The sequence below is a fragment of the Ochotona curzoniae genome, unplaced genomic scaffold (genome assembly GCF_017591425.1).
Source record: "Ochotona curzoniae isolate NIBS_2020 unplaced genomic scaffold, NIBS_Ocur_1.0 contig_3819, whole genome shotgun sequence".
Classification (NCBI taxonomy): domain Eukaryota; kingdom Metazoa; phylum Chordata; class Mammalia; order Lagomorpha; family Ochotonidae; genus Ochotona; species Ochotona curzoniae.
Genome location: NW_024466004.1, coordinates 58,875,276 through 59,019,454, shown reverse-complemented (window position 1 = coordinate 59,019,454; position 144,179 = coordinate 58,875,276). Strand labels below are relative to the sequence as shown.

At 45.6% G+C, this 144,179-nt stretch overlaps 1 protein-coding gene and 1 pseudogene across 6 annotated transcripts; one reads left to right on the top strand and one right to left on the bottom strand.

Moving 5' to 3' along the window:
* The first annotated feature begins 23,035 nt into the window (after positions 1-23,035).
* Positions 23,036-140,833, top strand: FYN (FYN proto-oncogene, Src family tyrosine kinase). 6 transcript variants are annotated; one of them, XM_040983908.1, is made up of 13 exons: positions 23,036-23,108; positions 79,035-79,292; positions 85,318-85,414; positions 92,231-92,329; positions 96,894-96,997; positions 97,967-98,116; positions 101,010-101,165; positions 103,449-103,628; positions 105,005-105,081; positions 105,179-105,332; positions 126,539-126,670; positions 138,339-138,575; positions 138,612-140,833. In XM_040983908.1, exons 2-12 carry the CDS (start codon positions 79,046-79,048, stop codon positions 138,545-138,547), a joined length of 1,605 nt encoding a protein of 534 aa, XP_040839842.1. In that variant the 5' UTR covers positions 23,036-23,108; positions 79,035-79,045; the 3' UTR covers positions 138,548-138,575; positions 138,612-140,833. The 6 variants fall into 6 exon arrangements, with proteins under 6 accessions (XP_040839842.1, XP_040839841.1, XP_040839838.1 ...); XM_040983907.1 differs by having other exon boundaries at positions 138,339-140,833; XM_040983904.1 differs by lacking the exon at positions 101,010-101,165 and adding an exon at positions 100,457-100,621 and having other exon boundaries at positions 138,339-140,833.
* Positions 86,405-86,806, bottom strand: LOC121158321 (annotated as a pseudogene).
* Positions 140,834-144,179: the final 3,346 nt, after the last annotated feature.

Genomic DNA, 144,179 nt, shown 5'->3' with positions numbered 1-144,179 from the left:
GACCCTGCACCCGTGTGGGAAACCTGGAGGAAGTCCCAGGCTTCTGGTTTCTGATCGCGCAGTACCGGCCGTTGCAGTCACTTGGGGCGTGAGTCATCGGATGGAAGATCTTTCTCTCTGTCTCTCCTCCTCTCTGTATATCTGACTTAAAAAAATTACAATATAATGCAAAATAGCGCAACAAAATACCACCAAGCTATTATTAGAAAGAGAGGAGGATAATGCCTTTTTCTACTCCTTGTTAACAACAGTGGACTGATGGTTATCAGCATGGCCACATTACCCTGGTTCACTGAGCAAAACCATGATGAGAAGCAACAAACTTCTTATTATCTAGGAGAAGAGCCCAGTGCCTGCCGTTCCAGAGAGTTCTCACCACTGGCTGCCACGCAAAGCCAAAATAGCCCTCAGAATGTGAACTGTGACTACCTAAACACTGCACATTGTAGTGCTGCATAACACGAGTTATATTTAAGTCCTCTGAAAAGGCAGCCCTTCAGTAGACCCCTTGTTGCTGGTCTGTAGAATGTGTTGTCTGTCCCTAGCTGGAAGCATATCCAGGGAAACATCAGCATTCCAATCTCCAGGGGTGAAGTGAAATCGGCAGGCAACATGCTGTATAAATCAGATGAGCCTTAGTGCCCTAAAGACTTGAGTTCAGATCCCGCTTGAACCACCACAGGGCTCATCACTCCTTCTTGAACTTTTGGGAGAATTAAATGAGAATGTAAAGCTCTTGAGTTACATGCCATTACCACATTGTCATTCCCTTGCTCTCCACCCCTCTCCCTCAGCACCATCAGAACTCTTACCATTTCAAAAATATCACAGCCACCCCAACCTTGGGGCAAAGTTGTAAGAGTACAAAGATAGTAGAAAGTTGTATTCTGTTGAATTGGTTGGGGCAGATCCAAGGTGCGTCCATCTACTGTGCAATGGATGTGCAAGAGTCTAAGACCAAATCACCTTGAAAAGTGTCCCAGGACACATAGCAGTTTAGCCTGTCTAGCAGGGTCACTCTGTCTGGCTGATTGCTCGAGAAAGAACCGTTTTGTCATGTCTTGCCATTTAGTTCATTTTAAGCCTTTTTCTTTTTTCCTTCTGGTACATGGCAAAGCTAGTTTAGCTGATGGTTTGTGGACTTTAGGATGGATTGAATAACTCAAGAACAGATCCTGGGGCAAGAGTGATAGCTCAACTGGCTCTTTCTCTGGCTTGCTGCACTGGAATCCCAAATGGGCACTGGTCCATGTCCTGGCTGCTCTGCTTCTGTTCTAGCTCCCTGCTTGTGGCCTGGGACAGCAGCAGAGGATGGCCCAAAGCCTTGAGGCCCTGTACCTGCATGGGAGACCCAGAATAAGCTTCTGGCTCCTGGGTTTGGATCGGCTTATCTCTGGCTGTTGTAGCCATTTGGAGAGTGAACCAGCAGATGGAAGATCTTTCTGTCTCTCCTTCTCTCTATATAAATCTGGCTCACTAATAAAAGTAAATAAATCTTTTTTAAAAAGAAAGAAAAAGGACAGAGGTTCTTCCAGAAGGGCAGAGCTGGCCCAGAGGAAGAATTCTTCCCCCCACATCTCACCCCAATATACACCCCCTATCCCAAATGTAAATGCTAGCGCAATTCTGAACCAAGTGTGTCTCAAATCCCTGGTTGATCTTCACAGCCACCAGGTTGATTGTCTTGGAGAGTTGGCCCCAAAGTTAGTTTTGACCAGGATAACAGGTATTGGGAGCTGAGAGTTTAAGCATTTCTGAGCACTAGATGGTTAAGAAAGAGCAGGTCAGAGACTATGTCCTCCTCAATCTAAAATAGATGCTAGCGCTAAGGGACACACAGGACTTCACTCCTAAGGTGACTACAGGCTGGGGGCAGAGCATGTGACCACTTTTACAAACTGACCCCAACTTCCTACTCTGCCCCACTGCATTTTCTCCTCCTGTCTTGTCTTCACCCACGCTGAGTGGTGTTGTGGGTGTAGAATACAAGGAAATATCTAGGCAAAGTGGAAACACAAGAGAGGAACTGTGCTCAGAGCCAGCTCCCAAGTGATACCAGCTCACCCACACCCTTGAGGCCTTTCTTTCACACAGCCCACTTTATTTTCACTTCAATTTTTAGACAGCCTGTAATTCTATCATTTTAATTTGAGGTTGTAAATGTCCTTTAAAAAAAAAAAGAAAGAAAGAAGGTGGTTGCTTCAGAGGGGAGCCAGTGACTCATTAAGTGATCAGTGGTATACGTGTTAGGATTAGTTCCATTAGGTTGCCCAGGCAGGGGGAAAGAAAGAGGTGGTCAGTAGATAAATTGGGTATCTCAGAAAGAAGAGACCCAGGAGGGGGATGTATGGTGACGTGAAACCACCAGGAGGACCAGAGAGGAGACAATCATAGAAGGTGGGAGGGATTATGGAGAAAGGAACTGGAACCTCATGAACCCTTGTTCATGGCTCAGTGATCAAACCAGCAGTGGCTTTATTCTGCATATTTAGTAAGGCAACCCAATACCTACCACCAACTGCAACAGCTGTCAGAAACAGACTTGCCAAATTTAATAAATAGAGTTTCCAAATTAAGTCAGAAGTTATTTAGACAAAATGAAGACTTTTTAATGCCAGCTGTCTCAATTTGTATATCTGAAATTGAGATTTAACTGGACCTCGTGATTTTTGCCTGTCATCAAGCATTTAGTACTTAGCTGTTGTAAAAACACTGTTAGTGCCACTGCCGAGAAGGGAAAGCTGAGGCTCACAGGCTTCAGGGCCGACCTCTTGGGAGGAAAGTCTTCAAAGCTAGAACTTGTACCCCTTGACCATCCATAGAGAATGCATTGTGGAACTGCACGTGGAGCCTACAAGCAACTTTAAACCATCTGGAGTTGGTCTCTGGTGACAGAAAGGGTAGCTAGAGTGAGGGAAGACAGAAGAAGGCCATCCCATTCTGTGAATGACCTTTCAGGAAGGCATAAGCAGGCTGAGAAACTCCTATCCTATAAGAGAACCATATAGATTAGCATGAAGGCATAGAGGCATATGGTTTACCTTTGTTTTTTATAAGGCAACTAGACACATGAGGAGACCTGATGACTGAAGTCACAGGAAAAATGACCAGAAAAAGCCCATTTTTCTTAGGTTTCTATACTGATTTCTTTTTCCAACAAGGTGCTGACCTAGCAGGTACTTGTTAGAGCCTCGGCTCTGCATGTGGCACTCATTTCAGCTATTCCTTATAGACTACAATGAGTCATGACTCTTCTTTTCATTTCTGTTTTTGTCCTACCTATGCAGCCACTTGTTACCAAGTCTATATCCCAGCTAACATGGACCAGGGACCACAGCGTCAGGTTATGCCATTCAGTGGGCTGGATGTGACTCAGAATATGTTGTTTATGTTCTCAAACTCTGGCTTCTCAGTAGAATAAAGAGGAAATCTGAAGTTTTGCTTCCTTCTGGCATGAAAATACTCAATAATTTTACAATTCCATCTCCTATTTCCATGTGGGACAGCTATGTCATAGAGCCATAGCCCCCATGATCTGCTTCTGAGCTACTGGGGACCTTGTGGGTGGCCAGTTGGCAAGAAAAAAACTCGAGTGAAGAAAGGTGCCTCCAGCTAGGGGTTCCTATCTCTCCCAGTTCCTCTGTGGGCTGAGGATCTTAGGGTAGCAAAAGAAGTGACAGTTCTCCAAAGTCTGATTCTGCCCTTACTTTTTCCATATCCTTCAATACAGCCTCCATGTTGAAGGACCATGAGCATCTCTTCCTGACTTTTAAATACATGGGAACGAAATGTTCTTGTCAATTTTGTCTGGTTTACTTCAGCAGTTTTTGATGTAAACTGTGGACATGAGGATGAGAAAACATCAGTGGAGCCAGTAACTGTATCTGCACTACATCTCCCTTCCCCACCCTTGTACCCTCCCAATAAAGGAACACAGGGGAAACTATTTGGAGAGCAGGAAGTCAATTATGGGGAAGATGGCGCTTTTGCTCTCTGTTCTGTGGTTTTCTCCACTCCTGACATGATGGGCATCTTCTAGTGCATTGTGAAATACAAAATTACCTAGAGGAATATAACATGGCTTCTTGGGGCCTTACACTGGCACTGCTGGTTACAGAAATGGAATTGCCTTGGCAAGTTGTCCGTTTTTAATGTGATAGTGTCAGAGATGAGCCAGTCAAAGACATTGAAGTTTTTCTGTCACTTTTGTCTCTGTGATCTTCTCCTCACTCCCCAACCTTCTTGCCCCCTACCAGGAGTCGCTGGCTCAGAACACTACGAAATGGGTGACTTTCTTCTACGATCTTAGCAGTATCTGTACTTGCCTCTGCAGAAATTGGAGAATGTTAAACAGAGTATGAAATTAAAAGACTGAATCTGTGGTGAGGGAACACCGGGCAGGGTCTGATCAGATCTGTCACTTATTGACCACAGTCCAGAGTGGTCGATTGAGAATCAGAGAACCTCTAAGACATTTACTGTCATCTGTTGACTTGAAAAAAAAATCTGCAGAGTGAGACCTCACTTTCAGTTCAGAGTCAAGCCATAAAGGTGGCTTCCTCTGAGAAAAATTTAAAAATTTAACAAGGCCCAAAGCCAAACAGTTGGAATTGATTGAGTTAACATATTGGGAGCAGCTGAATAAATGTGTTTCTCTGTCACCTGATTTTTAAAAATTTGAAATACCCATCAGCCAAGACGAGCGTTCAGAGGAGGAACAGCAAGCCCTCCAAGTCGAAGGAGTCTCATAAGGTGGAAGCCAGTGGAGGATGCTGTGAACAGCTCTCCAAGCTAGTGAAGCCTTTCTACTACTAGAGAGAGAAAAATGTGGATAAACAGCAAGGCTGCTTCATTTTCGTGCTGGGTTTTGTTTTGTTTTGTTTCCCACTGAGAGCAGCTTCTGCTGCATTCCACTCATATTCTGATCCTAAATTTTGCGATTTTGCAGCCAAGAAAAGCATGCATGGTGGAGACATTCAGGAGCTTTACCAATTTTCTTCAAACGCTCCCCTATGTCTAGCTTAGTAGACAGTTATTGCTTAATTATTGTATTGTCAGCTGGCTTGCGTGTGTCCATGCAATTAAAAAAGCAGAAGTAAAAGGTGGAGGAATCCAGAAACAGCACAACCTATGTACTGATTGCATTGGTCACTAATGCAGTCACTGTTTTTGTCATTGGCTCCTGTGTTTCTAGCATGATGAAGAGCACTAGAGAGATTCTCCACTCCACAGGTAATTCACAGAGTAAGTGATGTGTTTGCAGATACGTCGGAGTGGATGGTCATCTCGTGCTGCCACACAAATCATTTTCTCAGGCAACAAATTTCTCTGTCTCTAATATCTACCCAGTTCAGCTACATGTCATAAAAGTTAATACTTTTTTTTTTCTGCTTCAGGGTAACAAGACAGATGACAGGATTTTTACAGGAAGGCCCTTGAAAAGCCACTCTAGTCCTGAACAAAATGTATCAGGTGGAGGCAGCCCTGCCTTGGTTGATGATGGAGAGGGTGTGCATTAGGCTGTCTAAATGCAGCAGCTTTTACACCCCAGGTGCTCTCAGTTTTACCATGTGGGAGTGGACCATTGAGTCAGATGATGGAGATACTGCTCCGTTGATGCCCAAGTCGGAGAGTCACTTGAACGCCTGCAGCATTGGCAGTGCTGTGGAGGGTGATTTGGAATCTTGTGGGTGAAAACCAGGCTCATGGTGACTAAGTACAGATAACTCCTCAGGTCTGCAACTGTGCATATTAGTTCCTAATATTCAGATCGTCGTGGTGGTGGTGGTTAGAGGGGGTTGTTGTTTTGTTTTGTTTTGTTTTTTCTGTCTATGCAGCATAACATGAAATGTAAGGAGCATAGGGTAATTCTAGGTAAAATAGCAATTATCGAGGAGAGGAGATGGGGGGGTGGTACTTTGATCTCTTTTTAATTGAGTTTAAGCTTTGCCAGGTATACTTACCTCTGTACCTTCTTATCCCCAGCAGCTGTCAATAGTCAAGGATTTGGTTTTCCTTGAGAACAGCTGAGGGGAAAATGGTGAGCCTGGGACAGATAGAGTTAACCCCAAAGCTGAGTTTCCAGAAATTGGAGGCCAAGCTTAGTGTCACCTGTTCATTAAGAATTCTGCGGCATCATCCTTGCAACTTAAATGCCCGTTTTCATCTCAGTATTTTTGGAAGTCACCAAATAGCATTAACTCAGGCTCTGCAAAAGTGGAACGCTGCTGTGACAGATTTAGGAGGCACGGCTGCGGGTGCTCCCGTTTTAGATGATGGTAAATCCCTTCTGCACCACACTCACTTGGTGTGCGCTCTCTTTTCCTCCCTTCATCACATTCATTCTTCCTTCGGCAAGCCGTGTGGGTTCCTTCTGCCATGCTCCCATGAATGGCAGCAAGCATTTCTGCGTTGCCTCCAGCAAGTTCTAGAGCTTCCTTTTTTCTCCCAGCCCTGTGGGTGAGGGCTGTGCCTAATGTTTAGCTCTACTAGGGTAGTGTATCATGACTTGAAAGAAAATTAGAAAGCGTTTTACATTGCTTATTACAGATCATTAATTGGAGCTCCACTAAACACAAGGAATTCCTTCTCTGATTGATGTGTGCAAAACTCCTATTAGCATTAATAAAGTTGTTCGGAATCAAAGAGCTGGCAGAAATTCATAATAGAGGACCCATTTTGATCCTGCTTCACAAAGTGACTCATACCCACAGGGCATCAACAAGCATTTTAAGATAATTTTTACAACACCCTTTTAAAAAGGAGAGCAATTACCAAATCTGTCAGACACACTCGAGTCCTTCAGAACTAACTCTGATGGTTGCCATTCGTATTGGACTGCTCTGCCCAGGCAGAAGTTACAGGCCTTGTCCTTTTGTAATCAGAGGTCAACATGAGAGATGTTGTCTGACACCTATACCTGCTGCCCCTTGCATTTCCAGCAGGGAGCTGTGGTGTTTGGTGCATAGAAGTAACAAGTATGTAGCAGCAGGTGGAGAAAGGCAGGAAACAGCAGGAAGGGAATTGTGACCACAAAAACAGAGTCCCAAACCATTTAAGCCCAATGGGGGCTTTGACAAGTGACATTATGAAATGAGCAGAGGGTTGGAAGATTTGAGTGCAGTTACATGGGAAGCTGTCTAAATAGTCCTTATGAGAGCAGAAGAAGCACAGAGGGTCTGAAGGTGCTGTAGAACAGATATTCCAAACTGGAGACCATCCCTCCCCTTCCCTATAAAATGAGACTAACAGAAGTTGCTGCTGGCTCTATCAGTGTCTGCATGTCTACGGTTCCTACCTGTCCATCCAAGAGCCAAATGAACACTTTGCTGCCTTTGGTCCCTGTGGTCCTTCCTCTTACTCAGCCTTGCTCCACCTGCTTCTTTGTCTTCTGAAAGAGCACCAATTCAGACAAATGCATCCAATGTTTGGAAAATGCGTTCAGTTTGGGGAGCCAAGAGATGTTGGTATTTTTATGTCTCAGTTTGAGCATAAGGGTTGGTATCCTTTCAGGGCACTTTTCACTTTAGAATTGTCAAATTTCTTTTAAAACTAGATTTGTGATTATTTACTTGAAAGACAATGAGAGAGAGAAAGAGAGAGACAGAGTAAGGTGTCTTCCACCCTTTGATTCACTCCACAAATGTCCACAATAGCTTAGGCTGGGCAAAGCCTGTCTCAGCAATTAGGAGCTTCATTCAGGTCTCTCATGGAGGGTGCAGGGGCCAAGCATTTGAGTCATCTTCTGCTGCCTTCCCAGATGTATTAGCAGGGCACAGGATCAGAAGCAGAGCAGCCAGGACTTGAACAAGCACCTACCTGGAATTCTAACAGCCACTTCACGCAGGGCACCACAGTGCTAACCTCTTGCCCTAAAATGTTATATTTCTTAACACAGGCTGACCCTTATTTGCTTGTCAGAGTTGTATTACTATTGTTTTTAATCCCCCTTCTTAAAATGGAGAAAGGGGAAACTCTTAAGTTTATTCAATTGTTGAAATTCTGTTCTCCATTATTTCCCTAAAGACTGCCAGCACCTCACTTAGATTTGTGCTTTGTGCTCGCCGTGTCACTTAACTTTCTGGTGACTTTGAGTCCCCTTTACTTTTGTCTGGGGTGGAGAAAATGAAGATTCATTTCTGAAATTGTTCATCGGGATATTCCGAAGAAGAAAAATGTAGAGTATCCCTTTAATCATCAAACCTCATTTCCGACCCTTTATTTTTGTCTAAAGAATAAATATACAATTTCCAGAGGAAGGAAGCAACTCCGACTAGGAGCTTGCAGAGTCCAGCTGGCATAGTGTAGATAAAAACAAGCCCAGAGTGCAGTCCGCTTGTTCTTCACCACAGCACAGCGAACTGGGTCAGGATTATCCTGGTTTTACAAATGAGGCAGCTGGAGCCAGAGAAGTGAAGCAGCCACACACCAAGGGAGGGTCAGAACCCAGGCGAAGTAGGAGGTTAAAGGAAGGGACTGCACAACTACAGCCCAGCCATGCCTTCTGCTGCATCTGGCTGGGCTCGGGGGCACACAGGACCAAAGTCAGCCCAAGGGCTGTTCCCAGCCTCTTGTACCTAATTGCGTGCTGGAACATAACAGACAGACATTCTGTAGACACCTGTTAAGTGACAATAGTATTACACCCAAAGAATTCATTATTATTTGTCATTTCATCTCTGTGACTGCCCTTGACCAATGCTAAATCTATTTTGAAACCTCTTTGCAGGTGAGCTTATAAGTCTATATTTAGACTAAAAATAACATTGCCAGAATTTGCCACATGCGCCAGTGTGGTGAGAGGACTTTGATGGTCTTTGGCAACTCAAAAATACATAGTATAAGAACTGTAGCTACATTTTGTGTTTGGTTTTTATTTTATTTTTATTGGAAAAGCAGATTTACAGAGAGAAGTAAAGACAGAGAGAAAGATCTGTCTGCTGGTTTACTCCTCAAAAGGCCACAATGGCCAAAGCTGAGCTGATCTGAAGGCAAGAGCCAGAAACTTCTTTCAGGTCTCCAAGCAGATGCAGGGTCCCAAGGTTTTAAGGCCTTCCTCAACTTCTTTTCCTTCCCAGGTCACAAGCAGGGAGCTGGATGGGAAACAGAGTAGTCAACTGGGATTTAAACCAGACCCCATACAGGATCCTACCACTTGCAAGGCAGGGATTTAACCACTGAGCCATCACACCAGGCTCTTGTCTCTGATTTAAGCTTATTTCAAATAATTTTTTTAAATTCTAACCTTAAAATATTGTGTCTGACTTCAAAATTTTTACTGTAGAAAATTTGGTTAACTTTGAAGAAGAAAGTAAAAACATCTCCTGACCATGCCATGTTGAGATAAGAAAATTAAGATGTATTTTCCCTCTTTATGTGTGGGTGTATGTCATCTGTATCACTTTGGTCTTTAATTTAATATTAAGTTGTGATCATTTTCCAATGTGATTAAATAATACTTGTGGAATTTTCCATTGTATGAACAGACAAGTGTGTCTAACCATTGACCATCCTATTACCATATAATTAAATAATCTCAATTCGATATTATAAATACTGCAGTAATAAACATCCTAGAATTGCCATTTTTCCTTGTGTCTCTGGTAGTTTCTTGATGAAAGGATTGAAAGATTTGACTAAGCAAAATATGAAATTTCTATACTTAAAAATGTAAATAAAATTTAGAACAACTAAACTTTTAAAATATAAATTTTAACACTTCATACTGCAGTTCCTTTGACTCGGGTTAATTTCCCCCTCCCCATTTCATAACAAGGCATTCATTTTGATTTCTTAACTATTGTACTAGTATCCTATTTGATGCCATTGAAATTCTTGCAGTTCTGTGGACATGCATTTGCTCATGTCCTTGACACCATGCAATCTGAGCTGTCGTCTTCTATTGGAACTTCTCAAGGATTGTCTGACTCTTGTCATTGCATCTGAAAGTCCCTAAGTCACTCTAAATTTCTCTTGGAGTAAGAAAGTGCAAATCACCATGCACCATGCCAGACGCTGAGGGGAAATGTTTAAAGTAGGACATAACCCTATCACTGGAAAAGCTCCTACTACTGTACCTGGAGACAAGACATGCTAATTTACCTGGATGCAAGAGAGATTGAAAATTATCCAAAAAAATCTATTTAGTAAATCTTGCTCAACTTCCTCTTTTCCACAATTTCTGGAATTTTATTGACCTGTACCTTACGCACATCTGAATCTTACATGTCACTAGCCTTACCAATGAGATGAAATGATTTCAAGGTACCTACTATGGTTATACCATTAAAATGTTTGCCCAAATGGTCACTGTGATGGTAGGATTCCTGCCTTATTCACTGTGAAAGTGTATGCCATTTTTTAAAAAACGAAACTACCAGCAAATAACTACCTACTTTGGTTGCCAATACATCCAATCAAATGCCAACGACAGTCTATGGTGCACAGGAACCCCACTTCCAAAGTCAGATCACTGGGAGATCAAATCCTGGGTCTACAAGTTAGTTAGTTTCTTCCAGAGTAAGATTCTTCTCCTGAAAACCAGGAATAGACCCGCCTTCATTTGGTTGCTGTTAAGGATATGAGGTTGTTTATGTAAAGCCTGATGTAGAACCTGGCGCTTGGTAAGAACTCAGTCGATCTTAGCCATCGGTGTTTCTGAATCTGCTCGGTGATTGTCAAGCTCCAGCTTGTTCTTGGGGACACGGGAATAAGAACAGATTCATGATGAGAGACGGAAGCTTTGGAACTCGACTGGCTCTGCCACCTAAGTTACTTAACTTCTCTGTGTTTGAATATCTTCACCAGTTGAAGACAGGAGACAGTGACCCCTTGCACAGGCTTACTGTGAGGCTAAAGGAGATTATGGAAACATGACAGAGTGCCTGATATACTTCCAACAGGCGTCTTTTCCCTCTCCCTTGTCCTGCTTCAATTAGAACGTCCTGTCTGTGATTTTGCCACCAAGTATATTTGTCTGCCATCCAGGGCAGTGTTCTTCAATTTACTTGAGTGTGACACACAGAATGTAATACATGTTTATATCACAAGTCAGTCATATAGGTGTGTGACTGAAGGCATTCTTTTCCCGCACAAAGTACTGCTGTATATGATGTCTGAACTCTCTTGTTAAGTTCATGGACAAAAATCAACGGACTGTGTGACTTCATCAGCAGACCTCCCTGTCTCGCCGCTTGGGAGGCTTGAAGTTGGAGAGTAAGCTCTTGGTAGGGTTGATATTCTCTGAGGTGTTTCTGATCAGCTTATAGATGAAATGGCCGTCTTTTCCCTAACATGTCTTTCCTCTGTGTGGGCCTGTGCCCTGATTTCCTTTTCTTAAAAGGATACCAGTTCTATTAGACTAGAACCCATCCTCGTGACCTCGTTTTAACTTAGTGAGCTCTTTAAAGACCCTATCGCCAACTACAGTCATGTTCTGAGTTATCCTGGTGCTTAGGGCTTCCACATTTGAACTGGGAAAGAGATATGCTCCACTGCCCTTCATACTTTTCTCTTTATTCATAAGAGACAATGCTTGCACAAGCAATGGAGCTGAGTTTCACAGCCCCCTAAGTTGATTTCTGACCCAGTTAGTGGGTAGTTGGCACCAGCATTAGGACTGACTTATTGCAGAGACAGCCCAGAGGCACAAGAATGTGTATGGGAGAGTAAGTACATCAGAGTGGACAGCCGCTGCAAACACAGCAATTACCTTAACCTAGGGTTGGCAAATGTTTTCCACAAAGGGCCAAATAGTAAATATTTTCATCTTTGTAGGCCATATGGTCTCTATTGAGATAATTGTGCTACTGCAGGGTAAAAGCAGCCACAGACAATATGTAAACAACTGGAAACGGCTGTGTTCCAATGAAATTTCATTTATGGACACTGAAACGTGAATTTCTTTTTAACTTTCATGTGCCAGAAAATATTCTTTTGACTTTTTTTTAGCCACTTAGAGCATTCATAGTCCCTGGGGCTGTGGAGAAGGTAGCAGTGGGCCAGTTTTGAATGGGAAATTGAAATCAGAATATAAGTTTTATTTGGTGCAAAGAAAACTTTGAAATCTGTGCATAGCTGTTTTCATAATATGCATTTCCATGAACTTTGTGACTATCCTTTGTACACATGCATTTCAGAAATCATTTGCAGCAAAATAAACAGCTTGTAATTCTTTTTTCCACAAACATTTTCACAGTTCCCTGGTAGTTTGCTGAGTCGTGTCCTTGTTAATGGACTTGGCTTATATTCCTGTGAGATCTAAAGGGTTGGATGGGCTAAGTCTTCTCCATCCAAGTCAAGTGTTGCGTGGTTATCATATTTAACTCCTGTGATTTACCTGTAACTCCAGTGAGAAAATTTCCACGATTCTCCTAACTTTGAAAAGTTAATGTTGTCTTCTTGCAAGAGAGAATGTACCCTTAAAGAACCCACAAAATCATGACATGTCATCAGATGATGAAGTTAGGAGTAAAATCAACCTTAAGAAACACACACACACACACACATACCAGAGCTGAAAGAATTTAAGGGTGGATCTTCTTTGAACCAATAATGTTGAAGTAGACCCAGTAGGAAAACCCAGATTTTCTAACCATGGATGGAGGGGTCCAGCTGAGCTCCAGGAGTCCAGTCCCTGTCACCTCTTCACAGGGTGAGGGAGAGCATGAGGATGAATGAGGTTTCCTGCACTGGAACCCCACATCCTCCATGATCCCCTCATGGTTGCTCCCACAACCCAGGAGGTAGGCCACATTGGGTGTGGCTGACTCACTTCTCATGGGAACTGCCTGCAGTGTCAGGATGCTGGGTCAGCGCCCAAGAAAATCTCCCCACCCTGAGAGTCCAAGAGATCAGTGCCTTCTGTTTTAGCCGGAACTGGAGCAGTAGCGCAGAGTACTTAGCTGTTGATAGTGTACACATTAACGACAGGCAAGACAGGGCCTCACAGAAGGTCAAGGTTAAGCTGTCCTCAAGGTGAAGGGCAGGGTGGACAGTCTGTCCTGCTCTGAGTGATGTTGACTCAGCTGTTGCAGGTCCAGCCTGACCTCGTGACCATATGTCTTTCAGTGTGGGGATGGGAAGAGCCCAGAAATTCACAAAAGCAGGAATGGTGTGTCGGGGGTTATTTTCAGCATTTCAAACTGTGGTGGAAAGTTCTGCAGGGCAGAGCTGCAAAGACAGGCTGAGCTGCTGCTATTGCTTCCCTCAGCAGCAATGAGCTGATCTCACGTGGTGACACGGGATGACAAATGTTGCCTGCCTACTGTGTGCCACCGAGAGGAAACACCCTACTCCCCACACCTCCGCATCTATAGACACTGCAGATGACACATACAGGGCCCAGGAAACTTTTCTTTAACTGACCTGAAAACCAGGGCTTAAATACCCGAATATTCACTTATCAAAATCAGAAAGACAGTGATTTTTGTGGTTTTATTTTGAATCAGTGTTTGCCTCATGCCATCCTACCATATAATAATAAAATAGCATTGGCATGACGGTCATCCTAAGTGAAAAAGAAAAAAAAGATAAAACCTTGCAATTTAACGAAATGCCACTTGGAAGCTTCTAGTGCAGCAAGTTTTTGAGTTATGTTGGTTAAATTCTTGCATTCTTGGGCTTACAGCACTTTAGGTCTTTTTGGTTTCTGGTTTCACTGTGTTATCCCTGAGATTTCTGTTTTACTTTTTAATTGTAGTATAGCATCCATGTAGACAAGTACACAGATTAGCAGCACTGATAGCACCACTCTGTAACCAGCAGCCAGATGGAACTGGCACATTACTGGACACACAGGGAGTCACTCATGTCTCTTTCCCAACTCTCGCCACCCACTTTCCACCCAGGGGGATTGAATGGCATTATTTCTAACACTCAAATAAAATCATGCATAATGCACTTTTTTGTGTCGCTCTTAACATTATTTTGGGAGATTCATCCCATATTGTTATGAATTGTAGGCTAGTCATTCCCATCCTATATATATTATGTAGCTGTATTCACATTTACTCCAGCCTTCCATTGTCATAGATGGGCTTTTCGTTTGTTTTCAGTTTGGGGCTGTTGCAAATATGGCACTGTTAGGAACGTTCCCGTAAGTATGGGTGACTGTGTGTCACCTTTCTATAGGAGATTCCTGACTCCTATGTATCTGTGTTCAACTTTGTCAGATGCAGCCAGTTTTCAGTAATGCTTCCATTAGCCCAGTAGCTTTATATCCTCACTCACACGTCATCATTTTTTTATGTCTTCAAAATACCAAGATATCCAGGCCTTGTATATCGCATAGCCCTCGACCATGCAGGGTTTCTTTAATTTCTGTTTTGTAATTTTCTGAGTAACATTCCTGCAAATCTTTTACTAGACTTAACCCTGGGTCATTGGTATAGTTTTCATAGATACTTGATGAAATATGAAGTAAAGGGAGTTATGGAAAGCTTTTACTGAGTTTATTATTTAAGGTATTTTTTTTTTCCAAGTTGACTGAGCATAGCAAGACTGAGATCTCAGTTCATAGCCTCAGTCAAAACCGGAGCTGGACAAGTAAATAAAAATGCAGTTTGTATGAGATGGCTCATGACATGGGATATCCACGCAGTTCCTGGGTCAGGAAGAAGAGAGGGAAAGTGTGGCAGCATGAAGAATCCATACGGAAGCAGGAAGAGATACCAAGGTAGAATTCAGATCTTAGAGTAAGGGACTGGAGCTGGTGTTTTCAGTGCCCATAGAAGCTCAGAAGTACCAGGTGAGCCAGTAGGATGGCCAGGGTGGTGGGAGTTTAGTTCTTTCCCCAGAACAAAAGATCTTCTGTTCCAAGATACTCAAAGTATTAGAGGTTAGAGTTGATAGAAGGCATTGGAAATGAGTGTGTACATGTGAGCGAGACACATGCAAAGTTCTGGCACTAATATATACATATACATTAGTTATATCTATATATATATAGATATATTAGTTATATATATGGATTTTTCAAATCCACCAGACTAGATACTGTTCAACACTCCATTCAGCACAGGGATTCTGCTATTGTAGACACCTATGCCCTGGAGGTTCTGCGCATGTTGTTAACCTTGATCTTGGCAGCATTGTGACACTGTGAGCATCCCCAGGAGCCATTTGGCTGTCCATTTGGAGGTCGTGGGAGTGCAGTCTTGGTGGAAAGAAAGCTGGGGGACTTGTTCAGAAGCTGCCCTTGCATTACTAATGAGGCAGTTATTTCTCTTTAAAATGTGGATTGCAATTCTTGAGAAATAAATTGATTTAAGAGCCAGTCAGGCATACTTCACCTGACAGAAACCCGTTATTAAAAAGAAAAAGGAATCATGATTATTATAAATTAATCTTACGGAAGCACAATCATCTTTTTTCTTTGTTGATAACCAGTATGTCATTCCAGCGACATTTACAGTCAAAATGTCTTTTATATCTTCCCCCAAATAAGCAAGGCATCCTCTACCTATAGATTTCAATATAGTAATAATGATATGAAATGATACCAGTACTACTCTTGCTTGGAGATGGATGGTAATGACCAGGGGGTATGAATGAGAGGGAGCTGGCGGGCATTAAGCCTACTCCACCCCTCCAGCCAGCCATCTGCGTAACTCAGCCCACCCATTTGTAACCAAGAGACCCCTGATCTGGACTGACTGTCTCTAGTCCAGTGCCACCAGCCTGTTGTGGAGCAAAGGATGAGCTTTGGTACTGTGGAGCATTGCTCAGCAGCAGGCCTCTGCCTCCATCTTGTGCAGGCCCTTGCTGATGAGAAGGGAGTGGTCATCATTTTGTAAGTTGACCTTCTTGCCCTCTTATTCAGTGGCCAGCAATTTCATTCCGCTGACTGAGTGCCTTCCATGTTTGCCTCTCTCTCTCCCCTCCCCGCTTTTTTTCCTTTTCTTCCTCTTCTCTCTATTTATTCCCACTCAAGCAAATAATAAAGTAACCACAGCCTTGTTTAAGTCTGTCCAAATTCACATTAGGGGATCCCAGTGGGTCAGGGATGTCTTCTTAGGGTCTCCATCCTCATCCAGAAGAGGAGGGAAGGACACAATCAACCAAAAAGTAGCTTTGTATTGTATCCAGTGTTTTTTGGTTGCCTTCTCCTCCCTAGTGACTGAGCCTTGATGATGTGTTCTTTGTCTTAATATGTTACCCCACCATTTGGAACTCTTTAATTTTTCAGACAATTGACTTCAGGCTTCCAGAGTTCTATGTAGCATAGAAGGAGTCACCATTGTGTTTTGAATTTCTTATGTTTGTGCACATTGGCGCAACTTGTACCTCATGCTATACAGAACAATCCTAGCCACAGGAGAGCTGGAGAAAAATTGGAGATTTACTCCCCCTGCTCCCTTTCTCATTCTTTGCCTTTGAAAATAAGACTCAACCAAGACTTGAAAGAAAAAAGCTGTGTTCCTCATCAAGTGGCTCTTGTTGGGTCTAACCTATGCAGCCTAGAGGAAGGTTTAGAGTGCCACTTACAAAATGTATATGATTTGGTCATAGATATGACCTTTAAAATGATAAGGTCCTTTGAATGCAAAACACTGAGTACAGCATCTTCTCTATGCAAGGCATTGGGCCAGGAAAGGACTCAGTGGTTCAAAGATAAATGCAGACACTGGGTTTTGTCCTCAGGAAGCTGGGAGTTTCCCTTGAAGCCAATAGTGTGATGCACTCTAGGGTAGAAATATTAGTAGGGTGAAATTCATTAAGGTGGAAGAAATTGGGTAAGAACTGCAAAAAGGTGTTTGTTTATCTTAGAACTGGCTGGAGGGACAGATGAAGGGAAGGGCACGTAACAGGAAAAAATTAGGCAGGTGCAGGCCCAGAGGAGGGACCAATGCTTGGAACAACAAGTGCTTTGGATAAGAGGGAGAGAGAAGAAACAAAAGCGGAAGTGATGGAGTGGGTTTGGAATCATGGTGGGCTGATGAGTACAAAGCTGAAGGCTTTGCATTTGTCTAAGTCCCTAGGTTTTCTAAGCAGTGTCACCATACCCTGAAGTGGCTGAAAGATCCTTCACCAGAAGAAAACCCATGTTCTCACTGTCCCTCCCAATCCTGAGAAGAATAGCTCCTTTCATCTCTATTTTACATCATTTTGAAGAGGTTTCTACTTTAAGAAATGCTGAGGTGCTGATGTGTGGCACAGTGGTGAAGGTACTGCTTGGGACACACATTCCATGGAGTATCTATGATTAAGTCCCAGCTCTGCTTCCTGAGTTCATCTTCATGCCACTGCGCACTCCAAGAGACAGCAGGTGGTGGCTCAGGTCATTGGGTTCCTGGCTCTTAACGTCTGTCTGGCCCAACCCTAGCTATTGCAGACATTTGGGGAATAAACCAGTGAATGGGAGACAAATCTTTCTCTGTCTCCATCAAACTCCATCCCCTTTCAGATAAGTAAATAATTTTTTAAAAGGGAACATATGAAATCCATTGCTGTATGCACAAGATCCATTAATTTAGTTAGTCAACAGATAGTTATTGAGAGTCTGCTACATGCCAGGCCTGTAGTAGGTTCTACTGAGACACAATTGAAGATGTTTTTGTCAGTCCCTGCAATAGGCTGGCAGCTTGAGTTGACATCCTGTCTCTGCCACCCACTGATCATTTGATCATGAGCAAGCCTGTTGGCCTGGATGGACCCAGTTTTCCACCTGGAATCCACAGGGTGAGGCTGCTGCATCCTTCCCAGATAAGCCATTCTAGGCTTAAGAACAGCACTGTCAACCAGGATGTTCAAAAGTGTCAGTAGAGTGAAAGAGGCCAGAGTCAGAGAAGCCAGCTGGGAGATTTCAGTAAAAGCTTCTGCAAGTTATCTTAATACTCCAAGACATTCATTCATTCATTCATTCATTTCAGAAATATTTCCTACTCAGTGCCAACCACCATTGGGAACACAAGTAACCAAAACAAAGTCCCCCACCTTCATGCTACTCTACTCTAGAAAGCAAAAGAGAAACTGTGGATGTGGAGGGTGGTTCCTAGAGACACACCTTGAACATCATCACATGAAAGTATCTGAGCCACCTGGAAAGTGAAGGCAAAATGGTGTTGAGGGCCCTGGGGGTTCTGAGGATATGGAGCTGGAGGGGCTTCTTGTGAGGAATTGGCAATCCAGAGTGCCCCTCTTGGGCAGAAAACACTCTCTTCATCAAATCAGCACAACACACCAAATCTCCAAAATAAGGACTCATCAAGAAGATAACGTCCACCTGGGCATTCTGTTCTTCTGGATTCCATCAGTCCTGAGTATGAAACAAAATTGTCCCACCATCCTAGGTGGTTCTGTATCGTGGATGTTTTGTTAACTATTTTTTTTTCAGAAGGACCTCTAGTAAGTCCACTGATGTGTACACAGTGACATAGGTGGCTGTGTGTGCTGCTGGGCCCTCAAGTCTTTTCCCAGACATGCTGGCCTTTTCTTTCTTCTCTTTCCTTCATTAATTATTTATGTTTCCTTTTCCTCAAGTAATTGGATCAGGTCCAGAAACAAATTCTGAGAGCCTTTCCTTGTTTACCCATCAGTAATTACATATCGCAAGGTGTCTTCCCTCTCAGAGTCTGGGACTGAGCGATTAATCTCCCATTGTCTTTGCAGGAAATGACATCCATGTGACTTTAGGAGAAGGCAATCACTGACCTGCCCTTTCCCCCAGTTAAAATAACTTGGAAGGTATTCAGCACTTCCTCTGGATGATCATTGAGATCTGCTGGCTGAGAAAGCTTTTGGAAATGCACAAATGAACCGTGGTTGTTGGGACCAAAAAGATCACTTGGTCAGCTCCCTGAACCAAACTAGCGCCTGAATCCTAGCTCTGTCTCTCTGTGCAATGCATTGTGTACATTCCAGCATGTGCCTGAGCCCAGTGCCTTGGCATCCTGTCCATTTAGCATAACTTGACTAAGGGCTGAGAAGCCAGGGTGTTTCCAATTGCAGGTGATGGAGACGCTGCCCAAAGAGGCCTTGCTACTCAGAGATCTATTGGCAATCCAGAGCTGCCACTGACTCCTGGGCTGACTCAGCACAGTAAGCCCTGCTCTGTTTCTCTGTGTCTTTCTTGACTCTGAGCCAGCTTTATCCTCAGGCAGCAGCAAGGTAGCAATGCAAGTCCTGGGCGTCACCTCCCACTCACCGTGCCAAAGGGAGTTTCTCACAGAAGAGTGAAGGAAGCTCCCAGCTAAACATTCTTTACATCTCACCAGCCTGAGCTGGGCCAGATGCCTAGGACCAAAGCAGCCCCTACAGGATGGGCAAGTTTCCCAAGGATCAGAGCTTTGGCATGCACGCTGACCACCTGGAGAATCTGGTAAACTAGAATGAGTCTGTTGTTTCAGGTGGGGCTTCAGAGAACTTGTCTATGAAAGTCACAGGTGATGCAAATATTACTGCTTGGCACAGTACAAAACCTTCAGCCATGCAAGTCCCCACCTCCTGCCTGGGGGTGCTGTCACCTGCCCATGAGGCACAGTGGCTGAAAAAAATATGAGAGATCTGCCAGGAAGAAGGAAATGCAAACGAACTCAGTATTAAAGATACTCGATTGTGGAGTGTAATGGGAGTGTTACCTTAAATCAGAGCAAAGTGAACGCTGTCTAACCAGTTGTGTGGGAGCATCTGTAACAATCTTAGGGGTGATCTATACAGTGTAATTCCCAAAACAGAAAACAAACATGCTGTTTTTATTAGAAATTATACCATAAACCTATGTGCCTCAAAAAGAGCCATGTCAGAATCATTGAGTCTGAATGTCCTTAAGGAGAAAACAGGTGCGCCAAGTGCAGCCCTTGTTCTCTGAGCTCAGGTCTCTTGGTCCCAGTTGTCCTTCCTGAGAGTCACTTGACATGATGTTGGATGTAGAAAATGCTGCCAGTGGTGAATATCTGCTAAAGCAAATGGTCTTAATGCCTGGATAAGTGGTCTTCAGTGAGAAAACTTGTGCCGCTTTTGAAAAGGAAAACACGTTGGGGCATTTTATTTGTTTCTCTTTCTTTCTTCTTTTTTTTTTTTTCTTTTATAAAAGACACATAGAAGTCCTGAGTTGTGGCTATCTGAAGAAAAGAATGGTAAAATCCACAGGACCAGTGTCCATCTTGAGGCTGATCTGTCACCATCCATGGGGCTTGGGTGAAGTGTGTGGCCTGGAGTGAGCCAACCTTCCTGTGATGACCACTTTGATGCTTGCCCTCTCCAACCTCCTATGCAGACAGCATCAGTCAGGAGTGTACTCAGAAAGGAGATAAGATTTCACTCTATTTGACCCCTCTACCCCGAATCATAAGCTCACACCTCTGAGAGTGACGGGAAGCCAGAGCTTGTTCTGGGCTTAGTGGGTGCAGAGTAACTCTGACTGGCCTTGCCAGCACGGGTGCATACTTCAGAAATCATGGCTGATCGTTGTCTATGCAGAGGTCCTGAAAAGGCCAGGAGAGCTTCAGCTACTCTAGACTAGCTGGGGAAAGTTGCCAAACCTGAAGCTCTGGGAGGGTGAGAATCATGCTGCTACCACACTGATGCCCTGTGTGTCGATGAATGATTAAATGGCAAGTCTGTTCCCTGGGCACCTGTCAGTCAGCAGCATGGGCCAAGCTTTCACTCTTCAAGAGGAAAAACAAAAGAGGTTCTGCCTAATGTTATGTAATTTATTATCTAAATATAGAATGTTTAGGTTTCCCATCTACATAGTTAGGACCTCATAGGCTGCCAGAGAGAGGAGATAACATTAATATTAGCTGAGCTACTGCAGGGCAAGTAAGACTATTGATCACTGATTGGCTCAAGCCATCTTGATGAAGGTCTCCTGACTTGTCTGCAAGAGGATGAGACACTATAGGCTGTGAGAGAAACAGAAAGATAGGGGGAAAATAGGACCTTCCCTTACAACTTACAGGGTGTACAAACTTTAAAAATAGGATATAGTAAATATGTTGATTTAAAAATATCAGTATTAAATAAAACATACTTTTGAAATGAATAAAACAGGGACCAATGTAGTGACTCAATAGGCTAACCCTCCACTTACAAGTGCCAGCATCCCATATGGGTTCCCGTTTGTTTCCCGGCTGCTCCACTTATGATCCAGCTCCCTTCTTACAGGCTGGGAAAGCAATGGAGGACAGCACAAAGCCTTGGGATCTGCATCCACATGGGAGACCCAAAAGAAGCTCCTGGCTCCTGGCTTTGCAATTGGAGCAGCTCAGCTCCAGCCATTGTGTCTATTTCAGGAATGAATCCATGAATAGAAGATCTTTCTCTGTCTCTATAAATCTGCCTTTCCAATGAGAATAAATAAATCTTTTTTTTAAAGGAAGCAAATAAAAGAGAAGAGAATACTAAAATTGGGAAAGGCTAGGTTGAAAAGTCAGTGATAGTTAATCTAGGCCTTAAAACAGGGCCTTTATAAGACCCAAGGCCCCAAAGGAGAAATTCAGGGTGAGATCTGTGAACTTGGATTGGGGGAAAAAGTTGTATCTTCATTCACTAACCCTTTACTGAAACCTAACATTTCCTTCTATTCTGACACAAACCTTAGCTACTTGTCCTCAACAGAAATTATGGATATTTTCTATGCTTAAATTGCATTTATAGATATCTTGAAATATCCTGTATACCTAACAATACTTCCAAATTGGCAGCAGTTGCTGAATTTCATTGGAAATTATTTGATCATTGATGGAAGCTCATCCTAATTTTACTAAATATTTTGACAAATTCCATATCAATAGACTACTTCTTTTGTACTCCTGTACATTTCAGGTATTGATAAACATTACTCTGGAGCATTTAGCCTGCCTGGTAAAAAGCCTGCATCTCACTTCCGAGCGCCTGGGTTTGATCCCCAGATCCGTCTCCTGACTTCAGCTTCCTGCTACTGCAGACCCTGGGGAACCACATGATGGGGCTCCTGCCACCTGCATGGGAGGCATGTCTTGCCTACTCGGCTTGACTCCAACCGGCTCTAACTATTGCAGGCATTTGGGGAATAAACAAACCAATGGGCATTCTCTGTCTCTTTCACACTCTCTCTCTGCCTTTCAAACAAAATTTGTGTTGTTTCCTAATTTAAAACATTACTCTGAGAAACATATTTCCAGACAGTCATAAGCACAAGGAGATAAAGTGCCCTGGCCTCCTACCAGCTGTTACAGAGCAGGGGCCTGTATCTCTGGAGGCTCAGGTGAACACACAGGTAAATTGGCAGGCACCAGAATGTGGCAGTAGGCGTGTCTGCTGAGGAGGAACGGACTGAGAGCTGTGTTTAGGAAAGAGGCCTTACAGAGCCGGGAGAGTAGGATGAGAAGGGAAGAAGTCGTTGGCTGGGAGAGCAGTTTCTGCAATGCCTGATGCAGACCAGATGGAGAGTGAGGGTGAGAACAGAGAGCAGTGGGGAGTTCCTGCACAACTGAGCTGTGGTTTACAGCCTCAAGCCAAGGGGGCTGGGAGAGCAGTAACATCAGCTTCATACACTGAGTGGTTGCTGTCTGTCAGGTGCTATGGTAAGCCTTTCTATGTTGTTTATGTCTCACTAAGCTGGTTTCACGTACTCCTCGTGGCAGCCTTGGAGATCTATGTTATAGTCCCTATTTTACAGATAATAAAATCAAAATCTAGGGAATAAAGAGTTGGGAAGTTTATGACCCAAGATCTCACAGTTAGCAGGCGAAAAGGAGAGGAGTAATTAAAAGAAAGCAAAAAGAGGAATTGATTTGAGGGACAGGAAGTGTTTAAAGTTTTATTTTAGGTATTTTTCCATTCTTCTTTTGTCTTTCATAATTTCGAAGGACTAAACACTCAAATATTTATAAGCACAATTTCTGGTTTGTTTCACTGTCAAGTTTTTTTTTTTAATTAATTGAGTACTGAGGGTTCATTTTCCTGTGAAAAGTAGAGAGGAAGATGGTAGGTAGAGTTTGATGACCCTGATGGTACCCAAAACGGAGGTTAGAGATTGCTGTTGACAGAAGGGAAGCCAAATGTGTATTAACTCATTGCAGTTCAATGATGAGTTTTTCCTTTTGTTGTTTTCCAGGCCCAGTCTTGCCGCTGTTATAGAAGACATGTGCTGTATATAAAGTTTGTGATACTTGGCGGAAATTTTGGTAAGTGTTGCTGCATCTCTTTCTTCGTTTTTGAGATTTATTTGTTTGAGTGACAGAAAGAAATCATCCATCTACTTGTTTATTCTTCCAGTTGCCCCCAGTAGCAAGGGCTGGGCAAGGCCAAAGGCAGGAACCAGGAACTCAATCCAGATCTCCCATATGGTGGCAGGAATCCAATTAGCTGAGCCATATCTGCTGCCTCCACGGGTCTACATTAGCGAGAAAATGGATTAAGGAGCAGAGTAGGGGACTGAGCCCAGATGCTCCCATATAGCATGTGAACATTTGAACCATTACACAAAATGCCCACCCTGGCATTTATATTTTTGTTGTAAAATGGAGGAGCTCCTGGAGGGAAGCCATGACCTCCCCTTCTTTTAAATCTGTATTAAACTTAGAAGAATAGAGTTTTATAATTCAATATGTTGTTGAATTGGTGTTTTCTGATATTTATGACATTGTTTCTCATGGTCACTCATGCTATCAAGCAATAAAAGATACGCTAAGAAGTCTAGCACTAGGAAATCTTCCAGAAACATTACAGTTTATTTCTGAGCTACTTGTGTAATAGAAGTGTAAAACACTTACAGACAGATGAATGAAAGAAAATCTTCAAAGCAGAGAGATCCTTATAGCCTATAGGTTGAAATGAGAGAAGCTGGCAGTTGCTTGGGAAATGGGAAATTAAAGGCAGTTCATAAACCAGCTTTCCGGGTAGCCAGTCTTCAGACCAGCGTAACAGTGGCCTGAGAGGCCAAGAATGTTCCACCCAACAACCACCTAGACCTCACCTGCAGTAGTAAAGAGGACAGATTATGGAAACAGCGGTTCACACTCAAAGGTCTGTTACCTGCTGGTTGCCATGTCTGTGCCTCTGTTTCTCCTTCTGTTAAAAAAAAAAAGGCTTGCAATGTTACCTACTTATAATTGTGAGAATAAAATAAACTGAGCAATACCAGAGCTCAGCACAGTACATGGTAAGTAAAGTGGTCATTCTTGGTAGCAAAGCAGCCTAGTTTCGAGATTGGACATTTGCCGTTGGGATCAAATACTGAAAGAAGTGTGTATCTTCCAGTAGGGGGCTGCTGGGGATGCAAGCCAATGGGAGGTATCCTAACACCCCTTCCAGGACTCATCCCACAAGTGGAACTCCTGGACATTTGCCTCTTTTCTTACTCTGATGACCTACTCTCGGCTAACTCCTTTTCTTATCACCTTTGCAGTCAATTGAGGTCACATTGTCTGAGCTTTGGTTTTGGAATTAATTAAGAAAAAGAAAGAAAAAAGTGGAGGTGGTACCCTGGGCCTGACTCCTCAGGTACCATGTATAGGCTTTTACTTCTAAACATTTCTTTTGATTTTTTTTCCCTATGCCTATTATGCAGCCTTCACAAGGTCTCAATTATTGGACTGAAAATTTTGACCCTTGATTGAAAGAATTTAGTAACTTATGATTGGAAAATCATCCATTCCACTGCAGATGGGTAAAGGTTCATGCTGTGGTGTCTGTGGGTGATTGTACTCCAGTTTCATGGAGTCAACGAGATTGACATGGCCTCGAGGCTTGTCTGTCCCACTCTGCTGCTGGCCAAGAAAGTCTCTCCTATAGAATCCCTACTAGGGGAATTCAAATTCTTTTGAGTCAATGGCACAAGGCAGCTTGCTCCAATTAGCAAAAACAATCTCCCTGCACAGCGAAATGGTTTAAGGGGGATAATAAAATGGTTCTGTATCTTGACTTTGGCAGTATTTATGAAGTGGATTTTGCCCTTTGAAAATTCCCAGAACTGTGTGCTATGAAGGATGAATTTTGCTGTGTATTAATTAAGCCCTGATTTTTTTTTAATAGAAGAAAAATGAGATGTTAGGCAAACAATGAGACAGTTTGTTAGAAAGAAAAGAGATGGCTAGAAGGGAGGGAGGAAAGGGGAAAGGAAAGGACTGTAGCCCCTCTGTTGAGCTCCAGCGCACTCCCTGCAGCACAGGGACTTGGCTGTTTGCTGTCACACATGAGGCCTGCGATGACTGTGTTCTCAGTCACCTACTCACTCGGCATGCCCCAGCCCCAAACACTCCTCCTCCTCACCTTTCTCTTCCTGTGGAGTTGGGGGGCAGGGTGTGAATTCAGCATCTCCTGTGCTTAGACTTACTGCCCTACCCGTGTACCAGATCTCCCCTTGCACATGGCTGTCATGAAGCCATCAGGTCCTGGAGTGCAGTGGGCAGTTTGCTTCTGTAGACCATGTTCATAGACACTCAGCTCTACCCTCTGCCTTCACCATGGGTGCTGAGCGCCTCAGAGTTGATCAAGAGGAAGTTCTTCAGGACAGAATCCTGGGAATGGAGCTCCTGAACATAAAGAGGGTAGATGTCTGAGGAAAAGCCAGGGGCACAATTCACGCAACCTGAGCCCAACATTCACAGAAAAGAAATTGTCTTATATTTTACATCCCAGCCCCGGCATCTTCAGATAATGTCTGTGTTTATATGACCTCTGAGACAAGGCAAGCTTCCCTTCTGAACTCAAAGGTAGCCCTCTTAGCGTACTAGAATTGTGCTCAGAATGAAGAAGGATCTCATTACAGATGATGAAGTCTGAGTAATGAAGTACCCAGAGTTATCTATTTGCATTCATTTGCCCCTGACACTGCAATCTGTCTTCCATATGAGTAGTCAGGAGCTTCTGTGGCCCAACATGGTCACATTTGCTGAGACAGGGAGATTAAAGGAGCATATGTCAAGTTGTGATCTAGAACAATCCACATGAAAAGACTACTTAATTATAGGACCTATTTTGGGAGGGTGACTGTGCCTTTTGTGAGGTGTATTTTGGGATACGTTTACCCAGCTTCTAGACCAATAACATCTTCCCTGAAAGGGTGTGGTACATGCCTGTGGACATAAATACCAGCCTTACCAAGAGGCTTCAGTATAATATTCTTTTGACGATGGAGAGCCAGAGGAGAAAAGGATAAAAGATCTCATTTTAGATGCGCAGGCCCAGAAATTAAGGACTCACATTATCAGTCAGCTGCTTCCAAGATGAATGGGATTTGGAGGGAGGCACCAAAGCCGAACCACAAGGAGGGTTGAGTGAGGCCTTACAAAGTGCCGTGTTGGCACTGCATGTTTTCATGTGAGTGTCTGTGGGAAAACTGGGCATGCATAACCACATGTGTCCCAGAAATCCCCATCCCCCAGCCCAGTGAGTAATTCTCATGGCTGTATCTGTCTGCCTTCTCTACAGCTTCTCAACATCTGAAGCAGGTGCCTGCTTTCACTTTTGTTCCTCAGGGCCTATACCTTTTGTATCTGCTCTCTCTCCCAGCCCCAGCCTTTTGCTGCTGCTTTCACTGCTCAGTTGACACCCGATCCAAAGTGGCTGCCCTGCAGGTTCTGATGTAGGTGTTCCACACTTTAGAACTCAGGCACACATGCTATCCGTTCCAGGACTTTGGGGATTCCTCTTAGGCTTCTTAGCTACTTACTGGACTCTTCTTACAACTTGCTGTTGGAGTTTTGCTTAAGGCTTATTTGATGTCAGCCAGCAAAGAAGCTGAGACAGGTGGCTGTGTTGGTTGAACAATCACACATCACACATGAAACCCGTCTAAGTGGTATAAATGAATCCACATCGAATAAAAAGGCACACAAGGAAACCCACCTGAATATAGATGTTGAGGGGATCTGGAAGGAGGTAGTGACATCATATGACTTTTTTTGTGAATTTTCTGTCATTTGTCTCTTTGCCCCTTCTTAATGTAATGGCTGGGGGAATAACAAAACAAATACTTGCATGTGCTTCGCCTAAGTTTGTATGTCCTTCACCTGAGTGTTCTAAATTTTCCACATTTCCTTTAATCTCCATCTCCAGTCATATGTGTAGTATATAATACCATGTAAATGTTTGTTGAACCATTTGGAAGTAGCAAACACCTCTAATGTTTTACCATGTATCCTTTGAGAATAAGAACATTCTTCAGCATGACCACCATACTGTAATTACCTCTAAGAAATTTAACAATGACCCCATAACACTATGTAAGTAGCCAGTCCACAGTGTAGTATCCCCACCTGTTCCAAATTATCTGATAACTCAGTTCCCTGCCTGCTAATCCAGTTTTACCTGCTGCATTTGGTTGGTAACTTTTCTTTAAAATAGAACATGATGTAGCTTTTTGTAAGTGACTTTTTGGAGAGTCCGGGCCTGGGTACGGCTTAGATGTGTTGCAGACTTTTACACAGTGTTCTTGAAGTGTAAGTATTAGGACAAGAATATCTTTATTAGATTTACAGAATTGGCTTATCATCAGATGGAAATTAAGTATATTTGAACAAGAATACTACCAAAGGGATGTCCTGTGCATTATTTTATATCACATCAAGATGTAAATGATGTTAACTTCTTCCTTTATCCCCAGTGCTGTGATCTTTTGAGTAAGGTGATAACCGAGACCCAGCCAGCACCAAGGTACATGTGAGTGTAGTAAGCAGTATGTGGGGTGACTCCTTGGGACTTTGTAAACATCCTGTTCCAAAATCCCCACTTCTGACAGTGGTTTAAATATTCTTGTTTAAGCCTTTCCTGGATCAGCCAGTATATAGGAATATTACCTGATTTTTTTTCCCTTTGATTTCTCCTCCTAACTTCCTTGTGGTATATGTTGTAGGCTGTCATATGTGTGCAGTGATGGTTTGGTTTGTTAGTCACTTCCTTGGCCTTCATGTGTTTGCAGGGATAGCACAAGACAGATCACCTTGGTGGTCAGCTGGATTGTGTTACGATCACAGCTTGTGCTAAGCATTATTCTTGCTCACCTTGGGGATAAGAAGGACCAACTTTAATGGAGTGCACACTACGTAGCAGGTGCCACATGGGCTCCTTACACAGAGAGCTTCTTTCACTTTTTTCCACATGAAGGAAATGACTTGCCCAAGGCCATCCAACCCCTAGGTTGGAGTTAAGATCAAGTCAGATCTATCTGACATCCGGCCAGGGTTTTTCACCTCTTACTTTTCTGATAGATCCCATTGGCTATGCCTACCTTCCCATAGTTCTTGCTTCAAGCCATGAATGTCTGTCTGAGTGTCAAGATCCCTAACCAAGAAAAATCATTAGCAAACTGACTAGAGAAGCTGAAGCACCCACATCTACATGAGGCAGGTGCCACTGGGCCTCAGGTGCCACTGGGTCTCAGCCATGAGTCAGGTGCCCCTGGGGCCAGCACTAGCAGATGTATGGATCTATGCATTAACCACCTGGCTTCTTCTTGCCAGAGAAGGTACATCCTCAAACTCATCAACTGAGCTGAGGCCCCAGTTTCCAACACCAGCCCTGATACTAGCAGTGGCAGCCTTGAACCATAGCTTTGTTTAGAAGTAGAATTCTCTGTTGTTTGTATGTTTGTCACATCCTCTTTTAAATCTAAAAAATAAATATGCTTCAGAAGTGTTACTAATTTGACTGGCAGGTGCGTGATATTTTAAGAAGGAGGATGTTGAACTTCATTGAGGTGTTACTGGATATGATTATTTTAAAAATAATTCTCTATTGCACATATATACATGTATGTATATGCTTATATGTAAGCTTGAAGTGTGGCAAGGTTCCTTTTTTCTCATTTTACTTAAAAAGCAGACATAAATAGACAAGCTCTCCTATCTTCTGGTATACTCTTTAGATGACCACAATGGCGAGTCCAAGCCAAAGCCAGGAGCCCACCAGGGCGGCAGGCATCCAAGTGCTTGAGTCACCCTCTGCTGTCTCCCAGGGTGTGCATTATCAGGATGCTGGAATTACAAGTGTGGGACAAGTGCTATAGCACAGCAAGTTAAGCAGCCACTTGGATGTCCAAATCCCTTACTGGAGTGCCAGTTCAAGTCCTGGCTACTCTTGTTTTCTATCCAGCTACATGCTAATGCATTGGAAAGTGACAGATGATGGTCCAAGTACATAGATTCCTGCGCCCCAGCTGTTGCAGTCTGAATAAGCATGTGGAATGCTTCTCCCTCTTCTCTCTCCTTCTCTCTCCTTCCCTCTCTTCTTCCTCTTGCCCCTCTTTCCCCTCACCTGCTTCCTTGTTACCAAAAAAAGAAGAAGAAGCAGGTTTGAACCCAGGCACTGGGATGTGGGATGGCAATGTTTCAGTTACTGTGCCAAATACCCAAATCTTTGGATTTCTTAATTTGTAGGTAAACAGCACAGCAGTAGTAGATATTTCATATGTGGATCTAAAAGAAAGCAAAAACAGTTCTGTCTGAATATCATCTGTAGAATGCTTTCTCTAAGCTTTTTATTTCAGAGGAGTTTTAAATTAACAGAACAAAAATAATAAAGTACTACAAAGAGTTCCCATGTACCCCACACCTACCTTCCCCCATCACTAATACCTTCTATTAGTACAAAATATTTATCACTATTAATGATCCACACCCATCTTCCCCTATCTTTTCCTTTCTTTCTCTCTCTCTCTTTCTTTCTTTCTTTTCTTCCTTCCTTCCTCCTTTCTTTCCTTCCTTCCTTTGTTTATTTTTCTTCCTTCCTTCCTTCCTTTCTCTCTTTTTTCCTCCCTCCCTTTCTTCCCTTATCCCTTTCTTCCTTCTTTCCATTTTTTTTTTTTGACTTGTCACATACTCCCCTTGTGCATGAGCTGATTCTGAGTACTATTTACAACAAAACCTCTGGAAAGGTCAGGCTCCTTCTCTACTAAATGTCACTTCTTGGTTAGCTGTTAACCCCACTACCTGACTGCGGTCACATCCCAGCTGGGGAAGTGACTCAAGAGCATTGACAGACTCCTTGGGTTTGTTGCCTTGTGCTTCACTCAAATACAGACTTTGATTTATGGGACTTGGAATGTGAATAAAGATGACCTGCACGCTCTAGGCGGACAGACTCTCATGTCTTTGACATTCTCAGGTAAGTGGGTGACAGGGAAGGTTCACGTCTAGTCTTCCATGTTTAGGAAGACCTCCAGAAGATACATCGGTTTTTTCTAATTTCCCTTCAGTGCTGTGCTGACATTCTTAGTTTGCTATAGACCTCACTGGTCACAGATCTCCTGAAAACTGCCAGTGAGAAACTTGAGGTGCAAAGTTGGGTTTGCAGTGAGAGTCAGGGGTTGTGAGAGTTCGTTTTCTTCTCTTGCCCACCACTTTCCCATAGGGATGCTCAGGTAGGCCTCCCGAATCACTATTGATTTGTTCTGCTTAAAGCCCATTTTTATGTGTGTTTGAATGAATGTCTCATGTTGATTTCAAAATGTCACTTAGTTGCTGAATTTCTGCTTAGTAGTCAGAAATGAAATTTGGTTCCAGCCAAGTGGCTTGACAAGTAAAATTGTTTCGGTTTCATCTTTAATATGAATAGTTGGCTGACAGTAATAGATGGACCTAGAAGGGAAGATGAAAAGAGAATAAAGGAAAAAGGAAATTTAAAAAATACAGTGACTGGGCCCGGCGCGGTGGCGCAAGTGGTTAAGGTCCTCGCCTTGCACGCCCGGGATCCCATATGGGCACAGGTTCTAATCCTGGCAGCCCCGCTTCCCTTCCAGCTCCCTGCCTGTGGCCCGGGAAAGCAGTCGAGGACGGCCCAAAGCTTTGGGAACCTGCACCCGTGTGGGAGACCCGGAAGAGGCTCCTGGCTTCGGATCAGCATAGTATCGGCCCGTTGCGGCTCACTTGGGGAGTGAATCATCGGATGGAAGATCTTCCTCTCTGTCTCTCCTCTCTGTATATCCGCCTTTCCAATGAAAAAATAATAAAAATAAATCTTAAAAAAAAAAAAATACAGTGACAGAACATCACATACTCCAGAGGTTTGTGATCTGAGGTATATGTTTTTATTAGAATAATCTGAGGAGGTATAAAAAAAATCCTCTGTCCAGACCCCAGGTACCTCCACTCAGTTGGCGTCTTGGACGACCAGGGCCCAGCAGGTATGTAGAAACCAACTTCTGTTACTCAATTGTACTTATTTACCTGAACTTACTTTTAAACCTCAACATTTTTGATGCACATTACCCTACAGGTAGTTTAGCTATCAAACTATCAGGAGTCAAGGAGGTAGACAGCGCCTGGTAGGTATGCTAGATTGCTCTCAGCAGTTTTGTCTCTCCTTCTCACAAACCATCAGACACATGGGTGTCTTCAAGTCACTGTCATTGCATTCAATTTTCAAAACAACCCCCCAAGTATCTTCTAGAAATACTACTTCAAAATAAATTTTTGCTGTGGAAAGAGCACACTTTTACAAATATGTGAATTGTTCTCTTGAAATATACCATGATGTCTGTATCACAGGAGTGCTGACTCTTCTAGCCCCACTCTTTCTTCTTCATTTTTCAATGTTTCTGAAGTTTGGAAAGAGTGTCTGTGCTGAAAGATCAAGGGATTCTGGCTTCCCTTCTAGAGTCTCATCCACATAAACGCAGAATACAAGGTTGTGTTTCCCTGTGTGATGCGTGATAGTCCTGGTTTGAACACAGTTTGTCCTCACCACAGCTCAGCATTGAGGTTTGGCGCCTGGCTTCATCGTGTGGGGATGTGACAGGTCTTAAAGACGTGGTTGGGTTGTCAACGAGAGGGATTAATGCCTTTCTTGCATGCGTGGGTTTGTTCTCAGGAGGGCAGATTATGACAAGGCAAGCTCTGCTTCCTCTGGTTTCTCTTGCTTCCTCTCTCACTAAGTGCGCTGTCTCACCATGTGTGTTCTTGCCTTCCTGCCATAAGGGCCACAAGCCCAGCAGAGGCGGGTGCCATGGTCATCAACTAGCAGAGCTATTGAGCCAAGATAAGCTGTCTTTCTTCACAAATATGAATTTCGCAGTCTGCAGTTACAGCAGCAGAAAGTGAACTGAGACCAATGCTCTTGCAGGAGTCAGGGAACAGAGGATGTTTGAGAGTAACAGTTTATACTGCCTTGGAAATATAGCTGATACTAGGGTGCTCACTCCCAGGGATGCTACCATGCCCACATAATTTTTGCAATTTTGTATTCACATCACCTTCATCATCGGTTACTAAAATCCCACAGGACATGATGAGAAAATGTTCACCTTGACCCTTGACTGTGTTGTCATAGGAGCACACAGCAAGAACCAGCCCCCGTGTTGGCTTTGTTCAGAAGCTGAATAATGTTTATAAAAGGGCATGCCCTGCGCATTGACAGTTTTTTTTTTTATTTTTTTTAAAGATTTATTTTTATTATTTTTTTATTGGAAAGGCGGATATACAGAGAGGAGAGACAGAGAGAAAGATCTTCCGTCCGATGATTCACTCCCCAAGTGAGCACAACGGGCCGATACTATGCCAATCCGAAGCCAGGAGCCTCTTCCGGGTCTCCCACGCGGGTGCAGGTTCCCAAAGCTTTGGGCCGTCCTCGACTGCTTTCCCAGGCCACAGGCAGGGAGCTGGAAGGGAAGCGGGGCTGCCAGGATTAGAACCGGCACCCATATGGGATCCCGGGCGTGCAAGGCGAGGACCTTTAACCACTTGCACCACCGCACCGGGCCCGCATTGACAGTTTTTGCTGTGAACTCCAAATGCACTGTGAAATCCAGGCCCTGTTTAGTTAACAAAGCCCTCTGCTTGGGAAGAAAATACAGAAGATGGTATGGGAGCTGGGCTTCAAATTTTAAATAACAGTAGGAGGAGGGCATTTACCTTGGTGTTGGACATATACGTGAATCCCAGCTCCACCATGAGCCAGCTGTGGGATCTTGGGCAAGTCCCTCTCCCCTGTGAGCCTCAGCTTTCTCATGCCCCAATGGCAGTTGTCTTGAGGGTGACTGGAGGTGAAAAATGTGATGCTAACAAGATGAGAGAATAAAGGCTCACAGTGCCAGCTGTCTTCGCTTTTCCCTTTTTAGCACATACAAGTCTTGTCTTCCTCTTCACAGCCTCGCAAGTAAGTCCCTCATGACCCTCCGAGAAGGGAGGAAATACTGTCACTCAGCATTCAAGACTTCTTAATCCCTCAGTATCCCATCTGTCTCCTCACTGCTTCTCTTTTGCTTTGTACTTGATCTTGTAGCAGAACCAAACCATCTCTGGGTCCTTGGGGGACTTGAGACACTCACTTCCACCTCCTAAGACGTGCTGGTTCTGAGTGAGAGAGCCTCAGTTCAGTCTGCTACAAGGCCACTTTCTGCTACATGCCACTTTCTGCTGTTCATCTCTCTGTCCAACATTGAGTCTTTCTCCTTATAGGTGTTTGGGGATTAAAAAAAATTCTGTCCAGAAAAAGACCTTTACTCTGGTGTCTTGGCCACCTCTGGTAGCCATAACTAAATGCCAAACACTGCCATGGTTAAAGGACAGAAAGGTATTCTCTGGCAGTCTGCAGACTGGAAGCCCAGGAACAAAGAACCAGCAAGGCTGCAGACTGGAAAAGGCTCTCTGCTGGGAACAGGGCATTCTCTGAGCATGCAGTTTAGGCATCTCTTCTTCCTATAAGGATGCTGGGCCTAGTGTACAAAGACCCCACTCTTTATACTCATTTTACCTGAAGTATCCCCTTAGAAGCCCCATCTCCTAACACAGTCACATTTGAAGTTAGAGCTTCAGCGTATGACTTTGAGGGATGCCACAATGCAATCCATCACCCCTTGGTATCAGAGTGATGCGAGATCCTCCTAGGCTGGGTGTACTCGCGTGTGCACACTCTCCTTGTGCATGGCTCCCTGCTGTTAAGAGCCCTCCTCTTAACAGAAAGGAAACCCACAGACTGTGTCCTTGGAGAGGCCAAGTGTTGCCTGCCCAGCCAAGACCATGTGCTCCTGGTCCACAAAGGCATTGCTTCTGCCTCCATCAAGAAGGCTCCCAGACATGCTGTCTGACTCCGTGGCTGCATCCCAGCCCCCTCCTCACCTCCAGCTACCAGCCAAGGGAACAAAGAGAATGGATTCAGCAGGGAAGGGAAGGAATTGGGTGGTCAGAGCAGGAGGGGTGACAGCTGTTATGGTGAAGTTTCTCTCCTTTGACTTCTCAGTTTCACCTGGGGATGGATTTATTTTTTTTAAGCTTCCAGTTTTTCTACATTCTCTAGGTTTCTCTAGGTTCCTAATTCCAAAAGCCACGAAAGGAAGTCCTGAGCTCCACAAGTTTAGATAGCTGATAAGTAATGTGAGAGAACACAGTATAATTTGATCCTTTGTTAAACCGCCACCCTGGGTTTAACAGAGGAAGTCTGTTCCGTTAGAAGTAGGTTTTATTCCACTAAATCAGAGGCTCATCATGCTGTGTCATCTGCTTGCAAAATAGCTGGAGGCACAAGCTTTGCATTATGCAAAGTATTTATTCTCGCAATTAATATGCTGGAAAGTGTGGTTTCACACTCTCCTGCCAATACAGGGGCTCTCATCAGAGGAGCAAACCAGATCACCTGGGGAGGTTTCACAAAATACCCAAGCCTCGGCCCCTCGGCCTCCCTAGCTCACTCGATGCCTATGACAGTGAGAAGGCAGGGACCTCAGCCCTGCACTGTTAACCCCAGTATCGTCCCTCCTGATGACTTCTGCAGACCCAGAGGTTTCATACAAACTTTTTCTTACATGGGATTTTTTACTTTTGTTTGATAAAATCCAGTGACACAGTCCACACCCCCCTTGCTTTTTAAACATTCTTAGCATAGAGCGTTTCCAATTTATGGAAAGTTAACAGTACAGCTAAATGGGCCTCCAGTCATCCTTCCCCCAGCTCCACCAGTGATTGAGGTTCTGCCATTCTTGCTTCATCTTATATCTAATGGGTTACGTATCCCTGCCAGAAATGGTATCAATCATGTCCTGGTGATTCTCACACCAAACCGCACTGAATGCTCACAGTACCCTTAGCTATGGAGACTACAGCTGCGCCTTCCCCTAAGCCATAGATTAGAATAAAGACCATGAGGAGGAAAAGATGTATTTAAAAGCTCTATAGTTTGCATAGATTGGATACTGCAAAATATGCTAGAATATTAATGTTAGAAGCTAGGTGGTAAGTAAATGGCTGTTCAATGTAAAATCATAAAAACCTTATATGTGATGTTTCTTGCAACTGCAGCAAGGTTGTCTTTTAAAAAAAACATATATTTATCTTTTACTTGAAAGAGTTACAGAGAGAAAGAGATAGATGTTCCATCCACTAATTCACTCCCCCAATGGCTGCTATGGCCAGAGCTGAGCCAGTCCAAAGCTGGAAGCTAGGAGCTTCATCCAGGTGTCCCACGGTATTGGGCCATCCTCCACTACCTTCTCAGTCCATAAGCAGGAAATTGGATCATAGGTAGAGCAGCCAGAACTAGAACCACTGTAGTGACACCGCAGATAGATTAGCTTGCTTAGTCACCACTCCACCCCCAGCAAGATAGTCTTTAGCATTAAAGAGCAAAGGCCTGTGATTCCAGCATTCTCATATGGGTGCCAGTTTGTGTCTTGACTGTCCCACTTCTGATCCATCTCCCTGCTAATGTGTCTGGGAATGCAGTGGAGGATGGCGCAAGTGCTTGGGGCACTGTGACTCACATGGTAGACACTGATGAAGCTCCTGACTTCAGCCTAGCTTAGCCCTGGTTGTTTCAGCCATCTGGGAAGTGAGCTAGTGGATGGATGGAATCTCTCCCTGCCATCCCACCCCATCCACCATCTTTCTTCATCTCTGTAACAGATTTTAAATCAGTTTTTTTCTGGGGGCGTGGGGAACAAGAGCATCGAGTAGTGAGCAAGGCATACAAGCTCCTTTTAGATACCACTCATGTCACTGTCCCTCCAGTCAGACAGATGTGAGACTTGGTTGAATCCTAACCCTGAAAATCTCAGGGCAGGGGTATAGCTTCCTAGAGACATAAGCAATTGGCAGCTTAACACCAACTGGTCAGGTGCTAAGGGTCTCAGTACGCCAGCTGGAGAAGCACAGGCTCCACTCAGGGTAGGTGGAGGACCCTCAAACCGTCGGGCCACATGTTTCAGGAGCTTCTTCATAGGGCTGCTCAGGCAAATCCAGATCCAGATGGTGGATCTCAGCCCTCTTCAACCAGGCCCCTGGGTGAGATTCCATAGTGATTGCCTTTTGTCATTTGTCCTAAGGAACACTGTGCATACATACATCCTACGTATCAAAGCTGTTCCATCCTGAGAAAGGGCATAAGCAAATTCTTTATGCAACATTTTAAAGAGAAAAAAATTGAACCACCCACACCATTTCAGGGTGCCTTGCAGATCCCGCCCCAATGGGGAGCTGACCTATGCCCCAATGATCACTCCCAGTTGAGCTGATGCTGCCATTCAGGGGATTTCCTGGAGCATTTTCTTGCTGACATGATGAGAAGACCCTGTTGGGACAGCCAGTGGGCTCCTCTTGCAACCCTGCACCAAGCTTGCTGCATCCCAGCAACCATGGTTCTTCCTCCCAAACTTGGCAGCCACTAGCCATACTCAGCCACCCTTCAATGCATGAAACCAGATGCTCAGGAACTGGGTAGGGCTCTGTCCTTCCAGCTTTCGCCTGCTGTGGAGAAGAAAGCTTCTTGGAGATGCAAAAGCTACCTGTCCAGAGCCCCCCGCACCCACACACAGACTGCACAACCCTAGACACACCTTTCTGTGGGTTTCCAGCTTCACTTTCCAAAATTCCAGTTAACCTTGGGGCCCACGTGACTCATCATTATTCATACCATGAGGCTGTTCTCCTTCAGCCATCCCCTGTTAACTGCTCCATCAGCTTCCTTCATTCTGAGTCTCTAGGCAACATGGGCAAGCAGCAAGAGTAAGACATGGATCCCAGCTCCATTAATACCGGCTGTGAAATTTTGAGAAAATCACTAAAGTTTATGAGCCCAGCCGGAAGTTACTCTAAGGTCTGAGCTCAGGAGAACTCTACATAAAGGCACCCAAACTAGCATCTAGCCAATGGCAAGTGTCACCAAGAGCTGCTTTCTTCCTTCTGTTGTTTATCACTGCACATGTTGTAAAACACATAGGATCTGGGCAACTGCGCCTGCAGGCCCTGTGTCTGCTGCTAGCCAGTGCTGTGAATGAGCACAGCTTGTAGCCTTGCATCTATGCACCATGGTTTCACTTAAAACTGACCGCCTGCCTGCTAAGATGCCCCTGTAGCAGATGCCTTGTTTTCTTCCTAACAGTACCTTGTTGCTCTTTGGTGGATGGGGTAGGGGGTACTCGTGCAAGTACACAAAGATCCTGCAACATGAGCTGAGGACAGCCCATGTGGGACTAGTGAGATTCAGGTAGGGAGAACAGGGGAGAAACAGTTGAATGAGGCTGAAAAATCAAAAGGTTGTCATATCTGAGAACAAAGATAACCAGTGGGGGGTTTTGCCAAGGGAGGCTTGGTGAAAGCACATGGCATGGTATGACATGCCTGTATTTCTAGTTGCTTCTGCACAGAGAAGCCTTACTGCCCTTTGGGAGCTGCTCCTCAATGCCTCAAATGAGGAGACCGTGGCAGCACTCCAGCCCACACAGGCAACTACTGCCTTCCCCCAAGAATGGTTTCCATTACCATTTCACATGGGCTACAGTCCGGGTTGTTTTCTCAGTTTTGTATAACTCATATTAATTTTGTTGTTGGACTTGCACTTGAACCTTGCCTATGAACCTCCCCATCCCCAGTCAGGTACAGTCATCCTGGCACTTGGGATGCATCTTCTTTCTTCTGACCAGCTGCCAGAGCATAGGGTTTCCTCCAGTACAAGCATATGGACATGAACATTTCTTTCTCCAAGCAGTGCAGACTTACGCTTCTTTCTCTTCTCTCTTTCTGGCTTGTGGCTGCTCTTACTCATTTTCATTTTCCATTTGGATTTCATCAGGCTGTCAGCTTCCTCCTGCCCGCTTTTGGCTGCATTTTGGTGCAGGAACTTGCAAATGGGATAGTTTGGTTGCTTATTGCTTGAATCAAACTTTTCACAGGGAAGTGTAGATAACACATATCACGATGGCTTTTCATGTTCGTAAAAATATTCTACTACCTGAACTATATTTCCATATACACTTCTGTTTCTTGTGGTCTAGGCCCAAACTCAGAATAAAGGAAAGGCTCTGCTCACTCTTCTAAAGTTCCATTATTCCTGTGTATCATACTATCTCTAGTCAAACCACAAAGGGGAGAGTTACCCGTTGAAAACTGCAGCCTTTGGCATCCTTTCTTTGCTCTTTTTCCTTTCAGTCAGTAAAATGCTTTCCAGACAATTTCTGAGGGCCATGCCAGATTCTCTGGTGACAGTTAAGTCAATGTAGCAGACCATCTTTGCCATCAAGAAGCTTCCAATATTCTTATGGAAACAAGACATAGAACTGTGAGTTTAAGTTGATGATTACCTGCCACATAGAAGACACTGTAACCTGGTGGGTGAGTAAATGAATTTAAAACCAAGCCCACCAAACCTGCAAAGGAATAGAAAAAAAAAGTGCACAGCCCTCAGTGGGAATGGGCACAAAGGGCACAGCCCCCTTGAGAGCCTATGTATGTGGGAGAAGGCAGGTGAGCTCCCCAGGCTCCGTCACAGATGCTCTGTATTCCTGATTCTATCTCTGTTTAGCAGCTATATGATGGCTGGACATAGCAGAGGAAGCCATATCAATATATACTGGGAAGAAGAGACAAAATACCAGGAGGCAGAGAGACCAGAAGGGAGTGATTGCTCACATAGTTATTGGCAAGTAAAGAACCAGTAAAGCCACCCCACTATAAAAGATCTATCTCCTGGATCTGAGAAAATAGTATTTTACACCAGTGCTTGGGGCTGGGAGGAAGCCATGAGGAGAATCAGAGAGATTCTTGACCCTATTGCTTAAGAAGACTGCTACACACAGGAAGCAGTGAAGTGACCTGAATCATCACAGATGACCAGGTGTTGGGCTAAGCCCAACCAAGAAAGGTAGGGCCCAGGTCCCATGAAGTAAGAGGGGGGCTTCTTGGAAAGGAAGAATGTCATGTGGAACCAGCAGGTAGGTGGGACATGAGAACCACATGGACAGCTGGATGGAAGTGCCTATCACCCTGGCTGGAGGATATGTTAGGGTTAGTGGGAAAGTGACTGAGAGTTTACTGGCATGGGAGCATTGGAAACCACACTTTGGAGCTGCGAAAAGCTGCAGATCAAGGAAGCAACACAATGAATGATGGGATTTCTGGTCACTCATGGAGTCCTCATGCCTGTCCTGCTGCCCCAGGGGCTGGCCTGGGTTTTGTACTATCCCTCACTGATGATACAAGGACAGCCATGGTGGGAAAGTGCCAGACATTTTCAGTTCTCCTGGGTCCATTGAGAGACCCCCAGCGAAGTGTAGAACAGGAGTAACAAAAATCTAACCTGTCAGTAGGACACTTTGCTTTGATTGGTTCTTTGGTCCACCTAGAAACTCTTTACTAATCTGTAATGTTTTGCAGTCCTCCAAAATATGTTTCTATATGGGTACAAGAAGAATCTAAACAGTTGGACCATCTTCACTGATTTCCTCAGGCCATTAGCAGGCATCTGGATTGCAAGTGGATCAACCAAGGCACAAACTGGCACCCATATGGGATATTGGCATGGCAGGTACCAGCCTTACCTGCTATGCCATAATGCCAAATTTCTCGTTTGTTTTAACTTGGCAATTAGCCCTGAATTTTTTGTGTGTGTCAGTACATTAATTTTACAGTGTTCATTTTAGCACTGTATGCTATTCCATTATGAGAATGCACCAAATTTGTTTAACCGATTGAATAGAAAATCAGTCTTAATTTTGCTTTGGTGTTGTTTCCAGTAAAGTTATATTTTTAACATTTTTTCAGGGGTTATTTGAAAAGCAGAAGGATGGATGATGGGTGACAGCATTGTGGTGTAGTAAATAAAGCCTCCACCGATGACATGGGCATCCCATATGGGTGTCAGTTCCAAGTCCCAGCAGCTTCACTTCTCATCCAACTCCCGGCACTCACGTGGGAAACCCAGAAGAGGATCTTGGCTTTTGGCCTCTGCCTGGCCCATTTCCAGGCCATTGTGGCCATTTGGAAAGTGAACCAGCAGATAGAAGATCTCTTGATATTCTTTCTCGTTCCCTTTTCTTCCTCTATATAACTCTGCCTTTAAAATAAATAAATCTTTTAAGCACACACAGCAGAGAAAGTGAGAAATAAAAGGATGTTACATCTACAGGTTCACTCCCAAAACGGCTGTAAAGACAGGAGTCAGAGACTCCACATGGGTTTGCCAAGGGAATGGAGGAGATTCAGATACTGGAGCCGTGATCCATTTCTTCCCAAGCACATTCTGAATCAGAAGCAGAGGCACTGGGACTTAAACTGACTATCTGATAGGGACTACAGGTGCCCCAACTGGTAGCTTAACTTACTACACCAAAGCACCCACCCCTAACATATTTTTTTAAGATTTGTTTATTTTTATTGGAAAGGCAGATATACAGAAAGGAGGAAAGACAGAGAGGAAGATCTTCCATCCGATGGTTCACTCCCCAAGTGACCACAACGGCTGGAGCTGAGCCAATCGTCAGCCAGGAGCCCCTTACAAATGTCCCACGTGGGTACAGGGTCCCAAAGCTTTGGGCCATCCTCAACTGCATTCCCAGGCCATAGGCAGGGAGCTGGATGGGAAGCAGGGCCGCTGGATTAGAACCGGCACCAATATGGAATCCCAGTGTGTGCAAGGCGAGGACTTTAACAACTACGCTGTCACACCGGGGCCCCCCTCACATATTTTTTAAAACAACATCATCAATGACTGTGTTTGCACTGCATAGATTGCCAAGTTAGCTCTAAAATCCTCCATAAGTGCCCTAAGATTGTTAAAAACATGATCCGGCTTCCTGCTGATGGATACACCTGAGTGTGGAAATAAGACTACAGAAATCTGCGTTGGATCCAGTAGTTCTTATGGATCCTATCATCCTGTGCCTATTTAGAGCGACATTCAATAGATTTCTTCCTGATAGTCCTCAGTAATACGTCACCTACCAGAAAAAAAAAAACAATCATTCCAGATCTTTCTTCCTCCTCCCTCTTGACTGTTCTTTTCCTTCATGACCTGTCCCCTTCCTGATGTAGGACACCATGTTGGAGGGCCAGTTCCTGCTGACTTTATTGTTAGCTGTATAGAAGAGGAGCTATGGACTTTACCTTTCCATTGGGGCTGACTCTGATTTGCAGAGGCCTTGAACTTCCTGCCTTTGCTTCAGTATTAAGAATGATTCACCAGTTTAAGGTAGCCTCATCTTTTTAACATGGAATTTTTCCACAGGAATAAGGAGAATTCCTGTAAGTCTTCCCTGAAATCGTGCTCCCTTTCTCTCAGAATTTTGCAATATAGTTTGGTTTCTTGTTTGTCTTCACTAATTTCATTATCATCCTATGCTTAACTGGATGAGGTTTCTATTGAAGAACAGGAGGTCTTAGCATGTGCTTTTTTTTTTTTTTTTTGGCTTTGTCCAGCTATTGCTGGTACATAGGAACACAAATATCAAACTAATTCAGGGAAGCTTGCAGAAATGTCTTATCAATCCCTATAATTTGTATTTCTCTTATACTTTCAAATGATTATAAATTTTAGTTTTTCAAGGCCTGATACAGTAGCCCAGCAGCTAAGGTCCTCGCCTTGCATGCACCAGAATCCCATGTTGGTGCCGATTTGTATTCCAGCAGCTCTGCTTCCCATCCAGCAGCCTTGCTGCAGCCTGGAAAAATAGTTGGGGATGGCCCAAAGCCTCGGGACCCTGTACCCATGTGGGAGACCCAGAAGAGGCTCCTGGCTCCTCGCTTCGGATTGGCTCAGCTCCGGCCACTGCAATCACTTGGGGAGTGAATCAACAAATGGAAGATCTTCCTCTCCATCTCTTCTCTCTGTATATCTGACTTTCCAATAAAAGTAAAATAAATCTTTCAAAAATTTTAGTTTTTTCCTTATCAGTCTTTTACTTTTTATTTTCTTATCCTGCCGTCCTGGTAACGACACGCAGTACAATGTTTAAAACATGTAGGGATGGCACTCATCCTTAGCTTGTTAATGATTTTATGGGGAAAGTTGTTAGCAATTCACCATTGAGCATGAAATCTCACTATGGGGTTTTGGTGAATGCTTATTAGGTAAAGAATGTTGCTGTGTTCGTGTGTGTGTGTGTGTGTGTGTGTGTGTGTGTGTGTGTGTGTGTGTGTGAGAGAGAGAGAGAGAGAGAGATCCTCTCTGCTGGTTCACCTGCCACAGCTTCTGAGGCTGGACCAGGCTGAAACCAGGAGCTTCTCTGGGTCTCACTCACAGGCTCAGAGGCCCAAGGACTTGAGCCATCCTTAGGGGCTTTGATAGGTTAGTAGGAGGGAGCTGGACCATAAGTGGAACAGCCAAAATACAAACCAGCATTCGTGTTGGGGTGCCAATGCAGCAGGGTGGTTTTGCATGCTACATCACAGCAGCAGTCCCCCAAAATTTTCTATCATTGAGACTCACCAAGTGTCAAATCTTATTGATTGATTTTTCTGTGTCAGTTTATAAGACATAGAGCTTTACTCTTTTAGTCACTTAGCAAGGAAATTGTCTTCAACAGTTTTCTAAAAGTTGAAACATCTTTGCATTATTGGTTGAAAAAACAATCAATGTTAGTCATGATATAGTTTATGCAGTATTAGATTTTGTTTCCTAGTGTTTTACTTAGGAATTTATGTTGTGGTTAGATCATCTGAGATTAGTCTGTAATAATCCTTTTTCCTACTGTCTTTGCCTGGTTTTGATCCCAAGGCTATACCAGTGCTTTTTCCATTTTCTGCTTGTCTTTTTTGGTGGTGATAGGTCTAACATAATTGTGAATTGCTTCTGCTGCTTTTTCTCTAAAATCAGCTGTCCCTGAAGCTTATCAGTTGTTTCTAATGGTAGAGGAACAAGAATATTTTTACATAACTAATCTTTGTCTTTAACAATGTTAAGACTGCTGACACTTCTTCTTTCCAGTAGTAAAATGAATTTTTTTTATTTTATTCAAATTTTCCAATTAGTGGCAGGTTTTCATAGTGTGCTCCTAATTTTTAATTTCCACTGAGTCTGCAGTTATGTTCTGTCTTTTGATCCTTCACTGTTCAGTGTCTGTTTCTCTTGATCTGTTTTAGTGATGTTTATTTTGTTAACCTTTTTAAACTGCTTTTCCTTCCTTTGTTTTCTTCAGTGTGTCTTCGTCTTCTGACCCTGTTCATTTCTTTCCTTTATTATGTCCTCCTTCTGCTTTCTTTGGATTTGTTCTTGTTTACTTCCTAACTTCTCAGGTTATATACTCCATATTTTTCAGTCCTCTTCCCTTTCTAGGGTAAGGTTAAAGTGTTCTCTTCTAAGAACAACTGACATAGAATCTGACAAATGTGCACGTGGAATGTGCTCATCACACTCCTAGGAATCTTCTCAAAACTTCTAGGTGACATCATTGTTTCTCCCTTCATTTTTGAGTTACTGACAGTGTCATTTTAAATTTTGAAATGAGAGTTTTTCATAATCATTTTGTCATGGCTCTTTAACTTAAAAAAATATATATGTTGTGTTCCAGAAATGTTGTTTGTTCCACAAAATTTGTTGAAACCTAATTCATGGTCTAGTATGTGGTCAACTTTTTTCAAATATTCCATGAGTTCTTGTAAACTGTATATTCTCTGAAGGAGGAGGCAGATAGAAATCCCATGAGACTGAACCACTTCCTTGTGCTGTTCCAATTTGCTAGGCAGTACTGTTAAGCTTCCTCAGAGTGTTTGTCAGTTTGTCCTTAGTATCTCTAATGATTTGCTTCATATGAGCACGTGCTTATAACCAGTACCCAGAAGAGTAACAAAGAACATTCCGCTGGCATTGTCCTCTTCCCTTGAGAACACAGACACCTTCCTTTGGCTCCTAAACATATATGGATGCAGTTTCTGAGAAGCCCTGACCGCAAGGCATTTATTTTCACATTGCCTTGTTAGCTTGAACACTATGAACTATTATGCTTCAAGGGGCCTTAGAGCGAATCTAGTCCAACCAATGTCTACTAATCCAATCCCTGCTGGCACATTCCCAGTGTCAAGAAATTCTCTCCTGTCTTTGGAATTTTCTCTTCATTAGAAATGAGTCATAAGAAAATATCCCTACATATAACAACTTGTCCGTTTTGTAAGACAGCCTCTATAAGCAAAAGAGTATTCAGTTCATGTATTTGTTTTTTTCCAACATGATACTAAGTCCTTTCAGGATCATACTTACTGCTTTCTAAACAAGGTCTAGATTCTACATAGTCCTGGCCTGAGAGATTATCGGATCTCTCATACACACACACACACAGAAGAGGTATGTTTATATATGCAAGTTTTATATTTATATATGTATATATAAATATATAAAGAAGAATTAAAAGGTAAATTTATGTTGATGTAAAGAATTTGGAATGCATGCATGCATTTTTCATAGCATGCATTTTACAAGCCATTATATACACTCACCTGTTTTCAGAATATTTTGTTGGCTATTCATTAAGGATGCCTCTCAGGAAAATATTCTGTATTGAGGCTAAGTCCAACTGACACTATCATATGATTTTATCCCAAGAAAAGCAAATTAAAAGCAAACTGTGACTTTTGCCTCTTGTTCTCAAGTGTGTGCACTAGGATCCTCACTGATCCTTATCTTACACATCAACAAGATATTGCACAAAGAGGGAGAACACACTGCTGCAATGTTCTGTTTTACAAAAATATCCAACTTGATTTAGAAATTATGCTGGCTCGCTGCCTATGTTTTTCGTAGATAAAGAGGAAAACCTTGTCCTTCATTTGCCAACAGGAGGTAGGCACTGTGTTTGGAAGTTGCTGAGTCCACAAGTTAGACACTGAGGTAAAAAACAAGAGGAAACACAAGACTTCCTCCCAGTGAGAAAGAACAGTGCCCATCTCTGCTTGCCGGGTGTTGGCCATATGTGATGGGCACGCCACCCCGTACAATCCTTTCCAGCCACCAAGAAAGCCAATCCCAGGTTGGAAGCCAGTCTCGGCTAAATGTACAATTACTATCTTCATCTTGCTTAACACTGGATTTGGTAAGGGATAAAGAGACAATTATTCTCCCTTTCAGTGGCCTATCTCATACTGCCTAAATTTATTTCAACTGAGGAAATCAAATTTCAGTCTTACTAAGAACTGGTAAATGCAGTCTCCATTTTCCCAGGTCATGATTCCTTCTTCCTGCTGACTTCCCTAAACCTGCTTAAAAGCAAGAGCCCTAAAATGGTCAGCAGAATTCTCTCTTGGCTTTGGCCCAGGTTGGTATAACCAGCAACTTATCCCAATATATTTAAATCACAGGTACTCAGAATTCTCAGCATTTCTGGAGTTGCCACGGAAGTATGCTTGGAGCTAAAGCTGCAGTTCAGTTGATGGCACCTTAGATCACAGTTTTTTGCAGTTGTGTCGAACAATTGACTCAAATTGAAATTACTTTCAGTTAACAATCTTTTTCACACATGCTACTGCTAAACCACATGTCCCATCCTGTACTTATACAACATTTCTTTTGTTCAGCCCCACATATTTTCCTTTACTAATTTTGTCATCTCAATTGTGGCCTTTTTTGTTTAAGATTTATTTTATTTTTGTTTGAAAATCAAATTTACAGAAAACAGAGAGAGACAGAGAGATCGTTCATCTGCTGGTTCATTCCCCAAATGTCCACAACAGCCAGAGCTGAGCTGATCTGAAACTGGGAGCCAGGAGCTTTTTCTGGGTCTCCCATGTGGGTGTAGATGCCTGACAACTTGAGCCATTCTCCACTGCTTTTGAAGACCATAAGCAAGGAGCTGGATCAGAAGTGGAGTAGCAAGGACTTGAACCATCACCCCTTTGGCATGCCAGCATCATAAGTGAGAGCTTAGTTTACAGTGCCATGGCACCAGCTCATTGTGGCCTTTTAAAAAATAAAGTTCCAGAGAGAGAGAGAATTTTTTTCATCCATTGATGCACTCCCCAAATGGCTGCAACAGCTGGGGTTGGACTGTGCCATGATCAGGAACCTGGAACTCCATCCAAGGTTGAACTATCTTCTGCTGCTTTCCCAAGTACATTTCTGGGAGCTGGATTGGAAGCAGAGCAGCAGGAACTCGAACCAAAATTCCAGTATGGGAGGCCAGCATTGCAAATGGCAACCTAACTCATTGCACAATATTGACCCCATTTGTGGTTTATCTTATGTCTTAAGATTGTCAGTTACAGCATTCTTTTTTAATCACATTATAATTTTGTTCTATCCAAACATTTTACCAAGAAAATTTTCCGTATCTTCATCTAAAATGTTGGCCATTATTAAAGAGCTCAGAGCCTTATTTTGTACTCTGAGAGGTTGCCTTCTTGGGTAGATATGGATTCAACTCCCCCCCTCCAGCCATATTTACATAATACCACCCACTTCCTTGCCCTAATATCCAGCCCACAGGTTTTATAAGAGGCCTTTTTTGGATTATGCATTTCTGAAGTCCATAAAGAACAACATTTCTCTGAGCTCTGTTAAAATAGAAAACTGGGATTAGTGCCCCTTCTAAGAAGACATCAAATTTATATGAGGGATCAGACCACATGCCCCGAAGTAGGATTACCCAGCTAAGTCTTGTATTTTCCTATAGCATGCCTTGACAACTTTCTGCATAAGACCAACTTTTTTTCTCTATAAGATCAATTACTGTTGAGATTTTTAAATTCAGAAATGGAATTGAATTTCACCCAAAGCTATTTTTACCACCACTACCTGCTCCCAACCCCAACACACAAACACCGTTTTGGAGGCATGTGAGTTAATTTCCTTCACTTATTCTAAACGAGTACATGCACAAATGTATCAGCTAAAATAGTAGGGATAAACTAAGGCCCTTGACCCCACACTGCCAGTCAACAGCCATGTCTCGCCCTCTATCTCAGCTTTACCACCACCTCCCTAAATCCATCAAGATTCAGTGACACTGCCTTGGCTCACAACAATGCCATTCTGGCAGCATTTTCCTGTCCCAAGTGCCTGAACCATCCTGGCTAGAGCGGCCAAGCCAAGTCACTCTTGCTCAGATCTCTTTAGGACCTCACCCATGAGCACCAGATTAAGTCGAGTCCTCCTGTTTGAATTATCTCTGCTCCCAGCAGCCACCAATTCATTTCTCAGCCTGTATGCCACCTACCAGAGTCATCACTGTTTACTGAATATCTACCATACCTTCAGATACCCACCTTTGCTCTGACTAGTCCTACAGTCAGGAAGCCCCAGCTGGGAGTGAGTGATCGCACATCCCCTCTAACCATAGACTACATGCTGCTCAGTGAGACTTTGATCCATCTGTCCAGTGTCAAGGGGTACTTTTTTCATAATCTCCTCTCCATGCCCTTCAACTTCCGTGTTATTGTCATCTTTGGTACCTCTATGTATATATGTCCTTGTGTTAGCCTGAACTGCTGTGGTGCAAGATGTTAGCTTGTTCATCTCTCTAGTTCACCCAGTGGACTAAATAAACCTACTGAGACCATCATGGATAGTAAGGATGCATGTGGTGACTAGATCAAGTTGAGACTCAGGAGAGGAAAAATAACCTGCCAAAAATCACAAATTTGGATTAAAAGTACTAATAATAGTGTCAGTTTTTGAATTCAATAATAAACCATGTGTATAACAGCACTCCACTTTCTCAGCCATGGTTTTGCTCTGATCTTTTTGTGCTGATGTTGGTTATACACATCCATCTTTATATGCTAGATGTAGAGTTTCTTATTTGCTAGTTTGCTACAAAACCAATGTGTTACTCTTTAGTTTTGCATGCTTAGGAATATATATTTGGAGAAGAGGCGTGGTGAACTTTTCCATCCACATTCTTTCGGCTTCAGAAATAGCTTCAGTGAAGACACTTGCCACTTCTGAACATCTGCAGATACATTGGGATCTTTGGTCTTTTCAACACTAAAAAATCTGAATGCTCCTGATAGACTAGTGCAATCCAATTTTTCACTGGGACTGCAGCTTCTTGCTTGATTGTTTGTTTGCTGTTGAAAAGAGGTATGGGCTAGGGGGTCCTCTGTTTAAGGCAGAGGTTATGCCTGAAGGAAAACAGGTCACACCCTACCTGAAGGTGTTGGCTTTACTGTTCTCAGCCTACAGAGTAACATGCCTACCATGTCATCCACCTCCTGCATAGCTGACTGACTTCATTTGAGTCGGAGAGGGAACCACATCCTTCCTGTCGCCCCATAAGGGCACTGAAAAGAGCTCAATCGAGATAATACATGGACTCCTATGTGTTGTTTCCCAAATATTCTCTCACCAGTGTTCCCCAGATCATAGAATAAATAGTTGAGCATGAGGTTGAATCAGGAAAGAATGAGAAATAAGTGTAAAAGGAAAGGAGGCATCAATAGAAAGTGTTCATTTTAATCTACTTCTGAGTGTTTTTTTTTTCAACTGTGGCTCTGTAGATAATGACGAAGAGAAGGAAATGCAGAGTCATTTTTTCCATTCTCAAGAAAAACTCTGTCTTGCACAATAGACCCACTGTGGTTTATTGTGAACAATGCTCTTGTTCCCAGGTTGACTGCCCCCCACTTCACTGTCTCAGGAGTTAAAGGTGGTAGATCTATGTTGTCATTGTTCTCAGAAGACATTTCCTTGCTTTTTGAAATACATTTCCCCAAAGGTTTAAATGGCTGCAAAGTCTGCTACTGGTTCTGGCCATCCAGTCAAGATTCCCTGCTTGGTTCTGTGTTAGCAAAGAGTTCCACAAGTTGTGTTAGCCTGATAAAGACAGGCTGCCCTAAACAGAAAGTAAAACAGTAAAGAAAAGAATAAACTTGGATTCCTAAGATTTCTTTTCTTACCAGTGTTTCTTGGTTACATCCAATACTGGCAAGGCTGGTCAGGTTCAGTAGTAATACAATAGCTATGTTTCAGCAAGTCACAGGAGTGTGGAGTCAAGAAAGCTAGGCTTCAGAATGAATATATGTGTTAGGAGCACTTGTACACACTGTCACTTCATGGTCAAAAGTTACAAGTGTCAGGTTTAAACCCTATGTGACAATGGAATTCTTTTGCTGGGATGCAAATGATGGATTTTTCTCAAGGAAGCTAAGCAGTCTCCTGGAGGCTTTCCCACAAAGCGAGATTTCCATCTCCTAGCTCATTTGTTCCTACAGTTTCTTAGGCACATGTTTATCTCCATACATAGATATTGAGTATACATTTATTTAAAATATTTATGGGAGTGTGAATGCTATTTATACAGTATTGTGCTACAGCTTGACCCTATGAGTTATAATTGAATTAACATTTAAATTTTTTTGCCTTTTAAGGAAAGCACAAGAAAATAGAATCACGTAAAAAGTGTGTAAATTGTGTGGGAGATGCAGAATCACTTCCAGCAGATAATTAGATGCTCTCTAGCATGAAAAGAAACAGGAAGAACTTGACCTAAAAGAGTAACTGATTTTGTTCCACCTTCCCCAAGGGAGGATAGATTCTTTTATTTTCACCTCTTAATAAGTTGTTATTGGATTAAGGAGCTCTTCAGTTTTTCCACATGGGAAGCATCAGATTATCATTTGAGTACACAAGGCCAAAAGCATCATCCTTCCTTAGGGTGGTGCCTGGCCAGTGCATCTGAAATAGGACTATTGTTGCCATCAGACTTCAGCTGTCTAGTCCAGGAAGACTTAAAGACCCATCACAGGTAGGGAATCAGCTGACCACATTTGGGATTGCAAATACTGAATGAATATAAGGGTTTATTCGTTTGTTTGTAATTTATCTCCACCCACTTGTTACCAGTCTTCATGAATTCGCTGCAGACTCCAGTCACGGTGTGGAGGTCAAGGGCCCAGAATGGCTGCCTGGGGGTCAGAACACCAGCAGGTCAGATCATGGTAGCAGGGTACACACCTTCTATGAAGTCATTTTATTCACTTCCTAGGGAACATAGTTCATTGTGGCTGGCTCATCACTTTGACCCTGATGCACCAAATCTGCAGCTTGCATTAATATTCTCAGTTACTGAGTATCTATACCTGTGCTGTCCCAGAGACATAATGTAAGCCACAAACGCAGGTACTGTGAGTCATTTACTGTAGCCATGGTAAAAAGCAAAAGGAAACTGATGAAATGAAGGAATGTTAATAATTTATTTTAAGATAACATTACAGACATTATAATTTCAACATTGTTTTTATACATAAGATGCTTAATTTTTTCTTTGTCATACAAAGTCTTTAAAATCTGGTTGAATGTTATCTGCTGACATATCATCTCCATTGCAACCAGCCACTCACAGTTAGTGCTTTCTGACCCTGGAAGTCTGTGCAGGACCTTACAGCTCAACAGGTCCCAGTAACGCACCAAGCCACAGGCCCTTAGCTCTTGAAATCATAAATGTCTGAGTACTAACTAGTTCATGTGTCTTTGAACTTTTGCTCTTGCTACACAATGTTTGTCTCCCAGGAAAACCAGAGAGCGGAGCAAGCATGACCCGTACCATGAGTGTATCTACTGAAAACAGGTGCAGCTAAAACAGAGAGTGTTACGGTGTGATATATTCCTCCTGCCTTCTGATTCCACGAAGGGCTGCACTTCCTTAAAGTCACAAGTTCTCTCACCAGCTGCAGCTGTTTCCTGTGGATAGTATCCTAACTAGCTTTTATTTATGAAATGTCTAGTACCGTAACTGCCGTCAGAATGAATACATCCTCCAAAATTAACAATCTCCTAAGAAATAAATGTTCAGCTTCAGCTGTAGCTCTCGACAGCATTCTCTCTCACTCTGACCTAATTACAGAATGTGACGGTAAAATATGTAAGGAGAAAGATCAAAGAGGAAAGTCATTTTGCTTTCTGTTTGTTCCGGCATCATCTTTCACATCTCCCAACCTCCGTGCAGAATAGTAATGAGTGGTAGCGGAAACTGAGACGGGGTTTTATTCTCCTCATCTTTGAAGTAGGAATCAGAACAGTGCCCACCTCAGAGATGGGTGTAAAAGAAGCGTAGAGCACAAAATGATACACAACTGATGCTCAACAAACAGTAAGCCACTTCTGAAAAATAGAAAACAAGTGTATATAGTCTGAAAAATCATAAGGAAGCCTGGCGCATTTTTTTTAGCAGAGTAGATAGGAGTGGAATGAGGTTCCTGCCAGAGCTGAGAGCTTTCCGTTTCCACTGTCTGTAGCAGGCAAGTGTGAAGCCTCATCACTTCCAGTGATAATGAGAATATTGGAGTCAATGCGACTCATTCATTTCAAAGGACAGGCAGTGTCAGAGGGAGGCACTGACCCAAATAATGTTCTTCAAGTCATCAAAACACACTCGTGTCTAGCGTTCCTAGTGCACTGTGACAGCTGCGTGCTGGGAGACAGGATATGCTCTGCCCGTGTCACTGGGAATCCGTTGTGATGCTTCTGTAGACAGTGGCACAGTTAAGGGAATCATTTATACAGTATAGGACTTTAGGTGTTTACTTCCTTCATCCTGCGCTTCTGCCTCTTGCCTCTGCTCAAGAAATCCTTTCAGCTGGAGCTCATGGGTTTTGCTGGATGCCCTCCAGATATTATCTCTCAGCTGAACCAAGTTAAAATCACTCCAAGGAGTGACTTGGCACTCATGGATGCAGACCTGTCATTGAACACTGGCAAGTTCTTACGACACCATTGAATCACTTCCTCTCTCTGCTGCCCTCCTTTGGGGTACTTGCTGACGTTCTATTTGGCAGATGTCTGCATTCAATTTCAAGTTTGGCACTTGCCCCCTTATCCCTCCAGACTACCCTTCCTGCTAGCAAGCAATCTTCCTCCCCCATGTGACCTGCTCAGAACCTTCCACGAGCTGCTCCTTTTTCTATCATCCACCCTTCCTGACTCTTTATCTGTGTTTATTCCTTCGGTTCTGCACAGGGAAAACAGGGCTGGCTGTTCCCTGGCATGTTCGTCCTGAAACCTCTGCCTCATAAGTACTCTCTTCCAACCCAGAAAGCACCTCGCCACCCCCTCCTCCACCAGCGTTTCCTGTAGACCCAGCTCAGACACAGTCCATGAGAACCTGTTCCCACTTTGGTGTCCTAGCCCCTGGAACGCTGTGTTTCCCTAGAAGAGCCTACATGCCATTATGTTGGAACAAGTCATCTGCGTGACCTCTGTCTCGCATGTGCCAGAAGCTCTTCAGCCATGGGGGTGGCAACTGCCTGTTTGCATTCTACCCACACTGCTGGGATGCATGGTATTGATGGTATTGATCTATAAGTACTATAGTTGGCTGTCTGGCTGGATGGATGGATGGATTCATCCATTCATCCAGTGCTGCAACAGTCACTTCTTTTGGAGAACCCCTGAAAAGGTCCAAAATGTGCTGTGGCCCCAGAATGATTTTTGTGATCATAGTGCAGTTTTCTAGGTCAGCTGTCCTGGTGTTACCTTTGCAAGTGGTGGCAAGAGCAAGACAGGATTATATGCCCAGGTTGTGCTTTCTGCCTTTCCTTCTCTTTAGGAAGGAATTACTACCCATTTCTCAGAAACAAAACCAAGTCATGCCTTGCAGTATACCAGGGCAGGACCCCAAATTGGAAAAACAAAACAAATGTCACCTAAGCGTCCTACACACCTTCTTCGAGACTACATTGTGTAACCTTCCCCATAACCCAGGATAGGGAGACCTGTCCCACCAGAGACAACTGAGGTAAAGAGTTAGATGATTTCTCCGACATCAGTGAGTAACGGTGGGACCAGGATAAGAGACCATGGACTCCCACCAGACAGGGAGATTGTTCAAAAGAACAAATTCCCAGGAAGGATCAAATAATTGCTGGCAAAGCACTTCCGATCTCCAGCGAAAGCAGATCTTTCCAGCTGAGTGCCCTCCCTAAGGCCTGGAAAGTATTATCTGCCAAGTAGCCATTCTTTTGTCTTGTGTATAAACCACCCCAGGCTGGCAACCACTGGGAAATCTGTGAGAATCGAGAGCAGCCATCCACACTGTAAAAATAGATCGAAGCTTGCAGAACAAGCAGCTGGTCATTGAGATAGCATGAGCACTAATGCAGCCAGGGTACTCCATCCCCAGTACCACTGAGTGTGGGATGAAACAGCAGTTTTTGGCCCGGCTGATGCAGTGGCTAAAGCTAGTGGTAGAGGGCCCAGCGTGATGGCTCTGCGGCTAAATCTTCTTCACCATGCTTATACCAATATCCCACATAGGTGCTGGTTTGTGTCCTGGCTGCTCTACTTCCCATCCAACTCCATGTTTGTGGCCTGCAAAAACAGTAGAGGACAACCCAAAGCCTTGGAACCCAGTACCCTTGTGGGAGACCCAGAAGTAACTCCTGGCTCCTGGCTTTGTATCAGCTCATCTTTGTACAGGCTTTGTATCAGTCATTGTGGCCACTTGGGGAGTGAATCGGTGGATGGATGATCATTCTCTCTGTATCTCCTTCTCTCTGTAAGTCTGCCTTTCCAATGAAAATATTAAAAAAAAAAAAAAAAACTAATGGTAGAGCCAGTGTTGTGGCATAGCCTGTTAAGATGCTACCTCCAATGCCAGCATCCCATATGGGCACTAATTCATGTGCCATCTGCTCCACTTATGATCCAACACCCTGCTGCTGTGCCTGAAAAGGCGATAGAGGATGGCCTAAATCCTTGTCCCAAAGTGGGAGACCTAACAAAGCTCCTGGCTCTCAGCCTCAACCTAACCTAGCCCTGGCTTTTGTGGCATTTCTAGAGTGAACCAACAGATAGAAAACTTCTGTATCTCTAACTTTGACTTTCAAATTTAAAATATATATGTATGTGCTGTTAAAAAAAATAAAAACAGTGACAGCTAGGCAACAGCTGCTGACACCTTCTTTGCAGCTCCTGCTACATCCTCCCCTGGTGCAGGCAGAACATCATTTCAGCCCTTGACGAAGGGCAGGAGTGGGGAACAAAAAGAGAAGTTGCTTATCCTTCTGCCACACCACCCAAGCTCGCTCTGCACGTGACGTGCCTGAGTATGAACTGATTGCAGCGCAATGCAGTGGCTTGGAGAACTATGCTTTGCTCTACAAGATGGTGCAGACTTTCTTTTCTTTCTGTAATAAATAAAATCCACTGCTTTTCCTTGGCAGTGAGAGAGCCAACTCTTGTAGACATTAACAGGCAAGAGGCTGTGAGTGGCCCACCTCCCTTATCCACTGCACCAAGGAGAGGACAGCCGCTCCAAAGCTTCATTGCATGTGTGATCATACTGAGAGCAAGGTCACTGTTGGAACCCAATTTCAATACTCTCAAATACCCAGCTCTGGCATCTTCTTCCTGTCCTTGTTTACATCACTCTGCCTGTCCCCTCTTCCCACCTGACTGCCTATCACAGTTTGAACTGGTCCTTACCAAGCAACATGTCACAGCTGGGAAGTGAGCATGTCAAAAAAGAGGCAGCCAGGCCCCTTCCAGAGGGCACAGGACAAACACCGTCACACGAGCTGCCTTGGTGGAAATCCTCATCCCTCTGATGGGCTAGCCAGAATTGCTTAGAAAGCCTTTCCTTTCAATGTCATGTGAAATCCATTCATGCATCTACTTCAGGGATTGCAAATAAAGCAGGTGAAAGAAAACCACAATGTGGAATAAGAAACACAAGGAGACAGATGCAGAAAACCACATTCTGTCATTCCTGAAATAGCCCGCTAATGTTTGACCTTATTCATAAATTGGAATTCTAGTCAAAGCTGTAGTGTTAATGCATCACCACATCCCTTTGCAATCTCAATATTTACAGAACTATCTCGAATGCAGGTTCCCGCATAACTGAAATGCGAGATAGTGTAACTCACTGGTAGTGTGTATTGGAAGGGATGGGACCTTGTTCCATGAATTTCCTTGTTCCTTGTGCATTTCCTGTGCAGTGCATGGGAAAAGGAGCACTTGACTAGGGTTTTTGGATTGTTTTTGACCTATGAAGGATAAATTTATATCTGCCTTTGGGCTTGAGTTTCAAACTTAGTTCAGTGAAGAACCCATAAGGCCCTTTGCCCACAAACTGAGTGTGAATTCTGCTCTTTGTTGGGAGCCGAGGTCCCTGATAAATTCTCCCTTTCCCACTGACTTCACAGGAGATTTGCAGCAGTGAGCCCAGTACCAGCTCCACCGCTCCCTCCCAACCCTCCCATCCCAACCCTGTCATCAGGTCCCTTGGGGGTCAGGGCTCAGAAGGTGCTGAACATCATGGAAATGAGACAACATGACCTGTAATCTCAGAGGCAAGGTTAATGGACACCCCTCCATGTCCCTGGGAACCCAGTGTCCTATGGAAATCTCTTGGGGATGTTCCGTTCTGCATTGTCACTCTGAATGCCACTGGTGACAACTTTTCATTTTGAAGATTGTAAAGAAAGGAGGGAATTTAGAGTCAAAGAGCCATGGATTGGAGATCTGGCTCCATCACAGCTTAACTGTGTGCTCTTAGGGAGGTTCCAGCATCTCTCCAAGCTGAAATTTCTTTAGGCAAAGGACTCTGCAAACAAGTGAAATATAGATCGTCCATTCCAGTGTCTGAGCTGGAGTTGGCACTCTAAATCATTCATCCTATCTCTCTCCTCCTTCTTGGGAGGAGCATCCAGGCGGGAGCCCCGAAGGGAGTTACCAATGAACTTGAACTGTTTGTCTTGCACAGTGGTTTTCATCTTTACTGCCTTGCCTACCAAATGATCATGAGGAGCAATGTGAGGGAACCTTGTTAGTGAACCTCAGTGTGCCCCTTAATCCCCACACCATCAGCAATACAGGTTCTCAGACCCTGAATCAGACATTCTGGGGGTGGGGCCACGCATCCTTGCAGTTGGTCCAAGTGCACAGACAATATGGGAAGCACACTGGATTCCTCCGGTAAAGCCAGTGGTCATTCTTCACCCTCCTCATCTCTGAAATGAGAGATGGAATGGAACCAAACACCACCCGAGGTCTTTCCCAGTTCTGGCATCCTGAGTTTCTCTCTTCAAGCCAGCTGGGAGAATATTTTCCTGGTATGACTAACTACAACTCTAAAAAGTACACATGGGTTGGGGGAAGCAGGATTCATTAACTTAAAAAAATGAATGCTTTATTATTGTAGAAAATGAGTATGACTGAAGAGGAGACGTTATGGCTACCCAGAATGTCACTATCCAGAGATGATCTTTCATGCTGTGCTCATCCTTTTCCCATGTACATGTGTATGTGTGCGTTGCTCTGTGTGTATGTATATCAATAATTCACGTGGCCACTCAGCACCCACCTACCAAATTCTGCTGTCTGCTTGGCATAGTTGTACATTCTATGAGTACACTGGGGGTTAGAGCAAGGCTCTGACCGCCCTTCTCCCCACACCTCTTCTTCATCCTGGGGAGGGAAAAGTCGTTGCTGAGGATGTTAACTGTCCTGAACCAAATCAGAGCATTGGGGTGAAGTTTGACTGCGCAGTAGCCGTCTGAGATTTGATGTCACCTTTCTGAAAGGGTGATTTTTGAGCTGAGACCTGAGAAGTCGCCAGCTGTGTGAGACTGTCGGGAAAGGTCTGTGCAGACGCCCTGTGGTAGGGCTGAGTAGTGGGCATTCAAACAAGAGCAGAATGGCCCTCAGTGTGGCTGAAGAGTAGACCTGCGAGAGGGAGTTAGGGGAGATGAGACCAGAGACCAGGGACCAGGCACGGGGCTTCCATCTTAGTGGAAAAGCACAAAGACACAAAGAGATTGTACAGTATGCAATTTTTTTCTCACATGAGATAGGATACTACTGTGAGGCTGGGAGTGACTTTTACAAAGGGATCACTCTGACTGCCACATGGAGGATGGGTTGTAGGGGGCAAGAAGGGAAGCCAGACAAGTAACCAGGTTCCCATCTGGAGCTCTCTGTTTCGCTTACCCATATCCTGACCACCTCTCCAGGCTGCTGCCACTCTGACACATTATTATTTCCAAGGTTTGCATAGAAACATAACGTAGCTCTATATTTTTTGTCCATCCCCTGTGATTACCCTACTTATTTCCGTTTTTTTGTGATCATGCATTGCACTGAAATGAGCCTTGACAAATCTTCCTTAGGGGAATTCCTATCCTTTGACAAGAGTGATGTACACCTGCAGATGTTTCTGTGAGTCTGTTCATGGATTTCATCTGTAATTACTGAACTGGGCATTTCCTAGCTGCTAACACCTTTAGTGGATGAACTTCTACCTCACTGGAGCCAGAGGGAGGCAAGCGAGGGACTAGAGCAGCCCGTAGGTTAAGGACACTCCAACAGAACCCTCTCAGTATTCAAGATAAATAGTGTCTTTATGAAGTAGTCATTATGATTACAATCCCAGGACAAGCACCTCACTCCCATCCTGTGAATCTTGGTCTAGGCACTTTCAGGTAGAAGAAGCCTGAGAAACTTGTGGTTTTTGTCTGAGTTTGAGTCTAATTTTGCTCACACCCATCACAGAACTACGTGATTCACTTCATTGCTCCTTATCAGCACTTCTGTCATCTTCATTTCTGCGGTAATCAGAAAACACATTCGTTAAGAGGGTCTTAGAGGCATGTTTTCCGTGTCCAGGTAGGCTATCACTTTCACCCTGTCCGTTTGCCCAGCACTGGCATTTGAATGTGTTTCCTGGTCTCATTCAGTTCCCCATGGCTTATAAGTAGGTATCCCCATGGCTACCACACAGGGCTCGCCACAAGACCATTGGGTGTGTCACCAGCCAAATCCTGCCATCCCAACAGTGGCCAGCTAGCTCCTCCATTCTGCTCCAAGAGTCTTTCAGTTCTCAAGAAAAGAGGAGATGCAAACTTCACAGTTGGAGCTCTTTTATGTAAAAGGAGGGTAGGAGGGAGGGACAGAGAGGAATTGGCCAGAATCCAAAAGAGAAAACTCTTCAAGTGACCAAATAGATTTTTCAGTTCTTCGTTTTGATTTCTCCCTCTGTGTCACCACTCCCGGAACTTGGTCTCCACCCAGCAGTCGGAAGCATTTTAGACTTCTTTTTTTCAGTAGGCGATCGAAGACAAAGAGGGAATCTTTGTATTTTGCTCTCCCAGCTCTCAGCCACAGGGCCTGTTGGACGTTCTTGGCACGGCTGACTGTGGGCACACAGCTGGGTATCAGCCTCACACTGTTCCTGGACTGGGCAGCCTGGCACAGCACAGTGCAGGGGCCCCCTCCAGGGAGCTGCACTTTTCCTCTGTTCTCTACTCCTTTTCATCATTGAGCATAGAAATTCTTTGCAGCAAACACAGTAGTGGGCATAGAGAGAGAGGTCAGTAGGGAGATGGTCAGCAAGAAGGAGTACCATGGAAAAAGCCACACCCTTCCAGGATGTCCAGTTCGACCCACAGGGTCAGCATCTGACCTGGGTACAGAGTCCCCTGCCCTCATCCAAGACTGAGAAAAAGGCCAAGGTGCCAAGATGGGGGCCCGGTCCCACGGCATCCAGCATCAGCTTGAAAGGTCTCTGAAGCCCTTTGTCCTGAAGTGCAGAGGAGAGGGCCTGTAGGCAGCTCACTCCGCCCTTTGGAGGAGACAGGACAGAATCCAGGACACCCCAGAAGATAGCCATAGGGAAAATCATGGTACCCACCTGCTCCTTATCCGCTTTGAGGCCCAAAGGATTTTTCCTAAAATGTTAGGATTTTCAGGACTGTCTCTTATGGCCTTGAGGAGGCAGTGGCACGCCTGCTATCCTGAGATCCATTGGCTCTTCCTCATGCTATCACCCGTCGGCACAGGGCGCCTGAAACCTGTGCACTCAAACGTTAGTATTTAGATTAAAAAGGAGCTTGTCATGTGCAGACATGCCAGAGCACCGTCATTTGAGGGATCCCTGAAATTGACTTTTGATAGAGTAATTCACACAAAGGGGTTTTTATTTTTGGTTTTTGTGTTTTATTTTTTTACCTCAGGAGTTAAATTCAAAGTCCCCCCCCACACACACACACACACATACACCAAAAAAGATAATGCTCTGTCCCAACCTTCTAATTATCCTTTCCTGAGTTGAAATCAAACAGAAGTGAAGCAGAAATGTGGTTACTCCCTTCTTCATTTTATTTTCTTTATGTTCTTTTCATTTTAGAAAATGACTTATTTATTTGTAAGGCAGAGGTTCAGAGAGAGAGGGAAAGACAAACAGAGATGTTGTAAGGTAGAGGTTCAGAGAGAGAGGACAAAACAAAGAGAGATCTTCCATCCACTGGATCACTCCCTCCAAATGGCCAGGAGCCAGAAGCTTCTTGATCTCCCACGTGGGTGCAGGGGTCCAAGTATCTGAGGGATCCTCTTCTGTTTTCCCAGGTCATTAGCAGGGAGCTAAATTAGAAGTAGAGCACCTGGCACCTGTATGGGATAGTTGGCACCACAGGCAGTTTAAACTACTATGCCATAGGAGCAGCCCCTGTTCTTTTATTTTTATCAAAACAATCCATTTTGCCATCTCCTCAGTTATACTCATTAAGTGTTCTCTCTCACCCACACTGATTCACTTGGTGGAGTGATTAATACCTGTGATGGCTTTCTTCTTAGGGTGTCACTGGCTCTCAGTGCCCCGAGTGGAAAGGCTGCTCATAGCACTTAAGAATACCCCAGGATCTGGCATGCCCCCATCCTTGTATGCATATGCCTGTGGTTTACAGAGTAACTGCTGAGTCCAGATAATGGCTTAAATACTTTCTAGTCACATGAACCATGTAAAATGGTCCCTCTCTCTTTTAAAGTCAAAGAAGGTTAAGGATAAGTAACTCTCTACGGGTAATAGCATCACCACCTTTTATAGAAAAGGAAGCCAGAATAGCACTCATCACCTGCAGGCAATGTTGACAACTGTGGGGACCAAAAAAGAGGAGAGGAGAGAGAAATGGAAGGATACATGGCTTGAGACAGAAGGAGCAGAGTTCCAGCCGTGGGAATAAAAACCACTCCTGAGCCTCTCCCTCCTGCTCTTTCGATTAATGCACCTCTTGGTTAGCCAGGGGATGTCTGTCCCTGAACAGCCAGTTCTGGCAGGGCCAGTGTATACCTAAGACAGAGAGAGAACCCTGGCACAGTCTCAGAAACAAAGCCAAGCTACATAGAGATGGACTCTGTGCATCCTGCACTGGAGTATCTTCTGTAGACCTGTAAGAAAAGTAGATTATTCCCATTCTTGGGCCTTACTCTGGTCTGAGACAACATGATGCATTTACCCTCTGCTTCAACGGGGCCCATTTCTTTAGGGTGTACACCCATGAGGGGAATTGTTGTTCATAGGTTAAGTACATCTTTATCTTCACAAAAAAAAAAGTGAAATTGCTTGTCCAAATTAGTTGTACCAGTTTGCATCCTGCCAGCAGTGGGTGCAACTGCTCTCGTCCCTCACTCTCACCAGGACTTGCTTCTGCTTGCAGTTCTGCCAATAGCATCACTTCCTTATGTTGCAATGACAGTATAGACACAAAGGGTCTATGTGGCAGGTGTCATGTTGTTTCATTTGGACTGGAAATGTGACAGTTTTGTCACTTGGCCTGCGTAGGAAAGCAGACATGCTTTGGGGTGAGAAATAAGAACTCTGTTGTGGGGAATTACTCAAAATACAGAGGAGAAATCTGAGGCCACTGTTGCTATTAGAAGCAAAATCCAATGCCTGAAACACAAATAAAGAGTGGAAAGAACAGAAGGGAAAATGAGCCAGAAAGTGTAGTGAAACAAACATTGACAACAGTTGCAGCATAGTTCAGAAAAACAAAGTTAGGAAATCATTGCGTAAGTTTCAAGAAACAGGGATTGATTTAAATAATCTATTTTGTAAGACTTGTACAGAAACACCAATTTCTAGTAGCATTTTTATTGTGGCAGAGGAACTGAGATAAAAAAGGGTGTATCTTCAGAGGCAAGTGTAGTGACTGTGAAACGGCTTTCAGCAGGGACAGCATCAAGGAGCTCATACCCAGCCTAGGATGAAGCGAGATGGAGTGAGTGAGCACAAGAGTATGAAGGCCTATTGCACACAGGGCCCCTCTCTTCTCACCTGCACTGACATCAGCAGGTGGGAGAGCCTTTGTCAAGAATTAGGGCATTGCTATTGGCTGGGCTTATTCCAAGTGTTTGCCATTGTTAACCCACTGCTGCTGAGTCGAGGTGGGTTGTTTTGAACCTGAGATTAGGCAGAGCAAGAAGCCACACTCAAGTCAGCATCAACTGGAGTTTAGTAAAAGCACTCCCCAGAGCTCAGCAGGAATGCTCAGGAACAGGTCATTTCTGCTGCCCACAGCTGTTAATTGATGACTCTTGCTTGGTGCATGAGCAAGAGTTTCCATCCTCTGACGAAAGTGACATGCAAACTGCCGTTTGTGTACCATAAGAACGTTCTCACTTGTCTTGAGAAAGCAAACATTTCACAACTGGGGAGACTGGATGGCAGTCCCCTAGCAGCTTCATTCACCTGCCCCATTCCTGCAAGCTGTTCTTATGACGTCACACCCTTGTGGGATGTTAGCTGATACATGCATGTGTGTGTCTCTGTGTGTGAACACTACTGTCTTTCTTCCAACATCCTGTGTTGCAGATGTTCATGTTGTTGTCTATTCTCATCTTGTTTAAACAGCCACCTACACAATTGCACAAGTCTCTCTCTCCCCCACTCCTTCCAGACCCAAAAGAATGTGGGGTTCTTTCTCTGCCAGGGTTCTCAGATCATGTGACTTCTCTAGTCCTCTAGTAAATGACCGCCACAGCCATCTGTGGTTCCACATCTTTATTCACCCGTGCAACAAGTGTGATAGCTTTGCCACTATCAGGGATGATTTACAAGGCCTGTATTATGCATATCTAGGTACACTAAAATCAATGAAGTCGTTTATCAAGCTTAAGAAGTCACATCTTACTTAGCTGCCTCTCTGCCCAGGCACCTAGCTAAAACTCTCCTCCCACTCGTGGCCTCTCCTCTGTGGCTCCCTCACACTTCTCTGCTCTCAAGACCCAGTTTCACTCCCACGGTCTAATAGATAAGTATCATCTGGGTGACAACAAATGCTTTAGCTTATTTCATTAGCATGTGGTGAAGAGCACAGGTCTTACAGTCATCCAGATATAGGTTTAAATCTAACTCAACCTAGCTGTGAGGCCTTAGGTAACGGCCTCCCTACACCTATTCCCCTATCTGAAATCCAAGGACGTTTCAAAATGGGAAACAGAATTAAAAGATAAATTTGGAGAATTGTTTTTATATTTAAAAATATTTTATTTTATTTTATTTTATTTTATTTTAGGATATAGTTCCATAGGCTCTGGGGTTGCCCATGCCCTTCCCCAAGCCCCACCCCCTTTAATTGCCCCTCTAGTTTTACAATGGATGTCCTTCATGAACAGTCACAAGTTCATCATGCTGTTGTTGAAGTGTTTCCCCACAATGTAGGCATGGACATTGCCATAGAGTCCATCATCTTACTGTTAGGATGTATTCAATTCTTTCACTGGGGTCCATCTTTGGTCTATATCCATAGAGACTTAATATTTTATTTTTACTCAAAAGACAAAGTTAAAGAGAAAAGTCTTCCATTGATTGAGTCGCCACCCAAATGCCTCAAGAGCCAGGACTGGGCCAGGCTGAAGCCAGGATCCAAGAGCTTCTCCCAGATTTTCCACATGGATACAGTGGACCCAAGCAGTTGGGCCATCCTCTGCTGCTTTCCCAGGCACATTAGCTGGATTGGAAGTGGAGCAGCCGAGACTCTAAAAAGGATGCTTCCGGCAGAGGCTTAACCTACTACACCAAAGTGCCAGTCACGGGGGAAGTATTGTGGCACAGCAGTTAAGCTGCCACTTGGGATGCCCATATCCCATATCAGAGAACCTGGAAGTCCCACCTCTGCTTCCTTTCTGTCTGATGTGTGTCCTGAGAGGCAGCAGGTGTTGGCTCAGGAACCAAAGTACCTGCAACTTTGTGGAGGACTCGGGCAGAGATCCTGGTTCCTGGCTTCAGCCTAACCAAGCTCCAGCTGTGCAGGCATTTGGAGAGCAAACCAAAAGATAAATGAGTCTCTCTCTCTCTGCCTTCCAAATAAATGGATTTTTAATTAGTTCTTAGAAAAATGCAATCAAATCAAAACTATGCTTTTAAAAAAAAGGTAAATTCAATACAAAAATTTGAAAACCACACATAAAATTTTTCATAATATGCATTTTTCCACAGGTGTTTTGAAAACCCCATTGTGTGCATGGATTTCAGAATTTTTTTGAAGATTTATTTGTGTTTATTGGAAAGGTAGGCATACAGAGAGGAGGAGAGACAGAGAGGAAGATCTTCCATCCCATGGTTCACTCCCCAAGCGGCCGCAATGGCCAGTGCTGCGCCAATCCAAAGCCCGCAGGAACCAGGAACTTCTTTCCAGGTCTCCCACAAAGGAGCAGGCTCCCAAAGCTCTGGGCCATCCTTTACTGCTTTTCCAGGCCACAAGCAGGGAGCCGGATGGGAAGTGGAGCTGCCGGGATTAGAACCGGTGCCCATATGGGATCCCAGAGCATGCAAGGCAAAGACTTTAACCAGTATGCTAACGCGCTGGTCCCAGATTTCAGAATTTTTATATTTGCATTTAACTCCATTTTGTATGAATTTTTACAAGTGTCCACATAGTGCTATTGATAGTGATGAGCCAGGTCACAAAGTTACTGACTGATCTAAAAAGATAATTTGCATTTTTGCACATAAGAAAACTTCAAGCACCATGATGAGCCCAGCACTCCACTGATGACAAGGACACATTTGAAGCAGTTTCAAATCTGGTTTCTCTCTGCTTCTAAAGCTTCATTTTTTCAGTCTCTCCCAGCTGCACATTTCAATTCCATGACTGTAAACCCCCTTGGAGCAGTAGCCTGCCCTCTTCAGTTTAGCACCCAGAAGCTCACAGCAGTCCTGGCAGGCACATTTGAGTGCTCCATGAATGTGGACCAAAACAAGCCAAAAGATTGCTTGGGTCCTCTGGCAATGTCATGCCATTCCATTCCTCCCGTGCTCTCAGACATGTCCACAGTGTCCATGTCTCTTTGTCTGAGCTAGTGCCCAGCCAGCTTCTTAACTGCTGGCCTGAGGGGGTTAGAACTCCCTCCTCAACCTGAGCCCCCCGGCTGCCTCTAAAGTGATAGAGGCTCTCTATAGAGAGCCATAGAGATCAAAATTTGTTTGCTGTAAAAAGAAAAGGAATTAAAAAAAAAAAAAAGGAGGCTAGTGGTGGGACCAAACAGGAATAAAAGGATGTGTGTGGAAATTCAGAAATGCAAGAGAAATCAAAGGACTGAAAACTGGTGATGTATTACTGCGGTGAATTCTGAGTAACTTAGGTTTGAGGGGTGGGGCAAGCTGCTTTATTTGTGTGATTGTTTCCTTTCTTACCTCCTCGTTGCTTCCCATTACTCAGAAGGAGAATTAGCTGTACCTACAAGCCCGAGTTAGGGCCAGAGAGAAGTGGAGCCTTCCTATGATGAGAGAATTTGGCCAAGACCAAAGTTCAGGAAGGTCTGAGCTGGTAGAGCCAGATCATTTGGTATTTTTCATTGTAGCAGCCATGGAAGATGGGTGATATTAAGAAAGTATTTCAAACTATAACTCAAACACATAAGAATAAAAAGCTGGAGGACATGTGTCTCATCATGTTGAAAATCTCAAAACAGACCTCAGTCAAGGGCCTGAAAACTGTGGCCATGCCGAGACCCATCGGAGCATCCCTAGTCAAATATGACCACATGTTAGGTCTCTCTACAAGATCCAGCTCAAAGACAATGAGAGATGTGCTGGGTCTCTCTGTCACTTGGTGTTCAGCTTGAGTGTGTGCAGGAAGACTCAGAGTTCCTTCTGGAATGTTGGCATTGGCATTGCAGCCCAGTGCTGCACCCATGAGAAAACAGGGCTCCTGAGTGTCAGTGTAATGCCATCAGCAACCTGGGCTGGTTCCGCTGCCTCCAGACCTTCTCTAAAGCCTGCTGTAGGACTGAGATGTTTTTGAAGCCTGGGAACCAGGCTGAATTGGATCTAGAAACTGGCCGCAAGCAGAGTGCACTGCCCAAAAGACAATGTGGTATAGCAGGTGGAAGATGTGACTGTACAGGCTGCAGATTCAGATCCAAGTACCACAGACTGGGTCACCCTGGGCAAGTTACTTAAATTCTTTGAGCTCCCAACTTCCTTAACCATGGAGGACACTTGCAAGATTCCTCTGTAGAGTAATTGAGAAAACAAGTAGAGGGCCAGGTTTAGCTGTTAATGTCAAAGAGGCAAAGTTCCTAGAAGTGAGAGGGTGGGAGCACCATGGAACTGACAAAGTTACTCTTTGACCTTCCTCTGTTGAGGTATAAGCTATGTGTTATAACAAAAGGACCTCGCCACAATCAATCAATCAATCAATCAGTCAGTCAGTCAATCAGTAAAAGAATGTGCATGCCTCTCTCATGTGAGGGTTAGAGACCAGCGCTTCAGGGAAGATGAATTGAGGTCTGTGATACCATGCAGAACCCAAGTTCCTCCTGCCCTATGGCCCTCCTATTTCCCGTTGTGTTGTCCGTCTCTGACAGTGGACATCACCACATGTCCACATTCCAGATCACAGGACATGAAAAGAAAAATAGAAAATGAATAGCTCCCTTTTAAGGATGCAGATGTTGAAAAAATCACATTTGCTACAAACTATTTGACCTGAATTAAGTGGCATGGCCACACTTGGCTGCAAGAGTCTGCAAGAGTCTGCAAGGTCTTCGTGGGGCTGGGCTGCCAGTAGCATCAGTCAATCTGCTACACCCGTCACCTTCATTCCTCTCCTCCTCCACTCATTTTCAGGATTTAGCCCTCGAAGTTTTCAAGGCTGTATCCTTTCAGACCCAGGATATTCCTATCTGAAATTGGAAAACTGCAAACTCTTGACTGAAAAGGGGGAGGTACAAGTGTTATGCAGTCTTTTAAGATGATCACTTCAAGCTTCATTCTTCTGAAGATAGCATTTTCAAAAAATCATGTTATCTGGGCCCAGTGTGATGGCTCAGGGACGTGCACACGCCAAGATCCCATATGGGCTCTGATTAGTGTACCAGCTGCTCCACTTCACATCCAGATCCCTGATTGTGGCCTGGGGAAGCAATAAAGTAGTCCCTATACTCCTGGGTCCTGGCTTCGGGTTGACTCAGCTCTGGCCATTGTGGCCACTTGGGGAATAAACCAGTGAATGGAAGATGTTTGTTTCTCCTTTTCTCTGTAAAACTGCCTTTCCAATAAGGATAAATAAATCTTTTTTAAAAATCATATTGGGGCCCAGTGCAATAGCCTAGTGGCTGAAGTCCTTTCCTTGCATGTGCCGGGATCCCTTATGGGTGCTGCTGCTTTGTGTCCCAGCTGCTCACTTCCACCAGCTCCCTGCTTGTGGCCTGGGAAAGCAATAAAGGTTGGCCCAGGAGCTTGGGACCTGCACCTGCATGGGAGACTCAGAAGAAGCTCCTGGCTTCAGATCGGCTTAGCTCTGGCCCGTTGCAGCCACTTGGGAAGTAAACCAGCGAACAGAAGATCTTTCTCTCTGTCTCTCCTTCTCTCTATAAATCTGCCATTCCAGTAAAAATCAATAAATCTTTTTTAGAAGTCATATTATCTGCCTCACTCATGGGCTTAGTGAAATTTGGCAGTCACTACTAAATTGCTTTATCCTAAATTTTGTAAGAAATTGTCTTTAGAATATGTGTCCTCATAGATTAAATAAGTGTCCTTTTTCACATTTGTTAAGAAATTTCTCTCAGGTCTCAAGTAGGGGTTCCCTTGATTCTTTCCTTTGCACAGGAACCAGCTCAGGGACGAACCAGCTTTCGTCCTGACCCCGGGCAGGGTCACCAGTGACTTTCATTAGGGGACACCTCTCAAAGTTCCCAGCCCCTACCTCACTGTTCAGCCACGCTGAGGAGCACCCTTCAGCTCCTGGGCCTCCCTGGGACATAGACTCGAGCTTTCTGCAAACCCTGACCACCACCCCCCGCCTCATTTCCTTTAGGCGAGAAAGAAGAGGAGGTAACGGGAGACAGTCGGTCTCTCCACTGAATTTCTTCCACCTTCACCCATGTGTTTCCTAGCTGGTTTATCTTCATTCACTCCTCAGCAGCTTTGAAATTCTAAAGCACTGCACAGATGCAGAAATTAACACAGTTGGTACCTGCCACCTGGATAGAATGAAGCCCTGGTCACCAGCCTCCCGGCCAAATGCCAGGCCAGTCTGCTTTTGATGTTACACAACCTGGTAACCAGATAGATAAGCGGTCAGCAAAAAGGGAGAGACTTGGAGACCAGAGGCGTGATCCTACAAGCTAGGTGGCAAAAAGGGAGACATCAGATTTGTGCCTTCCCAGTCCCACTTTGTTTAAAGGAGCTGGATTTCCTTGACTAGAAGCAGAGCATGAAAGCCAAGGGAGAAGAATTCACTGTTCTTTGAAAGGATGAGACCACACACTGGCCAGGGGCCCCGAGGACTGCAGAGATCAGAGATGGGCAGTACCGGCTTTTGTTCGACCTTGGAGAATGAACCTCCTGTGCTTGTATCCACTATGAGGGATCTCGTGAAGGGGGCGGAGATGATGCCAGTTTAGACAGTGGCTTTGTGCCACTGCGCTTTCCTGCAGCTCTGCCAGGTGACACCCTGGCCCCTGGACCTTCAGCCAGTTGTGCCACAACTGTTCCTCAGGCCCAGCCCCACAATTCGGACTCCTTCCCAGTGGCCCAGATGTGTCACTGACTTACTTGTTTCTCTCTGCTGCTTTGTGAACAGATGCCCTCGCTTTTGTTTTCCTGTGGCTGTTTTTATGGAAAAGGGAGCGAGGATGAGGAAGTCTGAGAGAGACCTGTCTGATTCGCAACAATGGGAAAGAATCAACTCTGCAAGGTCCTTTGTGTCTCCCCAATAATTCAGATCACAAGAACCACTGTCACTCCAGGTGCCCGGGAGGACCCTAAGTCTAGGGAGAGATGGCCTCAGGGTCAGGGAATCCCAATGCCAAGTTGAATCTCTCCCCCGGAAAGGGTGAAGACAGGGAAGAGGGAGAGCAGATTCCCCTGCAGCCAAAGAACAAAAATGCTGTGCTTCTCTCCCCCACCTTCCTGAAGCCCCATCTCCGGAACCTCACTCAGATGCAGCCTGCAGATGGGTGTGCTGATCCCAACTTTTTCCAGAAGTGCTGTCTTTCCAAGTTCAATGAGTTCCTGCCCCACTCTGCTGCCTAGGACTTGTTGCTCAGGGACTCTCAGAAACGCACCAAGCCAGCCACTCCGTTCTCGGGTCTGTGCTTGTTACCTGCAGAGCCCTCATGGTGATTAGATATGGCTTCTCTGTTTCTGTGCCCCTGAATTAGACCTCTGTGGCTGTTATTCTGCGCTTACCACCTGTTCCCTGCCCCTCCCCTTCCCCTACTCTACCCACTTCTCTGCAGGAATGGGATGAGGGCACACTTGGAAGTCACACATGTGGGGTGGGCATTTAGTGTAGTGGCTAAGACACCACTTGGGAAACCCCCATCCCATTTCACAGTACCTGGTTTGAGTTCCTGCTGCATTGCTTCCTGTTCAGCCTCCTGCTAATGCGTAGCTAAGGAAGGCAACTCATCTTGGGTACCAGCCACCCATGCAGAAGACCTCAGTGGTCTCTTTCACTCACTCTCTTGTTTTTTCTCTTGTCTATAAATTTTTTTTGGTTTCTGAAATTTGCATATCAAGAAGTAAAATAAGAGTCTTTGAATTTGTTTTACAAAGAGGGAATCTCTTTGCCCTTTGGTGCATTTCCCCTTCCAGATCATTCTTCACAGAAGCTACCTTTTAACAGATTCTGGAATTAATTACCTCTCACTCTCTGCCCTTCTCTGTTCATCCAAGTAGACATCATCTGTGTATGGCTGTTTCAAATGAAAGACTAATGCAATCAGTGACTGATAAGACTAAAAGGAACTTCCTTATTAAAAAAAATAGGAAGATGATTATTCTCATTATGAAAACAGTACATTCTCAGTATAGACAATCTGAGAAATTAAGAAACAGAGAACAAAGAACAGATATCGATAGAGTTTTCACCAATGGGACACCAATGATCTCAGCATGTTTCCTTCCAAAGAACTGTTGGGCATTTGCTCTATAGTTGTCATTCTATGATCTTTCTTCATACAATTGACCATGTTTCTGCATTACTGATTATTTCTGTAAATCTGAGTTTTAATTGCTACTTGTCTTCCCGTTGTAGACATGCTTTTATTGAAAAAAAAAATTTATTTTTATTTGAAATGGAGAGTTACAGAGAGGGAGAAAAAGAGACAGAGAGATCTTCTGTCTGGTGACTCACTCCCCAAATGGCCACAATGACTAGAACTGGGCCAATCCAAAGCCAGCACCCAGGAGCTTCTTCTGGGCCTTCCACATGGATGCAAGATTCCCATCCGTGGACCATCTTCTGCTGCTTTGCCAAGCACATTAGCAGGGAGCTGGCTCAGAACTGGAGCAGCCAGGACTCAAACCTGTGTCCAAATGGGATGCTGGTGCTATGTGCATAGACTTAGCCTGCCATTCCTGCAGCACTGGTCCCTGGAAACACATTTTGGCATTTTCCTAGTTATTGCCATTTAGTTGAATTATTAGCAAGCTTTTTAATTTCTTGGATGATAAGTAACACTTCATTGAATATCTTCATAGGTCATGTTTTAAACGTATCTTTTTTAAAGTATCACAGATTCACAGGTCAGAAAGAATGACCTTTTTCTTAAAAGAATTTTTTATTATATTGCCAAATTGGTTTGCCAAAAGGCTAATACACTAATTCTTAGTCTTCAAACAGCAATGTCAGAGGTTATTCATTACAAAGGAACTTTATCACTCTTGGGTAAACTTCTATTTTAAGATTTATGAAATTTAGAGAAAATTTTATTTCCCTGATTACTAGGAAAGCTGATATTTTCCTGTAAGTTGCACAAGTTGTTTTCCTTTGTGTTGTCAGTTCTTATGCTCTCCCAATAACCTAACCTTAGAGTTTTTCTTACCCATACAAATTCCTTATATATTAAAAATATTAACACAAGAGAATTGAAAACATGTCTGCACAAGATCTCGTCTATGAATGTTCATAACCATATTATTCATAGTAGCTAAGGGGTGGACTCAATCCAAGTGTCATTAGCTGATGAATGAGCAAACAATGTGCTCTTTCCCTACAAGGGAATATTCTGCATTTGGAAGAAAGAAGTGAAGTACTCATCATCATGTTACATGTGAATGGCTCTTGAAAACATTATGCTAAGCAAAAAAACCCAGGCTCAGAAGGCCACATGTTTTCTGACTCCATTTATATCAAATATTCAGAATGGCTAAATCCATAGAAACATGAAAGAGATCAGCCTGAGCCTGGGGAGGGAGGGGGAAGGGAAGTAATTACCTCACAGGTGTGGGATTCTTCTGGGGTGAGGAAAATACTGTGGAGATAGTGATGATGGCTTCCTTTGTATGAGCACCAAAGACCACTGAGCTTTATATATTTGAAGGGTAGATAGGATGTTGGATTAATCTCAAAATTAAAGTTAATTTTAAAGCATTATCTACAAGAGACTTTATCATGACCAAAGAGGGTTGAGGGAGGAGAGAGTTGGAACCTGAAAAACATAGCAATCTGTGCCTTTATTCTTTCTTTAAAAGAAAAAAATAATATTTATTTGCAAGGTGAAGTGACGAAGAAAAAAAGAGATCTTTCATCCACTGGTTCACTCCCCAAATGCCCAAAACAACTGGGGCTGCGCCAGACTGTAGCCAGGAGCCTTGAGCTGCATCCTGGTCTTCCATATGGATGGCTGAGTCCCACATGCTTTGGTCATCATTAGCTACCTGCCCAGTGCACATTGGCAGCTGGCTCAGAAGCAAAGTAACAGGACACAAACCAGCACTTGAACATGGGATTCCAGCGTCCCAAACAGTGGGCTTAACCCATTCACCAGAGTGCTGCCCCCCTCTCATTCCATCCAAATTCTTTTGTACAGTTGAAGTTAAATACATGTTTACCTATTTTCATCCCCATTTCACTCCTGTCTGACCCTTGACATCCCTGTGAGGCAAATGCAGGAAGAAAATGTTCTTGCCTCCAATTGGAGCCTTTCCTTCATGGCTGATGCAAAAGCTTCATGTGACCATTTAGGTTAGGAATGGATTCTAGCACTTGGTTGAGAGCAGTGTTAAATCTCATCCGTGGGGCCTGATGGCTTCCAGTTTTCTTTCACTGGGCAGCTTTGGGTCTGCAGATGCTGGGGATGGAAGGTGATGGCAAAGGGGGAGGAAAATTTGTTCAGGAAGGTGGACCTCTGCTTCCCAGCCCTGAGGGGCAGGCCTCCCAGCAAGAACAGGGGCAGGGAACCTTAGGCACATTCTGGGTGCCAGGAAACAGGGCTCGCACTCCACCACATGTTTTAAGATGGATGTCTGTTACTTCCAGTCCTGTTCAGTGCTGTGTTTGACTGGGTCCAGTTGCAGTACCATCACACATCAGTGACATAGTTATAGTACTACCTCTTCTTATCTCAGAGCCCCTGTAGTGTAAAGGCCCATGTGCTGGCCATGGAATCAGGCCATGGGGTATCACTTCCTCTGTCTACCCCAGGCAGCTATAGACAAATTCCCTAGCCACCCTAGTCTTACTTCGTAGAGGCCAAGAACATAACAATGCCTGTGTCTTGAAGTGTTCTGAGAATTTAGTGAGACAACAGCACAGTGCCTGGGCTGCACTGTGAGCATTCATGGGATAGGCATCATCACGACCAAGACTGGAGCCTTCATCTCTGTAATGCCTCAAATCACCAGAATAAATTCCACCTAACAGAGTATTGTTTTCTAAGATCACAGTTCCAGGGTTCAGATCACCAGTCCAGGCATGATATGGCTGAGTTCTCTGCTCAGCCAGGTTGAAAGCAAGGTACCAGCCATCTTTATGCTCCTTTGGAGGTCTAGCTAGAGAAGAATCCATTCCCAAGCTTATTCAAGGTCCTGGTGGTTATAGGACTGATGGCCCAGTTCCTCATGGCTGGTAAACTAAGAAGTGCTGTAGGAGGCTGTGCACTTACTTGTGTGACAACATAGCCCTCCCCCCACCCCACCCCACCCCCCGCCCCGCTCCTGCTAAAAAGCCAGCAGTGGAGAATGTCTATCCTGAATGCCTCACTGGTTTTGAATCCGCTTCTCCAGCAAGAGCTGTCGCTTTTAAGGATTCACTTGGCTAAGTCAGATCCTCCCAGAATAATAACTCCTTCCTAACATCAGCTGTGGCAGATCACACTACCCACTTGTGGGAATGACTTTCCCATCATTTACAAGTCCCAGGAATCCTATGGGATGTGTACACTGAGGAAGAATTTTGGGTGGGCAGTTCAGAATTCTGCCTCCATGCTGCCATTTGTTTTAAACGTTTATTTATTTTTATTTAAAGGACAGATTTACAAAGATAAGGAGAGAAAGAGAATGATCTCCCATCCACTGGTTCACTCCCCAAATGGACTCAACAGCCAGAGCTGGGCTGGTCCAAAACCAGGAGCCTGGAATGTCTTCCAGGTCTCCCACATGAGTGCAGGGGCCTACGGACTTGGGTCATCCTCTTCTGCTTTCCCAGGCCGTAAGCGGGGAGCAGGATAGGAAGTAGAACAGTTCCTACTCAACCCGGTGCCCATGTGGGATGCTGGCACCATAAGTAGAGGCTTAACTCATTTTGCCACTCACTTGCCCCTCCATGCTGTCATTTTCAGAAGGCACACATTTTCACTCCTTCCCTCCAGTTGGCAGGAGAGAGGATTCTCCCCACATCAGGAAAGTCCTGCACGTTCTTTTTCCATAGCTGGGCTGGGATCACTGACTGGGCCCAGCACCAGCTCTGTATGTGACTCACCCCTCACATCTCTACAATGCCAACCCTGCCTTGATTGCTCTTTTTCCTCAGGACCTTAGCCAGGAGACTGCTCCTGGCTCCTCTCTAGCCTCCCCAGGCCTTCCTGGCTCCTGTCTCAGGAAACACAATTTCCCCACATGTCAGGATCAGCTGGAGTTGGGGAATTAGAGCAACTGCTTCTGTGACTGCTGGCAGCAAGGTACTTAAGTAACTGTAGGTGTCTTGACACCCATCAGTCATGTGGTAGAAACCAATGGAAAGTTTCCCTAGGTCTTCAAAGGATTCACTTTCTCCACTGAGGGTACACCAGAGTCCCTCAGGGCAATTTTTGTAGGTGTTTCCAATTGTACAAGGATCGAGGGACCTCTGCCATGAATCCTCTATCCTGAAACCAAATAATTTCTGAGGTGCCACAATTTGACCATTTTTCCTTTGTGCCACTACTGTTGTGTTTGCTAGAGAGCTGTTAGTTTTTTTATTTTCTCCAAAGGAAGTATAGGAAACTGGGCTGTTGACTTACAATTCAGCTTTAGATTATTTTTCAGTTTTCTTCATCTCGGTTACTTGTGTTCACCTTTGAGATTCCTAGTTCCATTTCTTCTTGTTGCTTTATGTCTGACATAATAAGTGAAAACCAGCTAAAGGGAGAGTAAGTGGTAATACCAGGAAAGATGCCACCTGAAACTATGAGTAAAAGCATTGCTTTGGGGCCAGTGTTGTGGTGCAGTGGGTTAAACCATCAACTGCAATGCTGATATCCTTTATCAGAGCACCTATTCAAATCCTGGCTGTAGTGCTTTCTATCCAGTTCGCTGCTGAGGCACCTGGGAAGGCAGTAGAAGATGGCCCATGTGTTTTGGCTCCTGCCACCCCTAGAGGTGACCCAGATGTAGTTCCAGGCTCCTGGTTTCAGCCTGGCCCAGCCTATCATGGCCATTTGAGATGTAGACCAGGAAATGAACAATTCTCTGTGTTGTGTGTATGTGTGTGCGTGTGTGTGTGAGACAGAGAGAAAGAGAGAGAGAGAGAGAGAGAGAGAGACTCTGCCTTTCAAATAAAATAAACCTTTTTTTTTTTTAAAAAAAAGTGACACTTTTGCTTGTCACTCTCCCAAGCTGGGACAGCCCGCTGGGAACTGTCAGAAGTTGGCCTGGTGAGTTATGCCCAAAGGGTTGTCACTTCACTCCAACATTAGGTCAGTTTCTGAGACGAAAGTGCTTACCCTACTAAAACTGAAGTTATTTGTTGGCAGATTCATCTTTCCTAATCTGCCCATAAGTGTGTTTTTCTTTAGAGAAGGTGCCTTGTAACTTGCCTGTGCAGAAGCCATGATGTGCTTCCCTTGTGGTACCCAGCTCCCAACATACACCTGAAATCTTCTCAAGACCTGCCCCATTGTAACCCAGGCATCCTGGCACTGCTTCTGTGATTGCATACAAAGACACATGATTGTGGCAATCTTTAATATGCATCTGGCAGACCAGACTGTGGTGTTGTGGCATCTGTTATGCGGTGTCTGTTCAGCTAGACTCATCCTGGATCAAAAAAAAATGTTTATGCCCATGATAGGGACAGAGTCTGTCCTTTAAATCAGCTTCAATCAACCCCAGTGAAATGAAGAATTCCAAGGCCAACCCATGACAAGATGACAACAGAAAGCACTATGATGGATGGATCATGTGTGCCGTGCCCCTGAGGGGACAGGCTGTGGCTATCTTTGAATTCTGGGTCAGGCAGCTCTTCCCTAGGTGCTGAAAGCTGCTGGTGCCTTTTGAAAAACTCTACAGGACTAAGGAGATTTTAAGTGAGATGGGTATGTTGTGCATGACACGCACAGGACCATTCTGTTTGCAGCTGAAATGTGCAACTGGCAAGCACAGGCCCAGGAGCCCCATGCTGTGCCCTCCACCAGTTTTCCTAGGCATGGCAGCTCACAAAGAACTGTGGCCCTGCCTTTAGGGTACATGATGCTTTCTTGGTCTGAGTAACGGCAGGGCCTACTGTCAGTTCATGCTCCTCCACCCCCTTGATTGGGAGCAAGTCATCAGAGTGTCATATGATCACAATTGATCTTAGGTACTAAACATTAAAGCCACAGCATCTCACTGTATGCAGCAGAGGACATTTTACTGTCAGCTCGACTGCTGAGCAGTTGGCCTCACAGCCAGGAGCCTGGTGTTTGAACCTGACTCCTGGAGTATCCTCTGACTCTTGTCTCAGGAAATAGTTTAGTCCGACTGCCCCAAATTAGGGGGGAGCAGACCATAAGTTCTTATACAAATATTTTCACTGTGATTAACTGTTAATGACTTGAGCCCACATCTACTGGTTCATTTCCGTTTCTTTGTGTGTCAAGAAAGGGAAGAGAGTAGGCCAGGGCAATTCCTCAACCCAAAATGTCAAATACATCAAGTGCTCTTGATTCTCCTTTTCTAGTAGAAGTATGTTTTCTCACTTGATTTTTATTAAATCTTTTTAGTTTATTCTTCTAACAAATACTTCTTGAATGCCGCTATATGCCAGACATTATTGGGTGCACTGGGGATACAACAGTGACACAATAAATAATTCCTGCCTTCAAGGTGATTTGAAGCTGTCCCTCTTTACTATTTTGTAAACTGCATATAAGCCATGAGTTTTTGTTTGTTTTCTTACAGTGATATTAAATGTTTTCTCAGTGGGTTTGGGACACTTTTCTTCCAGGATTCTGATGTCAGGGCTATCTTGTTGGAGTTGGCAGGGAGCCTAGTAATGAGAGTTCTCTTTGGTTTTGAGGTACTATTTCTCAAGTAAACAAGTTTCTAGAGAAAACTCACAGTATTTCAGTCCAGTAGTTTACACCAGCTCCTCCTGCCTAGCATTGTGTTCTATTGGGAGCATTCTGGGTTGCAGGTGAAAGGACACAGCTGTAGACTGTTTGAAGGATACATTCTTTCCTCTGTGTGTGTCAAGTACCACTTGAGGTCAAGTACTTATCTATCTGAGAAGCTGTCCCATGCATTGTGGAGTGTTGAGCAGCATCCTTGGCCTCTATCTAGTAGGTGCCACCAGAGCCCTCCCCGAACCCAACCTGGCACCGTGATTACCGGAAATGTCTCCAGGTAGAGCCCCATGGGTCTCCTAGCGACACAGTGGGCCAACACCACCACCTGAGCCAAGGACCACTGGTCTGCGTGATGTTGTTCAGAGGGTCTGTTCTCACACCCTTTAGATGGCAAGTTAGCAAAATCCCTTAACAGAAGCACCTAGGCCAAGAATCGTTTTCTGTCTGGCCCTGCGAGAAGCGTGGCGCCACTTTCCACCACAAAAGAGAATAGAAAAAGTGAGCCAAGAGTTTATCAGTCTGCTGAAACAATATCAACAGAGAATGATAAATGCTGTTAGCCAGTTAGGCCCAGGAGAGATTTTGCATTTCCTCTTGGAAACATGTTAAAATCTTGTTCGCTTACGGTAAGTTAGAAGACGTGTTGGACACAAAACACTCTGAGTTCATCTCGGATGATTTGCAAGCACATGTGCTCCACATTTGGTGATCTCAGCTCTGCAGCAGTGGGTGGCTCGTTTGCAAACATTTCCATTTTCAAGAACTGACATTGGCTTCAGGAAGTCTCTGTTGAAACATGTGATGCAAGAGGGCTTTGGGGCTGCCCCCTCGCCAGCCCAGCACAACAGCAATGTTCTGAACAGCTCCTCAGAGTCTCCCTGTCTCCCAGGGAACCCCCTACCACCACTAGCAAGAAAGCACAGGAACAGCAATGCCTGCACCATGCAGCGTCTCTCCCCGGCCTGGCCCTGATCAGCCCTCCCCACTGCATAATGTCGTGGGTCTCTTACATAGTTCCTGCATCTCAAGTAGGCTGCTTCTGCAGTAACAGCCATATCGATTCTGTTGACCCCTCTCACCTTCACAAAGCTGAAAGTCCAAAGTGGGGCCATTTGACTACCTTTCCAATACAAAGATTTCTCAACCTTCTTCATTCCTTGCACACACACACACACACACACACACACACACACACACGTACACACAAACACACATTTGCAATAGATGGGAAAAAATGCAAGGTATATGCTGATAAAAGCCAGGATCAGCCTCAGTGCAGAGAGAAAAGCTCAAAAGAGAAATGCAACAGGCTAGAGAATATCTGTTCATTCAGTTGCTGTTTACTGAGCACCTGCTAAGTGCCAGGCCCTAGCAATGTGTCTGTGATGAAAATGGACCAGAGGTGGGGGGCAGCACAGGAGTGTATCAGATAAAGCCACAGACTGCGATGCCAGCATCCTCTAGGGGTGCCAATTCGTTTCCCAGATGCTCCACTTCCAATCCAACTCCTTGTTAATGCCCTGAGAAAAGCAATAAAAGATGGCCTAAGTGTTGGAACCCTGCTGCCCAAATGGAATAGCCTGGCCATTATAGTCATTTGGGGAATGAAACCAGTAAATGAAAGAACTTTCTCCCCAGTTTTGACTTTGAAATAAATAAATAATATATTTTTAAAGCCCTCATTTTTAAAAGAAAATCCACAGTCCCTAGGGCAATGAGTTTTTCATGCAACAGAGGTCATGATAAGAGACAGCAAGATGCCATGGGGAGCACGCAGGAAAAGCCCCCATTCCAGTGTGAGGGAGTCAGAGAAGGCTTCACTGGGGCCCCTTTATCTTCTGTGTCTGGATGGGAAGGGGACACTGTGTGTCAGCAAAGAGGACAAAGGATATGCAAAGCCTTTTCCCAGACCTGCTGGAATCCTTGAGGAATGGAAAGGCTGGGCACATCTGCAGGGCAGAGGGTACCACGTGAGGCTGCCCCCCACCCCAGGACTCTGACCCAAGCAGCTTGATCACCAGTAGTGCCATCTACTGAGAATAAAGAGGCTGGGAAAAATGGGTTGGAGGAGGATGGGGTAATCTTGGTTTAAGAGCTGAACCCACCATTCACTCCACAGCCTGGGAATGATTTTCCAAAATGTTTCTGAAGGGTGTCAGAAGCTAATGGAAAAATGAGAAGTTAATTAGCAACTTTAAATGATTTTGTTCCTGTAGGCTATCGTGACGTTGTGGATCTCTTAGGTTCTGCCAATTTTATTTTTTTAGTCAGTAATGAACTTCTAATCTTGATTCTTATCATCCTTTTCTTCACATTTATTAAATTTATCCTGGAAGAGCCCAGAAGAGCCCTGGGCACCTGTTGATGGCCTGCATTCTGTCCTGTCCAGCTGTTCTGTGCTAACTACCATAGGGACCCTTTGCTGTGAATGGAAGCTGTTTTCGCTAATATTGCATAGTCTCATCTTCTAGAGCCAATATAATTTTTGAAATAAACAAAAGTGTGCTAAGTAGAATCTGAGTGTTTCTGTTTTAAAAATAATAATAACCACAAGCCAGTGTTGTGGTGTAGTCTGTAAACCCACCACCTGCAGTGCCAACATCTCATGGGCAATGGTTCATGTCCTGACTATTCCACTTCCAATCTAGCTCCCTACTAATGGCCCAAATTCATGGCCTCCCGTACCCACACAGGAGACCCAGATGAGGCTCCTGACTTTGGCCTAGCCCAATCTTGGCTGTCACAGCCATCTTGGAAGTAAATGATCTCTGCTTCCCTTTCTCACTATTTCTCCCTCGCTCTCTCTAATTCTTTCTAATAAGTAAATAGATAATTTTTTAAAAGAACAGACAAGATGGATTTTTAGGTGTTTTTGCCGTAAAGAAATTTTAACAGCATGAAGAGACAGATTCCTTTACCCTGGTTTGACATTGCACATGGTGGCCATAAGTATGTCCACTTTGTAGGCTTTATACTGGGCTGCTCCAGGCAGGTTCGTGATGTCAGAGCTTCCTGATGCTAGGAAAGCAATTACGTGGCAGACCTTGCACTCTGGTAATCCTTATCATCCCAGCATGCAGCGAACAAACACGACCATCAGGTGCAGAGATAGAGTTCTCTGCACTACTCCCTCTCCAGGACATCACTGTCCCCCTTCCCACTCATCCCCACTGGCCCAGAATGCCCTCACATGTTCCAGCCTCCACTCAGTGCCTCCCTTCTGTTTTTGGCAGGAGTTTAGATAATGGGCTGTGTGCAATGTAAGGACAAAGAAGCAACAAAACTGACGGAGGAGAGGGACGGCAGCCTGAACCAGAGCTCCGGCTACCGCTATGGCACAGACCCCACCCCTCAGCACTACCCCAGCTTCGGCGTGACCTCCATCCCCAACTACAACAACTTCCACGCAGCCGGCGGCCAGGGGCTCACCGTCTTCGGGGGTGTGAACTCTTCGTCTCATACTGGGACCTTGCGTACCAGAGGTGGGACAGGTAAGCCAGGTTGGGAGCCTAGGCTGGGGCATGGGGCTAGGGAAGAGGAAGCTGCCCACAATCCTGTTTCTCTCTCTTTTTTTTTTTTTTTAAGATTTGTTTATTTTTATTGGAAAGAAAGATACACAGAGAGAAAGAGAGACCAAGATTTTCCATCCACTAGTTCACTCCCCAAGTGGCCGCAGCAGCCAGAGCTGAACCGGTCCAAAGCAAGGAGCCAGGGGCCTCCTCCGGGTCTCTCACGCAGGTGCAAGGTCCCAAAGCCTTGGACCATCTTTCAGTGCTTTCCCAAGCTACAAGCAAGGAGCTGGATGGGTAGTGGAGCATCCAGGACATGAACACCGGTACCCGTATGGAATCCTGGTGTTTACAAGGCAAGGATGTAGCCACTAGGTCATCATGCTGGGCTGGCAATCCTGTTTCTTAAGTCATTGCCTGTGCAGTTTTAAAGCATTTATTTATTAGAAAGGCAGAGTGAAGGGCATAACAAAGAAGAGCAACAGAATCTTCCATCTGCTGCTTTACTCCACAAATAGCCAGCATAATTAGGGTTAAGTCAGGCTACAGGAACCAGGAACTCCAACTGGGTTTCCCACATGGGTGGCAGGTGCCCACGTATCCTGGCCGTACTCTGCCTCCCGGGCACATCAGCAGGGAACCGGAACAGAAGCACGGTGGTCAATATTCAACCTAACACTGCGCAGTGGAATACAGGCATCCCAAGCAGCAACTTAACCAGTGCACCTCAACACCAGCCCCTCTAAATTCTCATGGCAACCAAGCATTCGTGTACAATCAGCTCCCCTTGACTGAGAACTTATTATCTAATATTTTGATTGGTCTTCACCTATCCTTTGTCGCATGAAGGGCTGTGGGGGAAAAGCCAGAGCTTACTGAAAATAAATCAAAATGCCTGGATCCAGGTGTATGAGGGACCCCAAGTTGCTGCTTTGTAGGATTCTACACATGTTATTGAACTTCATTGTTCTACGAGTTGCTGTTGGCCGAGGCCTCTTGGCCCTGCTGGCTGGCTCAGAATAACTGGAACAGCTTCTGCAGAGCACAGGTGCCAGAGCTTGTGTGTGGCACAGCATGATAAGCTGCTACTTGGGGCAGCCATATGACAAGGCCTGGTTTGAGTCCCAGCTCTTCCATTTCTGGTCCAGCTTCCTGCTAACACACATTCTGGGAAGTAGCAAGATGATGGCTCAGGTGCTTGATTCCCTGCTACCCACAAGTAGATGGGACTCAACCTGGCCCATCTTGGCTTCAGCCTGGCCAAACCCCAGCTATTGCAGTGATTTACAGGGTGAGCTGAAAATAGACCATCTCTCTGTATGCTTCTGTCTACAACCACCTCTATCAGTATCTCTCTCCCCGCTCCCACCATCTCTCCCTTTTTCTCATTCTTTCAATGAAAGAAAAACAAAATATATTTTTAAAAAATATGGCTGGCAGTCCCGACGCGATGGCGCAAGTAGTTAAGGTCCTCGCCTTGCATGCCTGGGATCCCATATGGACGCCAGTTCTAATCCCAGCAGCCCCGCTTTCCATCCAGCTCCCTGCCTGTGACCCGGGAAAGCAGTCAAGGACAGCCCAAAGCTCTGGAAACCTGCACCAGCGTGGGAGACCCGGAAGAGGCTCCTGGCTTTGGATCGGCATAGTATCGGCCCGTTGCGCTCACTTGGGAAGTGAATCATCGGACGGAAGATCTTCCTCTCTCTCTCTCCTCTCTGTATATCCGCCTTTCCAATAAAAATAAAATAAATCTTTAAAAAAAATATATGGCTGGCACCATGGCATAGCAGGCTAAACCTCCACATTTAGCACCAGCGTTTCATATGCACACCAGTTTGAGTCCCAGATCTAGTTCTCTGCTAATGGCCTGGGAAAGCAGCAGAGAAAGACTTATGCTCTTGATCCCCTTTTACCCACATGGGAGATTCAGAATAAGCTCCTGGCTCCCACCTTAGATTCAGTTGAACTCTGGCCTTTTGGGGAATGAACCAGTACTTGGAAGATCTCTCTGTCCTTCTCTCCGTAACTCTACCTTTCAATAAAAATAAATAAATCTTTATACACGTGCACATACAAACACACACAGATGCCTGAGCTCCATCCCAGATCTCTTGAACTAAAGGTTCCTAGAATGTGAGGTGGGCATTTGGTACAGATGTTAAGATATTACCGGGTGGGACACACATTCCATATCAGAGAGTCTGGGCTCTCTGATCAAGCCTGGGCTTGAATCGTGCTTCTCTTCTCCTAACTAACTCCTACTAACTCACACCCAGGAAAGCAGAGGTGATAGCTCAGGGATTTTGGCCCCTGGCACCAACGTGGGAAGACCACCTAGACTGGCTTCCTGGCTCTCAGATAATGGAGATAAGATTTTTCTTCCATTCCACCCCCTTCCTTGCATTTCAAATAAATGGAATGGATGTATGTACATATATATACATATATATATATACACATATATATATACATAAAGAAAAGAAAACACCATAGGCCTCTGGGCATGTGTGTGTGTCTGTACATGAATGTACTCCCATGCCCACTTCCTTCCACGTTTTGCAGGCAGCACCTTCTCCCTCATCTTGCCATCCTCAGCCTGCCCATCACTTCTCATCCACGGGCTGTTTGGCAACATGATCATTCAGCCATTCATCTTTGCTGATTCTCTCAGCTCTCTCTCTTTCCATGTGACTGACTTGATCAGCCCTGAAGTGTTTCCATGCATCTTTCACATTTTATTTTACTCTTCCTTATTTTAAAACTAAATCTCATGTATCCTTAAGGGACATTTCTCTTTTTTTTTTTTTAAGTGTCTTTCACTCCACAAGGCTGTATTTTATTGCCATGTATACTTGCTGAGCTAGCTAATACTTTGTGAAATATCTGGCATACATTCTTGGGCATATGTTTTCTGAAATGCTTATAAGTTAGTTATCTTTCACATCTTTAGTCTTCCATCTCCCTCTCAGTATGTGAACCATGATAAGGAGATATTTAATGTTGCTTGTTCCAACAAGTGTTTCGTTTCTTACCAAAGTTGAAAAGAATGTGGCATCACTCCACGTGTCTGGAAGCACATGTCTTTTGAAGACCTCTTGCTTATGCACTTCCTTCCTCACAGCACAGTATCAAGTCCCTTCGGGTCAGAGCCAGTGCCTGTCCCTCCCTAGGCTCCCTAATCCAGTCCCCGGTCCCTAGACCCTGAAGACCCTTGATGAAACTGACAGGAGGAGAGCGGAAATGCAGATCCTTGCAGGCTCTGTCTGCCTCACAGTGGAGCCAGTGGGGGTTATGTGGGGTTTTTTTGGTTGCTTTTTTGTTTTCTTTAAACATTTTGTTTGTTTGTTTGTTTGTTTGTAAGAGTTACCAAAAGAATGAGAGAGAGATCTTCATCCACTGAGTCACTCTACAGATGGCTTCAACCTCTGTGACTGAGCCAGGCCAAAGCCAAGAGCATCTTCTGGGTCTCCCACATGGGTGCAGGGGCCATAGTCCTGGAGCCCTCTTCTGCTGATTTCACAGGCACATTAGCAGGGAGCTGGATTGAAAGTCAAACAGCCAGAACTAAACCAGCACTCATAACATATCAAAGGCGTGGCTAAACCTGCTGGCTTTGTTTTTAAGTTGTATAATGAAGGAAACCTGTCAGCAGGATGATAAATGAAGAATAAAAGTCTTTTCTGACCTCTCAAAGAAGCTGAAAGAAAGAGAGACAGTTGCCCGATGAACCCTGGTAAGATAGTGAGACGATCTGGAGGTCACCCCTCCTATACGATGTCCAAGCTGGGATGAAGTGCCAATACCAGCCCTGCTGTGTTATTTGTCCTAGAACAGTCCCAAGGGCACAGCTGGTCCCATCAAGCCACCTGCACAGCAAGAACAGCAACTCAGGGCCCGGCACGATAGCGTAGTACTTAAAGTCCTCTCCTTGCACGCATCGGGATCCCATATGGGCGCTGGTTCTAATCCCAGCTGCCCCGCTTCCCATCCAGCTCCCAGCTTGTGGCCTGGGAAAGCAGTTGAGGACAGCCCAAAGCCTTGGGACCCTGCACCCATGTGGAAGACTCTGAGGAGTTCCTGGCTCCTGGCTTCGGATTGGCTCAGCTCCAGCCATTGCGGCCACTTGGGGAGTGAATCATCAGACAGAAGATCTTCCCCTCTGTCTCTCCTCCTTTCTGTATATCCACCTTTCCAATAAAAATAATAAATAAATTTTTAAAAAAGAACAGCAACTCAATAGAGAGTGGGGTCCATGTTGTGTGTGCAGTAGAACCTTAAAGGCATTTGGAAATATGTGGACCTCAAAATGAGAAGCCAGGTTGCAAAGAAACATGTGTGAATGGTCAGTTGCTCTCCAACAACTCAACACAAAATCTAGGAGCTCCTAACAACATGCAAACATCATGTCACAGCTTCTGTGGACCTGGTAGCCAGGGATGGCCCAGCTAGGTGTCATGCCACAGCATCTCCCACATCTCACGGTCAGCTCACAGTCACGGTCAGCTGCGATCATCTCACGGGTCAGCTAAAAACCATCTGCTTCCCAGGCCCAGTGGTATTGTCAGCACTCAGTCCCTCACTGGCCACTGGCCACCCTCAAGTCTTTGACACGTGGGTCTTGCCAGCATGGCAGCTTGCTTCCTCGAAGTATGCAGCTGGAATTGACAACACAGGGAGTCCTGCCAGGAAGGCAAGTGTCACCACCTTCTGCTCACTTAAGAGACAATTCATCATCTTTGCCCATGCAGTTGGTCAGAGGGAAGAACATGCTCTGAGAAAAGGATGCCCAGAAGCATGGATGCCAGGGAACAGGAATCACAGAGAACTATCTTAGAATTCTGCCTGTTGGGGCTGGCATTGGAAAGCAGTGAACTAAGCTACCACCTGCTATACCTGTATCCCATTAATATGACCAGCCAGTTTAAGTTCCAGCTGCTCAACTTCCCATCCAGATCCCTGCTTATGAGCTTGTAAAAGATACCAGACTATGACCCTAGTACTTGTCCCTGGCCATCCTTGGAGCAGGGAGGGAAGCTCTGCTGGAATTCCAGGCACCTGGCTTTGGCTTTGGCAAAGCCCCAGCCACTGTGGCCATCTTGGAAATGGACCGGCAAACCTGCAGTAGAAGGATTCCTCTCTCTCTCTTTTTCTCTTTCTTTCTCCCACCAACCCCCACTCCCCATCCCAATCATTCTGCCTTTCAAATAAATAAATAAACATTTATTTCTCCCCCTCTCCACATATAAAAAAAGAATTGTGCCTGTTATATAAAGGATATCCTAAGCCAAAGGGGTCTCTGGACATTTGCTATTGACAGCACTCAGTTGTGAAGGAGGAAGAGTCTGTCTGGGGAGTGAACCAGAGGAAAAGACAGAGTGGCTGTAGGAAGAGTGAGTGCTTCAGGACAGCAGGCAGAGGTGGGTGTGAGGCAGGAAGAGAGCAGCGGGGAGGAATCTGCTCTGTGCAATAGGACAGAGCAGCTGAAAACTAAGAAAGCAAGTGCAGAGGCCAAGGGCGACCCACTTGCTAATTGGGTTTTCTCCCAGCTGCAGGAGCTTCCTGTTAGGTAATACCTGGCAGTGACATCAGGCCAAAAGACCACGTTGTTTCACCCAAAATCAAACATGGCCTCCTGATGTAGGCTAACAGCTTAGGGTGGGGCAAGCTGTCATCGACACTGGCCTGCAAATCTGAACCCCAGCAGCACTGCAGTGACAGACATGAACTTGGTGTCAGTGTCTCTCTCCTCCCCTGGCCTCATTCAAAGAGAGGGCTTCCAGCCCCAGAATTCTATCAGATCAGACACACATGGCATTTTCTAGGTGAAGACCAAGGCAAGAGGCCAAGCCCTGTGCCTCTGCTTCTCACACACTAGTTACCCCACTTGGTTGCAGTTGTAGTGCCAACCACGCGTATATTTTGGAGGGCAAGACCTTAGCGAGGATTGCCTTGTCTTAGAATTGGTTTTCCACTGTGTCGTCACCGTCTCATGATTTTCTTTCGCCAGGAGTTACGCTGTTTGTGGCCCTCTATGACTATGAAGCACGGACGGAAGATGACCTGAGCTTTCACAAAGGAGAAAAATTCCAAATCCTGAACAGCTCGTAAGTTTGGAGAGGGACGAAGAAGGCCACCTGGATATGCCATCCAGGCAAGGGGAGGGTTGCCATGTTGTCAGTCTTTGGCTCTTCAGATAACTGGGATGCAAGCAGCCCACCAGCTACACTTCCTGTTTCCCAGTAGCATCGCCTGGCAAAAGCCCACAATGCAATGCAGCCTTCAACCACACTGTTTGTGTACAAGCTGCATTTGGGAGGACCCACACAATGGCAGAGACCATGGGGGTTAGCTTTAATTCTAGAGTGTTGCCATCCACTGCCACCATCCGTGGCATTTCCACACACAGGCAGTTCCTCAGGCTTAGCTAACTCACCTTCCTGCTCCCCACCTTGGAATTGCCCTTCACGTTTCAGATGCTGCCCCTGACAAAGCCCTCACTGGAGGCTGGCAGCAAGTCCCTCCTGTCTTCAGAACCAAGAGCCCCTGAATGCCACTACAGTTGGTGAAGCCTGTCATGGAGCTGCCCCTAAGGAAAACCAGGAGGTGACTCAATGCTCATGAGTTGCAAGGGAGGACCTGTTTCAGCCACGTGTGAAGGCCTGCCACATGTTCCTTTTCCAGTGTGGCCAGGAGGAGCAGCGGCTCACAAGCAATGGGGCCATCTCACTGTTCAAATGCCAGACTTAAAGCCTCCCGAAAGGCAGAGAGCACAGCTGGGATATCCCCAGGGATTGTAAACATTGTCCCTGTCAGACTGAGATAGCATCCAGAAACTTCCAGGCCCTGAAGAAACTGGTGGGGTCCTGCCCTAGCATGCCGGGATTCCCCAAGGGTGCTTGGGAGCATCCCAGGCAGCCAGACTTGGTGGCACAGGAGGTGCCCTTGCTGCCCCCAGCAAACCTGACAGCAGGACATGCTGGTGGAAGGACCCTTCAGCAGTTTTCCCACAAGAACAAGGCAGCTTCCCTCACAGGACACATCCCAGGAAAGCACAGTGGCCTTTTTCTTTTTTAATGATCAATATAGGATTTATTTCAGCAAGAATATATATAGTCATCATTTCCAGACCTATATGAGATGTTAAACGTCTGACCCAATTTTCCCTCCTGGGTAAGTTTTTCTTTCTTATTCCTGTCCATCTTGAAAACATGATACGGGGCCCAATATCAGGCAAAGCTCCCAGAAGTGGAGTGGGCCCGAAATTTGGATAGATGTTTGTTGATCTTGCATGTCCAATAATTTAAGTCAGGATCTTCAATGAGCCTTCAGTGTTTGGGGCCATTGTACTGAAGCAAGTACTCACGTTTAAGCCAGGCTCTTATGGCCAGCTGCTCCACTTGCACCTGCTGGGTTTCCGGAGATAGGTCGGATTCAGCCAGACTAAGGGTAGATGGCAGAGTAGCCAGGCCACACTGCTTACACAAGGGGAATGACATCTTGGTGACCGGCACACAAGCACAGTGGTCTTTAAAACAGGCCTGAAAAACTGCCTGCTTGGGAAGTCCCACTCCCCCATCCCTGGTATACCTGCTGGCTCTCCACTGAGAAGCAGCAGCAAGAGGTGAATAGCTTGGAAGACACCGTCCACACAGCTACTGAAGAGTTCTGTGTTCATTATGACCCTTGTCAGTGCTAATTGAGCTGTGGTTGTAGTTTAACTTCTTAGTGAAATGCATGGAGGAAGTGCGTGTTATCCAAAGTGTGCATGATGTGTGTTATGCAAAGTATGTGTACCGACTGCCCCTCTACTCTCCGTCGAGATGGTTTACATGAGTGAGCCCACGACCTGTAGGCTTTACCACAATTGTTATTAGGCATGCAGTTTTGCTGAATTTTTTATGAATGCAGCACACCTGTGCTTGATGACACACTCAGGTCATCAAGAACAATACCTGCCACGCAGACGCCCTCTGTTGAAAAACAGTGAACAGCTGCCCTTTGGGAAGGCCGCTATACTGCAGCCACAAGCTGAGTTCCAAGTGTTCTCATTTATTTTTTTTTCTGACAACTGTCATCATCTGACATCTCAGGAACCAGGGGCTCTGGATTGGGCCCAACTGCCCAAGTGTCCCCCGCATAGCAGGAAGCCTAGTCCAGGTCAGCTGGGAACTAGGCATCCTGAGGTCAGTGTCCAGTGTGATCTAGAGAGATGGTCATGGTACCTCCCCATCAAAGGGGATGGAAGCATTCCAGTCTGGGGAAGGTTTGGGAGCAAGAGGAGGAGGGTAGGGAGTCTGGCTTTGTGCTCCCAACGTCCCATTCTTTGTTGTTAGACTGAGTCTTTAATGAATACTGTCTTGTCAGAGTCTGTGAACTCATTGAGTCCAAAGCACCCTCCCCACTCTCACTGTGTGCCTGACCTGCCAGGATTGGGTTAGAAATAGGAGCAAGATGGGTAAATTCTGAAAGATGATGAACCAAGGAGTAGTAGGAAGAACAGACACAGCTCCCTCAGGGTGTGGCGGTTTTTCCACCCGGAGCACGGTCCTGTCTGAAGGTCAGCCCCCGTCAAAGTCAAGGACACAATACCTGGACAGGATCTCCATGTCCTCAGACTGAAATTCTGGAGGCACTCTCCCAAGGACACCCCTTGCCACAGTCTCTGCCTTGTGACTGGCAGGCATGGCTTTGGCTGTTTATACAGTCCCTGACTCTGTCCTCTTGGAAGAAAACACCAGAGGCGGGGGTTCCCCCCCTCCTTTAATGCTTTTCCTTCCGCCCATGGAAATTCCTCATCCTATGTGCCATTTTAGATGCCCTTCTTCAAGGTTATGGGAAAGAAAAATAAGGTTTGTGTAACCAGATACAGTATCCTGAAGTCAAGGGTAATAACAGGGAAGAGAAAACTGGGAAAGGAAAACAAAGCCAGCGCACAGAAGCAGATGGCAGGAGCTCCCCTCCCCCGCACGCGCAGCCTCTGCCATTTTCCCTGGCTGGGTTGGGGAGGGGCAGCTGCCACACCCTCCTCTGCTGTGCCCTCCCACCCCTCCCCTGGCTTTGGAGTTGCCAAGGGGAGGGGTGCACTGTGGGGGCTGTGCACCTGCAGCTGTGCCAGAGGCGGAGGCAAGCTGCCCAGGTGCTGATGCTTCCAGGACCAGTGTTCTGTGTCCTGTGCGAAGTTGTAATTTAACTTGAACCCATTTTGCTATGCTTCTGTGAGATCCTCCATCTTACTCCATGGTTTTTACCACCTCGAGGCAATCACGCTAAATCACAAGAAAGATTTCTAAACTGAGATTGGAGCCGGACCAGTTTTTCTGTTTTTGTTTGTGTGGGGATTTTTTTTTTTTTTGGGGGGGGTGGTGTTTTTGGTTTTTGGCCTGGGCTAGTGACCCCTTGCAAGTTCTTTTCTGTTGTGATAAGAATTCCTGGCTTAGAGCCCCCACACAAAACACTTGATAACACTTTTGTAGATATGCTCTGTGGAAGTAAAAAGAGACCATGTTCAGAAAGATTTCAGCGTTTATAATAAAAGGTCTCCCCAGGCGAGTAGATTCGGGCAGACTTGGATTGGCAAACGCCACATCTTAGCTCCACCCGGGGCCCCTGGGCCTTTAAGCCTTGGGCTTGGCGACAGGCTCTTTCAATCAATCAAAGGCACACAGGGGAAGAGCTGCTGTGTAAAAACTCAAGAGCCCTTCTAACCAGCACTTCAGGTCTGATGTTTGAATCAGATGAAGATAACAAAGAATATCTTGCAGTGGGAAGGGGAGGTGGGAGGAGTGTGGAGAGCAGACAGCAAACCAGTTCGATAGGAGGAGTCCACTCTTGTGTGCTTTGGCAATGGCCCACAGCAACCCATTACATACTTGATGAGGAACCAGGAGAGAGGCCCACCCCCCTCACCCCCAGCTCCAAACCTGGACATGCAGCAATGAGGAGACACTGGATCAGAGCGGATTGTATACATGTGCGATAATATACCACTGCTGCTATAAATCTAAATATATATATTCTGTATTATAAATATATTTATATAAACAACAGCGATCACACATGAAATAAAAAGAAATTGGAAAAAACTTGCCAAGTGCAATTTGTCGGAAAGATTTGCACGGGAAGGACAGTTTGGGGAACTAAAGGTTGAGTGACGCTTACAGGTACTCCCAGATGCCCCAGAAACAAGGTGGCAGAGCTCCTGTCAGCCGGCGTGACTGATGAATGGTGTTTTGGTCCCACAACAGGGGACTTAGTGCATCTCAGGGCCAGCCCCACTGGACACCACTTGTGACCTGCCCTGCGGAGTCCACTGAGTGTTTGACACCTCCTCTATCTCCTCTGACACGAAGGTGACCCTGGGTGACATAGAAAAAGCAGGAGCCAAAGGTTTTTTTTTACCTTTCTCCTGAGTAACTGAAAACCTTGGTAAGATTAATAATGGGGTCTTGCAAGAAAATCATGAATTCTTGTTATGTGACTTTAGAAAAGGCTGACAGATGATCTTCAATCTGTGCTAAGTTATCCAGGTGCCTAGACCCAAACGAGATCGAGTAAGTGCTGGGCTGAAACTAGCTTCCTTCATGCCAGGTCATCTACATAAACCTGGGTCCCTCCTAACCACTGACGTTGATACATACCCTAACACCACTGCTGGCCTCTCTTTCTCCTCGTTTAACTCAGTAAGAACTAACTCCGTGGAGGATCTGGCATCCAAAAAGAAGCGTCTGCTACAAGCACTGAATATTTTCTTTTCCTCGCCATTTTGGGGCATTTCCAGGATGAAAGGTGTGGGAAGAGATAAAGGGTATTGTTAGATTTTTTTATGATGAAATGTCTCCATCTAGTGGAACTTGAGAGCAAGAAAGATTGTCATCCTAATTAAAGGGAAGATGGAGTCTCCAAAGTCGGTTGCTGACATTCACACAATGTCTAAAGAAAAAAGTTTAAACGCCACTCCTGTTCTGATACACAGACTCACGCCTGTTTGTGTTTCGTTTGGGGGAGGCAGAGGATGGAGACAGTGCAGACTGCTGAATCTCACCTTTGCTTTTCCCAGTTGAGCCTGGCTACCCTGGGGAGTGCCCGCCACAGAGGAGTTGCAAAGCAGTGTGGCTGCCACACAATTAGTCGCACTCTGGCTCCTCACGTGGGCATTGAACTCTTGGGTGTTCCTGTCTGCCTATGTGTGAGTGAATCTTTTGTAATAAAATCTGGACGTTAACTTTAAGGTTGCAATTAAAGGACTCTGAGAATGTAAGAATGATCATTTCTCCCCCTTGAACATATGGTAGAAAGAAAAAGAGAACATAAATTTTAAAAAAGAAATCGCCAGAGGGCAGGTGTTTGCGATTGTTAAGTTGTTACTTAGGAAGCCTGCATCTGAGTGCCTGGGTCCCAGTCCTGGCTGTTCTACTTTCACATCAGCTTCCTAATAATGCAGCAAGTGATGGGTCCTGCCACCCCAGTGGGTGACCTAGTTGAAGCTCTGGCCTCAGCATCCACCTGGCCCAGCCCTGGCTGTTTGAACCTGGAGACAAAAAGGATATCACTGGCTCACTCTCTCACTCTACCCTTCAAATCAAATGAATGTAAATAAATAATCTAAGAAAAAAAAAAAAAAAAACTTTTCCTGTTGGGCTGTTCTCTGACTTCTGCCAGTTATTTATTTGTGAAACCCACAGCTGCTCCCACAGCACTCCTTGCCCTCAGGCCGTTAGTGCTATTGCTGCTGCTCTGAGCTCAACTGTAGAGAATGGGACTCTGGGGGAAAGTTTGGGCTTAACATGGGGCCTGGTGATTCCTGGCCTAATTAAGTTGGGCTAGGGAGGATCTCTGCCTGGCCCCCAAAGACTGCTCATCATCTCATGTGCACCTGGGTGATCCTAAGCCTATCTCTTTTAACTGTCATGTTCACTCATTATTTGAGAGTTGAGTCACAAGCTCCCCCTTAACCCCCAACCCACTCTGTTCACATCCTGCCACAGCTCGCAGATTGAGACTGTGCTGTGGTGCTCAGGCGAGTTCTCAGATTTTCCCAGCCTTCCTCGCACATGCACACACAGCTGACCCCTCCTACTCTCCCTCCCTACCCCATCCCACCCCTATACTCGGGCCAGTGCAGTAACACTCTGAGGGGGTAACCTTGCGTTGAAATGCCGTGAACTAGGTGGGGAGTCCCTATGTATGTCCATCCCTTGTTGCACCTTACAGGTTCCTTCCCCAGAGCATCTGCAGCCTTTGGTGCTTAAGTCAACTGGTGCCAGGAGTTCTTGTAGCTTCTTCCCAACAGAGGACACTTCCCAAACAAAATGCCCACCCCTAAAAAAAAACCCTCTCATGGCCAGGTCCTACCTTCTTCTCTCCTTTCCCTTCCCACTCCCCTTTTCCCCACTTCTTTATTTTTAGTTATTTATTTGAGAATCAAAAAGACATTCAAAGTTGCCATCCTCTGGTTCCCTCCCTAAAACTCCCCTTCCCTACTACCAACAGCTAAGGCTAGGCCAGAGCCAAAGCCAGGAACTCAGTCCTAGTCTTCCATGTGGGTTGGTAGGAACCAACCACTTGAGCCTCACCTGCTGCCCCCACCACCCCCTGGGGTCTGTCTTAGCCGGAACGTGCACTCAGAAGCAGGAGCTGTAATTCAAAGTCAGGCACTCTGATATAGGATGCTCCAGTCTTCCACATGAAGGCTAAATGCCCAGCCCCTGGTCCTACAGTCTTCATTCACAAATACGGCAGAAGACAACTGTGGCTTCACCTCCCATTGCACATCCTGTGTCCTTCATGGTGGGAAAGAGGCAGGGGGAATTAGGAGAAAAGGATCCAGGCCGGGAAACTCAGGCGCCAGCAGGAGTCAGCACCAAACCAGTAACCACAGTGGTCATAATCATCTCTCTCTCTCTCTTTCTTTTTCTCCCCAGGGAAGGAGACTGGTGGGAAGCCCGCTCGCTGACGACCGGAGAGACGGGTTACATTCCCAGCAATTATGTGGCTCCAGTTGATTCAATCCAGGCAGAAGAGTATGTTTCGCTGTTTTAACTGCTTACCTTGAAAGTTGCATGGTGCACACAAACACACACACACACACACACCCCTCAACTTTGTTCAGGAAGAAGACAGATCCCCTCAGGGGCTTGGGGGCTGAGAGCGTGTGGCTGTGCTTTGTGTTACCCTGTCTGTCACACACTCTTGCTGACTTCCCAGATTTCTTTATACCTCTCGTTTCTTTCTTTCTTTCTTTCTCTTTCTTTCTTTGTTTCTTTGTTTCTTTCTTCCTTCCTTTCTTTCTTTCTTTCTTTCTTTCTTTTCTTTCTTTCTTTCTTTCTTTCTTTCTTTCTTTCTTTCTTTCTTTCTACCAACTTATCTCTACTTGGAAAGTTTGTTTCCAGACCCTGAAAGAAAACCCCAATACCTTTTATCACCTCAGAAAAAAAAATCACCTAAAAAATACAATGAAATTCTAGCCACAATATGTATTGTTGTCACCCCAAGTCACTCTATCCCCTGTGTTAGAGAGACCTGAGGCAAGGGGTGAATCATTAGGAAGGTTTGTCCTTGAATGTGATCAAAAAGGTTAAAAGCATCTCACATTCGGTGTGCCCCCACCACTTGGAACATGAGGCTGGGTTTCAAACATGCCCCTCCTTTGGATTGAGGTCCCTGTGAGTTTTGTGGAAGACAGTAAATAGCCACTGAGAGCAATTGAGGTGTGTGGTCAATGGGTCAAGGGGACCCCAGATGGAATAATTATTATGGAATAATTGTCTTTTCCCCTCGCGGGTCGGGGACTGACAGCCCCTACAGAGCAGTTCCTGTGTAAATGATGGCGCTGGGCCATCATTTCCCTGGTTGGGGACCTCGGCCCTCTCCCTGACTCCTGGGGGAGCTGCCTTGCTAGGAAGGGAGTGGAGGCAAGTCGGTCACCAAGCCCCACTTTGGCTCTTGCTATTTAATTTCGCCCTGGATTTGTTTAGGCACCACGAGGAGGATTACGCAAGCCCAGCCAAATCCCCGACTGGAGCATTCTTGAATTCCCTCGTATTTCCTCTAAGAAGTTCTGTTTTATTTCCTGCTCTCACTCACATAGTCAGTGGTTCTAAGCTGCTCTTTTTTTTTTTCCCCCTCCAGCGAGTGCCTTTTATCATCTGTGATGAAGGTGTTTTTCCTTTTTTACTTCAGGGCAGATGTGCAAACATCTTTGTGTTCCTGTGGAATAAAAGGCGCCTCCAAATGCTGTTTTGCTTTGATTTTAAATCAGAACCTACCAGTTATATATTTAAGCTGTATCTATAAAGACAGATGTTAAAAGTAGTTTGTTTTAGAAAAGAGTTTACTTTTGTAAGTAATACCTGTGATTTTACAGGGGCACTTTGTTATCTTTTATCTTCAAACACAAGCATTTGGTTGCAGTCTGTTCTCAAAATTCCTTCCTCACTGGTGGTTTTTTTGTTTTGTTTTGTTAAACTGGGCTGTGGCTAACAAACACAGAAAGTCATTTCTCACAAATGATTGGTGCAATGCTCTGTACACCGGCTCGTGCTAGATTAGAGAGTGTCTCCCATCTTGGTACCCACTGAAGTCACTGAGGAGCTGACATACAAGAGTCTTTTCTTACCGTCAATGAAGCTCTTTCATTCACAAAAGACGTTGACAGTGAACACATAATAGCTATGTCCCAGTATAATGAATTGAAACTTCCTTTTAGAAACTGCATTCTTTCACAGTTAAACATTCTAAAAATAGTTCCTGTGCACAGATTCCAATTGAAAGCTCCAGAATCTTCCCTCGGGTTTTGGGAGCACCTGCTGCTCATTCAATACCCCAGGCTGAAATGCTAGCTAATTGGGTCTTGAAAGTGCAAGGGGAAGATAAAAGACACCATCGCAAAGGTCCCAGGGGGGATGGAAGGCAGTACCTCACAAAGTGGCACAGGACTGTCTCTCTAGTGTGTTGGGAGAGAATGTGAAAATGTCTACAACACCAAATCCTTTTCTTTTATTTCATTTTATGACAGTTTCATAGGCTCTGGGATTCCCCAAACCCCTCCAAAAAGCCCTCCCCCATATTGAATTCCTCCATATTGTTGCAGTAGTACAGTTCATATCCGGTCCTGATTCCTTCATTGCTGGCATGGACCATGTAGAAAGTCCAGCATCTTATTATCCAGATAAATTCAACAGTTTCATTGGGGAGACCATCACGGGTGTGAAAGTAGAGCCGGCAGAATATCATCCTCTCCAGTGAAAAGCCACTACACAACTTCAACAGCAATTTACAACATCATGAAGTTAATTGACATGGTATTAAGTGACCAATATGTTAGAAAGTGCAAGTTCTTAACCACATCCTATGGCTACTTCATTGACATTTCAATTTTAGTTTATACACAACTGACTGCTATACACCTTAAAATAGTTATAGGGTACTATTCAGCTGTCTTGTGTCTATTTTCATTTTTATATTTAGCAGCTTATAGTATTCAAGCATGATTTCGACTGAACTTCACGAATTTTAGGATAGTCCAACTTGCCAAATATTAACAATTGAGGAGCAGAACAGTTTTAGGAGGGGTGTGCGGAGAAATCTTCAATACCTTAGTGAGGAGTAACTAATCTTTGTGTCCTACTTCGTAAGGTATATGGGAGTCCAAGCTGACTGTTTCCTGTCTAAGCTTTCCTTATTGGTCTCTGTCTATCTGATCTAATTTTGGGGAAGTGGGGCTCCAGAGTAATCCTGATGGTCATTGCAAGAGAAGGTGGGGAGCCAAAGTTGGAACTAAGTAAGGACCAGAGAAAGCTCTCCCAAGTCCCAGAAGTTTACTGTTCTTCTGTATCTGAGGAATGCTAGTTCCCCTGGCTGTTGTTCTGATGACATTAGATTCTGTGAGAAAGGATCTGGGCTTCTTCCATTCCATGTGGGAGATCCGATAGGGAATGGATGGCCTCAGAGTTCTCGGCCTATGAGGGCATTCCAATTCCCTATGGTCTCCTTGGCCATTGGGATATAGTCCTTGGTGCCCATACTGATAGTCCTTAGTGAGGATCCAGGGGTCTCCAGGTTTGGGATACAAGCCTTCTCCTTTCTGCCTGCTCCACTCTGGGGTCGTCTCCTGCTCTGTGCATATGACCTCGAAATAAGGGGTTGTCAGGATTGCTCTTGGATCCCACTCTGTGTCTTTATTGTTTTTGCTAACGTCTAATGCAGATTCCAGTCTGCTGTCTGTAAGTTACATGCTATATTCTTGATAGGTTATACTTAACATCTTCCTCACACACTCTAAGAAGGTAGAAGACTTCTATGCTCTCCCAACCCATTACAGAATAACATAGGGAATTAAAAGCATATCAGGCTTTACAGTTCTTTGATGTAGATCATAAGCAGTCTGTCTCTCATTGATTGTTGATTCATTGGTTACATCACAATATCTTATTGCATGTGATACAGGCTGTTTGAGGTTGTAATATTACAATTTACATGTACTATTTTTCGGGTTGATATCATTTTGTCTTAAATTAAGCCAAACATGTGGTATCTAACCTTTTGTGATTGGCTCATTTCCCTTAGCATAATGGTTTCCAATTGGGCCCATTTGGCCACAAAGAAATACATTTCTTTTTTTTTTTTTTTAATAGCTGAGTAGTATTCCATGGAGTAGATGAACCATAGCTTTCTTATCCAATCTTATGTTGATGGGCATTTTGTTTGCTTCCAAATTTTTGCAAGTATTGATTGTGCTGTTATAAACATGGGAGTGCATGTTGGTTTCTAACACCAAATCCTTTTTAAGGTCATGCTCATCAAACCCAGATCTCAGGGACACCATGACCCTTCCCTGCAGCTATGCAGCAAATCACAACCCAGGTGTCTAGTCAGGACTTTTTGCCATTCAAGTCCTAACACCTGCAAGATAGGAAGAAAAAATAGACACAAGCATCCAAGGACAGCTGCAGTCATATCAAATCAGGGGTCATGTGACCTTGTTTTTTTTTTTCAAAATTCCTACAGGTAGGAAATTACAGAAAATATTCTTATGTCTCTACAATTTGTTCTGAGTGTTTTTTTAAAGCATGGTTGATTAGTATACATACATATGGATGTATACTTATATATAGATATAGATATAGATATAGATATAGATATAGATATAGATATAAAGCATCATGATTTATTATTTTCCAGGGGTTATGATTAAACTCATAAATCAGGGGTCTTGTGACTAAGCATGGGAGGGTTCTCTGGCCATTTCCAAACAGAGTCTTGGATTCATTTTTTCTAAATGCAGGTGGCAGTTCTAACATAGATCAGCGCGTGTCACCTCTGAAAGCAAGGAAAACAATCCACATTTCAGATGTATGCTGTAGTTGTTTAGGAGTGAAAGATGTGGATTAGAGACAGAAGTGAGAATAGACTGAATGAAAAGAAAGCGTAGTGAAGCTTGGAAAGGAGGGCGAGGTGTGTAGAGATGCAAGGAGAAGCTCAGGGCACAGCTGGAGGTGCGGGGGACACATCAGCTATGAAGCCCAAGTGACTTCATTGTATAATTGCTCCTGATGACCACTTTCCTTCTTGTGCCCCCACGTGAAGGTGGTACTTTGGAAAACTGGGCCGGAAAGATGCAGAGCGGCAGCTGTTGTCCTTTGGCAACCCAAGAGGTACCTTTCTCATCCGTGAGAGTGAAACCACCAAAGGTAAGCTAGGGTGCTGAGGAAACTGGCTAGTAGTTGGCGTCTGTGGATCACAGAGATGAACGGCTCCTCTCCATGTATGGTGTCCATGGAGGGCACCACCATGGCACCTGTCCTGGTTCCAGTGCAGGCCTAGTTCCTGTCCCCTCTCTGCTTGGGATCTCAAACTGCGGACGGCTCCAAAAGCACCAAAGAGCTTCAGAATCAACCCTTTCCTCCCAGCCCACAGATCATAAGCTTCCCAGAAGTCCTTTAGAAATAAAGATTTTCCAAAACTCTGAGTTCCTGCAGGCACCCCTCCTACAGATTGACTTTGCTTTCCTTTTTTTTTTTTTTTTAAGGTAATTGAACTCTTCCCTTCTCTCCCTTTTTTATTATTTAACAACTCATTAGCAGCCGCAGGAGGGGAAAAGTCAAAGGAAAAAGGAATCATGGTTTCCCAGAATGATTCATCAGGTCCAAGCTACCCGCTCCCGGGAAGCAGGATCAGGCATAAATGTGAGGGATGCCTGCTTCTATGGAAACAGTCCCATGATTGCTACTGGCCATGCTGTCCCTTTTGACCATCCCAGGAAAGGGAATCCAAAGCAAGCCAGGAGGGGAATGGTTGGACTTCTCTGAATCTTTCCTGGGCTATACCCCTAAGAACACTGAGTAAAGGGTTATGAATAACTAGGAAAGTTTCAATCTCAAGGGCAAGTTAATTTTATTGCTGATACCCTCTGACATTTGCAAGACAGCAAAAGGGGCGTCTCTGGTTACTGAGTGGAGATGTGCTGTGCATGCATGCATTTGTGTGTGTGTGACTGCATGTGTAAATGAGCACATGTGTGCATGCTGTTCATGCATTCATATTTGTATGTGTGTATATATCTTTGACAAAGATTAAGAATAGCCAAGCAAATGAGACCAAGAAAAGAAAGTAAAAATTCAAAATGATTGGAGGCTACTGCTTCTTTGCATATTTGCCAGGTGCCTATTCACTTTCTATCCGTGATTGGGATGATATGAAAGGAGACCATGTTAAACATTATAAAATTCGCAAACTTGACAATGGCGGATACTACATCACCACGCGGGCCCAGTTTGAAACCCTTCAGCAGCTGGTACAGCATTACTCAGGTAAGCCCATTCGAACAACCTTCTAACCATCCAGAGGCTGAGCAAGGGGGTGGGCAGACACAGGGCTGGGAGGAAAACAGGCAGGAGCAGAGGTCTAATGCTGAGAAATACAGCCGCTCATGACACCCCTTCTGGGGTGGTTCGCTGTTGTTGTACTATGCTTGCTGTTACTCCCACGTGCTTCTCAAAAGTTCCCACAACAGTTTGGTGCCCCCAGGAAGGAAGTAGTAGGTAAATATTTTAAGTTACTTATTTTTTCATCTTCCTCTTAAAATCTTTGTGAGTTAGCTTGTCCAAGCCAGTCTATGTATGATGGCAGAGCAAACAGTCAAGGGAGTTGGGGGTGGAACATGTACAAAGGCATTTCCACAAGGAGCACTGTGTGTTTCCCACACTTTCAAATGGCGTGGCGGCTTGTACATTTCATCCTTCTGACAAGGTGAAACTTACAACTCTTTTTCTCCTCCCTCACCCAATGCTTTGAGTCCCAACTAGACTTAGAGGCCTTGGGACCCACAGCTCTGACATCTGCTCCATCTAATGTTACATTCAGCCCCAGCAACCCAGTGCCACCACCTCTACTGCGTGTTCAGATGTGCAATTCATGCATTTTATTAAAGAATTTGATTCCATGTGTAATTGTTACAATCATTCTTCTTTCCTACAAGATACAGTATCTCCCACTCCATAATCCCTGTACATATGTGAAGATACATAAATATACGTGTTCAGAAATAATCTGTATCCCCTTCAATCTACTAGTTGTGCAAACCAGATTCTCATTTTGTGTTGTTCTTCAGGACAAGATTCCAAAAACCTTCCTCTGCTGTAGCTCTGTGCACATCTGCTGACAAATACGTAATTTTTTTAGTGCAAAAAAAATCATCCTTTCTGGAAATGGGCTTGAAAAATGCCTATCATAGGTGCTAATGAGCTATTGGAAAAAATTAGCAATACTTGGAGGTACAAATTGCTGAGGACCTTGGCTAACATGGCTTGTGTGGGTTCTGATGAACTATTTGGGAAAAATGGAGCAGAAAATCTCCCTGCATGTTGGTGTAACTCTCAGAATGCCTGCTTGTTTGCAGGGAGTTTTTAGATGGTGAAATATATTTCATTACAGCCAAACACCAGAATGATCCCCGGGGTCTGGATCATTTGAAAAGATTGTGTTGGAAAGGGCACCTTAATAACATCGTAAAGCTGGAAGGGGAGAAGGAATATGAAGAACAATAGACATTTTTTTAAGTTGAGGGAAGAAAAATCCATCTTGAGTCAGATTTTGTTTTTATATTAGCTGTTCCTCCCCCGCTCCTTTGTCTCTCTCACACACTCAAATGCCTTTGAAACATTGACACCTAAATAATTTCCTGCCTACATATCTCAGAACCCAAGTCCAGGGGCAAAAAGTAGGTTACAGCCAGTTTTCAAAAAGAAACCAACACCATCTTTGCTTTCCCCAAATCTGAGTGAGGGGTGAAGGCTGGGAGGTTGGGGGTGGGGCAGGGACCCTGAGTGGGGACACGCCTGTCCACTTCACACGTCAGGCTCTGTGCCGCTTCCCTGCTTGCTTGTTCCTTGTTACCTTTTCACATCTGACTGATGTTTACCTTGCCACTGAGTCGATTTCTCTGTACCCCTGCTAAATTCTAAAAGGTTAGACTCTAAAACCGCTTGGGTTCCTACGCATTTTAAGTTTCCATTCTTTCTCCTTTCAAACCAGACCCACTAAGCTACACATTGGAGGTTGTAGCAAAGGAAACACACACACACCATCCCCCAGCCCCACGGGAAAGAGCAGAGCACCCAGATAAGCGGGCAAGCAGAATACAGCCTCTCAGGATACCAGAGAGATTGTTAGAGAACCGTGACGTCCTCCACCCACCCCCAGCAGGCATCATCTTCAGCCCCAGCATCTTCTCCCAGTCCAGTGTTCTACACAGGCCCCGTCTCAAAGTTACACCTTCACCTACAGCTCTGCCACAATCCCACCAGATCCTCTGGGTGTGGCTGGAGAAAGGGAGCAGATGTACTTTTCTTTAGTCCCAGTGTTCTTTCTGCCATCTGTGACATTGAGCTTGAAGATGTTTTTCAAACCAAAGCAGTCTCCGTCTGCACCTGTGTGTATAGCTGGTATCGTCCCGATGGGGGTGGAGGTCGGGGTGGCGCCCCTGTGGCATGTTCGCTGTCTCAGCTCCAAGGAATGTGCTTCCGTGTGTGGCGTCTGAGCCGTGCCTCGGCCACCAGGGCCCTGGGGGAGTTGCGTCGGCGCTGTCGCTGTTGTTGTTACATGTGTTGTGCTCTTCTCTCCCTCTCCTGCCACTGCCCTTGCTCCTTCAGAGAGAGCCGCAGGCCTATGCTGCCGCCTAGTAGTGCCCTGTCACAAAGGAATGCCAAGGCTTACCGATCTGTCTGTCAAAACCAAAGATGTCTGGGAGATCCCCCGAGAATCCCTGCAGTTGATCAAGAGACTGGGAAATGGGCAGTTTGGGGAAGTATGGATGGGTATGCTGAACTTCAGTTACTCTATGACATTAGCTTCCTGGTTTGGGGAATCCCAAGCATCCAAGATGGAAGGTGAAAGAGCCCGACTTGCTAACCACAGGAAATAATCATTTCAATTTTGATCCTAAAATCCTGGAACTTCTAGAAAGGAGATTTCAGTGGGCAAGATTGACAAATGGCTCAACTTGGACTGTTATGCAAGCCCTCCATTCAAAGGGCATGAGGAAGGTCCTACCATGCCTAAAATGGCTTGCCCTTTGCTTCCAACCGCAGACACATGTTGAATGTCACCCTAGCGGGCAAGTCACCTTCCATCTTTTCTAGTGCATGCATGCATGATTATGGATTATAAGGACTGTGTTTTCTTTATTAATTCCCTTTCCTATAGAGAAAGCTGATGGTTTATGTTTTAACTTAACTATGATTGCATCGAGTTGTGCCCCACAAACTTCTGGATTGGCTAAAGATGCGTGGGAAGTGGAACGTAATTCGTTGTCTCTGGAGAAGAAGATGGGTCAGGGGTGTTTCGCTGAAGTGTGGCTTGGTAAGGCAGAAGGCACATTTTGCTTTGGCTGCTTCACAAAGCCAGTTAAACCAACCGTTCTCAACCACAAAAAAAAAAAAAAAAAGGTACAGCCCATTGACACAGAGACACCTAGAGATACCCAGAGATACCCAGATGTGCACAGGCCATCCAGTGTGTGCAAGTATCCTACTTCCTGGGGCTCATGAAGGTGCCCAATGAGCAGAAAACCAGTGTGTTACAAATCTGGTGATTCTCTAAGAGGTGGGAAGGTAAGACAGTGTGTGTGGCAACTCCAGACTCATGGGCTTTTGTTCCATGAGCCTGGATTTTAATCCTTACTAACTGACCATGGACAAGATTCCTGTTTAGCCTCTAGGAGCTTCAGGTTTCTTATCTGTAAAACTGGAGTGATAGCAGCCTCGTACAAAGCACATTTGGCGGAATATGTAAGACAATGTGTTTGAAGTCCCTAGTAGGTAACAGGTGCTCATTAACTATAACTGCACTAGATTTGTCAAATTGCTCTTTTAAACCCTTTTAGGTCACCCACAGAAACTTAGGTCCCACCTAAAACCAACGAGTAAGACAGTATTGATACTATAAAATCCTCATTCCTTCTTTTTTAGAGTCCATAAAAACAATATACTTAGGTTCCTGTGGCTTTGTGTACACCTGTATTAAACAAGATAATACAGAAAAAGAGTTAAGCAGAGCCTAGCAAGAGATAAATACCATACAGACAGGAAGATGTATAGCTATTAGACACTCAAATATACACATGTATGTACAGTTATATATTAGCTACCTTAAGTCATCCACATTATTCTCTATCTCTTATCTCAAGTGTTGTGACATATGTACACACACACACATACACACACACATACACACACCTTCTCTCTCATCTACCCAAATTAAAGTTGAAGTCTCAGCTTCTAAGGATTTAAATCAAATCACTCACACATTTGGAAAGAATTGGACTCGATAAGTAAATTTATTTCCAGTCTTTACCAACTTTCACTCATTGCACATAATCATTAAGATTTTTGTTTCCACTAAACATAAAACAACATGGCCATCAGGATCATGATGGATGCCTCTGTAATTATTCAGGCTGTTATCAGAAAGAAGACCTCATTATGTTTAAAACTGGGGACTGGTAATCCTTAAATAGCAGAGATCACTTAAAAATTGACAAGTTGCCCATTTATACCTGGTGAGTAGCTATTTCATGCAATTTACATGAACTCATCTTTAAACCTTTGTTCTTTCATAAGATTTATTTTTCTGTATTCATATATATTTAATTATATGAACCATGTTTAAGAGAGTAACAAGAATTGCTCCAGATCATAGATTTGCTAAACTCTGTAATCAGCTATATTGAATATAAAAATAAAACTTATTTAAATCTGTCTTATTTTTCAAGTAGAAGATAACAATCTAAATTAAGCATATTTTTCTTTTTCCCTTTAGAAAGTTATTCTTTGAAGTTGTAAGACTAAACATTCACATAATACCCAGTTTTGTTTTACTTTTTAATTTGGGAGACAAAAGAGAACCAAAAGGTAGTTCAGTGTCACTCCTGTGTTTTACAGACTAGTTAACCGATGCCGATCAGAGGCCAGGCCTGCCCATGGCTCTAGTTGACTGCCTTTAGCATGCCCTTCCTGGCTGCTGTTCACTTGCCCCAGTGTCCCTGAAGGAAGCCATTGTCCTTCCTGAAGACTGACCATGGGGAAACCACAGGAAGGTGCCTTACCTGGTCAGCACAGTGGCAAGCAGCCTGACAGCTTCTTGCCAGTGCTCACCAGCCTGCTTCGCTCAACTGCTGAAGGACTCTTTCAAGTCACTCATCCACTACAGATGGTTCAAAGCACCCTTGGAGTGTCATCTTATTGTTTTAAATGGCACACTCCAAAAGACCAAAGCCATCAGCTGACCCGACCTGTTCCAACTCCTGGACTTCCATCACTGTAAAAAAAAAAAAAGGGGGGGGGGTGGTCCCCAGCCTTTTGTGTAAACTTACAACCATATGGCTGAGCCAGAAAAAGACAGTGGTATATACTGAAATAAGAAAAAAAATTAAATGAATAATTAACCTTACAATAGCCATGAGTAAACACAGTTTTCATGTTGAACTGCTTGACAGAGTCCTTGCAATTGACTGTGAAACAAAAGCCATCTGACTTTGTTCCAACTCAGAATGTAACCGTATGCAAACAACTGCTGTCAGAAACCCTCCAGCCTCCCTCCAAAGAGGTACTGTGGACTGACTTGATTTTGTGGGGGTGTTTGTAGGTACCTGGAATGGAAACACGAAAGTAGCCATAAAGACTCTTAAACCAGGCACAATGTCCCCGGAGTCGTTCCTGGAGGAAGCGCAAATCATGAAGAAGCTGAAGCATGACAAGCTGGTGCAGCTGTATGCTGTGGTGTCTGAGGAGCCCATCTACATTGTCACCGAGTACATGAACAAAGGTCAGGCGTCACCCTTGCTCTCCGCCCAGGGGCTACCCATGGAGCTGCCCACTGACTTGCTCTCCTCCCTAACTTCTGTCTAAGTCAAGAATTCACCTCAGGAGGAACTCTTTTATATATATATATATATATATATATATATATATATATATATATGTAGTGAGAGAGAGAGAGAGAGAGACTCATTTGAGAGAGAAAGAAAAAGCAATACCTCTTTGCTAAATTTTCTTATTGCAAGGCTAGACAATATCCAACTAAGTTGAATCTCCATCATTTCAACATTTTGCCTTCAGCCTTTCTCTTAAACATCAGATGAAGAAATGACTTGCTTTGAAAGAACACACTTTATTTCCCCATATTCTCACCACCCCCTACACCCCTATCATCTTAATTAAACCAGCATTGGTGGGGATGAGGCCAGAGTGACTGTTTTGGAAAAAACACATGAACCAAACAAGCAACAGCCTTAAAAGCTGATGCACCGTTCCTCCGAGAACCCAGCACAGTTCCTCTTTCTACTTACCCTCTTTTCAAATATAATTAGAATTTTTTTCCTGGCAGATCGTTTGTCCTTTGTATCCAGGATTATTTTGTAAATAATTTTGTGATTAAAACATTAAAAAAAAATCCCTGATGAGTGTCACAAGTCTCCAGCTTCTGCAGATGATTCTTCCCGCCTCAGTATACGTAAGCTCTGAGCTGGCCCAGGCTGTGTGCTAAGAGTGACCGCGAAGCTGCAGCTGTTTAGTCTCACATGTCTGATGGAAGGCCTGGCCAGCTGCGAGCTAATTAAGAGGAGCCACCTGCCTCACGCCTGGGCCTTGGATAGTCTTGTCCTGACTTACACAGCTGTCGGCAATCCAAGCCAGGGGTGCTCCAACTTCTCCCCTCATGTCAGGTCCTGAACTCCAGTGTTTCTGGTAGAGTAGAGCTGAGATAGGACCTGGGGACCTGCATTTTTTTTTAGTGCATTTTAACCCTAGTAATGCTGTCACTGTGAGTCCTGGAGCCACATGTTTCCCACATGGCACTCCTGCGAGCAGAGCTGATCAGGCAATGAGCTTCAAGTGGAGCAGATCCTCCGCTGTCCTCGTGACATGAAGGGAGATGAAATTCCCTTTCCTCCTTGGTTGTTAAATTGCTGCTGTTGTCCTTGAAGATGGCTTCCGTGCTGTTTATTTGCAAGAAGGTGGCAAAACATACTTCCCAATGCATGGAACGTTTTCCACTCTTGTCCTTTACATTAACCTTTTTCCATGTGGACGACACTCAACCGTTTTCATCACACTTCTAATTAAGAACACCAAAATACAGCCCTCTGTGGGGAATGCCTGTCCTTTAGAGTAGATTGAAACGGCTTTCTGTTTTGTCCCTAGGAAGCTTACTTGATTTCTTGAAAGACGGCGAAGGAAGAGCTCTGAAACTGCCCAACCTGGTGGACATGGCCGCACAGGTAGGCCCGACTGCTTTGGTGTGTGCACTTGACGTAGCGTGGTCCAAGGTCACTCATTCTCTGAGGCTCATAGCTCCTGTTCCCTGGGTTCCCACAGGTGGCTGCAGGAATGGCTTACATCGAGCGCATGAACTACATCCACAGAGATCTGCGGTCAGCAAACATTCTGGTGGGAAACGGACTCATATGCAAGATTGCCGACTTTGGACTAGCCCGGTTAATTGAAGACAACGAGTACACGGCAAGACAAGGTGGGCACCTGAATGATAGCGGCGTGAGTCCTGTCTTTGGGGTCGCCGCTTACCATGCCACTCCTCCCTCCTCCTTTCCTTCCTTTCCTCCAGACAGTATTTGAAATGTCACTTTTCCGCTGGGTTTCTCCTGCTTGGTGTGGCAGGAACTTGACAGCTGTGCATGTGGGCGCCTGTAGTGATCTATAGACGTGTGAGACATTGCTTTGTGGTGATTGGACACCTGCTGCTGAGACCCTCCTGGCTCATGCCACTCTTCTCGCAGCACCCGGGCCTGGGAACTCCACTTCTGGAGAAAGCAAGCTGTGCAAAACCAGCAGATGAGTCCAGTTGTTAGCTCATCACTCAACCAAAGCGCCACAGCAAATTGCAGTCATGTTCAAACTGAAGAATTTAATAAAGGCTCTTTTTTGCAAAGATGCAGGCAGATCTAAGATACCCACAAGGTGTGGTGCAGTATGTGACATCTGTGGAGTTCAGGGCTTGAAGGAGGGCAGGGCGTGGGTGCAAGATGACAGCCACTGCTGAAGACAAGCCACAGGGATGGTTCTGAGACATTCATACCACCCTCACTCTTCAGCATGCCAAGCCCAAGCAGAAGCTGGAGCCCAAAGAAGTCCGTGAATAAGTCTCCATGGGTTCAGAGCAGGGAGAAGAAAGGTGGAGAAAAGATGTAGAAGTCAGCAGCATGGGCTCTCAACAAGTCCCAGCTCTTCTGATTATATCCCTCACCCCGCCCACCTGCAAACAAAATCCGTAGTAAATTGCCCCTAAATGGAATATAATGCAAGCCAACAGCCACTGCAGCAGCTGCGATGAGATCGCCAGTACCAGGGATGAATTCCCAGGGATGTTCTCTGTCTTCACAGACCTCTGTCTAGCAGCTCCCAGGGGAACATGTGGAATCCCATAGGCCCCTTGCAGAGTGATGCTTGTAACTGGGAGGGCTGTGGGAGTGCAGCTGTCATTGCTGTTGGTTTCGGCTGGCGCCTGGGCATTCCAACAAGGCTGGGCCATCCCAGCCTGAATTACCTATTTCAGGGTACCCAGTTCAGTAACAACCAGCCCTGGAGTTTGCCTTCCCCTTCTCCACCTCCTCCTTTGATTCTTCCATTTCAGAGCAATTCTTCATTCCTTTTATTTGACTTTCAAAAAGAAAACCTTCCCAGTCATCTCAAGTGATGAGGGGAAATGTTCAGCGGAGACCCTCGGCTGGTGCAGATACCAGCCAAATGCTACATGACATCTTGGCCAGACAGCTCAGCTGTTTGAATTTCCCCCAACACGTGGTAGTTCTTGTATTGGTGCCAAATGCCCACACAGGGAGTTGAGCCCGTGCATCACACACAGGCACACACACTGCCAGATGGCATGCCATACCTCCAGTCAGAAGCACTTGGCCGCTCTGATTGGCACTAGCTGTGCAGAGAGGAATGTGGCTGTGACTTTGAGGGCAGGTGAGCTGAGAGAGGCTGGGCAGCCCCAAGTGATGGAGTTGATGCCGAGCCAAGCCGGAGAGCCCAGCCCCTCAGACGCAAGGGGCAAGTCATGACTTATTCAATGAGCAGAGAACTAGAACGGAGTCGTGTAAGGGACTTTCCATATGTGAGTACAGTCTCTGCCTCCAAGGGAGTGGGCAATGGCTCAGGACTCCCTTCTGCCCTTGCAGTGGTCTTCAGGCTGTGATCCCTGACACTTAGCCGAAAACAGCAGTGCCAGGGCCTGTACATGCCAGCAGGGGGTGCTGTCGGCATCCCACCCCCACCCCTGTACTCAGCATGCGCTTAGCTCACTGGGATGAGCCCTTAGGCTGTGCCCCTTGCTTGCCTCCCCGCAGGCCACCTGCTGCTCAGGTGCAGATCCCCAGGCATGCTGCCATCTGCCCTGACCACCCAGCCCTCCTCCTCATTCAGCTGTCTGGATAGCCTGGCTTACCAGCTTCCTCACCACCACTGCCATGCCCCCAGGTGCTGTGTGATCGGCCCTCTTGCCTTTATCCACTTCAGCTGTGCTGCCTCCTGCCTCCTATCAAGACAGTGATTAGAAGAACCAAAAATGCAATCAGGAAGGATTCATCCTCAGTCCATCCGCTTCTCCCTTTATTTTGCGGAAATGTCCCTAAGAGGCACCTGCTCCTGTGCACACGTGAGGAGAGTTGGAAAGACTATTCTCATTTTCCAGAGCTAGAACACCCCAGCTGTTTGTCCAAAAATGCCTCCCCAGGGCCTGGCCTGCCCAGGCACTTTTATGAGGCCGAGAAAGCCCAGTGCATAAGCACCAGGAGTACTCTTACAAATGGCACACATGCTGCAAAGTTCCTGCCGTGGGGGTGAAATGGCTCCTGCAGACAGCTGGTCTATCCGTGCATGTATGCAGTCACATTTGTGAGCTGGGTTTTATGTTACCCACAGGCCACAGTCATGCCACAGCTCAATTTCAGCAGTGCAGACGGCATTCAGAAACATGTGCCAAACACAGACATCTGAGGGCCAGGAAGGGCAGTTGTTTTCAAAACGGTTGTGGGCTTCCTATTGCAGGGTGCACTGACATGTCTTAGCACATCCCCCTGGGCACAGGAGATAGCACTGCACATCCGCAGAATCGGAATCTTACTGTCCTTGCCCATGTGCCCTTCCTCCTGTCCCTTGGAGCAGAAGCCCCATAGAAGGATGGAGGTCAAGACCACGCCCTGTGCCTACAAGGCATGAGCCTCCACTGACAGTCTTCTAGAAGCAACTAGAAATGACCTGCATATCTCACTCAGTTACAGCTGATAATTCTTTGCATCCATAAACCCTTTGTGAAATTCTGTCCAATCAAGGTCTCGCAGTGACGCCCATATCAATTGTTTGAGTGCCTTGTCGATGGCAGGTTCTTTCCTAAGGCACTTGTGTTAAGGCAACAGCAGTGCAGTGGGCAGCGTGAGAAGGGAGACAGGACTGTGTCTGCAACACAGCTCTGCCACCTGCCAGGGTGGGGCCTTGGGCAGGTTTGCTCATCTGTGAAAATAGAAATGCATGCTACTTGCTCCATGCAGTTTTGATGAATGAAGTGGGAGGGTGCACACAAAGTGTGCCTAGAGCGCCGTGCCCAGCAGCGCAGAGTGGGAAACAAATGTTTGTTACTGCTGTGGTTGTCTTACCCATGGATGAATGGGTTTGTAGATGTGGTCAAAGGCTCACACAGCACCAGGGAAAGGGAGAGGGGGTGCCAGGGTAATCCCCAAGCAATCAGATGCAGGAGGATGGAGTTACTGACGATGGAAATGTGGGAGTGTGAGGACCACGCTTTCCAAGGCAGGCAGCGTGGTTTGCTTTCGGACTTATGCTAGAGGCGCCTGGCATGGGTGTGCACAAGCCCAGAGAGCTCAGCTATGATGCCCGCACCCTGTTCCCCTGCTGCAGCCCTGCCCCAATCCCTCCCTGAGCTGCTGACATCCTCATCCCAACCACCTACAGAGCTAAACACTCTGTCTCCCACAGCTATGAGACCCAGAGATCTGCCAGCCCTGTATATTCACTCTGCCCCTGGCTTCCAAAAGCAGCAGCGTAGGGGGCATGGCGCCCAGTCTGGCTTCCCAAGACTCCCGGTGCTCTGATCGCAGACGCTGCTGAGCCTGCAGCAGACGCGGTGCTGCAGCTCGGACTTGGCACTGCTGAGCATTGGTGGCAGTCTCCGGCAGTCTCACAGAGACCTGGCCTCTGGAAAAACGCCGCACTTTGGTGTTTCAGCAAGCTCAGTGCACTCACATGGTTCAGTGGCCACATGTGAAGGGGGTGACCCAGTGGGTTTTATGTACGTCTGTGGCCCTGTAGCCACCACATAGGGGAGGGGACGAAAACCCCACTCCTGAGCATGCCACAGGAGCCACTCAGCACTCCCAGTTACACTCCATGCCCACAGGCAGCCTATAGCCCTCCTCTGTCACCAAAGCTTAGTTCTGTTTTTGTTTTTTCAAGATTTTTTTTGAAGAAAGGCAGATTTTACAGAGAGAAGGAAAAGGAAATCTTCCAACCACGGTTCACTTCCCAAAAGGCCACAATGGCTGAAGCTCAGCCAGTCCAAAGCCAGGAGTTAGGAGCTTCTTCCAGGTTTCCCACGTGGATGCAGTTTGCCCAAAGTTTTGGCCCATCCGCCACTGCTTTTCCAGGCCATAGGCAGAGAGCTGGATCAGAAGTTAAACACCTAGGACACAAACCAGTGCCTGTATGGGATGCTAGCACTTGCAGGTGGAAGATTAGCCAGTTGAACCATTGCACCAACCCCTCCCCCAGATCCCCAAAGCTTAGTTTTGCCTATAAGTTAACCTCACATGCAGAGAGCATGTAGTGCCGTTCTGTCTGGTTCCTATGCCTCCACTACATCTGTGAGGCTCATCCATGTTGTTGCGTGTGATGGCAGCCTTCCCTGTTTGTGATCAAGTAGTCATTTCCTCTACAAATACATCATAGTTTATCCATCCTGCTGTTGGTAGACATGTGGGATTTTTTTCCATGTCAGGCCTGCTACAAATAAAGCAGCTGTGTGATCCTGTATTGCTGGTATGTGTTCCAGTGAGTACAACTGCTCATCACAGGGCAAGCCTAAGTTGGCAGGTGTAGGATTTGTACCATATCTTTAAAGGGAGAGTTCATGTCCTTTACCTGTGGGGTACCTGCCTCCAAGCCACAGGGGCAGCCCGGTGAGACTGAGGGACCTGGCGTGGGAAGGGAGGAGCCCTGAGTTGGAACCAGTTCTATGGTTTATAAGCTGTCTGCCCCTAATCAGTCACTTAACCTTTCTGAGCCTCGTTCTTTTTTGAGGCTTATTTTATTTATTTAAAAGGCTGAGTTACAGAAACAACGAGGGTGAGAGACAGAAATCTTCCATCTGCTGGTTCATTATTCTCTTGATGGCTTCAGTGGCCAGAGGCTGGGCCTGTCTGAAACCAGGAGCCAGGAGCTTCAGTACAAGGAATCAACTGCTTGGGCCATCCTCTGCTGTTTCCTCAAACAAATCAATAGGGAGCTGGATTAGAAGCAGAGCAGCCAGGATTCCAACCAATGCCCATATGGCATGCCAGCACCTTACACCACATGACCAGCCCCCTGAGACTTATTTAACCATCTGTAAAGTAGAGATATTACAGATAATGGTCTGAGATGATCAGAGTGCGAGTTTAGTGGAATGTCTGTCAAAACCCTTTGAGGAACATGAAATGTGAAAGTCATTCTCATCACTCAGCTTCCTGCAGTCAATGTGTACTTCCCGTGAAAAAGGTCTTTCTGACCTCAAAGAAATTGTTCCAGAGAAAGACTATTAGTAATCAGGAGAAAAGAAAAAAAATCAACAATTTTAAGAGAACAAAAATCCCATTTCATTGATTTGTCACATGGGCCAGCCTCTTTATGTGGGCCATCTCTAGTCTAATATGACTTTGGGACACTCCACCCTGGAGGTCACTGGAAATCAATGTCAACTGTCACCATGCCCAACAAAGACTCCTCTTTTCTCAGACATACCTATTCCTGTCCCCATGCCACCTCTGTTGCTGGCACTCCTGTCAGCTCTGAATACTGAAGCATGTGTGTGAACACATCAACAGGTGCACACACACAAATGTGCATGAGTTCTGTTGTGACAAAACTTGTGTCCAAAATTTGTAGACGTAGTCTTCACACCTTCTCAGCAAAGAACATCCTCAAGAGCACACAGTAGGTGCTTAATGTGGCTAGCCATTGAGGTGGCTAGCCAAGGCTGCTGGCCCTAGGCTGTGATCGTACTGCTCTCTCTCTCTCTCTCTCTCTCTCTCTCTCTCTCTCTGAGTCAGATGCTGTTGTGACTGCAAGTGCCCCCTTGGGAGGATAGCTGGTGTGCACCTTGAGACTGTCCTTGGGGTACTCTAGCTTCAGGCTGGCTGTGAGGAGGAAGGAGTATCATAGAAGCTGTCTGTGGGATGCTCTCCTTCAAGCTCCGCCCAGGGTACTTTGCTTGGTGTCTTTTTTGAACATGGAAACCTCCCCTTCCTCCCAAACACCCCACCCCTTACTCCTTCCAGTAAAAGGATAGAAGTATAAACCACAAAGTCACATTATCTTAGTGTGGATCCTAATATAGCTGTTAATTTGCCATGAGACCTCAGGCAAGCTGCATAGCCTCTCTGAGCTTTTATTCTCTCCTCTAAAGATAATAACAGTTCCCTGTGGCATAGGATGGCTGTGTGGCTTCCCTGGGAACAGACTGAGCACAAAGCAGGTGCTGAGCTGCTGACATTCACCGCTAGTAGTGGTCGTGGTAATGGCAGCAGTATCGTTAGTGAGCCAATGGGTTCTGACAGCCATGCTTGTCTCATACACACACATGCCCTGGGCAGTTCTAGCCTGCTCCCACCAGGACTCCTCCCACACACAGGGGTCTGCCTGATTTGAGTCATTGCAAAGGACAGGGGAATGAAGTGACTCTGTGGTCTTGGATGCTGTGTGTGCTTGTTTTTGTTTTTTTTAAGTTTGAAATTCATAGCAGGATCGTTGCTGAGGAGGCAGCTATCAAGCCAGTGTCACCTGTGGGTCTCTGGCATGTCTGTACAGACAAGGGCTGGGGAACCGGGGGGTATGACTGCTGTAGGATCAGGCTTGCACATTAAGCAGAAGAAGAAAAATGGATCTATTCGAATGCTCCCCGTATTGAGGGTTTAAATTGAATAGATGATTGTCTGGAGGAAAATTCACGTATAAATTAGACTACGAAGAATTCATAATTGTTGCAGTTTTCATGTTAATTATTTCATGTTTTAAAAAAATTGATGTGGAATAAATTAACACATTCTTTCACGGAGAACATATTTTAGAAAGATTTGTTACTTTAATAACTCTTTGTGTATTAGAAATCCCAGATGCCTGTGCTAATTAAATCGATGCAGTTTTGTTTTTTTAATTCAGAGTGCACGGTAGCCATTGAACACAAGCAAGCAGGCAGCGAGGTTGACAAACATGGGCTGGCAGCAGTGGCTCCCTTGTTTCCTTCCGGTTCTGAATTTCACCATCTGAACCAAGAGTTCAACTCCTGGCCTCCCTTTGTATTACAAAGGCTGGGGGATTATCAGACACGGAGCTCTCCCAGCTCTCCAAGCTCAAGGACTCCTGCAGAATTATTCATCAACCGCTTCTGAGGCCCCTGTAATCCTGTGGCAGATCAAGGCTGATCTCGCCACGAGATGCCCTCCCCTTGCCCCCTGCAGCACATACGTTTCTTGTTGTCTGTCAACAGCCACATTGCCATTCCCGCACAGCGCGCTGTGACCTGAACAGCAGCAAATGTCAAGGGAGAGAAGGGCGGGAGGGAGGAGATGGAGGGAACCTTTTAATTACTGAATTTAATCTAATTCTTCCCATGCTGGAGAAAGCAGACCATCCTTTGACGAAAAGCAAAACCCTTTCCTGCAGGAGCCTTTGTTTCCAGCGAGGAGCAGGAAACTGTTCATTCCCCCACTTAAACCGCTGGCGCCACCGGGAAATGACCGCACCACGCCCCCCATGTCCCTGCTGGTGCCCCTTGCCACCGTGAGAGTTGAGGGTCCCTGGAGCTATTGGCAGGCAGGCCTGGGCAGCTTCCTCTCCACAGAAAATCACCAGGTCGGTGGGGCTGTCCTGTTGTGCTGCTGGCAGCCTGCCTGACCCGTGCTGCTGGCTGCCCTGGCTCCCGAGAGCCTAGTGGGGGACATTGGAGTCACTTGATAGAAAAGCATCCTCATTTGTATTCTACCGCGTAGAGCAAGAGCTCCACTGGCATTTCTGGGAGAGATCGCTTTGTCTATTTGCTGAGCCACCGTGCTGCTTGGGGCCCTAGATGAATCGAGGGGTGGGGGACGGGGTGGGGGCGGTGCGTGTTTCAGTTTGGCAAGGAAGTGGAGATGAATTGTGCGGCGGGTCCAGTTCCCTCCTAGGAAAACTGCATCAAAAGCCAAAGGTTTCAAATGAACAGAAAAGAGATTTTAAATCACCTCTTCGTACCCTAGTCCCTCTTTTTCAGACTCAGACTCCTTTGGGAGAAGGAAGGAGACTGATTTCTTCCTCTTGCACCTTTGGATGCTTTGTAATCTGTGGGACGACTCTCCTTTGTGCTGTTCTGGGCAGAGCCAGTTGAAGTTTATGAATAGTCAGGAACAAGTCTTGTGTCTGTATAGCCACACTTCCCAGCCCGTCTCTGATGCAAAAGGAGGCAGATGGTCACCCTCCGTGATTTTAAAGTGTGTTATTTACACACTGCATAAAGCCACCAAACATGAAAAAATATCTTTTGGCTTTCTTGCCTAGCATTGCCAGCCAAAGGAGCTCCTAGCGTCAGCATCGTCTGGGGAGGTGGGGACAGTGCATCATCTGGGGAGGTGGGGACAGTCAGGTGCATGTGAAGTCTCCACTTCTTCAGGCATAGGAGGATGCTCAGCTCAGTCACATGGTGCTGGTCTACCGTACGGTGGTCTCCATGGTGTAGACACTATGCCAGGTTGGCCGGTGGGGAGGGGAGGTTTGAAGTGGGGAGGAGCGTGGTATCCCCAAATTGGTGCTTATCTTCCATGCATCCTCAATTTGTCTCAAAATTCCCACCAAAACCCTAGCATTGCAGCAATCCTACAATACCCTACAATCCTACAGGTGATTGAAAACTACTTTCAGGGCCCAGCGTGATAGCGTAGTGGTTAAAGTCCTCGCTTTGCACGTGCCAGGATCCCATATGGGCGCCAGTTCTAATCCCAGCAGCCCCGCTTCCCATCCAGCTCCCTGCTTGTGGCCTGGGAAAGCAGTTGAGGACAGCCCAAAGACTTGGACCCAGCACCTACATGGGAGACTCAGAGGAAGCTCCTGGCTCCTGGCTTCAGATTGGCTCAGTTCCACCCATTGTAGTCACTTGGGGAGTGAACCATCAATCAGCAAACAGAAGATCTTCCTCTCTGTCTCTCCTCCTCTCTGTATATCTACCTTTCCAATATAAATAAATAAATCTTTTATTTTTGATTTTTTTTTAAGATTTATTTTTATTATTTTTTCATTGGAAAGGCAGATATACAGAGAGGAGAGACAGAGAGGAAGATCTTCCGTCCGATGATTCACTCCCCAAGTGAGCGCAACGGGCCGATACTATGCCGATCCGAAGCCAGGAGCCTCTTCCGGGTCTCCCACGCGGGTGCAGGGTCCCAAAGCTTTGGGCCGTCCTTGACTGCTTTCCCGGGCCACAGGCAGGGAGCTGGAAGGGAAGCGGGGCTGCCGGGATTAGAACCTGTGCCCATATGGGATCCCGGGCGTGCAAGGCGAGGACCTTTAACCACTTGCGCCACCGCGCCGGGCCCTAAATAAATAAATCTTAACTAATCTAGATCTTTCATGTGAGTAGGCAGGACCCAGATGCTTGAAACATCATCACCTTCTCCTCCCAGGGAATGTATCAGCAGGAAGCTGGGGTTGGTAAATGGAGCTGAAACTCAAACCCAGACACTCCTGTATGGAATTGGGTGGGAGATGGGTGCAGACGAGAATATCAAACAGCATCCTAACTACTAGACCACATATCCACCCCTAATTTTACTCTTTTTGTTGCCAGTGAGAATTATTCTGCGTTATCACTTGTCACCATGGAAGAAGGGCGCGGTGGATAGGAAAAGACAGCCCGGTGTGTCCCCCCTTCTCCTAATGATTTTCCCGTAGATGTTCAGGAGGAATGTCCCCACCTGCTTTGCATCATCCAAGTTCATCTTCCTGCCTGTCCTAGGGTTAGTGCCATGCCTCCAGCCTGCCTGCTGGGTTAGGTGATTGCTGTCCACTGATGGGTCTTTTACCCCCTTCTGTATGACCCACAGTTTGGGGGATCCCCTTAGAGCTTTGCTCCCTCACCTCCAGCCTGAGTGTTCCTTCCATGGATTCAGCACAGCCAGGCTGGGGCTCTCTGCCCTCATCTTTGCAGTAATCCAAACGCAGCTTCTTGTTCCTGGCTCTGATCTTCTTAGTCTCCCCTCTCCCTCCTACAGCCGCCTCAGGGAGATAGCACTCCACGTTGCTCCCTGCCCCCTTCCTTCTCAAACTCCCCAGCCTCAGCCATAGTGAAATTTCACGTGGAATATAATCCTAACCTGCTGTACCATTTACTTTTCATTTATTTGTATTTGAGATGCGTGATACCAAAACCTTATGAATGTCAGGTCAATATTTCAGCAGCAAGTGTCACTGGAGATTAGCAGGAAAGGCACCATTATGTTACTTCAGCAGCATTTGGGGAAATTGGAAAGTCATTTCCTCGGCCTAGCGTGAAAATTCCAAATCGCGCTTTGCCAAGTTTCGCTGGATTTGAGATCACTGTTTTGTTTGAATAACCAACTACAAAGTTCCAGGTCAGGTCAGCTCTTTGATTTTGCTCCTTTCACAGGATATCCTGTCCTAGTCCCCGGCTGGTCACCACCCCACCTCCCCCATCCCCTGCCCTATGTAATCGGCTTCCTGTTAGAGGCACAGTTCATACTTCCTTTTATTCCCCAGGGTGACTTTCAAATTGAAGTTCTGCACATGATTAAGTTCTGACTGCCATCCCTTGCAGGGTCTGGCTCCATCATGAAAGAGGGCTCTGGGTGGCTCTTTGGTTTCGCTGAAGCCAGTGCCACCAAAGACCTCACAATCCTCTGAGGGGCACGGCTTGGCTTCTCCAAAGCAAAGATGTAGCTGCGTTTATTCTTCACCTCCTCCGCTTTTGTAGCCAGCGGGACCACTCTGTGAGACAGAGCCTTGGTGTCGGCATCATCATCAGAGGGAACAAAGAGTTAACGGTTGAGCTCTTCAGTAGGAGCTGGTGATGTGAGCCGGACCTCCTGGTCCAGACTGCTGCCTGAGACCTCTGGGTATCAGGGACAGCCATGGGTCACAATTTCTGCTCCCCCAGGAAACCAGTCCCTGTCCCATTACCCCTCTCTTCCTCCAACAGCCAGTGCCACACCCTTGCTCCCTGCTAAGCTTGCCTAGAAGTGATGCACCGCCCTCCTCCACCCCCCGCCAGCTGCCTGCAGTTTCTCGGAACAGAAGGTGACCTGGTTTTCCCAGGAGGCCTCACACCTTGATGAGTACCTAATAAACACACAGTAAAGTCTCTGTAACTGGTGTGTGTGTGTGTGTGTGTGTGTGTGTGTGTGTGTGTGTGTGTGTGTGTGTGTGTTGTAGGGGTAGAGATGAGGTCTTCGGAATTCTTCATCCTCTTTCCCCTCTTTACAGGTTGGAGACTTTTGCCATTGCTGGTGGCATTGGCCAATTCAGCCTGGTGCCTCTGCATTACCATCTAAATAAATCAACAGCTGGCATTTGTTCCACTGTTACCACATCCCAGACACTAGGCTGAGGCCTGGACATCTATTATTCCAATGATTCTCACCACAATCCCACTAGGTTTTGATCATCCCTGAGCTGCAGACAAAGATGTCAGAGCCATAGAGAGGTTTAAGGGATTGCCAAGCGTATCTTGCACACCAAGCCCCCTGGGACCCCTTCCTCAAGGAATGCTCCTGGCCCTTCCATCAGTGATTGTCATGCCAGCTCAGGCCTATCTGCACTGTCACTGACAAGCATTCACTGCCCGATTCCTGGGCAGCCTAGGTACACTTGCATGTCTCTGCAGTCACACACTCATGCAGCAGACCCTCTCAGGAACATCTTCAGCCTTTCTCTGAGACCTAGAAATGTCACTGCCGTTGTATTAATTCAGAAAGAGGCTACATAAAGTACAAGGAAGTGACCAAGTCAAGAACTATTTCTATTTGAGGCACAGGTGTAAAGCAGCTGGCCTGGGCCCCAGGGACAAAAGGACTTTATTTAATGGAATGTGTCCAGGCAAACAGGTGGGTCATCCCCCACATAGTGACGGCCAGTCATCCTGTTTGTACTTAAAACCAAGAGCATTCACTCAGGCTTCCTAGAAGAAAGAAAGGGTGGCTTCATTTCTAGTATCTGTAAGAGTGAAGAACATCATTAGGTCATCACACCACTAATGTCACTGTTTGTTTTGGGTTTAGTCTCATGAAGACTGGGGAGCAGAAGGGGATTTCTGTGGCCAGCAGGGAACTCGAGAAATTGTAGCCTGGTTGGCCCTTTAGTCAGTTAAGCATCTGTGGAACAGCTGCTTTTAACCAGCCTTAGGCAAGACACTGTGGAGTGGCAGAAGTGGCATAAGACACAGTCTCCAGTCTTAGAGGTTTTACGTTTTGTTTAAGGAGATGAAAAGTAACACATGAAAGAATTAGGTGCATGCCAGGAAGGAGGCAGGGAAAGGGCAGAATGGCAAACTGTGTAAGGAGTTCCAGGGACAGTGCCTTCTATTTGGATCTCAGGTCCACAGTCCCCACGTGTCCCTCTGCTCCCTGTGTTTGGTTTTCTCATCTGTTGAACAGGACCGGACAGCTTCCTTACCTGTGCAAAGTGCACCTCATGATACCCAGCATTTTTTAGCAAGCAGTTAGGATCTGCTTAGCTGTTTTGGTCGCTTACTAACAAGGATTAAACTGTGGTCTACAGCATTGTCTCTAGGTGCCCTGGAGAGGTCAGCAAGAACTATAGCAGTCCTGCCTGACTTCATGAAGGAGATAGGACTTGAGCTGAGTAGGCTTTTGCTAAGCAGGTGGAAGGAAAGAAGGCATTGTAAACAGGCTAATAGAAAAGAAGCAAGTACCAGCATGTCAGGTGTGGAGTGCTAGATATAGGAAAAGTAGAAAGCAAGCTAAAGTAGAATATCTATTTTTGATACAGCAAGAACCTAAGTTGAATAACAGTATGGGTCCTTGGAAACCAGTGAAGGTTTGAGATCCCACCTAAGGCAGTAGGGAGCTGACTATGCAGTTGGGGACAAAGTGACATTATGAGCCTGCAGTTAACAGATTGGCCGAAAGAACAATGAGTTAAAGGTCTTAAAACAGGTAATTCTGGACCCAGCAGGGTAGCCTAATGGCTAAAGTCCTCACCTTAAAAGCGCTGAGATCCCATATTGGTGCCAGTTCGTGTCCCAGCAGCTCTCACTTCTCATCCAGCGCCCCTGCTTGTAGCCTGGGAAAGCAGTGAAAGATGGCCCAAAACCTTGGGGCCCTGCACCCACGTGGGAGACCCAGAAGAATCTCCTGGCTCCTGGCTTTGCAAAACAGAGGTGATGAGGCAAATCAGGTTTGGGCAGTTACACTCCAAGAGGAAAGCCCAAATTTGAGGAACACGTCCAAGAGACAAGCAAGAGGCTCAGGTGATGGATTAGATCTGGGGAGAGCCAAAGAGGGAGGAAGCTCTGCTATTCTTTTGGTTTCTCGCCTTGAAGCTTAGCAGAATGGTACTACTATTCCCAGAAGGATGATGCTAAGAAAAATGGTTTCCAATGTGTCCCAGGATATCAGAGTAAGAATTAACTTTGGAGCCGGCCCTTAAGTGCTATTTTCAACATAGGGTAAACATCTCCTTTTTAATTTGGCTCATCATAAGGTAATTTTTTTTAATTTTTATTTATTTATTTTTATTGGAAAGGCAGCTATACAGAGAGGAGGAAAGACAGAGAGGAAAATCTTCCATCTGATGGTTTATTCCCCAAGTGACCTCAATGGCTGGAGCTGAGCCAATCTGAAGCAAAGAACCAGGAGCTTCTTCCAGGTCTCCCAAGAGGATGCAGGATCCCAACGCTTTGGACCATCCCCAACTGCATTCCCAGACCACAAGCTGGGAGCTCATATGCAGTAGTGATATTTGAGATAAAGTCTTTGTCCCCCTCAGATAGTTGGAAATGAGGAACGAGAACTTGAGATGAGAGGAGACATCTGAGTGGGGCATCCAGCCCTGTTCAGGAGAGGATAACAGGCAGGGCTGGCCCTGGGAGTGGCTGTGGCATCTAGGGACTAAGGAGGAAGGGCATGGTGGGGAGGCTGGGGCATGTCTAATAAGAAACTGGGAGAATAAGAAGGAGCTTATAGCACAGACAAAAGAACAGCTTAGGACAAAGAGAAGAATATCAGGAACAAATAGACCCAGAAGGAGTAACTCATTCATATCTCATAGAAAGGCTTGATCTTTTTACAGGGTTGGAGCCTGCAAAGTTTTATTCCATTGTTCCTGAGATTATTGGTATTATTCAGATATGAGAAGTGTGCTGAAATAGCAGAAGTATGACAACAAGAACCACTTGCTTCATACATGTTACATACATGTTTTCCTATATAAAATAAAATATATGGGTAAGCAATATATAGGTATCTGGGTATTCAATATATACAAAATACAAAAATATTTGAGTATATAATGTGTATATATATATATATATAATATATATACTAGATAGATAGATGTTGTATCTTAGTGTCTGGCAGGTGCTTTTTCATTATAGGTGTCAACTGTTAGTCCCTTACAAAGACATCAAAGTGGCGCGACACTAGTGCTGTCACTAAAGAGGATGCACCGCAGGGCAAGGAACTGACAATAAGTCCCACAAGGAACCATGGCTCTTCAGCCTGGAAGGGAAGGTTGAGAAATCCAGTCCACTGTTCAGCTGTTCTTCCATTTGTTCAACGCCTGGTTATCACGTGCCTTCTGTGCAGTTGACTTTAGACTTAGTACTTCCATCCAGGAAGGCCAGCTCCAGCCCTTGAGGACGGCATCTGCCTTTAGAGAGACCTTCAGACAGCTCATAGGTTCATTGCATTGGAATCGTGACAGCTGCAAATAACCTGTTGCTCCATTTGTCAAGAGCTGGGAAGCCCACCCCAGGCTTGCTAACCAGGCAAAGATTCCCTGTGCAAGTGACACTTTGGCTAAGAACAGAAGAGGGGGTAGCAGTCAACCACAGAGGCAGAGGATACAGCATCTCTCGAGGCCCTGGAGCAGGTAGAAGCTTTGTATGTACACAGCAGTAAAAGGCCATTGGAGAAGTTAGGGTGACAAAGAGGGAAACAAAAGAGACAGGTCTGTGTTAACAAGAAGAGGCTGGAGAAGCAGGTGAGGGTCAGACTCTGCCTAGAGATCCCACTGGGAGGTTTTTGCAGGGGTCCAGGTGGTGATGGTGAGTGAGTGAGGCCCTGCACGTAGGTTGTAAGGATGGAGGGAACCAGCCACTATCAAGAGTATGGATCTGGCAGAACTTAATCATGGGTTTATTATGGAGAATGGCAAAGCAGAAGGGACCAAGATCATTCAATAAGGATGCACTGAGCTCCTCCTACAGGCAGGCATCCATGCGAATGTCTGAGGACACAGAGACCAAAGTGTTGGCCAAGCATGCAGATGAGGATGATGCTTGGGTTCTAGTGTGACCACATGATGGTTCACAGAGGCAGCAAATACTGTAAAAGAAGCCTCATTGTGGGAAAGATAAACTTGGGGTGTTAAGTATGAATAACCTTTTGAGACATCCCAATGAAGAGACTGAGAAAATTGATTATGCAAGTCAGAAACTCCAGGAGAGTGGTCCCATCCCTGAAGCCAAGAATCAGTGACCACTCCTTGACCATCTTAGTGAAAAGTTGAGACGTATGTAAGAAGTTATTTCTTTTAGGGTCTGGCATGGTGGCCCAGCAGCTAAAGTCCTCGCCTTGAACTCGCTGGGATCCCATATGGGCATCAGTTCTTATCCCGGCTGCTCCACTTCCCGTCCAGCTCCCTGCTTGTGGCCTGGGAAAGCAGTCGAGGACGGCCCAAAGCCTTGGGACTCTGCACCCGCGTGAGAGACCTAGAGGAGGTTCCTGACTCCTGGCTTCGGCTCGGCGCAGCACCGGCCGTTGCGATCACTTGGGGAGTGAATCATCAGACAGAGGATCTTCCTCACTGTCTCTCCTACTCTCTGTATATCTGACTTTGCAACAAAAATAAATAATTTTTTTTTAAAAAAAGGAAGAAGTTATTTCTTTTAAAGCACTAGTCTCCCCGTGAAATGATTCAGTATAAGCTACCTGGTCTTGTATCAGGCTGTAGGGGGTTTGATCACAAGTTTGTATATTTAGTTAAATGACTATAGTCCAAACCTGTTCTTACCCAGCAGTACCTGACAGGGGCCCCAATGACAGAATCAAGCCAAGGTTTCAGCAAGGATTGTTTTCCCTTGGGAGGTAGGTCAGTTTTGCAAATATTACTGGGAAACTGTTGAACGTAAAAGATATCAGAGTTGATGCATATTTACTACTACCTTGGCTATTGACTTAAAAGAATCCTAGAACAAGTGTTTAAGATGCCCCATCCCATGTCAGAGTGCCTGGTCCGATCCCTGGCTGTGCTGATTGCAGCTTCCAGCCAATGCAGAGCCTGGGAGGCAGCTGTGATGGCTTCGGTCGTTGGGTTCTTGCCACCATGTGGGTGACCTGGATTGAGTTCCTGGCTGATGATTTGCTTTTGTTGCAAGTGTTGGGAGGTTGGGGGAAGGGAGCACCAGCAACTCTTTGACTACTTCCCTCTTCCCTTTCTGCCTCTCAAATTAGAAGAAAAATTCTATTTCAGTAACAAAAGGAAAGAAGTGGTAACTTTTTAAAATTCATGTAAATGTTGAACACATACACAGAGTGTTTGCAATGTGCTTTCAGAAACCAAACTGAACAGTAACATCAGTGATCATCTGTTGCACAGCTTGCTGTCTTTCCTCCGGTGAAATGGGAAGGAAAGAAAATCTTGTTCTCATCTGAACCCAGCTCCCAGACAGGAGAGGCTCCAGGAAGCATGAGTCAGCTAGTTATAGAACATGGCCAAAGGGATTTAGTAAGGTAGTTCTGACATTTGCTTCATTTTCCTAAAAGTCCACACTGCTTAGAAGACAAAGTTGATCCTGACTGTATACCTTTCTTGGTATCTGAGGGCAAAACACTGTCTCTCCTCCCAGTGTCAGAGTTTTCCTAACCTCATGCAAGGAAAGAGCCCATTGAAGCCCCAGCAAGGCTGTGCAGTCATGAACTGGGCAGCCCTCAGAATACCGTCCTCAAGGACTGTAGTTCTGTGCTGTGCCACATAGCCATTTGCAGAGAGACCCCTGCCAGAGACCACCAATGAATTCTGCCCCATGAAGAGCTATGTTTTGTACCCTCGTGAGGTTGGAGATGGAAATAAGGGGAATGGAGGTAATAAGATGTGCTAAAAAATGAGCATTAGTTCCTCTCAATGAACACTTCAGTTAATCATCAATAAGTTATCCTTGCTTTAACTTGGTCTTTTATCTTCCTTGAAAAAGAAAATGAGTTATCTTTTGAGATGATTCCTTTGTCAGAAGTGGCAGCTATTTTTAACATAGAAAAAAGAAAATAGGACAAGTTGAACTAAGCCATTCATATTTTTTTGTTCCTACAAATGCATAGTGAATTGACTTCATGTCAGAAATAAACTAAAGGAACTGCATTGTGGTGTGATGGGGTATGCCCCACTTCTGATCCTGCTCCCTGTTAGTGGTGTGAGAAGGCAGGGAAAGATGGACCAAATACTGAGGTCCAAGAAAAGCTCCTAGCTCCTGGTTTCAGCCTGGCCCAGCCCTGGCCATTGCACCCATCTGAGGAATGAACCAGAAAATGGAAGATCAGTCTCTATCTCTCTCTCTCTCTCTCTCTCTCCCCTTCTTTGTAACTTTTTTTAAATGAATCATACCCAGGTTACCCTTCCTTTTTTTTAATGCATATCCCCTTGTCTCACCCACCCCTCCCAGCATCTAATAATGACTATTCTGTGCTCATATAGAGGTTGGTTAGAGACTTTTCTTAGCTTTCCCTCCATCTTAGTTGTCTAGTGAAGTCTGAGTTTTGAGCATGGAGACTGATGCTAATTATGACTCAGAATCCTTAGAGTCAGAACCTTTAGGTGTCTCACCTCTGGCTGTCAGGAAGGAGGCTTCCATTTTTTGAGTTAGCAGCTGAAGCTACCGCAAGGCTTTATGTCTTGTGTAATGATCCCTCTCACTGGCTGGAAATTTCCATTCAGTGCCCATGGCTATACCACCTGTGTCTTCATCTTTACTCTAAAAGGCTGTTAGCTTCTTTGAAAGGCATCGGCAACAGAGGTGTTTGCTGAGACCAGACCACACATCCACAGGTTCTGCTTCCTGAGACTGGAGCTCCAGTGTGTCTGAAACCAGCAAGGAATAGGAGCACAGGCTGTTTGTTAACATTAAAAAAAAGCCATTAATGCTCTCCAACACCCCCACAGTGGGTGCCTAGCCCAGGGGCCACACTGGCTTTTTAGATCTCTGGCCCAGCATGCCCCTTCCTGACCCTGGGAAGCCCATGGCTCTGCTCTAGTCCTCTAGGCTTCCCTGCCCAGCCCGCACCCCGCACCCCACACCCCACACCCAGCCCTGGCTCTCACATAGGCAAGTGCAGTGGCCTGGCCTGGGAAGGCCAGTGTGTCACTCTGATTTTGAAATAAATAATGCTTTTTTTAAAAGAAGAAGAAAAAAATTATTGAAGAATGAGTCTTAAGTTCCTTCTATTTAAATCAATATATATGACTTCTTATTTTTTTATTCATTTATTTTTATTAGAAAGGCAGATATACAGAGAGGAGGAGAGACAGAAAGGAAGATCCTCCGTCTGATGGTTCACTCTCCAAGCGGCCACAATGGCTGGATCTGAGCCAATCCGAAGCCAGGAGCCAGGAGCTCCTCCAGGTCTCCCACGCAGGTGCAGGGTCCCAAGGCCCTGGGCCGTCCTCGACTGCCTTCCCAGGCCACAAGCAGGGAGCTGGATGGGAAGCAAGGCCGCTGGGATTAGAACCAGGGCCCATTGTTTATATACCCTTTGTTTTGATTTTGTGAAGGTTTATACATAATCCTTATTATGGATTCTGTATTATGAGAAAGTAATGGAGCAGACTAGCACAACTTGCTGATATACTGACCTTTTTATTTTAAATTTGTAATTATAAAATCTTGGAAAATCGAAAACAACTTTTCCAAATTTTAAGTTTGCCTTCCATCATGCAAGCACCTTCTCTGGTGCTGAATGAGTCAAAAATGGGAAGGAAGGCCCCAAGCTTGTCATTTTATTTGCAGGATTTTTCTATGCAATAGAAAAAAAAAGTTCCATTTGCTTCCCAAATGGTCAGGAGACTTCCAAACCATTTGGCCCGAGACAGTTGCAATAGGAAGGAATTCAATATAGGCTTAATTCCCTGAAGCAAGAAAACTCCAGCTGAGCCATAGTCTGGGGCTGAGTCTGCTCTCAACACCGAATCCCAGCGGTGGCAAGTCCAAAGCTGTGTGAGCAGAAGGCTCAAGGAGAGCAGCTGGGAGAAGAATGCCCAGAAAGAACAGAACAGAATAACTGTTCAGAGAGTATCACGTCTTCTCTGGACTCCTCCAGCCCTTAAGAAAACACATGAATAACTGTGGATGTGAAACAAAGCTAATTACAAATAACTCCATGCATGAAATGAGGAGAAAACTCGAGAATCACTTTTCTGCTCCAATATTCATGTGAGATGTCACATACTGAAATAGGGTTTTCTTTTCTTTTTTTTCTTTTAAATTTCATTTCACACCAGCACAGAGGAGATGGAGAGGAAAATTCTATTGCCAGAAAAATGCCAGGGTAGATTTGCTGAAGATGTTATCACACGCTGTATTTAAAACAAAAATTTAATTGCTGTAATTTATCACCCCCTCTAGTTATTAAAAACTTGCTAATTTAAAGATTTTAATCATTTGCCACTTTTTCACATAGAGGCTTTTCAGAGAAGATACCATGAAAATTTCTGATTTTCATCAGCCTTTGTACACCTTTTGGAGGTGCTCCTAAGCAGAATTAACATGTTTTAGACATGCAATTGTGTTTACATTAATACTGAGAAGTCTGTGTGTTTTTCTTTTAGTTTGTTCAGTGACATAGCAGGAATCACTGTATGATTGCTGAGGTTGAAGTGTGAGAGCCGGTGCAAGAGGCTGAATACCCTGTAACTCCCCAGGCAGGCATCTTGAGCACTGAAAAGTGGGGGGCACCCACCCTTCCTTTTGGTAGGGAAAGGATTCTTTCATGATCAGAGAAACCTGAGACATGATTCTACTGACTCTGGTGCGAATCTGCTCCTTGGTTCTGAGAAACCAGAGAGTCACTGAGTTAGGACTCCTCCTCCAAAAACGAACAGTAGGGTGGGTGTTGCTTGCACCTGTTAAGTCACCTCTTAGGATGCTTGCATCTTGTATCAGAGCTTTGTTTGACTCCTGACTGCTCTGTTTCCAATCCAGTTTTATGATAATGGCATCCTTGGAGAAAACAGATGATAGTTTGGCTCCTTGCCACCCACGTGGGAGACCTGGCTTCTTGCTTTTTTCCTGGCACAGCCCCTGGCTGTTGCCAGCAAATAAAAGATTCTCTCTCTCTCTCTCTCCCTCCCTCTATCTCTCTTCTCTCATCTGCCTCTCAAATAAATTGAAAATAAGTACTTTTTTACATTTTAAAGAAAATACCAAACATTTAACAAAGCTTTCTCTAGCTGACAGGAGATAGGTAAGGAGGTAAGGATTCATATAGTGCAGAAGAAAAAATCTACCCCAGGATAAAGGTGACTTCGTAGGGAGTAAGTGCAGCATCAGATAAGAAGGAAAGTGCGTGGAGGAGAGTAACCCATGCCGTAGACAGATGGGAGCAGGAGACCGTAGGGAAGTGCAGCCCTTCTCAGCAGACCTCGGGAGCTGCAGCCAGCATCTCCATATTGGGAGCAGCAGGATGATCGGTGGGACTGGTGTGCACTAAGAGCAAAGTCTGCTCTTACATCCCAGAGAATTCCTGGAAGGAACCCGGCAGTTTAATCCTTTGTGCATTTAGTAATGTAGCATTATTTCATAGCAAAAGAAAAATATATAGACATCTCTGCCCCAAGTCACAACTCTGTTGAAACCTACAACACTTTGATGGGGGTCAAAGAGTCAAGGTCAGGAATCCAGAGGGCCCGCCACCACCACCCAGGCCCTGTCTTTATTGAGATATTAAAGAACTGTGGCATCTGTGATGTTTCTGTGAAGTCTTCCCCTCTCACGAATCCAAAGCTGCTCCTTTGTTCCTCGGAATCACACACACACGCACACGCACACACATCCTTTTTGATGGAAAACTCAAGATCACATTGGTATGTTTCAGGTTACAGTACCAGGACCAGACCCCATGTCTCAGTGGCAGTTCATTCCTGTTGCACCTCTCTTCTGTTCCCTCTGCACCTGCTCTCGGGAAGGTGGCTTCCTGCTCTGTGTGCCCGGCGAGTAACCACGTGTCCGTTCTGCAGGTGCCAAGTTCCCCATCAAGTGGACGGCCCCCGAAGCAGCCCTGTATGGAAGGTTCACAATCAAGTCTGATGTCTGGTCCTTCGGAATCTTACTCACAGAGCTGGTCACCAAAGGGAGAGTGCCATACCCAGGTAAGAACAGAACTGTGGAAACGGGCCTCAGATGGGATGCTCTCTGACCCTCCCTGGGGAAACTGCACCCATATTCCCGACTGTCAGCCAGAGGAATGTAGCATTAAGGGGGCTGGAGGCAGACAAGCAGCCACCAGGGACATGTGCCTGGTTTGGTGTCATCCGAAGTCCACATGCATGCTCCTCAGTGCAAGGGCTCCCTCTGCTCTCATTAGGAGCCCATGTCTGTTACTCACAGGGCTGAAGCTTCCGCCCAAATGAAGCTTGCAGGCAATGTCTCTGAGAAAGAGAAGGAACAGCTCCCCGGCCCCACTCCCGCACCTCCTCCACTTTTTGATTACCCTGCAGCACTGACCCAAGGAGCCAGGCTGTCGGGAAGATGCCAGAAGCTGCTCTCTCTGCAGGCCCTGGCTCCAGATGGTCAGAGGAACCAAGAGGCACACTTGAGATGCACTAGAGAAAGCATTCCTTTCCTGTGGCTGGGCAGGCAAAGATGGGCAATAACAAAATAGGGAACAAGATAGTTACAGCCTGGAACTTTCCAGGACTATCAAGATTCTACACTCCCCAAAGAAACCCCAGGTTTAGGTTCTCTGTGCTTCAGTTCATTCTTTGAGCTGGATGAGAACGCAAAGGGCTCCAGCGCTGTTTCACCTGCACGCATTAGTGGTTACAGCGCAGGCAGGTGCTGCTCTTTGAAATGTTAAGGACATATTTTCCAGTTACTGCTGAGTGAAGGAAGAATACAGCTCCTCCTTATTCCCTGCCTAAAAAAAGGAGCTAGCTAGAAAGAAAGGGAAGGAAAAAAAAAAACCTTGATGGAAGCGATAGTGGAGATTAATGAGGAATTTAGAGCTCTTGCAAATCCTGGGCTTGTAATCATATCTGCAGTCAGAGGAGGCAGCAAGAGCAGATTAGTTTGTAATCCCTTTGTTCATTTTTTATGATTGTTTCTGGTCATCTTCAGGGAACACAGAGGCGCACATGTAAAGAGGAAGTCTTTCTGGGCTGCCACGGCCCCAGCACCCCTGGGAGTAGGGACTGGGAGAGGCAAAATTGACAGAATCCCTGGGCCCACAGTGCCAGCATAGGGTGTGGGCCGATGCAGGTGGAGGCAGCTTCGTTGGTGCCCCGCACCAGCTGCCGCTCCTGGCAGCACAGCAGGGAGGGGCTGGAGCATGGCACGGGTGTTTTTGATTTGCTTCTCCAGAGGGGAAAATGTGCTGGGCTCAGGCCGTGGCTCTGAGTTTTAAAGATGTGAAGCCACCTCATTTTTAAAATGTTTTTCATTGTCTACATTTTGAACTGATCTCTTCTCAGTCTCCCCTGGCCAAGTGTTGTGTTTATTGACATTCAGGGCGTGGTGGAGAGTTAAGGTTTTACATTTCTGAAGCTTCCACTTTCCAGGAATCCAAAGCTTCTTTGTTTCTACACTCACATGCATATACGTGCACATAGTTGCACATACGTAGATACAGAGATGCCTACACCTATGTGTGTGCATAAATAAGCACCTGTGCACACATATGCATATACACTGATACACGCATTAGCACATATACATGTGCACCATACACATATGTGCACATGCAGACATACACAAGAATACAAATACACAAACACATACATATGCACACATATACACAGATATACATGAATGCATACACACATACTCGTATATACACATATACCCACAAGCACACTCATACACAAATATATACATACACATACATGTACAAACATGCACAAACATATCTATATATACGTACACATGCACACAGAGGCCAAGACAAAGGGGTGGAGGCAGGGCCACAGGGAAGGAAGACACATATGTTTCGCTTTTAGCATGAAGAAACACAGTCTCACTTTACTACTTAGATAAGAGGGTTCCCTCATCCAGCATGGCTTCAAGGAGGGCCCACTGGGCCAGGCATTTGTCCTACCTGGGAAATGGTGCAGATAAGATGCCCATCCTCTCAGCAGACCTTGATGGATCCCTGCCACGGATAGGCAAGGCTCTGCCCCAGAGCCAAAGAGAGCAGTCAGCAAACATCCCTCCAGCAGCCCTGGTACTTACAGGCAGGGAAGATATCAACCAGCCTGATTTGGTGACTTATTTGGTATTGGAGGAGGTGACCCACTAGGGGTTTGATGATCTGAATTTACCCTCAGTGAACCCCAGCTCTTAGCACTGAGACAAGGGCCCATTGGAAGCACCTGCAGTGGGCACCCATATACAAGGGCATCAGGAAGCTAGCCGAGGAGTCTAACATAACTGCATCCAGGTGACAGCTGCTGGTATGTGGGGACTCTGAGCCTGGCCCAGCCCATAGTTCTGCAGGGGTGGTGGAGAACGAGCTGTGTGCCAGAGGTAGGGGGGAGGCCGGGAAAGCAGACCTTGGATGGTAAGCAGATGAAGGGGCGACGCAGAATCCCCAAAGCCTGGCAGGTGGGTGGCACCAAGACCTGGGAGGAGATCAGGGCTGATTCAAGGAGTAGTGGCAGGTGAGGCACCTGGGGGTGCAGCTGGAAAGGGGGACCTGGCCAGTCATGAGTAACCTGGTGGGAGTGGCGGCCGAGGAGAGAGTGCCGCAAGTTGCTCCTCACCCAAGAAAGCCATAGACAACTGTTTCCGGGCCTGTTCTCCCACAGGTGCATCGTGACTTGGTCTGTTAGCGCAGCTGTAGTCACGTTGAATGGGACTTCTGAATGTAAGAGTTCTCCTAGAGGAAGGAATGTTTACACAGTGGGTGCAGTCATGGGTTATTTACCCTAATGAAGGGTTAGAGCTGCAAAGAAATGTGTAGTGTCACCACGCCTCGTCCCACACATCTCTGCGAGAGGAAGGACCTCCCTCAACATTCTCGCTGCTTGTTGTGTGGCCATGTCAGTCAGTGTTCACTCCAAGGGGTCACGTCTCAGCTTTCCTGCACTCAGCCTGTGCCTGTGCATGCTAGCCTGGAACAGACCACCATCTCTGTCCATAATGACGTGCACTCTACTTTTTTGTTGTTGTTTTTATTTAATTATTTGAGAGGAAATGAGTCAGAGAAGTAACAGATAGGGAGACCTCCCATTTGCTTGTTCATTTCCCAAAAGCCCACAACTACCACAACTGAGCTGGCAGAAGCCGAGAGCTGAGAACTTAGTCTAGCTCTCCCACAGACGTGTGGGCCCCCAGTGACGTGAGCTAGCAACAGCTGCCTCCCTGCACCCACAAAGGCAGGAAGCTGGAGTCAGGAGCCCAAGCCACACATCAAGACCTAGGGGTCCGAACATGGGATGCCAGCATCTTAACCATGAGACTCAACTTGTCTGACCTACAGGTGATCATTTCTTGGTTGGCTGGAATGTGTTTCGAGCAATTCTTTTATGCAAGGATAGTAGAAGGTGGGAATATGTTTTGCTGTTCAGCATCTGACTTGGTGGCCTCCTGCCACCTTTGAATGCATAGGAACAGTACTTTGATGGGTGAGGATGAGGCAGGGAAGGAAGGCGTGGCCTAGAAGGGGTTTTTACCAAAGCGTCCAGCTATCATTGCCCAGAAACGGGCCGCTGAGAAAGAACTGAGAATGGAGTACATGAGCTGTGACCAAGGAAAAGGCAAGTGGATTAAGAGAGAATAAAACCTCGGATCGGTTGGTTAGTCAGCAAGTTTTGTGAGCAAAATAGATAAAATGAAAGGGAAAGGCAGTCTCAAGCTGGATGAGAGCCCTGAAACCACACGATAAATACTGGCTGAGGATGCCCAGGAGAGCAGGAAGGCAGGAGTGGCACCCCCTGACCACAGAAGGAAGGTTGCTTCCAAGGTTAGGACCAGGGGTAGACACAGTTCCAAAGACTGGCATCGCATTCCAGCTCCGGCAGCAGCCTGAGCTGGTACATTCTCAGTGTTATAGCCTAGCTTGCTCTTTCTGTACCTCGGGCTTTGGGTCACTTCTTGCCTCAAGATTAGAACTGGTGGGTTATTATATATATGAAATTAAAACACTGAAGTGAAAGCAGCTTTCTGAGTATGGTACATAGAATCATGACACTTGACCTTCAAAACCTCTCTCGACTTATTCTTCTTCTCTCTGCCTCTACCCCCACTGCTGGGTCAAGCTGTCACACATTTGTGTTGTGACCTTTCTGTGGGGCTTCCTGCATCCCATGCACGACCGCCATTCCCTGTCACTGTCACGTAGAATTACCATCCCAGAAAACAAACCAAGTGATCCCGGGCTTCTAGTTAAAAACACCAAGGCTTTCCCCTGCCTTCTAGATGTACACTCGAAGCTTTCATTTGGCATAGCCCTTCGCAAACCTTTCCTTTCAGTCTCTTCGCATATATTTACTGAGCTCTGTGTGTGCCAAGTACTTGTTCCAGTGTCCCATCCAGCAGGACAGTCAACGGGGGTCGCAACCACCTAGGAGAGAATGAAGGGGACAAGAGACATGAAGAATGGACAGCAAGACAGGATGTCTGATCAAGCTGTCAGTTTATTGATTTTAATTGAGGGTTTTTATATTCTCCAGTAACTAAGGCTCAGGGAGGAAAGGAGAAACTGGGATGCAACCATGGTCTCAAGACCGATTGTTCCTGAGCAGCTACCATATCAACAATAGTAACCAGCATATCGACAATAGCATAGGTAACCAGTAACAAGATGTCAGCAGGTACAGCATAAATCACATTCTGAAACAGTTGCTAGAAACAATTGAAGCTAAGTATGTGATTAGTTTCATAACTTCTTTCCCAAGCATCTAGCCAGCCGGGGATTTTCCACTGGCCCATAGTTCTATATTCAAAATGGCTTCAGTGTGGCTATAGTACATGGCTCCTGACATTCCAGGGCACCAGAAATAGAGCAGTAAACCAACAGATGAAAAGTCCTATCTTTTTGAGCTCCATTCTTCTTGAAGAAGGCAGACAATAAGCAAAGATAAAGAAATAAAATATGTTGGCAAGTGCTGATATAGAAGAAGATGAAACGGGGAAGGCAGACTGGGTATCAGGAGAGGGTGGCAAAGGGGGTCATGAACATGCAAGGCTCTCTTGGACTCTGTGTCTGCCTCAGGCTCCTTCAAACTCCAGTTAAGCCTCACACCCAGCCCCACAGCTTGCTTCCATGCCACCTTGCTCCTTTTCTGATTGTCTGTCTGACCCTCTTACCTGCCCCAAAGGGAATAGAGTTTCTGTGTATTCCCAGTGTCCAGCACCGTGTCTGCCCCATAGCAGGCTCTCAGTAGAAGTTGGTGAATGAATGAGACAAAAGAAGGGAAAAAAAAAAAAAAAGAAAAGGTCCATGAGGTGTGGGAAACAAAATATTCAGATCCGCCCATGGACTGCAGAGCCTCTATGAAACTGATCCATCATCATCACAAGTAGGTGGAGTATGTCCTTCCCCAGCTGCAAGGCGGCCTTCATCCTCAAAGTTGCACTGGAGACCCAACCCTGCAGCCCATGGAAGCTCAGGGTAAAGCAGGTCCACAGTGCCCAGGCCTTCCTATGCCCTGGTTCAGGACAAACACCCATCGCAGGTGTCTGGTGGGGCCTGAGGGAGTTGGACCACTGACTCAAGCAGACAGCATTTCTCCCTGGGTTAGAAACACTTTCCAATCAGCTGGCAAGGCACAGCTGCCTGACTTACTAAGCACAAAGCCATTCATTTGATAATGCCATGAAGAGGCAAGGGCAGTTGGTGAAACTAGGGCTACCGTCCTCAAAGAGTTATCAGTCCCCCTCCACTCCTCCCTTTGCCCTTAGAGCCTCAAACCACAGACTGAAATCCCTCGGTGCTCACATGCCATCAGGAGGGTGGCAGGCCGGGATGAAACCTGTCACCCCAGCCCAGGGTGTAGTGTCCTTTGCCCACCCTGCCCCCACCAAGGAGCCTCGGAGCTCTGCCCGTAGCTCACAGTGTTGCCAAAAGAATCCAGCCTGGATGCCCGAGGGTCCCACCACCACCCCACCTACTCTAAGGTGGTGACAGTGACCCACAGGAGGCAAAGATGTGGGCAGAAGGCAGCCAGGGGGATTCCCACAGGCATCCACATTGTGCCCCCAACTTCTCAGCTGTGCAGGTTCACAGCCCTGGTCGCAATAACCTCAGCCTCTCTTACACACCTCCTTTGCTGGGACAAAAGGCTCCTTTATGATACCTGATCATCATCAGCTGTAAATAAACCATGTGTGTTTCAGCACCAGAGCAGCTGCCATCTCTGTATTAGTACAGAGGACTTGATAAACACAGCTGCCCTGGAGTTGTCTGGTAGAATGGACCTGGAGAGACAAAACTGCTCACTGCCATGCCTCTTATGACAAGTCTTTCATGTTTATCCATACTTTTTGATCAGCAGTGTTCTGCCTGGAATTTCTACTTTGATCCCAAGTGAAAAGCCTAACTTGCAGCCTCCCAGTTTCTCTGCTAGCCAGAGCATGCAGGCGTCCCATCACACAGGCACTTGCAATGGCGCAGGCTATGCTGACCAAGCACCTCGGAGCACTAACATGACACCCCCTCAGCAGATCAGCAGATCAGCAGACAGGGGGGCCTCTCAGAGGGCTAGGCTGAAAGCAGGGGGAGCTGCAGACAAAGGCCTCGTACACAGGATGCTGTGATTTGCTTTGAACAGAAAGCTCAGTTTGCACAGGTAACATGGCTATCTGATCACCTAAATGCCATACCCATCAGTATTTAATTATGCAGGAGGCAGGAAAATCCAGGTTCTTGCATCCCAAAGTTAAATCCAGGTGCAAACCTCAACAGATAACAGCTCAAACCCATAGCTAAGCAGATAGGGCCCCTCTGAGATCTGTACTGAGAAGACCTGCAGACAGAAATCTGTAAAACCCACTCTTGGGTCACAGAAGACAGTGACTCGAGCAGCCAATATCACAGCGAAAGGCAAAGCTGTGTGTTGACAGTCTGAGGTCAGGGAAGGCAGGTCACCCACAACCAATGCACAGTTCCAAGTTCTGAGAAGTGACATGCATCTCAGGGCTCTGCCGACCCAAAGTCACTTGTGTTTCCTCCCGTAAAGGATCTCAGAGAAAAAGGGAGCATTCGGGGCAGGGAGACTGCAAAGGGAAGGAGACAGCAAAGAGAGAAGGCAGACAAGTGCACGTGATAACAGGGTCTGGCACAATGGCTCAATGGCTAAATCCTAACCTTGCAAGTGCAAGGAACCCATATGAGCACTGGTTCATTTTCTGGCTGCTCCACTTCCCACCAAACTCCCTGCTTACGTCCTGGGACACCAGTAAAGGATGACCCAAAGCCTTGGGACCCTGCACCCACATGCGAGACCCATAAGAAACTCCTGGCTCCTGGCTTCCAACCAGCTCATCTCCGGCCATTACAGCCATTTGGGGAATGAGCCAGCAGACAGTTCTTTGTCTCTTTTTCTCTCCATAAATATGTTATGCCTTCCCAATAAAAATTAAAAGTGGGTACAGGCCGCTTGATCAAAGACTCAGCATCAGAGTTTGGGTTAGACCCACTGGAAATAGCAGTTGGTCCCTGTGTTTGGAAGCCTAAGATCCAGGTAACAGGACCCTCCCATGGCAGGATCTGAAGGAGGAGGGACTGAAAGGTTAAACTGCTGAGGGCCATGGGATTGGACTCTTACGGGCATGACCCTGACCAAGGCCAGCAAGGGAGCAGAGGGGCAGGTTGCTCACCCCTGGGTTGGAGAGGGCAAAGGAAATGGGGCAAGGATGTCAGTGCTTGCTGGCTGCCTAGCCCTGTGCCTCTTTCAGGCTACAAACCAGGCAGCCCCACAGTTAGATGTCACTGCAGGAAACCTGTTAATCCAACTGTGGCAATTTCCCTAAGATGTGCCCCCACACCAAGCCCCAAAGAAATCTCCAAGAAAAAAGCAAAAATCCCTGGGTACCCTTTCCCACATCTATCCACTTTCTCCTTTACAAGCACAATAGGGCCAGCACTGTGACAAAGCAAGCTAAGCCACTGCCTGGGACACTGGCATTCCATATGGATACCAGTTCAAGTCCAAGCTGCTCCACTTCTGATCCAACTCTCTGTTAATGTGCCTGGGAAAGCAGCCAGAGATGATCCAAGGGTTGGATTGCTGCATCCACATGGGAGACCTGGGAGAAGCTCTGAGCTCCTGGCTTCTGCCTGGTCCAGTCGTTACCATTACAGCCATTTGGAGAGTGAACCAGAAGGAGGAAAATCTCTCTGTCTCTGTCTCTCACTGTTTCTCTGTAACTCTTGCAAATAAATGATTCATTTAAGAGGAACAAACACGATAAAACCCTCTTCTTCACCCATGAGAATGGCATCGAGTGAATGGGGTAGCTGTCCCCTCTCTCCTGACCTTCCTTAGCTCCATGGCCTTTGTATTCCCTTCCCATTGGCTCCCTTCACTGCTCATTATTAGGTAAAGCCAAAATCTTGGGGGAAAGTGGCTAAATGAGAGGAAGTAACAGTTTTCCTTCTAAACTGAAGTGTGATAGCATTTAAAATATATATGTATATAGATATAGCTATACAAGCCCATATTTAGAGTAGTGTGAAGAATAAAATCCATTTGGCTGAAATAGAAATTCTTGAAATAATGCCATTTGCAAAGTTCTTGCAACTGAGAATACTATATATTTAAATATCACCACCAGCCATTTACTGCGCTATTGTCATGAAAATAAACACTGGTTTGACCAGTGCTGAGTTGGCACAGCTTCGTGGTCACGGGGGTCCCCCCATGAAGGTGGCAGATCCGTGGGTCAGCTGTGTGAGTTCTGGCACATGGACGCTGGAAAAGAGCTAGTCCGGTTCCAGTTGTCATTGTCAGCCAAGCCCTGTGTCAGATATCCTGTTCTTCTGGCAGTGCTGTCATTAGTATGTTTCAACTTGGCCCCAATGCAGGAAACTGGTTACATAAGTGTCCCCTCCCCTCTTGGTGCTTTGTGAGGTCTGGGAGAAGAAAGCATGAGAAGGGAAAGGACGAGGTGGGGAGTGGGGAGGAGCACAGGTGGAGCCGGGACTGGGGGACATGTGAGCCCACTGCCACGGCTGGCTGGCTGCAGTATGCAGTTCCTGGCTGCAGCAGCCTTTGGGGGCTGCAACGTGCTCATGAGATTCCAGTGAACTTATCTGCTGTGAGTGAAGCTGACACTGAGTCCTGCGCGAATGGGTTTGACCCTGGTGGCCACTTCAAAGTTTCTGTTGGCAGAGATTGAGTTAAAAGTTGTGGGTTTTTTTTTTTTCCTTTTTTTAATGAAATCTTTCCATTGGAGCTTTTTTTTTTTTAATGGAATGAGAGATTGAGACATTTACTGACATAAGCTGCACAGAGCAAAAGGGATGGAGCGTCTGAGAGCCAGACTAAAACTTCAGGAGGCATTGGCGGGATGGGGGAGGGAAGGCAAGTGCTGTAGCCACCTGCAGAAGGGCCTGTCATACCTCCAAGACTCTTGTCTTTTCTCCAGTTCCTATGGGTTCCCAGCAGAGACAGTGATGGGAGGGATTTCTTCAGGATTAGATTCTGTGGTTCCTGAAACCTTAGGGACCCTAGGCCCGGACTAAACAATATTGGGAGCGAGAATGGGGACATGTAACTCCACTTTCTTCCTGACCCTTCCTGCGGGCTGGCTGGCAAGCGGCAACACTGTCATTTTTGCTGAGGCTTCTCGGCCAAACCCCTAATCTTACCCCAGCCCTACCCCTGCCACCCTGCCCTGGGACCTGACAGGTCTCACATCAATCCCAGGGCAGTCTGTGGAGTCAGTATGTTTCTACTCTCTCAGCTAGCAGCCTCCCTGCAGGTCAGATTCTGTCACCAGCTGAGGTCAGGGAGACCAGTTGTGCTGTCCAGGAAACTGCACCAATTCCCTGGTTTTCAGAGTTTTGCTGGGCTCAAGCACTAGGGCAGGCAAATGCCAGGACACTGTGTCCCATGCCCCCTCTGTGTGGGCCACTGCCAGTGAAGGGTGGCTTGTGGCCTCCAACTGGATGCCCTTCCTGTGGGTGCTTCTGGCTTCCTCCCATACCCCCCATGCTCTCAATCGTCTGAGCCTTCCAGCTAATGAGTTACAGAGCTGCTAGAGCACCCACCTGAACAAGGTGTCTGGCAGGGTCCCAGGGGACTGACGATTCTGTGGTTGGCAGCCAGGAGGAGCTTGGAACCAGCCAGCTCTGAAGATAACAACACAGCAAGGAAAACTTGTGACATGGCCAGGAAAACCCAATGTCTCTGAGCCAGAGGTGGGCTAGGGAGGGGGCAGAATGTGCTCTAAGGCCAGACCCTCCCGGGCTGCAGCCAGCAACTTGCCACCTCCCACAGGCTAGAGAGAGCCACCTGCAGCATGTCATGCTGTCCTGCTGGTTAGGACTCTGAGAGGCAATAAAACTGAGTGGGGGAAGGACTCCAGGTTTCTGTAGTGTTTTGGAAGCAGATTCTTGGCTTTTGTTAACCAACCAAGTCAGGAATTGGGAAAAACTCCAGATTACAACCTGGAGGCCAAGGAGCAGCCAGAACACGCGAGTGCTTGGTGAAGAGCTGGCAGAAGTGACACGGTGGAAAGGCGGTAAAAAACGAGAGAGTACCACCTGGCAACAGGGGTAGGACAGGGCTCCAGGCCCTCACCTCACTTCACCCGGCATGTGCTGTGGACTCTCAGAAGGCCAGCAGGCAGAGGCTGCACACTCAGATCCCTCAGAAAGCCAGGGAGGGGGCACCTTATACATGTACTGGCTGAGGGGGTCAAGAAGCACCCCGCCTCCCCTCACATCATGTCACCACACCCCCAGCGCACTATTGAGTCACCAGGCCAAGTTGGTGCTCAGCCATGTTGGCATGAGCTCCCATCACAGATGGTGGGGCTCCAAGAGTTTGCCCGAGCATAGGGCAGTGAGTGGACTGGTAAACTTCATGAACAGCCGAGTGCTGCTATAAGCAAGGGGGCAGCCTGCGCTCACAGCCCTGGGGCTTGGGGGTCAGGAAATGGGGTGAGCTTTGGCTGTTTTGTTCATATATTTGTATCAGCTGTTTTAAAGCATCACTTTACTAACAGTGACAACCGTGTGAAGGCCAGAGGCCAGTGGGCTTGGGCAGGCATAAATATCACAACACCGTGTGTGCCACGCAGAGCAGGGGTCAGCAGAGGCAAGTCTGGCTCCCAGCCTGGTTTGGTTTTGTATGCTTTTCAAGGTTGTAAAAAATGAAAGAAAGAAAGAAAAAAAAAATAGAGACCGTATGCAGCCTACAGTCACGAATGTTTATTCCCAGGCCTTTCACGAGGAGAATTTTTCTGGTCCCATACAAAACATCTCCCTCACCCCTCAGCATTCCTTCCAGCCCCTTCTTGGAGCCTTCCTGCCTACTTTGCTAGCAGCCACCGATCCACTTTCTGTCAACCACAGTTTTGCCCCTTCTAGATTTTTACATAAATGAAGTTACTCAACATGTTGCCTATAGTGTCCGGCTTCTCACACTGCCCACACTTTGAGATTGATCCCACAGGTTTGGGCACACAGTCCTGTGTTCCTTCCTTCCCAGTGACAAGGGATCCGGCCAAGGGTGGGATCCCAACCCTCGGAGGAGGTGGGCTTTAAGCACATGCAGGTTCCAGGTAGAAGAAAGGAGCGCAGTGGGTACAAGTGGGGAGGGCTCAACTCAGCCGGCCGGAAGGTGCCCACTCTCGTGGCCGCTGTCTTTACAGGCATGAACAACCGGGAGGTGCTGGAACAGGTGGAGCGTGGCTACCGGATGCCCTGCCCGCAGGACTGCCCCATCTCTCTGCATGAGCTCATGATCCACTGTTGGAAAAAGGACCCCGAGGAGCGTCCCACCTTTGAGTATTTGCAGAGCTTCCTGGAAGACTACTTCACCGCCACAGAGCCCCAGTATCAGCCTGGTGAGAACCTCTAAGGCCACCGCCATGGACAGCGACTGACCGGCCACAGTGTCCCCAGAGAAAAGACCTTTGTCCCAGAGGCTAGTCCCTCCTTCCCCACTAGCTTTCAGTTCCGTAGCCAGCTGCCCCGAGCGTGAGCCAAGAGGCGAGAACCGGCCAGCATCAGATTGCATGTGACTCCGAGGCTGACGAACGTCCATGGCCCTCATTAATGACACTTATCCCCAAATCCGAACCTCCTCCGTGAAGCATATGAGACAGAACCTTGTTATTTCCCACACTTGGGAAAATGCATTGTATCGATGTTATGTAAAAGGCCAAACCTCTGTTCAGTGTAAATAGTTACTCCAGTGCCAACAATCCTAGTGCTTTCCTTTTTTTAAAATGCAGATCCTATGTGATTTTAACTCTGTCTTCACCACCTGATTCAACTAAAAAAAAAAAGGTATTATTTTGCAAAAGTGGCCTCTTTGTCTAAAACAATAAAATTTTTTTTCATGTTTTAACAAAAAACAATCAGGACAGGTGTTTGGTTTTTTTTATATAAATGCTTATACGTGTATATATATAAAATGTATGTCTCTGTATATATACCATGTGGGTGCTAATGTATGACCACGGCCAACATGGGCCACGCAGCTTAGGACCCACAGTGAGGGTTTGACTGCAAAATCAGCATCAAAAAGGACTGGTATCGTTCTGAGAACCGGTGGTCTCATTTTTGGCTTTTCAAAGCATGACGGTTTTTTCCATCTGGATTGTACTTTTTTTCCTTCCCAACTGCACCTGTCGATGGACGTTCCTTTGACTCTTTACAAGACACACTCCAGGGCTGAATCTGTAAGCTCTGCTACCAGGATTTGCTTCAACTCACTGCAACTATTTTTCTTTTCTGGAAACTTAAAAGTGAGCCAACTTAAGCCAACAAACAGCCAATACTACAAAGGGAACTGGAAGACGGAAACCACACAGACTTCTTACAGTTAAAAGAAAAATGAATGCAGAAATGTTTTTTGAATTTTTTTTAATTTAATAAACCTTATAGCCACATGTAAATGGTCTAAAACCCATAGCGTTGTAGTCAAGACAACCTGCTAAACTTTCTCATGCAACTAAAACTGAAGGGGAAGGGGGAGGGTGGGCGAGGGTTGTATGTTTCCGATTGTAAAATGCGCGTGACAAAGCTCCTGTCCCGGCTGACAGCGACTTTCTCCGCCTCCAAGGTTCTCCCATGGAATGACTATGCACTGCTTTACATCTCCTGGGGGTGCACAAGGACAAGTGTTACATTTTCAGTCGTTGTTTGTACCAACCTTGAATTACGTATGTTGCACAACAACGGATCAAAACTCCTATTTCTATTGAGTTTTTAATACTGAATAGCAACTCCAGAGGCCTAATTCCTTTTTTGTTACGATTTATTTGTGAGTTCACATTTTTAAATTGTTTAACTTTCTTAATTTAGTAATTAAAGAAAGAGCATTTTACATTTGAACAATTTTTGGATTCATTTGTTTAGATCACAGAAGGTACTCTGGGAGTCCTGGGAGTCACCTGCCCCACTCCAGATGCTAAGGGGTCACCTGGTGGCTCTCCACGGTGTAATTGCCAAATGACAGAAGCAGCGCAAACATCTGGAGAGTCCACACTGCCCCTTTCTCGCCCACCATCTCAGGGCTAGGCAGCTGTCTAGCTAATTCAGAGGTTTGTTAAAGCAAGACGGGGCATACACTAACATTTTCATTCATCAGATTTTCTCTAACTGGAATTTGCTGTGTCTCACTGGCAGGAGATGTGTATTTCTCTCTGGCCCTCCACTTCATCAGGGTGGGTGAGAGGGAAGCGGGGACCATGCTCATGGTCTCAGCCTGCTCTGCCTCGCTTGCTATTGCACAGTGAGCTTTCCTGGCCCCTCTGTGGAGATGAGAGATGGGCAAGAATCATCCCGTAGCTCTAAGAGCCCGTGATTCTAAGACCGCTCATCTTTATGGCATATCCCGCAGCAGGATGGCTTCATGTGGGGATGACCTTCACATTTAGCACTTCCAACATTTAGGTTTTTTGTTTTTGTTTTTTATTTTTTTGTAAGGAGGTGAAGGAAATATTTCTTGGTAACCAAAGCTTTATGGTTCTGTTTCAGGTGCTCAATTGATATATAAAACTTTAAAGATGATATGACATATCATTACTAGCAACCTTGTGAAATTTGATGGACATGTTCTAGATGTTTTTAAAGATAGCCCTGTTTTTAATCTTCACTTTCTATTAAATTGGGTAATTTGCACATACCCTCTTAAGGATTTTGGTCTATGTTTTGACTCATTCAAAAAAAAAAAATCCAAAGAAAAAATAACCTCTGTTTTGAACAAAAATTCTTAAGGAAAAAACAACCTTTTCAGTCCAAACTATAGCCTTGAAGTCATCGGTTGAGTTCATTGTGGATTCTCTTCTATGAAGCAAACCTTAGATCTTGGGTCAACTTGCGGGCGGTCTTAGGAAATGCATCCTGCTGCATCTACTCTGCAGTGCTTGGAGCAGGATTGCAGAACAGAGAGAAGCTGGAACACAAAACGGAGAGCTGTCATGTTTCCTCATCCAAGAGGCTCACTATTCTCCAGAGATCCTGAGGTCAGCCGGCCCGGTACACAGAACATTACCTCACAGGTATCTCAGCATCTCTGAGACACCTCTCTCCCTAAAAGTTGTATAAGTTTGAGATGAAGAAGTGAAGTCTCTCTCCAGAAAGTTATTTTGTTAGGAAAGAAAGGTCCACCTTTAATGTCTTGTGATGGGGAAGTATTTTTTGCCTTCAGTAACCTGCTAGAGACTGGGTGTGGCTAGGTTCACCTGGATACATGGGCATCTGGCAATGCTTTATGGGAGAAAGAACCTTCCTATCTACTTCTAATCCAGCTCTCCCTGCTCTGCACCTGGAAAATCAATGAAAGGTGGCCCAAACCCCTAGGCCCCTATATCCATACAAAAGACCTGGAAGAAGCTTCCTGGCGCCTGACTTTAGAACAGTGAGACAACAGATGGGAAGATTTATTCATTTTCTCTCTCATTCACTCACTTGCTCGCTCCCTGCCCCTCTCTCTGTATCTCTAACTTTCAAATCAATAAATAAATCTAAAATAAAATCAATAATACACACATCAGAAGAGGCAATCTACAATGCTCAGATGTTGTAAACGTTGGCAAAGGGATTTTTGACTAGCCATTTCCGCTGCAGCACCTGCAGCCATTTCCCCACAGCCCCCTCGTTCATGATGTACCATTGGGCAGAGTCCAAGGAGATGCCATCGCAGGTATTAGTACACTGGGGTGCAAGACCCTGCAGATGGTGCATCTGGCTTTGGCCTGGTCATGGCACAGAAAGTCATGTGGGAAGTTATGGCTTTTCATAAGAAAGTGAAGGATGCAGAGTAATCCCTCACACACAGCCACATGGCCAGATTTCCTGACAGCACCAAGGGGTGTTCACCTTCCTCGAGGAAGATAGAAATCCTCCTGTGGCTAATCTTCCTTTGCTCCAGAGGTGTGGTTGTTTTGTTTTGTTTTTTTCAAGTAGCAGTGAAGCTGCAAACTTTCATCTGCAATTTCCTAGGGGGCCTTCCGGATTGATTGTGTATTAATTGGAGGTTGTTTTGTGAGCCTAGAAAGAAGGCAAGGTTTTCAACAGCAAACAAGAGAATTACATGAAAACTCACTGCAAAACGGTGGTGTCTCAGGACAACAAAAACCTCACAGGTTTCCTTTGAATAAAATTATGTTTGGTCCATTTGTGCCTGAAAAGTATTTTAATCGATTTTTGTGACTTTGTTAGTTTTTTCACCACTACAAATTATCCTGTTGGAACTCAATTAGGCTATCCAAAAATATTTTGGCTAGATGAAAAAAAAAGTGACAAGGAAAAGGAGGAATGATTGGCTTTGATTTGGAGAGAACTAGAAAGCTTAAATTTCAATTTAAAAGCAGTATTGTAGGCTATAGATTACTAAAAGCAATTAGTGATTGTATTTATTCAAGTCTCAGATCACAACTACAGAGAAAAATTTTAAAAACACAGTTAAATATCTTTGGAATAGCAAGTAGACCTTCATAATTCATGTGCAATGTTGTTTTAAAGATTTTTTTTTTAATGTATTTGAAAAGCAGAGTTACAGAGAGAAAGAAAGGGGATCTTCCATTCTCTGATCTACTCCCCAGATTGCCCTAATGGCCAGGGCTGGGCCAAACCAAAACCAGAAGTCTGACCCTGAACTGGATCACTCCATCTGCTATGTGGGTGGCAGGCAGCCAAGCATGTGGGCCCTCTTCTGCTGCTTTTCCAAGCACATTAGCAGGAAATTGGATCAGAAGCAGAACAAGCAAACCAGTGCACACACTGCAGGCCACAGGTGGTGGCTTAATCCACCATACTCCTACACCACAGCCTCCGCCCTCTCAACTTAGGTTCCCAGGAAATGTTCACAGTGAGTTCCAAATCATACCTCACTCTATCCCAGCACAAAAAATATTCAGAATCTCACCAAAGGAGACAAACATGTTTGTTTTAAAATTTTTACCCTGAGGTCTAAAAGTAGGTATAACTGGTTTCCCAGAGTGGCAGGAGCTATCTTACTGAGAATGTTTTCTGTGGTAAGTGAATGTTCCCCCAGCAGAATGTTCCTCTCCAGGATGCTGGCCCATTCTTCTCACCAGGGGCTATGCACCAGCTGGGCGTGTCACAACCCTACTCTTCTTCGACTGTGTTTTCCCTGCCAGAGAGAGAGCACCTTTGAGAACAGACTTGGGATTGTTCGCCCTGCACCCAGGCCAAGGATGAGTTCCTAGCAGCTGTTGCGATGCCCCCATTCAGTCATTTGAAGAAGGCACCTTCAAACCAAGCTCTTCCCTGAGAACGGACTATGCATCTGGGTTTTTCTATGTGTGACCTGCCTGTTGTGAATGTATGATATGTTCAAGACAGGATCTGAAGGCCTGATCCATAGCCTGAAGTGAACACTGTTGGTGCTTTCCAAGCCTTTCTCCAGACAGCCATCCCCAAACCCGCAGGGGTCAACTAGCCCCTCTTGAGCCCTGAGGACTCTATGGAGTCAACAGCACCGTGGTGATACATGCATCACCTTGGAGGTTTCACGTTGTGATTTGATATTCCACTCCCTAAGCAAGACCCCCAGCTTTGTCTTCACAGCAGGCTCTTTTCCCAGACCATCAAATTTTGCAACTTTTCCCAGCCCGTGGCTAGTGGCTTCCCTGGCATGTCTCCGCCTGACTCGGAGCTTCCGCACCCCATATGAAAGGTAATGCGAGGAGTTGCTGCCCATAAAACATTAATACCAAGGAGTCAGTATTGAACAGGGGAGGGACGACATAGGGAGTCTCTTATCTGATTTCCATTTTCACCCCAACAAACAACAACCTCTTCACTGACAGTAATACAGATTAGGGAATTTGATGGTAGGAAGAAAGAAGAGCCACCTGAAAGTTAAGGAAGATCTGATTAGGTAACCTGCTGAACCAGGATGCATCAAGTGGGAGCAGAAAGGACACAACATTGGACAAGGAGGAGGAAACCCAAGCTGGAGTGAGAGGAGTCCCTGGCAAGGCTGATCAAAGCAATGGTTAGAGGTGCCTATGACC

Coding starts and splice junctions, on each gene's coding strand:
- FYN (XM_040983904.1), top strand. CDS start 79,046: ATGGGCTGTGTGCAATGTAAGGACAAAGAAGCAACAAAACTGACGGAG. Junction 98,117..100,456: donor GCTGGTACAGCATTACTCAG/GTAAGCCCATTC, acceptor TTGCTCCTTCAG/AGAGAGCCGCAGGCCTATGC. Junction 105,082..105,178: donor TGGTGGACATGGCCGCACAG/GTAGGCCCGACT, acceptor GGGTTCCCACAG/GTGGCTGCAGGAATGGCTTA.